The sequence below is a fragment of the Delphinus delphis genome, chromosome 18 (genome assembly GCF_949987515.2).
Source record: "Delphinus delphis chromosome 18, mDelDel1.2, whole genome shotgun sequence".
NCBI lineage: Eukaryota > Metazoa > Chordata > Mammalia > Artiodactyla > Delphinidae > Delphinus > Delphinus delphis.
This window is the reverse complement of record NC_082700.1, coordinates 34,496,107-34,640,285: the sequence shown is the minus strand read 5'-3', so window position 1 is coordinate 34,640,285 and position 144,179 is coordinate 34,496,107. Positions and strand designations below refer to the sequence as shown.

The window sequence follows — 144,179 nt, the reverse complement described above, 5'->3', positions numbered from 1 at the left end:
CAAAGCAAACCTGGGATAGTGACTTGGTAGCTATTCACTTGGAGGTAGGACTGTACTCCAAAAATTATTCCGACACTTGTTAAAAAAAGGTAAGACAGATTTATTCAAGGTTATTACAATAGGGGAGAAAGATTGAACTTGCCTCTGAATACAGCAAATTCCCTAAATATATTTAGGGAATTTATAGCCAATGAGTAGAGTGAGTGAGTCAGTGGATAGAAAATTACTAAGAGGAACTTAAATAAGTATCAAGGATAGAAGGATTCTTGCTAAAGGCAGATCTTGACTTAGATATCAAGGGTAAGGAATGAGGGGGACTTCCCTGGCGGTCGAATGGTTGGGACTTTGCCTTCCGATGCAGGGGGTGTGGGTTCGAGCCCTGGTTGGGGAACTAAGATCCCACATGCCTCGCCGCCAAAAAACCAAAACATAAAACAGAAGCGATATTGTAACAAATTCAATAAAGATTTTAAAAATGGTCCACATCAAAAAAAGTCTTAAAAAAAGAAAAGGGTAGGGGATGAGGAACTTGATTGGATATCAAGAGCAGGGTATTCTTCTTAAAATTACTTAGCAGAGGGCTTCCCAGGTGGCGCAGTGGTTGAGAGTCCGCCTGCCTATGCAGGGGACACGGGTTCGTGCCCCGGTCCGGGAAGATCCCACATGCCGTGGAGCGGCTGGGCCCGTGAGCCATGGCCACTGAGCCTGCGCGTCCGGAGCCTGTGCTCCGCAACAGGAGAAGCCACAACAGTGAGAGGCCCGCGTACCAAAAAAAAAAAAAAAAAATTACTTAGCAGTATTCTTTGCTAGCACTAGCCTTAGAAGGCCAGGGGAAGAGAAGCAGGTCAAGGCTGAGACCCAGCCAAGAAAGTTCAAAAGAATGTAACAAAGTTTGGTCAAGAATGGAGTCTTTGTCAATATTTGAAGCCTTTGGAATGAATGAGTCTGCTATGGGAGATCATGTGCAAAAAAAAAAAAAAAAGTGTCTATAAGAAGTCGAAATAAAGTAACATATACATAGAAAAATAATACTTACATATTAGCAGATTTGGAATAAAATGAGTTGACTGGTATAGAATCATCATGAATACTAAAGGAGAAATAGGGAATGATTAGCAGTACAAATTAATGCATAAGGCTTAGAACATCCCAATAAAGAATGAAGCAAATTCAATATGAGATTTGAAACTTCAAGAGAAATGATTCAGTTTTAATAAAGAAAGGCAGGTGCTAAATTTAGAAATTGATCTGTGCACAACTCAATGCCAGATACAGTAGGGAATACAATTTTCAATCCTATGATTTTGTATAATTAAGGTCCTTGGAAATCTTCTATCTTACATGTACTCTTTCCTTCTCCTGTCCCTCTTACATTTCAATTGTAGACACATATTGTGTTTTTTATGTTGTTTTCTCTGCCAGAATTTTTTCAGTTTCCTACCCTCATCCATACCCTCGCAGTGAGCCCTTACTCATCCTTTGAGATACAAGTCAAATATCAGCTTTTCTGTGACAGCTGTGCTGTTCCCTCATATAGTATTAGCCTTTACCACCTCTACTATTTCCTAGGACACAGTTCACAGTCCAATTTTAACATTATTATTTATTGACTTTCCTAACTATCCTATTACTGTGAATTTTTCAAGAACTGACTCAGGAACATGCTTCCTTGATCATTTATAAAGATCATAAATACAGATGACAGTTTGAATCAAATCAGGTACTCACTGAGTTTTTGGTGAATAAATAGTACTGAAGAGCAAGTTGTGAAACAGACAGTAGTGGGTATCCCCTTTGCCTTAGTAATTGTCACTCTGGGAAAAGGAGATTTTGACTAACTGTGTTTTTCAGAGAAATGTAAAACTTTCTTAAACCATCAGGTGGCTGGATAAACAGTAAAGGTTGGATAACTAAGGGAATGTCAATTTGGGAAATATAACCATTAACCAATGGATCCCAATTATCCACAGATCATTAAATTTCATTTGCAGAAGCTAATTTATTCAAATCATCTATTAAGCCATATCTCTTCTCACACATATAGGTCATAGTCAGAAATATATATTCAGAATTGACAACTCGAGTAATAAGATATTTGGTGAAAGTTTATATCTTGTGGATATATGTATGCATAAACTGCTTATGATACAAAGGCTTTGGGGCACTTGAAATTTAAATTCTAGATTTATAATAATATTATTGTTATGGTTCAATATTTATTAGCAAGTTTTGATTTATTATGGAAGAGGAGTGTCACCCAAAAATGACCAAGATTTATTCAGACATTATATTATAGGAGGTAATAGTGATTCAGTCTTCCCTGGCTTTAGAATCTCCACATCAGATATAGATGGGCACGTCTGGCTTACGACATCATCATATTACCTGGAAATTTTACTCTCTGAAGACTTTAAAAAGCTTATTAGAGATGACTTGAGGGACTTCCCTGGTGGTCCAGTGCTTAAGACTCACGCTTCCACTGCAGGGGCCACGGGTTTGATCCCTGGTTGGGGAACTAAGATCCCACATGCCATGTGGTGGCCAAAAGAGAAAAAAGTGAGAGACAATTTGAAAGTTAATTACCCAGTATGGGTTAAAATATATTTAGTTTTATTAAACTGTATATAGGTACACAAATTATACCTTATGCATTTGTAGCAATAACATTATCTGACAATAACATTATCTGGCAATCTCCCTCACTATAGTCAAATCCTTAACTGAGAATAACTCTTTTTTCCCTTCCCAAAAAACTTGCTCCTCACTAACCACTGCTACACTGTTGAATCTCATGGAATCATCGCCTAATAGTGCTCCTCAATAGAATGTATATTTCCTAAATACAGAGGTTTTGCATATTTTAGACACTTCTATAATATATCCCCAGCTTGCAGAATACTGCCCTACCAATGCTAGCTTCTCAATAAATACTGTTCCAATAAATATTTATTAAATAATTTATATCTTACCTCTGTTTATGGTTGACCATTTAGTTTATATTGACCCATTCTGTGCATGTGTTGATAAAATAATTATCAAGAATTCTCATTACTCTCAAATGATTCAGTAGGAAGTATTTAAAATAATATGTCCTAAACCCATACTTCTCTTGCTGTACTTCTCTTCCTTTTTACCAATGTACATGATGATGAAAATTCAGCAACTTTCTTCAGTAATATTCAAGTGAGACCAAGCTTTACCAAAGCACTGCAGAATGCCTTCCCTTGGGTCTTCTTCAGGAGAGAGGTTTTGCATATCACCCAGCTTTAGCTGGAAGACAGAAACTCATAAATTAAGGAATGTTTTAAAGATCTGCCCCTACTCCTCAAAAGTCTTTTTATAGAGTGTTTTCCTCTGACTTACTGTCAAAATTCACTTCCACATGTTTTGGCTGCTATAGAAGAGTTAAGAACTGTGAACCCTGGCTTGCTGGGGTTTTGCTACTGAACTGGGTCACAATTTTACTTTTTATTAGCATAATCTCCCGCCTCTTCAGAAAACTCTTTTGTATCTTAGCACAGAGCTCTCAACACGTCCATCTGAAAATCCTTCTCTGTCTTGGCTTTATTTGTCAGGACAATTCACTCAGTGGTTAATTGGCATTTGGTTTGATTTGGTTTTTCTCCCAGTGTTGGATAATCTCCTTCAAGGCAGCAGTATTTTTCCTGTCCTTCTCTCCAAAAATGAAAGGTATCATTTTGAATCCTAAATCTCAGTCCTCTTGCCTTAGGATGGTATTAGCAGCTTTTGTTTTGCAACACTTAAAACAAACATTGTCTCATACCAAAGAGACAACCTCTGATCTTCCTCTGTTTTTTGTGGGAAAGGGTAGCTCATCCAAGTGATAGGCATCCACAGAAGGCGCAAATGAACAAACACTTCAAGAAAAAGTGAGCTTCTTTGAGATTAGAACATAATGCTGGCTTGCAGAGTACAGTGTTTGCAAGAGTGGTGGAGATGTCAAGTCTATTTGCAAATAGCTCTGCTACTCTTGTTTGTGTGTGAGAGGAGGAATCTGGGAGGAGGGGTGATTCCTACCTAATATTCTGAAGTAAAATAAAACCCTAGATAACATGACTAGAAGCCTTGAATAAATTTCCCTGTACCCTAGCTTGGCAGGAGGTAAATGGCCCATTTCCCTCAAATCACCTTTAAACATCTAAATAATGACTGTTATAAATTGAAACTGGAGAGTTCTTCCCAAATGTTAGAGACTGCTTAGTCTTTCTGGAACTGGTGTAATTCCAGTAAAAGAAAAATTGTCACTAGTACCCCACCTGTTTTCCAAATATCTGCAATCGGATTATCTGCTACTCTCCCTGACAATTACTAAATTTGGGGTTGAATTTACTTAGTTTAGGAAAACATGGCATTCTTGCTGAAGTTCATGGAACACTTTCATACCTCTCACACTTTTATTGGAGGGAAAGCCTCCATTAACTTGCAAATTGTTATGTTTCTCTCTCAGCCATGTTCGCATTTTTTAGGCATTTGAAATCATCTTTGTTTTATATGTTCACACAGTTTCATAAACTTACTTACAAACATGCCTACTCTTTGCCAATCCATATTCTGACCTGGTTCCCGATTAAACATTAGCATAACTCAATTCTTAACATGTTGGTATGCTAATCTTTAAGACTAAAATTTGTTCTAATATAGTAATGATATTTTATTGTAATCTATTATGTTAACTTGATTATGAATTACAATTTAACCACTATTAAAATTTAAATTATAGTAGAGCACAATTTAGGAGTATTATTTACTCCTTCACATCCCTCAGCCTCACTGAGTCATATCTGTTATCCCTCTGGCATCCAACAGACACTCATTGAAGCAACTCTGAGAAAGGCCTTTTGTTTGAAGACAGAAAGCACTAATCAATAGAAAGAAATTAGACATGCTGGAAAGGGCAGAGATGGTGTGCATATACAGAATTTCATCAAGGGTCAGGAAGAGAAACTATAATACATTTTGAAATACAACAGGTATTCAAAAAGGTATCGCAATTTTTTTTTTGGTATCCCCATTTTTTGCAGCTTAACGGAGCTGAGAAAACTGAGCTATGATGAAAGATAGGAATAGCATTTCAAAACCCTTACATGAGGAGGACTGATATGTGAAGCTGGTCAAAGATAGCTATATGGACCCACTGAGTCAAAACTCTGTGTGTGTGTGTGTGTGTGTGTGTGTGTGCGCCCGCTGGAGTAGATTGGGCACATAAATATCTTCACCAGGAACAATAAAAACGTCTGAATAAAATACTGGAAAACACGTTTGAAGAAATTAGAACAGGAAAAGGACATTAGCAGAAAACTGCTGAAATCCAAATAGGTTGGACTTTACTTTGTAATAATGTACAATTGTTAGATTCTTAACTTTGACAACTGTACTTTAGTAATATAAGATGATAATGTTAGAGGAAAACATGCAACTGTATTAAAGGTATATAGGGACTCTTTGTACTATCTTTGCAAACTTTCTGTAAATCTAAATTTTTTCCAAAGAAAAAGTTTATTTTAAAATAAAATGTACACCTGTATAAAGGTAAAAAGCAGAAGGTAGACATGTAAAAAAAATAGAATAGGAAAAGAGCTAAAAACCTTCTTAAAATTTTTTGATGAGAAAGCAATAGGGAGCAGGTGCCACCTCCAGGCGCTTTTGTGACATGAGTTCAGTTTCTATAAAGCACAAGACCGGCAAGATCTCATGGGGTAGTTAATGTGATGTTTGGTGCACTGTAGAAAACAAAAGGGAAAGACGGGGGGTGGGGAGTGAATGGGTTGACACTCAGCTTTCTTACAGAGCTGCCCCACATGAACACTGTCCATGAGAGATGGAAACAGTGGGAGTGACTGTTAAGGTTCAAAGTTATATAGACATAAGCTCTGCTGGCAATACCTATGTTCTAAAGCCCCAAGAAGACATATGAGAAACCGGACCTGTGCTACTGCTGTGTATGTGTCCCTTACTCTGGTGTCTTTTCCTCTAGCAAAATCAACCCTAAAGTAAAAGAGACCATCTCAATCTCCAATCACATGGAAGATAACTTGGACCGGCTGTGTTTGCTCACTTATGTTTATGCAGTAAGATGTAAGTTAGCCCACCCAAATCTTCATCAGCAAGGGAATGGTTAAATAAAGTATGCTACATCCATACAATGAATTCTATACAACAATTTACTAAAAATAGAGATGCAAGTTGATATTTATTGATATGGAGAAATATTCACAGTATATTACTGTGTGAAAAATGCAAAAGACTATGTATCTTATATATAATGCAAACAAATATATACATATAACATAAAGAAAAATCATGTACATATATATGAAAAAAAACTTGGAAGGATGTACTATAAAGATTAATAGCACTTATCTCCAGATAAATGGGTGATTTTTAACTTTCTTCTTTAAACTTTTAGTATTGTATACATTTTTAGAAATGGTATATCTTACTTCAGTAATTAGGAAAGAGTCAATTTATTTCCATTTTGAAACAAAATAGTAGGTTTTCTTTAAGTTAGACAATTTTTAGGTCACTTCAGATTCAGAGCTCATGTGATCTGGCAGTACTTCTGGTGATAGGATAGGAAAAGATGATGGTGATGAGTGATACGGGATTTTTCTCTCTGGGTGATCCATGTGACATGCAGAATTACTGTCCTCTGATGCCCACAAAGCTTTGTTTGCCTTTCTGTAGGGAGCTGTAAAAAAATGTGAAGCAGCTGAAAAGGATAGAAAAGGAGATGTGCATGAATTTTAACAGAGGAGTTTTCTTTTCTGTGTTTGTCCATTCTCTTAGGAAAAGACCAAGACTACAGAGCCTTTCATTTTTCTCCAGGACAAGTGAAGTGAGAGCCTCCCATTAACAAGTTGGACATATTTATAGGAATACTGACTTATATGGGGAAATAAGCACTTCCAGGACCATGAGAAGCTGCCACTTTTCCAAGTCTGGACCATCAGGAATACAGACTGATGCTATGGCTTGTTGATTTATGCTGGTACTTTTCCCTGGAGCCACAGCCAGACCCCGGCATGTGGGATTCCATTTATGGCCAAGTCACGGGCACTGTATACATTACTCAGATTTACATTAGAACATTATGGCTTTGGGATAGATAGGATAGATAGATAGATAGATAGATAGATAGATAGATTGATAGATAGACAGATAGATGTTGGAATTAGAAAATAAAAACAAAAGTTCAATTATTTCTCTTAGGAAAAAATGACTTATTTTTTCCAAGCAAATAAATGAGCAGCTAACATTTCAGTTTGTCTTTGTTAGAGGGAAGTTTTGTGTTCCAAGATTATAGGGCAGTCATAAGTCTTCCTAACCCTGTGTCTAGACTCAGGGGAGAATATACAAATGGAGGAAATGCATAAAATTAGCAAGTGAAAGGAGAATTTGTAATACGGGAGAGTATACCTGAGAGCAACTGCTTGTGGGTTACATACTTATGTGAAAAGATAACAGACGTGGTGCTCATTAGGGAAAAGAATATAAAATACAATGTGAAGAGTTCATGCAGTAGAGAGGGCGTATGTGGGTCATTAACAATGACCCCTCTTAAGAAGACATTTAGAACCAAAATCCATTATACTTAGTAAAGTATATTTACATTATACTTTCCTGGGTTAAGTGTTTCTTGATGTGATTCAGGAAAATGGAGGAAGTCTCTGTGCTACCCTATGGTGACAAATGGGCATTGATGGCAACAACCATACCGAGAAGAATGGAACTCTGGATTTAGCATCAGGGAAAGTTTACCACAGTAAATACTACTCAACTCAGGTTTACCAGAGTTCACCTCTATCCTCTAGATGTTTGGTCCCAGATTCTTCATTTCTATGGAAAAATAATGGGATCCAAGCTCTAGAGAGAGGTGTAAGAGTTGAGGGAATTCCTGGTGTAACTTCTTTAATTTTTTCTTTTAACTATAGTGGCAGCCTGAAAACTGATTCCCCAACTCAAATATCTCAAGTAGACTTATTTCATTCACCACACTTCAGTGGCCACCCATGTACAATGCTACATGTAAAACTTTATTGTTCAGCCAATGGTTATTGTTCCTGAAGCAATAGAAGTGAGATTGCCAAAAAGCACAAATTTAGTCAATGTTTCTGATTCTTGGTTGGTTTACAAGAGAAGAAATAAATCTAATAAACAAACATAATTTTAAATGTTCAGTATAAACACAAGCAAAGTAAGGCATCATCAAGGATGTATTATGTCTATTAAATGTTAAAATTTTAAATGGTGTTACATACAGGTGGTGAGAATACAGAAATGACTTGTCTTTTGCATCCTGCCATTGGTGCTGCAAGTAGAAACCATTTGACAAAAGATAGTGAAATACATCACACATATTAAAGTGCTCTTATTTTTTGACCAAATAATTGCACTGCTGAAAATATTCCTTAAGAAGCTAAGAAATAGCCAGACATATGAAATTTTAAAAATAGATTTATGCTGATAAAAGTTGTCACAGTATTTAGCTTTGTGGTGTAGTGATGGATGGACAACAGGTCTTTGAGGGTGTTGGAAATATTCTATGTATTGATCTGGCTCCTGGTTAAATAGGTTTGTTTAATTTGTGAAATTTTGAGCCATGTACTCATAACATGTGTACTGCTCTGTAACCATGATACATTTCAGTAAAACATTTATTTCAAAATAAATTCTTCACAGTTTTTTAAAGTATAAAACTCCAGGCTCAGTTTATTCAACTGCACAGTCTGGGTCATGAGTATTATTATGAAATGTTCTAGAGATAATTTGACCAAACCCCACTGTAAAAGAAGAAAGATTCAGGTAGAGAATGTCTCTAAGAACTAAACTCAAATCCAAGCCTCCATGTTTCTGAGCTTGTTCCACTTCAGCAGGACATATATTCAGTCAACAAGTTTTTATTATGTACCTATGATGGAACATGCACTCTGCTACATGTTGGGCATACAACATCAACAAAATAAAACATCATCAACAAAAGAGAAGTCTGAGCTCTTGTAGAGCTTATATTCTAGTTGACATGTCAAAATACATTATTGAGTCCAAAAACCCAATGTGTTGTAATAGTGGAATTGATCTTTCTTCCCTTCCTTTCTCCCCACTCTTTCCTGCTGGCCTGGGCCAAGGTCATGAGGGCTAGAGCTGGATCATTAATTTTATATGAAATACCATACCTGAGAATGGTGGAGGATAAGATAGAAACTAATTCTCTGATACCATGTTTCAACACATTAGACCTGGGTAACTTACCTTTTGACATGTTTTACTTACTTGAAAGTGAAATAAAATTCTATCTTATATAGGACATTGCTCCTTTGGATTTTAGTCACTGATAGTTATAAATATTCAAACACAAAAACTTTGTGAGAAATTGTACCATTTTTAAATACATCCAAGAGCATCCAGAGAACCTGTTGGCCACTTAAAGTCCTATTTCCTATTGCAGAACTCAAAGGCACTTATAGCTACTATTCAGCCCATATGCACAATGTGTTTATGTAGATCAACTCAAAGTTCAGTTCAAGGAAATAGATGAGAACATGCATACCCTATATCTCAGTCCTGACAAAGGATTGATGTTGCCTTCTTTCCATATACATGTATATACACATGTATCAATGCTACCGCAGATGTAGAGAATCTGAATCAATCACAGGAGAGAAAATTCCTGTTTTCCCCCATTCATCCTAGTTATTTCTCTTCCTAAACCTAATATTGGTAAACATAATCTGATTATATCTGAAATATTTCACATCACAATCTATTCCATAATGAGTACACCAAAACATAATCAGTTTAGTTGCTTACACTTAACCCAATTTATGTTTTCAACATATAAAAAAGACACACATAAAAATGGTAGTATTTCACATTATAAGATGCTGTCTAAATTTCTTGCTCTCCGTTTTAAAATTGAACAGTAAAAGAATATGAGAAAGAAGTAGCCTGGGAACCAATTCGTATCTATTTTGAACTAATTTCAGACTCAAGAAAAAGCACATTTATTGAAAGCTAAGAAATCCAGATTTGTAATTAACTTTGGTTTGCTTTCTGTCACTGTTGACAAATCAGCATTGACTATGTGTCTAAAAACTGGTTATATGTTTATCTCAAAGAACTAATTTGCAAAGATGTTTCAGGCTTTCCTTTTCAAGAATGTCATGGTCAGTGATTAACTTTGCACTTTCTCATGATACATCCTTTCTTTGTATTTTAATTATATTAAATAACTGGACTCAAGGAGCAAAGTGCAAATTTAGAGAACATTAGAAATACCCAGCAAAGATAGCTTGTTTTCTGTTTATAAGAAAAGATTCATAATACTATGTGTAAAGATAATTCCTATTTACTTCTTTTTTTTTCTAACTAAAGAAGAAAAAAAGCAAACTTGCTGAGAGTGAAAGCTAATAAAGATAAAGATAAAACTTTGTTATGGACATTCATAGCCTTGGTCAGTTACCACCAGCACAGAGATAAATTTCTGCCATAGAAATTTCTCTGGCTGATTTCCAGGAACTGCTGCCCCCAAAATAAGGGCTAAAGATTAAAACCCAATGCCTCCAGGGCTGTTGGAAATCTAACTTTAAAAAGAGATGCAGTTTTAAATTCAATTTTCTCATCTGTAAAATGATGGAGTAGGACAAGATAATTGTAAGACTGTACTCTTTTGAGAGTATATTAATATATTTTGTTTAGGACAATAATCTAGAGGTGGGGAAAATATATATAATGAAATTTTCATCTAACTGGTAAGACATCTAAATTTTTTTCCTTTAGTAGCATGTTACTGCTTGGTTCATTTAAATAATACATAACTGAGAGAAGTCCAGTTAAAGGTGGTAAGTTAATATGTTTTCTTTCATTTCTCTCCAGCAAAAAACAATTAAGAGGACCAACTACATCTGTAAAGAAGCAATGATATAACCTCAATTTCCAAAACAACAAGAAAAGGGAAAAATTATTTATCTTCAATAAAACAAAGAAATAGCCTGAAATCCCAAGCAACAGCACAAAACTCTGGTGCATACTTTTCTATTGCTGTATGGTGAAATCTAGATCAAAATGAAAACAAAAAAGCACATTTAAAAGCCAACATATATCTCTACAGACCTTGATCAGAAAACAGCTTTCTCTATATTAAGTCCCACACACCTCTAAGATCTATTAAAATATCTTATTTTAATCAGAGTGACAAGGTACAAGAGTGTGAACAGGCTATGAAGAGGAGGAGATCACCTTGGTAGACTCAGTTCAACTCCATTAAATTTCAGGGAATGTCAACTGGAGGAGGAGACATGATGAAGTGTCATGGGCTCTGCTGTGGAGAATGAGAGTGCAGGCTCACAATTTACATAAAACTTTGAAAGGCATATTAGAAAGAGCAGTAAAATTTAATAAATGTGATTGAATACAGGTAAGAAAAAATAAAACAAAAAACAAGCATAAAGTAAGAACAGAAAAAAAGTATATAATACACTATGACACTGATATATGAATACTGAACATTCCTAATGAAATGTAAATATCACATGGAATATATTTTTAAAAATCAAAGCTATAGAAGATTTTGACATACAATCATAATTTTATTTGGATATTGAAAGACAATACTGTGTTCTAAAGAAAATTATTCAAAGTTTCTAAACAATGTAATCTGGTAATATAAAAAAGCAGAAAATAGTTGAAAATCAAGACAGGAAAGTCATGAATGGGGAAAAAATACAGCTTGGCATCAGACTTTTCCACAGCAATACAGTGTGGCAGAAAATATTGCCAAAATGACCACAAATTTCTGGTGAATCAATGTCTGACTAATAGTTGTTGTCCCATAATTCTGAGGACAGAAAGCACCTATTTTCACACAACCAAGAATTTAAGGACTAACATATATGTTAGTTCTTCTTGAAATTGAAAGTAAACTTTAATGATTACCAAATAAGGAAATTCAGCCAACCAAAAGATGACTCAAAGAACTTAGCAATGGAGAAGGTTTTGCAAAAGTAACTGATTGGGAATAATGCACTTATTTAATTGTAAAGCTAAAACTAGACACTTTGTGAAATTATAAAATATAAATGTCATAAACACTTATAAATAATAAATATGCAATTCAAACAATATATCTTGATTACATACACATATATTAAATATTTTAAAATTTGGATGTAGAGAAGGAACGTTGAATTAAATATAATATTATTTTTTTCCCATTTTTAGTAGAAACTTACTAACATACGCCTACCTTTAAAAAATATAGCTGGAGGGCTTCCCTGGTAGTGCAGTGGTTGAGAGCCCACCTGCTGATGCAGGGGACACGGGTTCATGCCCCGGTCCGGGAAGATCCCACATGCCGTGGAGCGGCTAGGCCCATGAGCCATGGCCGCTGAGCCTGTGCTCCAAAACGGGAAAGACCACAACAGTGAGGGGTCTGCGTACCCAAAAAAAAAAAAAAAAAAAAAATATATATATATATATATATATATATATATATCTGGAAAAGTATAATTTCAAACCGTTGTATTTTATAAATATAATTTTATGATTATATCTCTCTTATTTAAAATATTTAGAAATTAGTTCTATTTCACTTTTCCTTTTTGAAAATTCAAATAAAGTATGTCATTTCAATAAAATAGTACCATATATACTATACTTTGAGTACCATATAGTATGAATGTGAATTTTGATGTTCTCAGTATTGCAAGACAGAAAAGTACTGTAGTATAGTATCCTAAGGATCCTATGGAAACAAAGAAATAAGAAGTTAATACTTCCTGATTGTTCAAAAAATGCTTCTTGGAAAAGATAATAATATGAATCTTGAAAAAATAAAAGGGGTCATAATCCAGGGGTGTGGGGACATGAAAACATTTTATAAATTCTCACAAAGGGTAATATTTATATATTATGTAGAGGATATGAAAATACCACCATGCTCTATTTTGGTCACAAATAAAACAAACAGATAAACTCAAAAAGAGTCTTACTTGAGCTGCTAGTATCCTCCCACTTGAGCCATGGGACAGTGGAAGTGATGGCAGATGAGATTGAGATAGACCCATCTTCTCTTCCCTCTGGAGTTTCCTTTCATCAGCTTCCACCACCCCGCCCCCGCCAATTTGCACATTAACGATCCCTTTCCTTTGGGGGAAACTTTGGGTCTGCTGGGGACCTGTCCTGGCTGTTGACAAAGAATCTCTCCCCCCACTCCAAACACACGCACCTGGCCTCCTCAACTCCGAAGTGAGCACGTCCCCGCCCCCTGGTGGCCAGGGTAGGGAGGGTGCAGCTGACCCTGCAAAGGAGAAGGTGGCCCCATGGAGAAGTCTGGACCATCGCTCAGGCTACCAAACTATCCCATGACCTCTGTCCCCTTGTTTATAACTGCAGTCTCTTTTGTTTTTCTGGATGAGAAGGAAACAGAGTTGGAACTTAAATAACTATAATGAAAGGTGAATGGATTTTGAGCTTTCCCTGTGTCCTGTGGGCCCGGCTGAGCACTTTGCATGAAGATGCCCATGGTGGCCCTGGGCCTGAGCATTTGCCCACCTGCGGGGCTGACCATTGTCTCTGCCCTGAGCTTCCCTCCACTCGCTGAACGCACCACTAGGGCTGGGAGGGGCCTTCCAGAGTGCCTTAACATCTGCTGATCATTTTTTCCCGAGGAAAACCAGTTAAGAAAACCGAACCCTTCCCTCTCCTTTGTTTACCAGATGACTAATTTCAGAATCGCAGGTTGTCCTGTGAGCACAATCCTGGCTCATTCAGACCCTGTACCGAGAGACGAGCCACTCAGTATTTAGGAGATGTCTGCACCTTTGTTCCTAAATTTGACTATTAACAATACGCATATACTAAAAAACAAAAACGTGATGGAGCTACGTTCTATCAGTGTCTTTTCCAGAAGGAGAAAAAGGACTGGATTGCCTTGTAGTTCCCCCCACCCCACCCCCGCTGGGGGGTAGCATGAGGCACAGGTGGTCGCTGTGCTTGATTAACTTTGCATTTGGTGTGCTTATCTTTGCCCCTGCACGTGGACGCAGCTGTGGATGAGGACCCCAGGTGTGCAGACTGCAGCTTCAGGGCCTCCTCCCCAGCTCCATCCCGGATGTGAGGGTGTTGGGTGACTGCAGGATTGGAGCTCCAGGAAGGTAAAAACCAGCTGCTGGGTTTTATTTCTCCTCCGTGAAAATTCATTCTTCAGTGTTTGTGTTTGGGTGTGGACAGGGGGAGGCTGGTCTGACAGAACCGACAGGGAGGGGGACCCGGGAATCCTCACTGTGAGTACTGGTGTGCCCAGCCCTGACCTGTCCCGGCTTAATTGCTAGAAATGAAGATTTCTTCAACTGCATTAAAATATCTGGGTCAGTGACATTGCCACAGATGCTGGTATATTCTGCAGAAGCAGCACCCAAAAGACCTTTCAGCAGGCTTATGGGCCGGTCCTCTCCACTCTACCCTGGTTTTTCTACTATCTCTGGCTCAAGGGGATGTTAGTTCCTCACATGCATCAAGACTCCTCCCAGTCCGAGCTTCACTCAGTCGCCTGTATGACTGTTCCAGCACTCTGAATAGTTCCCTTATCAGCATACCTTAATGCTCACAGTGTGTGTGACAGGATGCTCATTGTCTGTCGTCAAATTCATTCTCCCCTTCTTCCCAAATAACAGAATGTTGCTTTCCAGAATAATTATGATATATGGCAAAATTAGCACTGAGATATAAGCAATAGTTTCTTATGAAATTTCCAGGAAGTCTCTTTGGTGGGGAGGGCTACTCCCTTTTCATTATACCTGCTCCTAAAATTTCTTGTGTCCAAAATGCAGAAGGATAGGCTGAGCCCAAGCATGGGTTTTGGACCCCAAGGTAACACATTAAGGATAATATATAGCAAAAAGAAAGGAAACTTGGTAGCATTATGATTAGGGAACCACATTTCTAGCCCTGGATTGCCACAGCTCTCTTAGGAAAGAGAAACTCTAAAAGCCATTATGGAAGGGATTCTGTTAAGTGCAGCAGAACATAATCTTAAACATGGATATTTTACTGATGTTTATTTCAAAAGTCTTTCTATCCACATTAATTTAGAAATATTCTTTGTTAATAAGGAAATAGAAATTATAATATATAAATTTTATCAATTCTTATATGTCTCATATTTTCAAATTCTTATAATGTATTTAAAAATTTCTTCAACTAAGAAAGACCCTTTAAAAATCAAAGTTGAGAAATATTTGACATCATGTTTTGGTAACTTATTGATTAAAACTCTTCATATCCTCTGTGTTGCATGCTCAGGCACATGTAACCCAGATGTACAATAATTTTCTCAGGTTGACAGTCTTTGAGATCAGTACCAAGGTTAAGACAAACACATAGATGGCTGGGCTTCCACAATAAATCCAATTAAAGCAGGCATAGTATAACTGTATAATTCTGTTATAGAGTTGATGGGATGGGAGAAGAGCCAGTGGTATCTAGAAAAGGATGATAGGGCAAGGGATTTAGTGTTTCCTAAAAATGTCCAGATAAAGCTGCTCATTGAAGACTTTGTTACTCAATCCCCATCTTAGGTTTTCTCTTCCTCTGCCTTTATTATGCAGAGTATATTTTTCTATAAGAGACCTGGCACCACTATCAAAGTATTATATCAGCAAAGCCAATGTCTCCCTATAGAAATATATCTTCCAAGCTTTTTTTTTTTTATGGTACGCGGGCCTCTCACTGCTGTGACCTCTCCCGTCGCGGAGCACAGGCTCCGGACGCGCAGGCCCAGCGGCCACGGCTCATGGGCCCAGCCGCTCCACGGCACGCGGGATCCTCCCAGACCGGGGCACGAACCCGTGCCCCCTGCATCGGCAGGCGGACTCCCAACCACTGCGCCACCAGGGAAGCCCCTCTTCCAAGCTTTTAAGGTAATAATTATTGTTAGAAGGGTGATGAGTGATGTACTAAGTTAAATAATCAACGAAAGTTATGAGAAAGCATTCCATGTGTGTTATAGGATCTTTCTTCTTCCTAACAAAATAGTAAGAGATATGGGATGCTCTAAGGAAAGGTCTTGTAAAGCTTTCCTAAGATTAAGAATGATTCAAATTTTCCTTTGTATATGTGGGAAATCTACATAAAACTCCTAAATGCCAAGTTCCCAGAAAGACTGCTGCTGGGAACTGTCCTTTTGAAACATTTCCTACCTCATCACAGAGCCTATGAATATATACATATATATATATTTTCCCCTTAAATCTATTGCTTTTTATAGCTTCCACCTTTAAAATTTTGAAGAGTGAGGCATAGTCCCTCTTAGTGCATCCCTATTTTATAGCCTTAACAATATTCGATTTGAATTTACTTTGCTAGTCACTATAGAAAAACAGATGGGGTAAAAAATGAGCTTAGATAAGTTATAAAAGTTTATGTGCTCTTATATTATCTGAAACTTTCCCTAGGCTTTTATCTTTGGCTTCCTTGATTGATGGTAATTGCAGCTTTGTTGACTTCCCATTCTCTGTTTTTATTAACGGAATCACCATGCTCTGAGAAGTACAAGCTACATAGAGCAGCTCTGGAGGAAGAGATGCAGAGATGCCTTCGAGAGAAAAAGAGACAAAGCAGCAGCAAGGCAACGGACATGTCAGTGAAAAAGACTCCTTGAGTTGGAGGTGAATCCTCCAGTCCCAGTTGCCTGCTCACTCCCTGTTGACAAGAAAAGAACTGCCCAACCAAGACCTTTCCAAACTCCTCAACCACAAATTCACAAGGATAATAAAATTTTTGTTTTAAGCCATTAGGTTTGGGGACAGATTTTTACACAGAAATAGAAAATGAGAACAAGGTGGTTACTTAACCTCTTGGTACATGTTTCCTCTACTGTAATATGTAGGTGGATAATAATACCTATATCATAAGGTTATTGTATTAAATAAGATTCATAATATTGTACATGCACATATGGAGAGAGGGAAAAGTTTGGGAGTTTTTAAAAAATCTGTTATATATGCCGACTATAACTATGATAATTTTGTTGCTTTCATATTAAACATCCCATTGAAAAGACCAGTTTCCTCAGTGGTGTGATAATGAATGAAGTGATAATATAAACCTATTTACATTGATTTACATTGACAGCCTACTGTAATTAACTTTGGAATTTGAGGCATTTCCAGACTGGTGAGCAGAGTTATGTGTGGTAAGTAATGACTTTTTTCAGTTTGTTCATTTTTTAATACTTAAAGAAGGAAAAGTTGAATCCAACTTGGTTTCACAAGAAATTACATTTTCATAATCATCTTAATATCCATAATTTATAAATTGTCTTAATATTTTTAATTGTTTTATTTTTGTCAGGGTTAAAGAACCCTTCAGAAAGCTTCCTAATTTGTTTACTATTTCAAGTTGTTCATTCCTAATAACATGAGGGCATTAGAGACATAAACAAGAATTTCAAACAAATCAACTATCCAACTAAGGAATTAAGCCAGTGGGAAGCATAAGATTAAATATAACCAAAGTAAGAAAATAACTTGTTCTGATTGGTAAGAAAAAAGCCATTTTTATAAATAGTAACAACAAAAATATATTTTATTAGTGCTTTTTTCACTTTATAGAAATAGTGGTAGTAAAATATGCAATGTATTTATGTTCCTTATAAAGCATTTAATATCTTAATTCAATTGTATTTTTCTTATTTGACATATAGATAAAGGAAGAATAGCACTTTAAATGGCAGGATAGGTAGGATCAGAAGATTAAACTAAGGTCTTTTTTGTGCAAAAGAATCTAGGCAGAGTTAACAGACTATGACTGGAAATGGGGGAGGGAATTACATAAAGTGTTTAAAAAAATAGCTTGTTACAAGCTAATAATATCAAAACCAGACTGGAGTTTAGAATAAATCTTCAGATGGCTATGTTGATGACTTAATGGTCAATGTGGTTGGATACAGAATAGTTAACAATAATTCCAAAAGTTTCAAATTATTCTACTTATTTATTTATCTGAATAATGTGTTCAATATGAATCACTTTGCCATACACCTGAAAGTAACACAATATTGTAAATCAACTATACTCCAACATAAAATAAAAATTAAATAAAAAATACACCCCCCCAAATAGTGACATAATATCTCAATATGCTTAAGGTAAGCTGTTAAAGTGAGGATATAATATTGATAGTATTACATGCAATAACATGGCAGTGATGCAGGCATGGAAATTTCCTCAAATGACTGAATATACTCATTAAGTCACAACCTGTGCAAACTGAGTTCTCTATGTGTGGAACATTCTTGGCTCGGATATCCATATGACTTAATCTACAACTTCATTGTGCCTCTGGTTCTCTTTATCAGGATAAACTAAGTTATTCGGTGGTAAAAATGAACCCACAAATTTTACTGCCTCAGTCTAGTAATGATACTTGATATGTGCAATCATCTTCTATTTCTAGTATTCATCACTTAATCCCATCTAACTATAATAAGAGAGTAATGGATTAATTGATTAACATTACTGGTTTTTTTTTTGCAATTTTCTTGTTTGCTGACCAAATATCCCATGATTTATTTTCTTCCACATTTAGAACACTCAATTTATTTCCAATGGAGATAAGCCAAAAGTCCAGTCAGGCATCAAATCCATACTGAAACTCAGGATCTAAGTGTTATGTGTGGTAATCTCTACATCCAGTCCACTTGAATTTCCTATATACCAAAAAATAATAAAATAAAATAAATCTTTAAAGAAGGCGGGATGTGGTATGTATGTGTGCATGAGAGAGAAAGAGAGAGAGAGAAGAATGGGAGATACCCAGCAATTACTCTGACAATTATGAGTGCCCCTTACCCTGGAAATGTGAACTGTTTCTTGATTAAGCATTAAGTTTGCTCCCTGGAATAATTACCCCTTCCACTGTTAATGTGGCCTCTTATACTTTCTTCCTTTTCAATTTATTAGCTTTGGTCATGTCTGATATGTGTTTGAGGAATATACTTTCCTTGGGAGCCATACAGTTTTCCCAGTCCTTTCCCTGCTTTAGAAAATTTGAGATCTCTAGGGTCATTTTTTCTTCTTTGCTAATAATCTCTTTCTTGTAATTTTTTACCATAGCTGTCAATAGTAACTGTTTCAGCTTATAGTGTTACCATAACAAAATCCACAGATTGGGTGGCTTAAACAACAGAAATTTATTTTCTCACCATTCTGGAGGCTAGAAGTCCAAGATTAAGGTGTCATCAGGTTTGATTTCTCCTGAGGCCTCTCTTCTTGTCTTGGAGATGGCTGCCTTCCCACTGGGTCCTCATATAGCATTTTCTCGGTGCTCCAGCATCTCTGTTGTCTCTTTCTCTTCTTATAAGGACACCAGTCTTATTGAATTAGGACACCACCCTTATGACCCCACTTAACTTCAATTATCTCTTTAAAGTCCCTATCTCCAAATGCGAGTCACTTTGGTAATTAGGACTTCAACATAGGAATTTTAGGGGGACACAATTCAGTCTATAATGGCAACCAACATATACTACTAACATTCCATTTTTCAACCTCTTTGTCTAAAAATATAATTTTCTTGAGTACATGATCTACCTCCCAAGGAATTTCAGGAGAGTTTCACTAGATATTTTGTATTTTAAAAAATTGATTGCCATCTTTCCAGCCTCTTATATTGAGTTCCTCAATAACATTGGTGACCTCTAAGATGCCACCATCCTTTGGGTAACAATTCCTGTATTGGTCTGTGTAGACTAGTTATATAATGGTAACAAATTGACACTCAAATCTCAATAAGTTAACACCACAAAATCTGTATCTCATTTATTTTACATATTGTTATTTGGGGACTGGAGACTGAAGGGAGAGGTAGTGTGTCTAATGCACGCAGTTTCATGAAGGAACCACCACAAGAAAAGAATAAGTATCTTCCTCAAATGGCATAGCAGAGGGAGACAGATACTAAAGAATTACGGGTAAGTTTTATACCACCTCAGCATAGAAGTGAGTTATTATGATTTCTACTCATATCTTATTAGCCAAAGATAGTCATACATCCTCCCATGTAAGGGAAACATAAGGTGGTGAATAAAATATTTGCAAAACATTAGTTATAAAATTTAAAGCTTGGAAATCAAAAGAGTACTCCAGGTCCTCCAATGTTATATTTGAGTATTGTTGTTTAACAAGCCCACCTAGGAATTATTTGATTTCATAGGAGAATTTTTCTGTTTGACTTTGTAATTTCCTATTTGATTAGCGCCAAAACTCAGTTATGTTCCACATTAACTTGTAGAGTTCCCTTCAGAAAAAAATAATCTCAATAGTGGTGTTTTACTGCCATATGGGATATTATTCAATGCTATCTAGCCTAAGAGCTTTTTTTTAACATTTCTTATCATTTTCAAAAATATTTTTTGGAACCAACTTTAGCATCTTCCTGATTCCCCCTCTAATTGTGTTGGATAAAAATAATTGACATGCTTTATGAGTCATGTTTTTATCATTTTCGTCAAGATACTTTGAAAGGATTTACTGTCTCTATTGAAACATTACCTGATTGGAGAGATAGCCCCTAACACTGCAAATGTTTTATTTCTTTGCATAAAACTTATGCCATCTGACTGATCAGAATTTATATATACTGACTGGTCATCCTCTAATATAATAGATATACCATAAGAGTAGTGACTCTTCCTGTTTTCTAAAACTGTATATCCCTTGATTAGAAGAGTGTTTGTCATATAGGAGGTACTCAATAAATACTTGTGGTTTTAAGGAAATCATTCAGTAACTCAGAAGACAAGCCTATAATTTAAGCTTTGCTATATGAATTTTAGTGTAATACAGCAACAGCAGGTCTAAATTTCAATGATATCTTCTTTAATATCTTGAAAGTTGAATTTTTGAAAGTAAAAGAAATGAAAACAAAAGTTATCCATGTTCAATGGCCTAGGCAGACATGTATTTTACAATAATATCTCACAATACCATATACAGACTGTCCAGAAATGCTCCGAAGTTCACTAATGTAATATCTAAACATTAGCTTGACTAACTGATGACTCTTATCAAGATTGTTCAATGTGTGTTTCCTCACTTTCTAAGATTAGGGGTTTTTTTAATATTGAAACTTTATGCTCTTAAGATACATGACTTCATTAAAGTTTATCCAGCTTTTTAACTGAGAAAAGAGTATATAAAATTTATTGTAAAGATTGTCTCTTATATAGTTGGCTTTGACATGAGGTACTAATTTCTAAGCCTTTATCAACTCTACAAAATAAATTCTGTAGAACAATGTTTTACTTGCACAAACAGGCAACAAGGAACTCATTTCTCCAGCTACCTTAACTTGTCCTCTTGCCACAATAAATCTTTGTGTTCTACAGGGACTCGTTTATTCCTTGCTCTTCTTCATTTATGTTGATATGCTTTCAAATTCATGCCGACCTGCTTAGAGGCTTGTTTTGAGGATGACACATTTCTTATTTTTGCTGAGAAGAGTGTAAGAAGGATTAATATAGTCCTGCATTCAAAATTAATGTAGTCACATGCCAAAAACTGGCTAGAGGTGCCCCTCAACTTTTCAGTAACCACTTATGAAACTTGGACACGATAATATTCACATAAATATTTCCAAGCAATGTAATATCCATGGGAGCTCATGAATTTAAAATTTTCTCAGCTATTTCTTTTAAGGAACTTATACTTTGTATTTATCTCCCTGACTTTCCTAATAATATTTCATGGTTGACAGGAAAACTGCCATGTTGCTCTATTAACACACTGATTTTCACTTTCACCTATGGCAAGTAAGGTAAATGTTTAAGATACTGCCAACTTTACATTATATAATGGATTTTCCATGGGCAAAATGAAATTGGAAAGTTCTCAACTACTCAAACACATTGAAATAGGCATTTTTTTTTTAGGGAAAAATTGAAGGGATACCCACTAGAAAATATCTTACAAGAAGTGGCTATTAAATTGAATTCAATTCACATATGTATCAGTTTAATTCAACAAATAATTATTAGAATTTATAGTTTTATAGCATTTACTTATACAAACATTTTACATATTATATGGGATAATAATCCAAGGACCTTTCCATGACACACAATATCAGTCATGATATAAAGTTTACCAGCCTCTCCAGTTTATTCTCCTTCTAATGACCTTATTTTCATTTACCTTGCTGTACTCCTCTTTAGAGCCCCTAAATAATCTGTCTTCTTTCAGGTCGAAGACTTTTACATACTACTACTCTCTAAAGAACATGCCTTTCCTCCATCTTTTATCTGATTCATACCTGTTTGATTTTCAGGACTCATCTGGGAAACTTTTATTCACTGTCCAGACTGAGTTAAGTGTTTTTCTTCTGTGCTCAATCATCACCATATACATGTCTTCATAGAAGGATTTTGTATGTCACATTGTAACTTGTTACCCCAGGTAGACTCTTCTATCCTTGAAAGCAGTGACTGCACGTTGTATTTAACACATTTCTTTATTCAGTATTTTGGGGACTCATTTTCTATGTGAAGTTCTTAAGTGGGAGAGAGATATTTGCAAGGCTGTATGAAAAAGTTCAGCCCAAGCACCAAAAGATTCACCAAAGTTAATGACAAAGAAAAGAACTAGAAGAGAATATTTCCCATTTCATTGGTTAAAAAAAAAAAGTTGCCTGCTTTTGGTAAAGATCCAATGACCATGAAAATGTGGAGCAATTCTTTACAATAAAATTTAAAGGAAGTTTAAATGGATGCAAATGACAGGGAAAAACTAGGGGGGGAATGATATGTGATATATTAAAAAAACAAGGTCATATGTTTATCCTTAAGCCAGCTTCTTTCACTATTGAGTCTAGTACTACATGGTTTGTGGTTGGAGTAAAAAGAATTTGGTTGCAATACAATCGAAAGTTGCAATCAGAGTTTAGTTTTGCTTTCCCATTTGTCTGATAAACTTAGTTTAGTAAACTAAGTTCACTATATTGTCTCTGCGAATCGGGGAATCATTAGTAAATTCTTGCCCCAGTTTAGGCATTTAAAAATGCTTGCAGAGAGTATGATTCAATGAACTGAATAAATGATTCAGATGATGAATTTTGTTCTTAACCTTCAAGATCATGCTGCCTTCCCACTAATCAAGGCTAAGTAAATCTTACTATATTCATGAAGATTAAATTGTTGAGATTGGGTTTTAGGTACTGAAAACATATTGTCCCTACTGTAAGGTATGTGAAGTGGGTCTGTGAAGCCAGACCATGAATTAATAATAAATAGAAATGAGACAGGTGATGACCAGGATGATTGTCACATTCCCCTCAGCCTGACTAAACATTAGACAGGTTTCTTCCTGACTATAGGTCCCAACCTCCCTTTCCTTAGAGAATTTACTTTAGAAAACTTGCAAGCCTTTCTCTGCCTCTTTGAGATGTAAATCTTCTTTCAGCCTCCTGCCAGGGGTTTTACAACCCAGGAATGTCTTCATCCAGGACCTTGGAGTCACCCTTTGAAATGTAATTACTGAGAAAGATAGGGTCTCTGTCTTGCAGTATCTGGGGGGGGGGGGGGGGGCGGGGGGGGGAATAGAAACCTAACTTTGATAAGCACCAAACACCAATTAGCAAACACAGATGGCCTACTCACATTGACCAACCCTCCTTTTTCTGTTAGCTCACCACAGAATTTAAAAATCCCCCTGCCTTTTGTGTCAGTGAGATTGAGCTTAATCTCTCTCTCCCCTATTGCAATAGTCTTAAATAAAGTCTTCCTTGCCTGTTTAATTTGTCTAGAACAATTTTTCTTTTACAGTGATGATATTTGCATTGTATCTGTACTATCAATCTTTCAAATGCAGCTTCTTAATACAATGATAAATATAGAATATCTTTTGCTGATTACACCACTGAAACACAAGTTTCAACTATAATGATCAATTATTTCTAATACTACATAAATTATAAAATCAATATGCTCATTGTTATAAATTAATATATGCTTCCTGAAAAGAAATATCATAACCTAATGTTCTCCTAACACAGTCTATGATGACATCGAACAACTTTGATGACAATTATATTGTAAGTTCATAGAGAGATACTACAAAATTTAAAATGACCTAAAATGAAACCCTTATCAAATACATATAGAAGGAAACCAATGAAAATTATTTAGAATTTACTATAGTCCAGATTCATGTAATTTTCTTAATTACACTTCAATGATATGAATTTGACATAAAAATGTTTAATAAGATATTAAATATGGCCTTGGATATTTTATAGACTATGACATTTTCTACAATGAAATCACTGGCTTTTGATAATCTGGAGCTTACGTGCAATGTTGCTTATTGCAATTCCTTTCCATTGGCAATATTTTCATTCAGTGTTTCCTGGAAAAATAAATCTCTCTGTAGTAACTTTCAGATTTCATATTACATTTCCCCCTATTTTTCCTCTCTATATTAAATATTTTGTTGAAATATAAGTTTGTATTACCTCAGAGGTATATTAATCACAACAAGAAAATTCTATTTTTATTTATCATACTATTATTTTAACTTCTTAGGCAAAAATATTTTGGAATGATTTCAATATTTATCCAATATAAACTAAGATTGTTGAGTATCAGGACCCTGAGAAACCTTACAAGTAATCAGTCTCAAATATTTGCCAACATTTACATATTGTTTTCCCCAAGAAACATTGTCAGATTCTCTGTTGCGAGTACATATACCCAAAACGGCAATACCAAGAGAAAATATAGGTTACAAAGACTAAAATTCTCTGTGCTCCTTTTCTAGTCACATTTAACCTTCCAAGTTATCTTCATCATCATACTGACCTTTTCAAAGGCACTTGCTCTTCCCCCTCTTATTTCACCTCTGCTAGGATTTTATTCACATCACTGTTCAATGATTTTTAATTTTCATTCTTTACTTTGGAACAGTCTCTTCACCCCTCTGACAGACATGTTCAAAAGTGTCTAAATGGATACACTTTTAACCTTTTATTGCTCTCAAGTGGATGTCCCATTTTCCTTTACCTCATGACCAAACCTCATGAAAAGAAGCCTAAGCACTCTGCCTCACTTCCCTGCCTCTTCCCATGCATCTCTATATGAGAATCCTTCCCTCTCACAACACTCTAATTAATACTTTATCTTTTAAAAAAAATGTACACCACAATCACTCTCTCGAAGGACACTAACATACTCTGAAATGTCAAATGCAATGCCTCTTTCACTGCCTATATCCTACCTGGGGAAGCTTGACAATTTGGGTCAAGGAATTAAATTTCTAATTCTCACATTTCCACTTCAAGGAAATAACCTCCTAATATTTTCCAAAGAGGGTACTAATTGCCAACATTGTTTGCTTCCCGTTGCTAGTCACCATTCACTTAATCCTGCTTTTTACACATTTTAACTCCTTAAATTTAATTGCCACATCATTCTTTTTCCTCTGCCAGTAATTTACAATGTAAATTTTATTTTGTCTCATAGATATATATTCTTCTTGATATACAGAGGCTTCGTGTGTTTATTTTCCTTTTCCCCCTTCACCAAAATAATATGCTATTGCTTAATTATAGTCCCTGTCAGGAACTTCAACCTTCTTCTTTCATGTTAGTAGATTTTACTGTACTTCTCCTAAATTACAAAATGAAAAGTTGGTTATTTCTCCAAATTTAGTTTCTTCAATTTGATATTTTTCATTAAAGTGGCGGAAGTTTTCATTTTTATTCCAAAATGACACATTTGTGTAGAAACTGCTGCTAAAAATCAGGATATTATTATATAGGATAAACGTGTTTGAGTTATCTGTACTGTGGAGCATAGCATCTCTGAGAAATTCCAATGTTTATCTACATTCTTCGAATGTGTTGTCCATTACCTTAATGCATCCTTTAACTCTCTCTGTGTCTGCAAGCCATCTTAAGGTTCCTAGTTCCATGGTTGCTTCAAGGTTTTACATGTGTAAATAGGTGAAACGCACATCTAAAATATTAACCTAAGTTTTTGTGTATTTTTCATTCCCTAGAAACATTTTTTCTATTCCATTGTAAACTCTCAAGCTGGTAACTGCTTCAGGGTGTTACCTTAAAGGCTTATGGCAGACTAAAGAATTAGGCTGCATTCTTTCTAGCTGCTGTCTTTGAAAGAACTAAGTTCTTAACTTTAATTAGGAAGATTTTAAGAAATAAAGGATAAGACAAAGCATTTATGGACATAGAAAATATCTCTGAAGAAGCAAGAAAATTACTCCTATATTTTCATTCTACTGGTGATAAGCCATAAAGAAATTCCTCAGATTAGATACACAAGGATAAAAAAGTTTTTAGAGACTTCAGCATTATGTCTGGGTGATGAGACTGGGCAGCAGCACTGGAGAGAGAGCAGAACCTAAAGAGGAAGCTAGGTTGGCTTACAAAAGAATCTCTGCAAAATTACTCTACAGCAGCAGCAGGTTTTAGATGTTAATATTCCTAAAGATTGAGTCAACACATACACTAACAATAACATATGATTTTATAGACATACATACTCATCCCCTATTCCACTTCACTCCATTTCCCCAAACTTGACATGATCCAGACCAAGGAGTATCCTCCCAAAATAGGATTTACATTATCTTTAAAGTAGATCGAATGGAGGCAGGAATTATGCCTAATCATAGACAATGAAGAAATTATCTTTATTTTACTCTTTGGATGGAAATTCATTTATGCCATATGCTTACTTCCTTGAAAATATGACCTCTTTTTCTTAAGCTACTTCATCTCCATGATTCATAGAGTAAATATCTTAGGTGCCTTTTAGGCAAACTTTGCAAAATCATTAACAGGATCTTGACTCCGTCTGATTTCAACTTAAATTTGAGTTGCAATTGTAAATGTGTGCATGTGAGTGTGTGCATGTGTGCATATGTGTATAATCTCACTTTACTTTCAAGATAGCCATGTGAGGTACATATGAATGGTCCCATGTGGCATGTACTATAACCAAATCTCAGGGATTCTAAATGGTTTATACAAGTAGTAATTTTGGAGGGAGGATTCAACCCTGACTCTATAACAAAACACTCCATGTTTCAGTAAGTCTATGGCAGCACAAATACTTAAAATAATTTATGAATTTTAAAAAGTCAAGTTAACTGTGAAGACTTGTCCACTGCCTGAGGGCAGCAGCTGCCCCTCCTTCAACTGGATGGTGGTACACAGTTTGCATTTCCCATGAACTCTGTGTGAGCAAGCACAGCTGGTCAGCTGGCATCCTCAAGACTGATGTGTGATCACCCAAGCAGCTGATGCCCATGCTTAGGCTACCTCCTTCCTCTTCCTGAAAGGTCACTGTTATCCATGCCTTGGAAAAAAGAGGGGCACAGCAAGTGTACAGCATCCTCTTCCTACAACACAATCCAGGAGAAGTCCCTGCATGGGATGAAAGGAAAATGAAATTACACCAGGACAAGATACATGTGGGCTCCCAAACACAACAAGAAATGGAGAGAGGCTAAGGGCATTTCCCAAAGCCCTTTGCTCTACACGAATTATTTAGATTTCCTTTAGAAAAAGTTTCATTTTGTAGAGGATTACTTTTGACGTGTTATTTTTTTTCAACTAATTATAGTGGTAAGGGAAAAATACATCATTAATAAGAATTCATGTCATAAATTCTCTCAGCAGTAGTATTTTAATTGCTAATGTATCATAGCTAAAAGATTAAGATACATCACAAGTGACCAGGAAATCCAAGGTGACAATTAAAATGCTTAGATAATTGTAATGCGTACACACATATACATATAAACACTTACAATCCCCCTGCCTCACACACATAAAACATTTAGAGCTGAAAAGAGCAAAACCGTCCCTAAAGCATTTATTTATTAAAAGCAGAAGGTATGTCAAAGGCCAGTTGTAGCTTAACTGCCATTTTGGTGGAGTGATAAGCTGTTTTGCATGTGTGAAAACTGTTGCCTTTCAAATGTAATTATGCAGTTAAAGTTACAACAGATAAAATAACAGATATAAAACAACTGAATAAAAAAGGTCTGTTTCTTTATATGTTATGTAATATAATTCTTTTTCAGTATCTATATACCTAAAAATTAAAATGAGACATAAATTTGATGATTACAATTCTCCTTTTGTTTTAATAAACTTTGAATTTTAACAAAGTTGTAGATTTACAGACAGATTTACAGAGTGTTTCTGTATACTCCTCACCTAGTTTACTCTTTTGTTAGCAGCTTTTATTACTAAGGAGAAGTTGTTAAAACTAACCAACGTTGGCACATTATTCTTAACTAAATTCTGAACTTCATTTGCTAGTTTGTCCATTAATGTCCCTTTTCTATATCCCTTCCAGGATACCACACTGCATTACAGGTAGTGTTTGGAAGGTTTTTCGACTATGAAGTTACTGGAAGCCACTACTCTACCCTCACACTCTACAAACCTTTGCATATTTTAGTCTTTGAAATCGAGTCACTGAGTACAGCCTGTGCTAGCAGAGTGGGGGAGGATTTAGCACCATTGCCTGTAGGGGGATTGCCAACATCAATTTTTTGGAATACTTCTCTATGGAAGATTGATCTCTTCTCTCATATTTATTTATTTATTCAGTTATTTATATCAGTGTAGATTCATGGATATTTATTTTATACTTTGTGTTATAATTCACTTCACTATAAATGTTATTAAAAACAAATGCTATTAATTTTGTTGCTCAAATTGTTTCACACTTGGCCATTGGAAGCTCTTTCAATTTTACTCTTGTGTCCCTTTCACATGTCCTTCCATTGTTCTTTAAATATCATGTCCATATTTTTTGTCACAATAAGATACTTTTATCTTATCTTGTATTTTCCCTGGTAAAGCCCTAAATCCAACCAGTATTCCAAGAAGCTTTGGCTCATTTTGTTAGAGAATGGTGTTTGAAACTAAGTTCTGGACATTGGTTGTACTCATGGCTGCCAGGATGTCCAGTCCTTTTTTCTTATCCTCATCAATTTTTTAATTAATGTAGTTGATCTATGATGGTAAATTATTGTTTTAATCTGAAACTGTAAATGGCAGAGGGTAATTAATATGTATTTAGAGACATTGAAAGTGGAAAGTGAACTTAAACTATTTTGTGCAATGGTCCAATTCATTTAATTATTACTTCACTTATAGTTAGTGTGAGGTTCTCCCCACCAAAAAAATATTGGACTCAAAATTAAAGTATGTAACTTCGAGTCTCAGATTCTGTTCTCTTGAAAACTACATCACTTGAGCAGCCAAAGAGTTACTGAGGGAATTACAGTTTATCCAGTTGAATATTTCTAGTTTATAAAGTGTTAAGTGTGGGTAGGAGAGGTTACTTGCACACTCATGGCCACGGGCCAGGTTATTGCAAAAATGAGACTGGATTTTAGGCCATATAGGTTCTTATTTAGTTTACTTGTCACAAAACAAAACAGCACCTAAATCCACTTTTCTGACATTATAGATGATGTTAACTCTATTGCCTACATTTTAGAGTTGTTTTAAGAACAAATATTGAATGAATGAATAAAAATTCATATTAATGCAATATTCAACTATAATATAATTACCCTCCTTATATCAAAACATTGGTTTATACATCCAAAATGAATGAGAAAATTAAAATGCGTGGAGTGACAAATATGCTCCAAGGATTTTATATGCATCATTTAATCTACTTCAAGAAAGTGTGATTATCATCATTTTACAAATATGCAATTTTCAAGACAGAGATTTTAATTAACTTATGCAGGGTCATTCCTCTGGTAAGCTGCAGTAAACCAAACTCAGATTTTTCCCACTTCAAAACTTTCATTCTCTGCATTACTCCAGGATTCTCATTTCCTTTCTTTAGGATATGTGGTATAGAAATAGCTTAATGGTAGTAATCTTTCTACTTTCAATAAACCACATCTTACTTTTTTTATTGCTTATTCATCATATTTGCTCTGTATTATAGTTATTTATGAGCAAATTTCATCTCTCTTTGTCAATTATCTGCTCCTTACAGGCACTTCTTCATTATATTGAGGACATGATAAGTGACTGTTGGAATAAATACATGTTCTTCCCTACAAAAAGAAAAGCAGCAAGTAAATTAAAATAAAGTGAAATAAGTCCCAAGCTGACTTTCTTTTTTTGCTTAGTTAATTGTTCATGAAAAAGTAGGAAATTTCTGATTTAGTGGATATTTTGGCAAAGAAGGTTTAGATCACTTAAATGCTAATAAAATTTTTAAAATGAACTCTCAGTTATTACTATGCATATTGTTTGAATCAGGATATTCTGGCTAAATACAGCTGAAAGCCAATTGAAGTTTGGTAAAATGATACTAACAGAAACCCCAGAACTGGGCAGTCTCGGGGCTCTTTGACACATCTGTGACGGCTTCAAGGACCTGGGTTCTTGCCTGCTCTGTTCATCACTGCCTTGAATTCCATCCCCAGGTTTGTCACCTAGTATTTAAAAGATCACTGCATCAGCTTCAAGTTTTGGATCACCTCACATGATAATATTCAAAACAGTAAAAGGTGGTGGCAAAAACAAAGAGTTTTCTCCCTATATAGCTCTCATTTTCATCAGGAAAATAATCGTTCTAAACATCTTTCAGTTGTCTTCCTCTTACATCTTATTGGTGAAAACTGGGTTTTTCTAAAACAATAACTAGTAAAAGGGAATATGATTAGCTGAAGTGGAACAGTTCACATCCAAGATTGGGCATACTGTTATACAAACAAAAACAAAATCATGGTAGCAAGGAAGAAGGCATGATTGCTATGGGATAGTGATCCAACAGTGCTTGCCACAAGTGTATCCAGGCTATAAATCCCATCTACATTGTCAAAGGATACAGCTGAGGCCAAGAAGCAAAGTGACAAATTAGAGAGCTGGCATGACTATAGAAGTGAGCAGAGAGCTAAATTCCAATATCCCAGGCTGCGGTCTGGCTTACCCAAGATACTAGTGTTCTCTGATAGGTTTGATGATTTTTCTCCTCAGGAAAATGGTGGCAACACCCCAGTTCTAGAGCAAGATTATGGTGATTGAGCAGTAGGTAGACCCGAGTTAAAACACAACAACGTTGTAAATCAACTATACTTCAATTTTTTTAAAAGAAGGAAAAGTGAGGGGAAAAAAACCCAACACGAATTTAGCCTGCAGCTGGACCTAAAGGTTGAAGAATGGTCAGCTACAAAAAGAGGGATATTCCCCCCCAAAATACATTCTTGGTTTTGATTTTCTCACGTATTGTGTGGGGTTGTGTTGCTAAGCTGAATGGTTCTATTACCTGTAGTAAAACAAGGTTAGTCCCAAGAATAATGACACATTTCACAGAATAGTTATCTTCCTTGGTATTAATGAATATCAGATACTATACACGTATATGAGCTTATTTATTCTGTCCAACAATTTGTGAGGTGGCTTTTACTATCTCTATTCTTTAATTGGAGAAAATGAGACCCAGAACATAAATAGTCCCAAGGTCAAACTGTAAGCAATGAGGCCCCTGTTCTGTTGAATTCCAAAGCCTGTGCTTTAACCCAGACACCATACACCTCGTATTTACAGCTTGTCAAGCTCTGATTTACAGGAGTTGTAGTTTCTTATTCTACTAGAACTTAATGGAATCTGCTAATGAATCTAATGGCTTAAAAACCAGACAGCCCATGTGTTGGAGGACTGTAGAAGGCTGTGTAGATAGCTGCTGTCCTGTAAGGTCTAGCAAGCAGTTGACTTCACCCCATTTAGATACTCTCTAGAAAGATCATCTCAAAAACATGGAAGTTTTGCAAATTTCTGTGAGCAGAAAGAACAAACCTGAACTGTCATTTTGAGTGGAATTCAGAATTGTTCAGTAGAGCCCAAAATGAAATGTGTGTGTCTCATTTAAAGAAGGACCTGAAATATCATATTTAATCAGCACTTTTTAAGCAGATGGTTACAGTGCTAGGCAGAAAAGTAAGCATGTCTTAATTTATAGGTATCTTTCAGCAGAGAAAAATATACCTAAAATGTTAAATTATTTTTCTATATCAATTGTATGAATGTGAAATAGTTCCTGGGTACCAGTCTTATACTCCAAATTTGAAACACACAAAAGGGACAGAAAAAATTGAAAAGTGCTTAGAGAAAAGATGATCTCAGCTAAAGGTAGAATGGTAAGTTTTGCAAAGCAGCATTTTAAACATGAATTTGTGAATGTGTCTACCAGAAATTCAAATTAGCTGTCCCATTTCATGAGTCTGCAAGTGTCAGGTTTCAGAGAAGCATATGTCAAATTTTGAAGAATGGAATGAACTAAAGAAATTATAACTACACAAGAAATACTAAACTTAATACATATGTGAAATATTTTATTACAATTCTAATTATCCATAAATTATTAAGTATAAGAACATAATTAAATGAAATAAAAAATATCCTATAGAAAATATTCATTATTTTCAAAAAGTTTGATATTTGCTATCCAAATATTTCATAAAAGAAAGAAAATTATTTTTAGGAATTGTTTATAATCCCTGGAAGTAAAAGTACCTATGAAATAATAGTATAAGTTTTTAAAATAATTTTACATGGAATTATTACAGGGAAGCAGCTTCTTCTCTTGACCTTGAAATGAAAGGCAATAATAATCAGAATAATAACTACATATTAAGTACTTTCTATGGGCTGGATGTTTTCTAAAGGAGATGATGAATTTCTTAAATATATGACCTTTGTTCAGTAATGTTAGAGATTGTGTTAGTTATACATGATAACAATAGCTAGCTATTACTTATTAATTTAAGCATTTTAAACAGATTTTCTCTAATAACTAACACTATCCTTGTAAGTATTATTATTGAATCCACTTTATAGATTAGGAAATTGACATTTAATGGGATTGCAAAATGTACCCAAACTAAGTAATAGAGAATATGATTCCAGCATTCCACACCCTATAAATTAAACGATTAAGCCATACAGCTATTTATATCACTTGATTTGAAGATGAACCACTCAAAATCTAGGGTTAGACAGCTATCTGAGAGACAAATTTAAAGATAGGCTAAACCTGGTATATATTCCCAGAGAGTTTTTAATTTATATTAAGACAAATATTTGTCATAAAATGAAATGCAGAAGTTTTATGAATTTATAGGCCAAAACAGAGTAGTTAAAATAACAAAATGTGTGCTTTAACCCCCTATACACACTGTGGTAACAAATTAAATTTCCGCCATTATCAGAATAATTTTAGTAGCTGGTAGAAAGTTCAGGAAATGGTTATTAAAGCACTTCAGCCCCCAAAATCTAACTTCACTTGTATCCTCATAGGGCCTAAAATCTCCATTCTAAGTCACTTTTTTAAGGCAGTGATGGTCATAATTAAAGTTCAATTTAGCAAAAACAATATTTTAGATGGAATTGTATTTAGGACTATGGATCTAAAATACAGTGAACTTAGTAGTGCCCTAAGTTTAAGTCTGGGGATTCTTTACCCTATGTACATTCACTCACTTACCTGGTGATTTGATCCAGTCCCAAAGTTAAATATGAGAAATAGACAGATGATCCCCAGATTTATATCTTTAGTCCAGATTTCTGCACTTAAATATAGATTCACAGCCAATGTGTAATTCTACATAGAAGGCAAAAGATGGATCTAAATAAACATGCACACAACTGATTTTCTGATCTTTCACCCCCCACCACCAATTTTCTTCTCTCACAGTGTTTCTCCATCTCACCTTTTGAAAACTTATACTCAGTAGCTCAGACCAAAAAAACCCTGGAGGTTGGGTAAGGGTTACATTTAATTTCTTTCCCTCTTTCTCATGCACAAACCACCCTTAGATATACATTCTATTTCTCCTCCAAATGAATCAGAATACTCCAACTTCATTTTCAATACATATCTAGAAACTGACTGCTTCTCCCTACTTCCACCATCTTCTGTCATCCTCATTAATATAATAGCATCCTATTCTATGTCCCTGACAGAAGAACCAGAGTAATTTTATTCAAGCATAAATCAGATTTTTTTTATCTGGTCAAATTCCTTCAATCACTTTTCCCTTTGCTAAAAGCATAAGACAAAGTATACAAGTGGATCCTGTTGTATATTTTCTATCCCAGCCCTAGAATCAACCATTTCTGCAAAGAGCTGGCTCTTTTTAATAGAAAGCAAAATTTGAATGCTGGGTGTGTTCATTGCTACTACAGTGTCATTGCTTCTAGGTTTTCTTGGTAGACAGGGCTAGAAAATATCTGGATTCTAATATATCGTTAAATTAAGATATAATTAACATATATTTTAATTATATATATATATATAGAGAGAGAGAGAGACAGAGACAGAGACAGAGACAGAGAGTAAACCATGTTTATACATGGGTGCACATGAATCCTAGAGAATGACACAGGGAAATTAGTGAGTTTATAGCAGCAAAAGATATAGGAGCAGGCAAGGTTGATGTCTATTTATAATAATCTTGGGAAACCATGGGGTATTAAATGGATTTCTCATATCTGAGAGCAAAGAGTGGTATCTAGGTAGGAGGAAACCCATAACAATGTGGGATGTACCCTTTTAACACATATTAACCTTAAGAAAACTGACTGATTATGCTAACTTGGGAATGTTGCTCTGAATCTAGGCGACATACACTTGCTAACACTTAACATGGTGAAATACTTTTTTCACTTGTTCATTACACTCCTTTTAAAGGCTCGTGAGATCGGGCCCTCCCAAATAATTCAGAATAGTCAACTTCTTCTTAAAGTCACTTAGTAACCTTAACTCCATCTGCAAAGTACCTTCACGGAATTACCTACATTAGTGTTTGATGGAATAACCAGAGGATGGAAACGTGGGTGGGGAGGTGGGGGAAGGAGAGTCATTATCAATCTGCCTACCAAATATTTCAAATGACCCTATTCCAGTTCTGGTCAGACATCATTGCCCCAAGCATTGACACCTGACAAAAAAGAGCAGCACATGTAAATAGTGATCAGCATCTTAAGACTTTTCATCTATCACCTGGTAATAAAACCTTAGCCAATAATCACCTATGTTTCATCCTTTCCAACAATGTTTAACTTGAATCTAAATGTGAGAAAACAAACAAACAATATGGAGAGCATTTTGACAAACAACTGGCTTGGACTCTTTAAAATTCATTATCATGGAAGAAAATGAAAATGGCTTGGTACTCATCTCAATTAAAGGAAATTAAAGAGACAAGCATTGATTAGAATGTTCTCTCTGTTCCATTAAAATACATTATGTGTGGGTGGGACAGATTGTCTCTTTGGTTCATAGTTCTTCGGATCAAGAGACTCATTTCACAGAAAAATATCCATGTGAATGGGAGAAAAAGAGTATGGAATACAGGTATGCCCCACTCTTCTAAAGTTCAATTTATGCCACTTTACTTTTACAAAAGAACTACATTGGTATCTGTTTTCACTAATGGAAAGAAATCCAAAGAGGAGTTTAGCTTTTATGAAAAAAAGTTAATTGCTTCTTTCCCTTATATCATTTCTACTAATGAAAATTTTCATTGGAACCCTCTACTTTCAGATAATAGGGGAAAACTGTACTATTTTTTCAGCAAGAAAAAAGGCAAAATTATAACCTCTGTTTTCAGAAAATAGTATTAATTTGGGAAGAATGCCTGATAATTATTGAAATTAAATTATTAAAATTATTTTAATTTTTGTATGTATCTACACATCCTCAAATAATATTTTAACATTATAATTTTAAACCCTAAAATGAAATCTTTGTTATATATCATTAATTTTTAAGTGACACTTTAAATCTCTGACTAACCTGTTAGTTGATATCTAGAATTTTCTAGGAGAGAATACAGTTCAGTCTTCAAGCAGAGATACCCTATAAAATATTTTCCTGTTTATTTCATATTTATTAATTTCCCTTGAATATATTTCCACAAATGCATCTTAAGTATTTCCTACATCTTGAATATATCCTATCTGTCATAATATATTTTCAAACAAGAAATTTTGGTGGGGGCTTGAGATATTAATTCTCGTATTTATTCTGAAATTTTTATCTATTCATTTAGACCCTGACTGTCTCTATTACTATGTGAGCACTTCATTTGATATATTTAAAGTGAACATGAGAAGCAGAGAAAAATAGTTACAAATAAGTCAATATTTTGAACATGCCTTTTTTCTAATTTTAAATTACCCATCAACTTAATGTATGACTTTAAGTCTGTATAACTTTAAACTTATATGATGTGGAATTTAGTAAAGAATCAGGACAAGCTGTATTTCTAGTTAATCAATTTTTACTATGCTGAAGAAGCAGAACTATTTCAAATGAAGTACCAGAAAAATTAAGTTATATTAAATCCCCTAATATTCGAAAAATCTAACGTACAATATTAAGTTGTTTTGGTCTCTCACCAAAGCTTTAAAAATATAACAATTCTTACTGTATTTAATTTCCTACTCTTCTATAAGGATACGTATTTATTCCAAATTCTGCCATTGTGTCTTTTTATTCTATGATGACATTTTCATAAATTAAGGAAGGGAATTTCACTACACACTTAGGTAAACACAATGCTGGTATTTAAAATCAGGCAACATTTGCATGAGTTAAGGTGAAAATTACCATGGTGATAATGAAGATGATAATAACGTTGATCCTGCTGCTGGTACTGCCACTTGTTACAGTTACTACTACTACTAATACTACTTTATCACTGCATTCTCTTCTTAACTCTAAAATTGAACTTTGTATTAAAATCCCTAAATGGTAAAAATGAAACCAATGCCAAAATGAAAGGAAAAAAGAGAAAAAGAAGAAATAAGGAAGGATAAAAGAGAAAAGTGGTAGAGGGAGACAGAAGGAAGATGACTGTATCAGTGATAAACTGGGCTTAAGAAAACATTTATATAGACCTACAAGATGGCAGAGGAGTAAGACGTGAAGATCAACTCCCTCCCCACAAATACATCAAAAATACATCTACAAGTGGAATAACTCCTACAGAACACCTACTGAACACTGGCAGAAGACCTCAGACTTCCAAAAAGGCAAGCAAATCCCCACATATGTGAGTAAGGCAAAAGAAAAAGAAACAAAAGAATAGGGATGGGACCTGCACCTATGGGAGGGAGCTGTGAAGGGGGAAGCGTTTCCACACACAAGGAATCCCTCTCACTGGTAGGGAGCGTGGTGGGGGAAGCTTTGGAGCCACAGAGGAGAGCGCAGCTACAGGGGTGAGGAGGGCAAAGCTGAGAGATTCCTGCATAGAGGAATGGTGCCAACCAGTACTCACCATCTGAGACAGTTTTCTGCTCACCTGCTGAGGCAGGTGGGGGCTGGAAGTTGAGGCTCGGGCTTCATAGGGCAGACCCCAAAGAGAGGACTGGGGTTGGCTTCATGAAGACAGCCTGAAGGGGTCTAATGCACCACAGCTAGCTGGGAGGGAGTCCGGGAAAAGTCTGGACGTGCAGGAGAAGCAAGAGACCATTGTTGCGGGGTACACAAGGAGAGGGGCTTCCTGCTCTGTGTACCCACAGGCAGCAGAGCACCACCTAAGCAAGCTCCAGAGATGGGCGCAAGCAGTGGCTATCATCTCGGACCCCAGAGGCAGGCACAGACCGCTACTGCTGCAAATGCTGCCCCCAAAGATACTGTGTGCAAACGCAGGTCACTACCCACACCTTGTGTGAGCCTGTGCAGCACACCACTGCCAGGGTCCTGTCGTCCAGGGTCAACTTCCCTGGGAGTTGAACATTGCAATGTCATGCTGGGCTCTGCCACCACAGGCATGCCCCGCATTCCAATTGTGACTACCATATCCTTCCCTCTCCCTGGCCTGAGTGAGCAAGAGAGCCCTAATCAGCCACTGCTTTAACCCCCTCCTGTCTGGTTGGCAACAGACGCCTGAGGGTGGCCTACATGCAGAGGTGGGGCCAAAACCAATGCTGAACCCCAGGAGCTGTGTGAACAAAGAAGAGAAAGGGAAATCTCTCTGTGCAGCCTCAGGAACAGCAGGTTAAATCCCTGCAATCAGCTTGGTAAACACTGCATGTGTGTAATACCTGAATAGACAATCAGTGTTCCCAAAGTTGAGGCAGTGGACTTTGGGGGAAACTGTAGACTTGGGGTTTGCTTTCTGCATTTGATTTGTTTTTGGTTTTATGTTTAGTTTAGTTTAGTTTTTAGTGTCTGTTTTCATATGTGGGTTTATTTATTGGTTTGGTTGCTCTCTTCCTTTTTTTTTCTCTCTCTTTTTTCTGAGTGTGTGTGTTTCTTTCTGTGATTTTGCCATTTAATTTTGCTTTTACCATTTGTCTTGGGGTTCTGTCTGTTCGCTTTTTTTTTCGTTTTGTGAGTGTGTGTGTGTATGTTTCTTTGTGTGATTTTCTGTTTTGCTTTTACCATTTCTCTTGGGGTTCAGTCTGTACTTTTTTTTTTTTTCTTCTTTTTGTGAGTGTGTATATGTATGTTTCTTTGTGTGACTTTCTCTGTTTAGTTTTGTTTTTACCATTTGTTTTGGAGTTCTCTCTGTTTGGTTTTATTTTATTTTTTTTTTCCTTTTCTTCTATGCCTTGCATCTGACAGGGTCTTGGTACTCCAGCTGGGTGTTGGGCCTGAGCCAGTGAAGCGAGAGAGCCGAGTCCAGGACACCAGACAGACTCATGGATCACCAGAGACCTCACCAAGAGGTCTCTGGTGATTCATGTAATATTAATCGGTGACGGGTCCCCAGAGATCTCCGTCTTAACACTAATATGCAGCTCCACCCAATGGACAGCAAGCTCCAGTGCTGCATGCCCCATGCCAAACAACTAGCAAGACAGGAACACAACACCACCCATTAGCAGAGAGGCTGCCTAAAGTCATACTAAGTTCACAGACACCCCACAACACCACCAGACATGGCCCTGCCAACCAGAGGGACAAGATCCAGCCCAACCCACCAGAACATGGGCACCATTCCCCTTGCCAGGAAGTCTACACAAGCCACTGAACCAACCTCACCCACTGGGGGCAGACACCAGAAATAAGAGGAATGATGAATGTGCAGCCTTGCAAAAAGGAGACCCCAGGGCTTCCCTGGTGGCGCAGTGGTTGACAATCTGCCTGCCGATGCAGGGGGCATGGGTTCATGCCCCGGTCTGGGAAGATCCCACATGCCGCAGAGTGGCTGGGCCCATGAGCCATGGCCGCTGAGCCTGCACGTCCGGAGCCTGTGGTCCACAAGGGGAGAGGCCACAACAGTGAGAGGCCTGCATACTGCCAAAAAAAAAAAAAAAAAGGAGACCCCAAACATATTAAGTTAAACAAAATGAGAAGACAGAGAAATATGCAACAGATGAAGGAGCAAGGTAAAAACCCAACAGATCAAACAAATGAAGAGGCAATAGGCAGTCTACCTGAAAAAGAATTCAGAGTAATGATAGTAAAGATGATCCAAAATCTTGGAAATAGAACAGAAAATACAAGAAACATTTAACAAGGACATAGAAGAAATAAAGAGCAAACAAACAATGATGAACACCACAATAAGTGAAATTAAAAACACTGTAGAAGGAATCAATAGCAGAAAAAATGAGGCAGACGAATGGATAAGTGAGCTGGAAGATAGAATAGTGGAAATAGTGGATAGAATAGTAGAAATAAATGCAGAAGAGAAGAATAAAGAAAAAAGAATGAAAAGAAATGAAGACAGTCTTAGAGGCCTATGACTCAACATTAAATGCACCAACATTCGAAGTATAAGGGTCCAAGAAGAAGAAGAGGAAAAGAAAGGGTCTGAGAAAATATAAGAAGAGATTACAGTCAAAAACTTCCCTAATATGGGAAAGAAAACAGTCAATCAAGTCCAGGAAGTGCAGAGAGTCCCATACAGGATAAACCCAAGGAGAAACATGCCAAGACACATATTAATCAAACTACCAAAAATTAAATACAAAGAAAAAATATTAAAAGCAGCAAGGGAAAAGCAAAAAATAAACATACAAGAGAATCCCCATAAGCTTAACAGCTGATCTCTCAGCAGAAACTCTGCAAGACAGAAGGGAGTGGCAAGACATATTTAAAGTGATGAAAGGGAACCTACATCCTACAACCAAGATTACACTACCCAGCAAAGACCTCATTCAGATTCAACGGAGAAATTAAAACCTTTACAGACAAACAAGAGTGAAGAGAACTCAGCAACACCAAACCAGATTCACAACAAAAGCTAAAGGAATTTCTCTAGGAGGGAAACACAAAAGAAGGAAAAGACCTACAATAACAAACCAGAAACAATTAAGAAAATGGTACTAAGAACATACATATCAATAATTACCTTAAATGTAAATGTATTAAGTTATCCAACCAAAACACACAGACTGGCTGGATGGGTACACAAAAAAGACCTGTATATATGCTGTCTACAAGAGACCCACTTCAGACCTAGGGACACACACAGACTGAAAGTGAGGGGACGGAAAAAGTTATTCCATGCAAATTCAAGTCAAAAGAAAGCTGGAGTAGCAATTCTCAGGCAAAATAGACTTTAATATAAAGACTATTACAAGAGACAAAGAAGGACACTACAAACTGATCAAGGGATCAATCCAAGAAGAAGATAGAACAATTGTAAATATTTATGCAACCAACATAGGAGCACCTCAATACTTAAGGCAAATGTAACAGCCATAAAAGGGAAAATCAACAGTAACACAATAATAGTAGGGGACTTTAACACCTCACTTTCACCAATGGCCAGATCATCCAAAATGTAAATAAATTAGGAAACACAAGCTTCAAATGACACATTAAACAAGATGGACTTAAGTGATATTTATAGGGCATTCCAACCAAAACAACAGAATGCACTTTCCTCTAAAGTACACATGGAACATTCCCCAGGATAGATCATATATTGGGTCACAAATCAAGCCTTGGTAAATTTAAGAAAACTGAAATTGTATCAAGTACCTTTTCCGACCACAACGCTATGAGACTAGATATCAATTACAGGAAAAAAACTGTAAAAAATACAAACACATGGAGACTAAACCATATGCTACTAAATAACCAAGAAATCACTGAAGAAGTCAGAGGTAATCAAAAAATACCTAGGGCTTCCCTGGTGGCACAGTGGTTGACAGTCCGCCTGCCGATGCAGGGGACATGGATTCGTGCCCAAGTCTGGGAAGATCCCACATGCTGTGGAGCGGCTGGGCCCGTGAGCCATGGTCACTGAGCCTGCTTGTCCGGAGCCTGTGCTCCACAACAGAAGAGGCCACAACAGTAAGAGGCCAACATATAGCAAAAAAAAAAAAAAAAAACCTAGAAAAAAATGACAGTGAAAACACGATGACAAAACCTATGGGATGCAGCAAAAGCAGTTCTAAGAGGGAAGTTTACAGCAATGAAATTCTACCTCACGAAACAAGAAAAATCTCAAATGAACCCCCTCACCTTATACCTAAAACAATTAGAGAAAGAAGAACAAAAAACCCCAAAGTTAACAGAAGGAAAGAAATCATAAAGAAATCAAATTTCTTCATAAAAAAGAAATCAAAAAATCAGATCAGAAATAAATGAAAAAGAAATGAAGGAAATAACAGCAAAGATCAATAAAAGTAAAAACTGATTCTTTGAGAAGATAAACAAAATTGGTAAACCATTAGCCAGACACATCAACAAAAGAAGGGGCAAGGCTCAAATCAACAGAAATAGAAATGAAAAAGGAGGAGTAACAACTGATACTGCAGAAATACAAAGGATCATGAGAGACTACTACAAGCAACTATATGCCGATGAAATGGACAACCTGGAAGAAATGGACAAATTCTTAGAAAAGTACAACCTTCCAAGACTGAACCAGGAAGCAATAGAAAATATAAACAGACAAATCATAAGCACTGAAACTGAAATTGTGATTAAAAGTCTTCCAACAAACAAAAGCTCAGGACCAGAGGGCTTCACAGGTGAATTCTATCAAACATTTAGAGAAGAACTACCACCCATCCTTCTCAAACTCTTCCAAAATATAGCAGAGGGACAAACACTCCCAAACTCATTCTACAAGGCCACCATCACCCTATACCAAAACCAGACAAAGAAGTCACAAAGAAAGAAATCTACAGGTCAATATCACTGATGAACATAGATGCAAAAATCCTCAACAAAATACTAACAAATAGGATCCAAGCACATTGAAAGGATCATACAACATGTTTAAGTGGGGTTTATCCCAGGTATGATATTCTTCAAAATATGCAAATCAAGCAATGTGATACACCATATTAACAAATTGAAGGATAAAAACCATATGCTAATCAGAAAAGATGCAGAAAAATCTTTCAACATAATTCACACCCATTTATGATAAAAACTCTCCAGAAACTGGCATAGAAGGAACCTACCTCAACATAATAAAGGCTATATATGACAAACCCACAGCCAAAATCTTTCTCAATGGTGAAAAACTGAAACCATTTCCTCTAAGATGAGGAACAAAACAAGGGTGCCCACTCTCATCACTATTATCTGACATAATTTTGGAAATTTTAGCCACTGCAATCAGAGAAGAAAAAGAAATCCATATCAGAAAAGAAGAAGTAGGGCTTCCCTGGTGGCACAGTGGTTGAGAATCCTCCTGCCAATGCACTGGACATGGGTTCGAGCCCTGGTCTGGGAAGATCCCACGTGCCGCGGATCAGGTAGACCCATGTGCCACAAATACTGAGCCTGTGCTCAAGAGCCCTTGAGCCACAACTGCTGAGCCCACATGCCACAACTACAGAAGTCCACGTGCCTAGAGCCTGTGCTCTGAAACAAGAGGGGCCACCACAGTGAGAAGCCTGTACACTGCAACGAAAGAGTAGCCCCTGCTCCCCACAACTAGAGAAAGCCTGCAAACAGCAATGAAAACCCAATGCAGCCAAAAATAAACAAATTAATTAATTTAAAAAAAACAAAGTGAAACTCACTTTTGAGCAAATGACATGATACTGTACACAGAGAATTCTAAAGATGCTACCAGAAAACTAGTTGAGCTAATCAACGAATTTGGTAAAGCAGCAGGATACATATTAATGCACAAATTGCTTGCATTCCTATAACTAATAACAAAAAATCTTAAAGAGAAATTGAGGAAACACTCTCATTTACCATTGCAAGAAAAAGAATAAAATATCTAGGAATAAACCTACCTAAGGAGACAAAAGAACTCTATGCAGAAAAATGTAAGTCACTGATGAAAGAAATCAAAGACAATACAAACAGATCGAGAGATATACCATGTTCTTGGATTGGAAAAATCAACATTGTGAAAATAACTGCACTACCCAAAGCAATCTACAGACTCAAGGCAATCCCTATCAATCTACCAATGGCATTTTTCACAGCACCAGAACAAAAAGTTTTACAGTTTGTATGAAAACACAAAAGACCCCAAATAACCAAAGCAATCTTGAGAAAGAAAAATGGAGCTGGAGGAATCAGTCACCCTCACTTCAGACTATACTACAAAGCTACAGTGATCAAGACAGAGTCTGCAGTGTGTGTACCATTGGAAACTGAAAAAATTTTTGTTGGTTTTATTAACGTGATAGGTTTCTAGGGAGGGCCTACTAAATAACTATGTCTAGTTTCACAGTTACAAATAAACTACAATGTAACTTTGAATAAATTAAGCTCAACATAAAGGAAGGATACTGATAGTTGCTACTACCTCTTCCTTGAGGGGCTCTTGTAAAGCACTGAATAAAGTAACAGAAGTTTATATGCATGCATATATTTTCAATGATATTTGTACACACTTAAAAAGAACTCTACAGAATGCATTATAAAAACCTTGATGCTGTGTGTCCCTAGTTCCCAGCTCTCTCATTAAAACTATTTAAATGAACAAAATGTTATCTATTAGGATAGCTATCACAGTACTCCAAATACTACTGCTTGCAGTACCCTGTCCCAACCATTTGCCTTCCTCTTCCCATTAGTCCTTAATTCAGAAACCCCAGAGATTTGTTCATTAATTTATGAACACATTCCTTCATTCAGCCAAGAAAATTGATTGATTCCTTACCAAATTTCAGGCACCCTTCTTCAGTATGTTTTATAGGTATGTTCAGGAAACACAGCAGTGATTAACACAGATGAATATAGCCTCTCTCGAGCTGAGGGGATAGACAAAAGTAAAGAAGCAAATATAAAATCATAAATATAAATACATAAATAAAAATTGAATAAATGGGCAGAATAACTAGTATATCAGGTAAGTGATGGAGAAAAACAGCAAGCAGGGAAGGGAGATGGAGATTGTTACCTGGTAGGAAGAGGCTGTGATCTGAAATTAAGTGATCACTGAGGGTGTTCTAGGGAAGATAAAATTTAAGAGGGAACCTAAGGTTGTGAGAGGGAGCAAGGTACATATCTGGGAAGTAAATAGTACAAGCAGAGGGAACAGTCGGATGGAAAGGCAATGAGGCAAGAGTGGGTTTGGAGTATCCAAGGAGCAGAAAGGATGTCAGTGTGTGGAAAACAGAGCGAACAAAGTGGAGAGGAGAAGGAAACAGTCAAGAGGCCCAGATTTCTAGGGCTGTGGAGGCACTTTGAGGACTTTACTTTTCCTGTGAAGAAGCCATTGAAGAGTCTAGAGTGACATGATCTGACTTATGTTTTAACAGGATCTCTCTGGATGCCATGATGATTAGAGACTGCAGGAGAATAAGGATAAGCCCCAGAAGACCAATAGTTGATCCAAAGAAGTGATTTACTCAAACATGCGCCTCCTCCTCAGTGAGGACGCAGAGCAGGGATCGGCAAATACTGGCCACAAATCAAATCAGGTGCTCAGCCTGGAACTGTGTGACTGAGAGCTAATAATGGTTCTCACGTTCAGAAAGTTTGTTGAAGAAGAAAGAGGAGGAGAAGTTACAGAAACCGTATATGGCCCACAGAGCCTAAGATATCTAAAATCCAGAAAATGCTTTCCAACACCTGATGGAAGGCATCTGGCTGGTAGGAGGTCCTCAGCAAAATTTGGAAGAGGAATACATGAGTCAGTTCCTGAAAACACTGTAAAGTGATAGGTGTCAAGAAACATTTATGCCTTCACCCTTAATCTTCACAAACGATGCCATTTCCATTGAGCTATTGAAAAATATATTCTGGCTTTCAAAACAATAAACCAGAGGGCATTTTCTCACATATGCAAGGTCATAAACAACTGTCAACTAAAGCTGAAATAGCAACAAATCAAATAATAACAAACATTTTTATAGATTTTTAAACCTTACAAAGCATTTTCATTATCTAATTTAATCCTCAAATCAACGCCATGAGATAGTTATTATTTTCCCATTAGAAATGACCACATGTTAAATGCTTAGTGATTGCTGAAGAAAAGCTGAAATCTTGAGTGTTACCTCTATTAATGCCAAGGTTGGGTGTTTTCCCATGGGAACATTGGATGCTAAAATCACCAGGGATTTTCAGCTCAAGATGGCAGACTAGGAAATATATTTACTTTCTGGTCCTCCTGAAACCATATTTAAATAAAACTGTAGAAATACCAAAATTCATCAACCAATAAAAGCCAAGACATTGTGGAAGTCATCAACCACAGAAAGATTTCAACATATTTCGAGAAGACAATGAAATGGAGGGGCCATGAATAAAATAATGAAGAAAAGATTACCCTAAGTAGGGTCTGCACAAAGCCAGTCAGCTTTTGCTGAGCTCTGTTTATACTAAAGGGCAGAGGAAAGAAGAGGGGCTGAAAACAAGGAGACAAAAGTCATTTTAGGAAAAACAGTTCATTTAATGAGCTCCAGGGAACAGTCAGCCTGCTACCATACTCACTCATGTATTACAGTGGATTGTTGGTAAGCAAGACAAGAAAACAGGGAACAAACAAAGAAAAATCAAGACACTGTTTCTTACTGAACTCTTCTCAAATGAGATCAGGAAATTATGGTTCAATGCCATAGCTGTAAATCATTTCTGCTCTTGGAGAGGTGAGAAAGGGCTTATAATATTTACCCTTTTTTTTCAGACAGAATTTAGGTCTGAGCAAAAGCTTTTGTGTCCTCCAACCTCAAAGTTTATTGAGGATGGAAGTTCAAATTTGCTTTAACATACCATAAAAAGAATCTCATGAGCAGAGGGTCAAACTACTTTTGGAATATATGACTTATGCCCAGTGTTTTTCTAAATAGATTTTAAACTAAAATATATAAATTTTTACAGATCTATATGATTCTGGGTTCTGAAACTTCTACATGTTACATGCCTGATATATAACACACAATGTCAGTCCCAGGAGAGAGAAAACACTCCAATGAAGCAAGCCAAAGAAACAAGATTCGAACAAGGTAAAGTGATGTGTAGACCAAGACGAGGATTTTTCAATTCTTTCCTGTCATGCTGTAGCTTCCAGCTCCTGAATAACAACACATGTTTCCCTTGTCCTAGACACACAAGGGTGTGTCTCCGGGGCATAAGAAGCTCCACAGTTACATATTTGTAGTAAAGAGTGGACCCAGCCGGCATACTCACAATGACCAGATTCTGTTGATCGTACTTTATTTTAAACCAATACATCGCTCCATGCTGAAGTTGCAATAAATGATATACTTGCTTTCTAGACATGAATGAGATGCCTTACTGGATATACTCCAGGAAGGCCAGAGAAACTGGCTTCTAATCCATACAGAATAATTCATTGATGAATTCCTTTCAGGATAGTCCCTGATTTATCTCGAATATAAGCTTTACATACCTGGATCCTTCAAACTAGATCAAAGGGAAAAATCTAGGCTGCAAGCCTCAATTAGAAATGTGGGATGGTGCTATGCTGACAACTGGTGGTCCCTGACCTATCTTCTGAGATTAGAACCCAGTGTGGTGGATGACCAATTCACACGTTGAACAAAAGAGCACCTCCTACAGGGCAGTGTATGTGTTCATTACAGGTATGGCACATAGGGATAAGTATCATAAGGACTTTAAGAAAAAAAGAAAAAGTAACACATGAAGCATATATGATAAGGAGGCACCACAGTCCAGAGCACGAGCTCTGGAATCACACAGGCTTGCTTCGAATCCTGGCTAAGCCACTACCATCTGTATACGCTGAAGAACAGTTGAAGGTTTAAATGTTTTTTTAACAAATTTCGAAAAACAAGTGAAGAAAGAACCTATCTGCCAGGAAGGGACATCGTGGGGTGCAACATCCAGTCGGGTCAGGGCTCTGCATCTCCTGCTCAGAAACCTTCACTGCCTGGCTCATGGTGATGCTGGCAGCTCAGCAGCCATGGAGAAGGTGCTCCTGTCTCCAGGGCTCGCACACAAGCTGGGGAGGTCCACGGAGGAGGCGGGCCACAGCCTGGAAAGCTCTGGGTGCATCCTGCACTCAGCTCTGAGCAGGCTCTGGTCTCTGGGCCCCATTGTGGGGAAGGGCTGGCCGATACATATCCAGGGCTGAGGGGCCTGCAGAGCCAGTGCCCAGGCAGGGTGAGCTCTGGAGGAGAAGGCTTCCACAGTCCCCAACAGGCTCCACATGGTGGCCCATCCGGTGCCAAACACCTGCCACCCACAGCGAGAAGTCCCAGCCGCTAGAAAGTCCAGAAGGGCTGGGACTCTTTGCCCTTGGGCCGGGTTTCTCCAGGGGCTGGGCTTGCGTGGGGCCCCCAGCCCACCCCCTGACCCACCAGCCCTTGCTCTGTGACACGTACAATGGAATGTCAAGACCCAGGCTGAGCTGTCCAGAGTCCAGTGCGTGCTAGACCTAGAGAACAGTTAGAAGCTAGGGAGACGTTCTCCCACTTTCACTCTCTTTTCTCAGATCAGGCAGGCAGCACATCTCACCCCGAAGCTATGGACACCACACCTCCTTCCCAGGCTATCTTTTTCCATTCTGCCCCTGTTTTCCCTTTCCATTCTGCCTCCCTTTTCCCCAGCCCCCCATTTACGGCTTCGGGGGTCATCGGTGCTTCAGCAGGCAGCACGTCTGACCCTGAAGCTATGGACACCACACCTCCTTCCCAGGCTACCTTTTTCCATTCTGCCCGTTTTCCCTTTCCATTCTGCCCCTGTTTTCCCCAGCCCCCCTTTTATGGCTTATGCCGGTATCGGTGTTTCAGCAGGCAGCAGCTCTGACACCAAAGATATGGACACCACACCTCCTTCCCAGGCTGTAATTTTCCAGTCTGCCCTGTCTCCAAGTAGAACCACTACCCATTTCACACGGCTGTTCCTAGTTCTGGGAACACACCACTCACTGGTAGCAATGCCTCAGCCCATGCCTCGACTCATTTACCATTGCATTGGCAATGCTGGCCAACAGATAGACCAACACTTCAAAGTTATGACAGAAAGTTGAGTAAGTTATATGCTTGGAATTGCATTTATTATTATTAACAAGCACAATTGTAGTGCTTAGACCACAATAAGTAATATTCTAAGTGCTTAGCAAATATTAACTCACTTAATCCTCATAATGTCAACCCTATAGGTAGGTAATATTCATAATATTCACCTTTTTGGGGGGAAACTGAGGCCCAGAGGGGTTGAATAGTCTTGCCTAATGCCACACAGTAAGTAGGGCGCAGAAACCCAGCATGAAAACCAGACCGTCTAGACTTTCATCACTTTGCTGTGTCACCTTATTAGATGTTGTGGTTAGGGAAGAGACTAAACTGACAAGACTCTGAACTAGAGAGGGGAGAAATGAGAAAATGACTGATCCTAGAAACTAGAGAGGATTTCAGCTCAGAAATTTCTGGTGATGAGACCTGGAAGAACAAGAACTTGGTTGGAATATTAACTTGGGGTAGTATCTGAATCCATTGAGAAATGGTTTTTTTTTTTTTTTAAACTTAGAAAGGCCAGTTGGATGAAGATTAATGAAAAAAAAAAGGAGAAAGGAAGAGAGGAAGGTGCCTTAAGTGAGACATAACTGCTTCCCTCTAAGTACTAGGGGTGGGGTCCTGTGGGAAAGGATGGAGCTCTCTCTACAGGTTTGTCACCAGGATGAACAAGGAGAAACATGGCAACCATTGTACTGGTTTTGATGATCCCTAAAAACCAAGACTTCAGTTTCCAAGAATCACCTACGGTAGCATACCTACCATGTGTCAGACATGCCACCAAGTGTGTTTCCAGTCACACATTTTAATTGGAGAAATAGTTCCTATGAGGTACGCATTAGTTCCCTATGGCTGCTGTAACAAATTACTACAAAAATGCTTGCTTCAAACAAAACACACTCGTTCTCTTATGGTTCTGGAAGACAGACTTCCAAAACCAGTTTCCCTGGGCTGGAACCAGGAGTTGACAAGGGCATCCATCCTCCTTCTAGAGGCTCTAAGGGAGAATCTGTTTCCTTGACAGCATTCCTTGACTTCAGGCAACATCAATCCAACCCCAACTTCATCATCACATTCTCTTTGGAGTAAAAAACTCCCTCTGCCTCTCTCTTATGAGAACACCAGTGGTTACATCTGGGTCCATCCAGGTAGTCCAGAAGAATCTCCCCATCTCAAAACCGTTACTTACATCCCATTGGCAAAGTCCCTTCTGCCATTTAAGGTGACATTCACAGGTTCTGGGGATTAGAAGGTGGACATTTGGGGGCAATGGTATTATTCAGTCTACTACAAGGTAGATACTATTATCTTTCTCAGATGTAGGTAATGAGATTTAGGGAAGTAATTTGTCTCAGGTCTACAATTTCCAGAGTAGAGATTTAAATTCTGCCACTGAGACTTTAGGACACACTGTAAACAACTTTAACCTGTGGCCTTAATTACTGCATACTCCTTGGTTAAGAGTCACACTTAGGTATCAACACCGAATTGAATATAACACAAGTACTGTCTCCTCTTTAACTAAGTTTGCCTGGTGTATTATGAATCTTGCCCAGAGCAGAAGAGTTCAGAAAATTTTAATGCACGTTTACTAAGAGAAAGCATTTACTGTTTGATGTGCACGGAGTAAATGAAAGCTATTTAAAATAAAATAAAATATGCTACCAAATCATTAATTGTCACAACAGAGGTAACCCAGTGGGAGTCTTGAGGAGACTAAAATGATCTCCAATAGTGCAGATGAGAAAAGTTTTACTAAAGACAGGTGTAGTTCAGCCAAGCCCTACAGCACAGAAGTAGGAATTTGGACATGTACGAATGGGAAAAAAGACATTTTAGGCATGGGAAACAGTTTAATGCAGAATGGATGAGAAACATGCATTAGACCTTTCTAAATCAAATGGCTTATTAAGTCAGTAAATCAGATTTAGTCAGTCAAACTAGCTTTAGCTGATTACTTATCCAGGGGATAGCTGTTCAGAGTAATTTTTGTCATAGAACAGTAAATTAAATTGTTGAACTATAGCTTTAGGCTTGCTAAGTGAAATAGATTGCTCTAGATGATTTTCAAGTGACTTACTTGGTACTATTCACGAAATTGGGGGTTAACACCTGCTTAAGACAACATAGAGAATTGATCTAAAATAGTACTTGAAGTAAGTTACTGTGTAAAGTGTCTGTTCAGTAGCTCATGGTAAATGGATATTTATAATCCCCATTGGACAACCAACCTCATTTTTGCAAATGGTAATGTGAATTGCTGTTGCATAAACTATGGTAATGACCACCTATCTAATTTGTTGTCCAAACCAGAAATCTTCTAACACAGGTCTCCGAATAAAAATAAGCACGAAGGTAACACACACTGGGTGTTTCCCATGTGTCTGTGCATGCATCTATATCTCACTGAACCCCCATAACAGCCCCCAAAACAGGGACTCTGTGTGTCCCCATGCTGCTGGTGGAGAAACAGGCACAGGAAGGTTCAATAGTCTATCTACCTAAGATCACACAGAGGGTGGGAGAGCCCGTTTTTAAACCATCTTCTCTAATTCCAGGTGCCAGGAGCCAGACTCAGCCTACAGGCCTCTTCTGCTTGTCTGGAGGAGAAACCATGTGTAAGGATTAGTCAAATTCTGTCTTCACTCATCAAGGTAGCTTGAACACTTGCACATCCTCTAAGTAGCAGGTAGCATAAGAAATAAGATGTTTGCCCCGGGTATTGTCCAGGAACTTGGCATCAGCTGTGTCTAGTTAGGCTGAGCTGGTTAAGACTGCAGAGGACCACCGATCTTCCACCTGGGCAAGTGTCTTTTGACCTCCTGCCTTCAGAGGGCCGAAAACTCCAGCCTGAGAATGTGCTGAGCCCTGTAGCCTAGTTACGCCAGCTCAGAACAATGATGAGCACACCTTTTTCCAATCACCTTTCCTCATGCTCCCCATGCCTCCTACTGCCCTGCTTCTTTATCCTTTATCCCACAGATACTCCAAGCCCCTTGCCTTTGGGGAGGCGGATTTGAGACCTATTCTCACGTCACGTCCTCGCTTGGCTGCCCTGTGAATAAACCTCCTCTTTGCTGCAAACCTCAGCATGTCAGTGTTTTGGCTTGCTGCGCCTCAGACAAAATGGTTGGAAGCAGTGGTACAGGTCCCTTGCCTGTGAGGGAAACTGGTTCCTAGTAGTCACGTTCCAGATATTTTCTCCTCCCGGGGGGCAGACGTCCTGCTCTTCCAGAAAGAAGGGAGAAAGGCAGGAGCTGGACCATTGCTCTCAGGGTCACCGTCACCTAGGAGCTCATTAGAAGCACAGAATCCAGGCCCCACCCAGAACTACTGAATATCAGCCTGCATTTAACAAGATCCACAAGAGAGGCATACCCACATTAACGTTGGAGAGGCACCAAGCTGGAGTCCACGTTGCTCATCCCTAGGGTCATCCTCTTCTCCGCAGCTAATGAAAACGAAGCAAAGATTCATCCCGAGCCTACTCTGCCTCAGTCACCTGGATATCACATGAGCTCATTTAATCCTCCCCAGAACCTGCAAATGACACTGAGAGACAGAGTGGTCAAGCACCCAAGGGTCCATAAAAGAACATGACCAAGGCTCACTGGAGCCCAGACCTCCAAAAAGAAGGCCCCTGAGCACAGCATGGCACCACAGCAGCCCAAACCGTGGGCCTGGAGGGTAGGCCAGGCTCCCCACGCAGAGTTCACACCATTCGACAGATGCCCACAGCAGACCACAAGGCAATATGAGAAGTAAGTTCTGATTGTGGAATCTCTGAATTTTGAGATTTAAAGAAAAAAATCTGTTTTGGGGGGCTGGTTAAAACAGTTCTACCAAGGAGTAAAGACAGGGCATCTCAAGGCCCCTTCTGGACTTAGAATTTAATGCCTATTTATTGAGAAACGCTCCGTGCATTTGCTCAGTCCTACGTCAAGATGAAGTTCTCCGTGCCCTATAAGCTTAGGTTCTAAAAAGGCCACAGAAATGGGTGAGACCTAAAAAAATGTCAGAACAATGCAACAGCCTTAATCAGACTGTCTTTGCTTTGCTTTGCTTGTAAGTCCTGACTTTAAACTGAATATGGTGTCATGTCTTTATTTTTCTTGAAGTTTTTTTTTTTAAAGATCATATAAAGATTTTCTTCCATGGTAAGACTTTCATATTGTATTTTTCTTAAAATGGAGTGTGGTACATAAACCCTCCATCAGATGATTGCTTATAACTCACCTTGCTTTATTAAGAATACCGCTAGAGGCTTCTATGCCCCTACTAAGAAAAATGCATTTTGAGGCCCATTCAAACCAATGAAAATCCAAGTTTACAGAGCACAAGATAATGAAAATTCTCTCGACCGGCATCTTTTACTACTTTTAATCTGTTAACAGACCCTAAGTGTCTCAGATGAAAGGTACTGTAGCGGGAATTGACATCGTTAACAGCATTCCATACAGGGAACTGTTGATTCTTCCAATTTCTCAAAAATTTGGACACTTTGACTGCCTCTATAACATCTCTAGGGTGTTTGAAAGAAAAAAAAAAGAGGCCTGTACAATGTATTTCTCAAAATATACACAGAAATAGTTTGCACATACAAACAGGGAAACCTTATAAATAATGTATGGGGAGCAATGTAATGTCGGTAACGGAACTACTCATTATGAAAGACAACACTGTCACTAAGTGTCCCCTCACCAAAACTGACTGGGAATTTTTAGGGGCCGCCAAACCAGAGGTGGAGATTTATAGGAACCTGGGATGTTTGAAAAATGGTTTTGGACGACCTCCTCAAGGAAGGCACCAAGCGCCATCCCAAATTGCAAAAATGGCTCCAGGTTGACTCCTTGTGTCCTCACTCTTTGCAATGTGACATTCCAACTTCTCTCATCAAGAGGCAGAGTTGATTTCCCCACCCTTGAAGTTAGGTGACTTGCCATGGCCAATAGGAGGCAGCAGAAACAATGGTGTGCCAGTTCAGAGCTAGGTCCCACGATGCTTCTACTCTCCCTCTCGGAGCCCTGCTACCCCCATGAGCACAAGCCCCAGTTACTAGCTGGGGCATAAGAGGTATGTGGCCCAGTCAGGCCCCCAGCCCGGCTACAGCCGGCCCCCAGCTGACCCCACAGGTGTAGCAGCAATTCCAGCCATGATAAGCAGGGTTGTGACGAAGAATTAAGAGCATAAGCATATTCTATAATTTATAAACCACTCTCTCAACCTACGACATTATTTTTCAAAAGCATTTTTGTTATTCTGAATCCCTGCATGGACAGATTGAAAACAGCACTGCAATGATTGTTGGAGAGCAAAGGATGCAACCTGAAATAGAGAGTAAAATATATTAGTTTATCCAGATTCACGTATTTGTATAAATTACTAGAAAATCATCTGAAGAAAAACAGACATGAATGAAGAAAACAGTCGAAAGAACACGGGTGAAGAAATATGTCTATTTAACACCAACTAGTACATCAAAACATGTAATGGAAAGTATATGTTTAGTTCTCTGCATAATGCTGTATAATTTTCATCACAAAAGAATTATTGATTTGTACATACTTGGAAGAAAACAAAGCATTAAGATTATCTGCTGGTGTGAAAACTGGCTCCTATACACAGAGGGCAACGAGAGACTGAAGAAAGAGGCAGCCTGCCCCAGACTAGTCAGTGGCAGTTTTAACAAGCAAGGGAACCTGCTTACAAGGCTTGCCTTTGTCAGCTGAAAGACGAATAGATCTCAGCACCCACCCGCCAGAATCTTGAGTTTACACAGCGACCTTAACAGGGTTCAGTCATGTATACTGTCCACATGGTCTCAAGAACACATTACTCTCTCAAGGCTGAGCTTTTGAAAATGGTTCCCCCTGTGGGAACAGTGGTCAAAATGTATATTCCACGGTCAGGGGAGGGGGTTATGCCCTCTCAATGGCCTCCTCTGACATTTCAGCAAGGAAGGATGCCAGAGAAGAAAGCCTAGGGCAGAAACCACTCAACTTGTTATCACGAATACCAGGGGAACCCAAGCAAGTGGATATACAAGCCTGCGTAGGCCTTGGAAGTAGGAAGCATTTGGGGACTACACCTGGGCTGGTACTGGCCTCCCTCCCCCAAAGGGACAAGGACAGCAGAAACCTGGATGGAGTCAAGAGAGAGAACAAAGAAAGGCAAGGCTGGATATGGAGCAACGTGTGGATCCAGGAGCATGTGTCTCAGAACTGCCGGGGCTCTGCAGACCAGCTGCATCCCCATTCTCCTTGACCCTCATTGGTATAATTAACTCAGGGTGGGCTCATTCCAGCTGCCAAGTCACTTCCACCTGTCCATGGAGTTGACAGTTACTTGCTCACAGTGAACCAACCTCCGTGGACCTAACAGCTACTGCAGGAGGCAGTAGTGGAGAACAAGGTGACGACAACCACCAGATGCGAAGTAGGAAGACACGCTCAGCGTTCTGACTGGGTGGATTGATGGTGTGGGGTTAAGTCTGCAGAGCTAAAGGGGCCAGATGTAGAAAAGGGAAGGGGAATCATGAGGATATGGTCAAGCCCCATCGTATGGATAGTTCATCCATATGTTGTATACAAATTCCATTAAATTTGCTCTGAATGAAAAAGAGAGAAAAAATTATGCTTTAAACCATGTCAGTGACTTTATTTACCATCTCATTTGATGAGCTCATAGTCCAGGTTCAGAGGGAAATGGGAGCTCTGAGTCTGCCATCTCTCAGGAAGTCTCAAGCTTCAGAGGACACTAATAGCCAAACTACCACCCCTTTTGCACTTTTCAAGCAACGTTATTCCTAAGTGCGAGTCACCCTCTTCATTGGGTTCTCCAAGAAACAGCAATCTCTCCCAATGAGAGAGGAAAAATGGGCTACTTTGGCTTTTCGAGGCACAATATGTAGCTCTCCAAAATGGTACCTGTCTAGGGGATTTTTCAAGAAACTTAACCAGCAGTGGTGATTTGTTTGTCTTCACATAACGTATGACCCAGATGTGCTGAGAAATAAGAAAAGGACGAACGAATCAAGGACAGCTGATACAAGGAGGCAAGGGGCAACTTCCACAGCCTCCGTGGAAAGCTACAGGAAGGGAACATCCAGCTGGTGGGAGCTGAAGACAGGGGCCAGTCCTCCTTGGGCTCGGGATGCCATCCTCTCTTCCTACATCTTCATGCTCTCCTTCTCTGTTGGCCCCTCCCAGCCAGATTAAAGAGCCACAAGGAAATGCCCTCCTCCATTCTATTCTCCTCTCATTCATCCACCCCTCCCTTCTTTCCTTTGCCATCAATTTCTTGACTTGCCCCCAGTGCTCCCTTCTCTTCTACACTGCGATCTGGTTTCTGTCCCACTACTCTCATGAAACTGATCTCCTGAAGCCCCCGATGATTTCTCCGTTGACAAGTCCAGGGGACTACTTCTCAATCCTTATCTATGTGACCGCCAAGCCGAGCTAGATCTTAAACAACGTCCCTGTCTTGAAAATCTCTTCCCTTGTCTTCTGCGCCACCCAATCCTCCTGACAGTTTTCTGTCTCTCGGCACCCTCCCAGTGTCTTGCTGAGCTGACCTTCCTTGGGGTAATTCTTGGGGCTCTGTATTAGGCTCTCTGCTCTTCATCCTCTATGCCATCTCCCTGAAGGACCTCATCCTCTCCCTTAGTTTCATTTACCAGCTAAGTCTGTCTCCATCTAAGACCACTCTCTGCACCTTTCAATCTATATATGACTTCCTGTAAAACATCTCCATTTAAATGTCTCATAAGGCACCTCAAATCCAACACGTCCATGTTACTGAATGTCCACTCAGAAAAACACCCCGTTACAGGTAGTTCAATACGACAAATTTCATATGGTGATGAAACAGCTAAAAAGCCAAATGGGATGGTGAGACATCCAGAGAGTCACAGCAGTAGAAAACACACCCACCCCACTGCTGGGCTGGGTGGCAAAGAAGGAAGTGGTGTTGCCACAGCTGCCAGGCAGGAGCTGGAGGCACAGAGGGAGTGGTTTCCTGGTGCGGCAGCCACTCAGAGCAAAGCGGCCACCAGTCCTGCTGCAGCTGCCCGAACAGAGAGAGGAGGGCGAGGGGAAAATACGTTGGCTTCTCCCTTCCCCCTGCCCTCCAACCTCTGGCCAATGTTTTCCATTGGCTGAACGTACCTGGAAGAGTTGGCGAGGAGATCTGGGCGATGGGGTTTACAGGATCAGCCCTGTGACACGGAGCAGAGCAGTGGAAAGGCAGGGAGCCGGTCTGAGGCAAACAGGCAAATGGCAGCACAGTATCCACTTCTCCCTACCTCCCCTGTCCCACTGAGTGGAACCATCTTCATGCGTGACCTTTCTCTTCCCTCATCTCCCACATCTACCCATCCATCCTCTAAGTAGCTCATCCATTCCTCTCTCTTCCTCAAAGTCACCGCCATCACTCACTATCGTTACTGCAACAAGCACTGCTCTGCCTTCTCCTGTCTCCAGACTCCCTCTTCTAACCAGTCACTACACTCCAGCCAGAAGGTTTTTCTCATATGCGTATCTTACGTCACTCTGCCGCTTCAAGCCTTACAATGGCTGGCCCGTTGTGCTTAGGATCCAGTCCACATTCCATGGCAGGACTTCATCGCGTCTCCAGTCTCCCTTCCCCTGACATACTCCTCCACCCTCCACATTCCCACACCCTGAACCTCAGGCCCCTGAATTTCCTGGGGCACCTCTCAAGTCAGGGCCTTCACACGTGCTATTCTCTGTCTTCCCATAGCCCTCCCCTATCCTGCACCTCTTCTGAATTAACCCCTCTCGCGTTGGCCTCAATGGCAATGCTGCTAGGAAGACTTTCCTGGTCCACCTCACCTGTGTTCCCTTGCACCCAACACTTTCCCCGGTGGTAGGGTTATCAGATTTAAGAAATAAACCATGCAAGTTTAACCGCGTGTCCTGTATTTTATCTGCAACCCTACCTGACAGGCACTTGTCCCAGAGTATGACAATTGCATGTAGACATTTTAATTTCCCTACAAGCCTCCAAATCGCTTAAGGATAATGATCTTGTCAATACAATTCCCCATTTTGCTAACTAACTAGGTAAGGTTGGAGGAATGGATCAGTGACTTGCGGATGGGAGTTTTACTTGAAATCATATAGAACTAGACTTCAGCCCTAAACAGGAGAGATGCTTAAGAGACTAAAGGGAGGCTAATGACAATTACTCACCCAAGTGGAGGCTCCTAGGTTAGTTCTGGGCCAGCCTCTCAGGGTGTAAGAGAAGAACTTGGAGGTGGAAACTGTACACTAAAGGGAAATGACCAGAAGGTATGACTGGAAATGATTATTTAAAGCTTTCAGCCTGCACAGAGCTAACAGACTAACTTCAGCTGGTTTGGGGATTGCTCTGGCTCAGTTCTGAGTCCTTCACACAGCTGGAAAGTTTATGCTCCTGCTGCTGGGGTTAAAAGAGTGGAAAAGGCCAGAAGGGTGATGCCAAGGATCATCATACTCTTATTACCTTGCGATGGTTTCCTAATAGAAAGCTTAAATCTAGCTATTTTCAGACCCGGTGCCCAAGGGCAAGTATGTAACAAATATGAGAAAAGTGAGAAAGGTGGAAGAAAGGCAAATTAGAGCACACCATCTAAAGAGGCAGCCTCTACTGGCTGCAGACAAACCTCCACGCTGAAATGCAGGCCCAAATTTTCTCCCCCTTCAAGAAAAGACAGGAATCAAGATGTTAAGGCTTCATCTCATGATTTTTTTTTAACGTGCCCATTAAGTCAATAAGTATTAAATGGTTGAAAAAGAACACAACTATAAGTTTATTACTCCGTGTGGGCTTCCAACACTGTACCGTGGAATCAACATGTGTCTCCAGGCTGAGATTCCCCTCAACTTGCAAACCTCAGGCAGATGCTGATTCAAATCCCAGAAGGCTCTAGTTGAAAATCAACGTCTGACATGCTCTGCAGAATCTAGGGAACCATTTGCTAATTTGCTCTGGGGCGAAATCTTCTACCAATATCAATCAGGCATGAATGTAGATAATTTTCCCATGCTATCAATATAGTCATCTATATGTTTAGTCAACATTTATTGAATATCACATAGGTAAGGTTTGGTGGTCAGTAAACAGTGGAGAGAGGCCCAGAAAAAAAGGGGGTACATTCAGGCTTGAAATCCAGCAGGTACATGCCTCTGCTACCATACCAGTTATTTATATACTTATCTACTACTTCCATCCTAGTTGGTTAACAGTCTCTGCCCCAGCCCTAGCCCTGTGGGCTTCAGACACCATCAGTGGGCCACTCATCTGTGGCCACCTACGGCAAGGTGGTGCTTTCCTGTAGTCATCCTCCTTTGGCCACTTGTAATTTTGCCCTCTTCAGGGTACCATACTGGTTGCTCAATATTTTGAGCATCACACACCAACGCTCCTAAGAGAAAGTAAAGTGATAAATGTTCCCCCAAATGCTCACGTGGCTTTTGTCTCTCCCTAACCTCTTTTATTGATTAACTCCTGCTCAACCATTCAGATCTCTACTCAAATGTCACTTCCCATTTTGCCATCTGGACTGTGTCTCCCTGACATTTACTCTCACAGCTCTGTTCCTTCACTTCATATCTTGTATCCATTTGCTTATTTGTTTGTCTGCCTCCCTGATGAAGCTGTAAGCTCCATAAGGGAAACAAAAATCAGAACTGATTTGGCAAACTGCACAGGCTTCTATATGGTTTACGTGGGATTGGCCACCTACCCAGCTCCAAGGATGGGTCCTGTTGTATTCCAGCCAGTTAGCATGTCCCTTCCTCCAGGTCTTACTCATTGGCATAGGAACGAGAACCTGACCTAAGGCAGCCCAAGCAGAGTGAGGCTGGACACTCTGGCGAGGAAAGCAGAGCTACAGACCTATTCTGAAGAGGCAATATCCCCAATGTGGTTGTCATGAAGCATGACACGAAGGAGGACAAAGACGCAGAGTCCCAGAAAGCTGCCTCCAAAGAATACACAACATGGGCTTCTGGAGTAAACCAGATCTTGGCGGGATCTTGTCTTTGGACTGTTCAGTTACATTAAGCAATAATTTTTTTTTTTTTTTTTTTTTTGCTTTAGCCAGTTGGGACCAAGGTTTCTATGTATTGTGACCAACAAAATCCTAACTGATATATCTTGCCCCCGAAAACACAAGAACCTTGCTCATAGAAGACACCATATCTTGAACAATATGCCATTGGGAGAACTGGAGATGGCTTAATGGGGGAGGCGACTGGGTAACATCAGCCAGAGCCTTAATTTGAACATAGTTCTTTAGAAAATATGTTAGACTGCCCTCAATTTAAATTCATCAGAAATTCAGGAGTATTTTCCCCAGTGTGTTTTACAGCAGAATTGTTCCTACCTGAGGTTATTAACCTGCTCACCTGTCATTTCCTAAGAACTCCTAAAGATTTCTGCTTCAACCCCTGGACTTTCAACCTAAAGAACCTATGGTTTTAAACTGGGGAAAGGGAACAAGAAAGAATGATTCAGCCTCTTGCCGCTTTTTACTCTGCTGGATAAAATCATTATTTTTTTCCCCCAGAATGACCTGTAACTTCCTACATTTCTTACGTTTCAACTTCAAGTTTCATTTCTCGGGATGCCTACAGCTTTTCACCTGGCTAGATGGAAGCCAAGATTTTACTTTTCTCTTCAGGGCTATTCTGCTGGGCTAGAGTCATTAGAAACAACTTTAGCTTCAGGTTGTTATATATATCACATCTTTTAAAGCATAATCAGGCTATGTGGTTCATGATCTGGTTATTAGATTAAAGGTCTGTGTGGCCAAAGGGCTGTACTTCTACAACTATTGAGAAATAAACAACCTTGACTAGACAGGGAAGGAAAAGTGTGCAAGTTGGTCCCTATATCCTGATCAGGGGATTCTTTTCCTCCTTCCCTGATTCACCAAAAAGCACACTTGCCCATACTGTTCACATTCGCAAAATATGTTTGTTACTCTCAGAGCTCCTGGAATATATATCCTCCAACGGTTGCCTTTTGTCAGTGAACTGTTCTGCACACCTCCGCTGCTTATATTTTAGGAATTTTTTTTCCTTTGGGAGAGAGAAGGGTGGCTTGTAAAACTACTAGTGGAAAGTAAGCATTAAGAATCACTTCACCTTCTTCATCAAATAAAACCACCTGAATTGCTGGTTCTATGAACCAGTATTTAATTCAAAAGTTTGAAGAAGAACAGAATACTTTGAGTCTCAAAATATCTCCCCATAAATTACTTATTAGCTAAAAAAGACAAATGATAACTTGACAGTGGAGAAAGTTCGTGGGCACCACCTTAACCAAGATGCTAATGAGACAGATGACCATCAGGGGGCTCTGGTAAGGATGCACAGAGAGACTCACTGTCACCTCTGTGGAACCCCATCCAAAGCACGTAAAATGAAACAACCATGAGGAAACAGAGGACAAACCCAGAATGAGGATCCTTCTACACAACAACAGCCTATACGCGTCACAAACTCTCAATAATATGAAGAACAAAGAGGCTGAAGAATTATTTCATACTTAGACCAAAGTGACATGAGAACTAAGCGCAATGCATGATTGTACACTGGTTCCTGGCCTGAAAAAATTAGCCATTAAGGATGTTACTGGAATAAGTGGCAAAATTTGAATATAGATGGTAGATCAGTCAACAGTATCAATGTTAAATTTCTGACTTAGACCACTGTGCTGTGGTTTGGTAAGAAAATGTTGTTTCACTTAGGAAGTAATCACCATTTCCAGGGAAAAGGGCACATGTCTCCTTACCCTTAAGGGGTTCAGGAGAAAAAAACATGTATATATGGAGAGACAGTGAATGCCAAAGCAAATAAAGCTAAACATTAATAATTGGTGAATCGGGGTAAAGCACATACAAGAGTTCTTTGTACTAATCTTGCAACTTATCTTTCAGTTTGAAGTTATATCTATAACTATATATATATAAAATCAACACACACCATTCAAAATAAAATGCATCAACCTAAAATCCAGCCTATTCTTCAGGAATTGTTGGCAATCTGAAGAGAAACAAAGGCTAGCATACCAAAAGGGATTGGGTCAGTAGATTCATTCATTAGGACCCTGAGTACATTTCTACTAACTTAAATTATGCTTTCATTTGAATAAAACATTTTGGACTGCCTTAAACTTAGCGCCAATTACTTATACATTTAAACGCTCAAAGTATGAATTCCATACTTTTCCCCAAGTGAGGCGCAAGGCTGTCAGTATTCTCGTGTGCTAACAAGTAACAAGGCCAATTTCTATAACCTAACTATAGGACTTCTGGGTACGTAAACCTTTTCTCATAGGCCCAGTTCCCTATTTTCTTAGAAAATCCAATTTGCTCTGGGATTTCAAATATCACCGGCTCTTGTTTTTGTCACAACAAATGAAATATTTTATTCTTTAGATTCTTAAAAAGAAATTCAATGAATCTTTGCTCACTGCTAGCTTTTCTATATCTCTCCCAATATCTCTTTGATCAAGCTTTTCCACCCACTCTGGAATACTCCAGGGGTAATTAGAACTTCTTACCTTCTTTAGCCTAAAAGGAGCCAATTCATCACAAGCTGTCATGGATTCTGATTCTAAATTACCAAGAGCCCAATTACTAACAGAGTCAGGGAATTTTCTTTGCAAGTAAAGTGATTATTTCTTTGCAGATGCAGTAGCATTTCACTTTTTAATTATGTTCATTCCGATCAAATGTGAGAAAATTCTTCCTCATCTTACTTTCCTTCCAAAGAACACGATACAAGAAACATTAATCCCAGAGTGATACAAGGCCAGACCTGCAAGGGCCTTAGGCAGAGCTGGACAACTATCAATGGGTCTTGTCCATTTTACAGGGTCTGAGTGGCTCCTTAAACTCTAAAGGGGAAAAAAGGGACTAATTATTTGTTACATCACATACTTCACCTAAGGGCTTGCCAAACCTTCCAGCATCTGCTAAGTTGTGACGAGACAGCATAAGATGTTGAGATAAACATAGACTAGCACAGAACAGAACAATTTTGTTTCTTGTGCAGGCAAAGAACAGAGCCACAGTGATGGGGATGAAGCAGTGTGTGCAGGTAAACATAAGCAACGTGGGAACAAATCTGTTTTTTCTCACTTAGGTGCTATTAACATGATTATGTGTTGTCAAATTTTGAAGAAAAATAAACAAAAACAGTTTGGGAGAAGAAGGAGGACACTCCGGAGGATCTGAAGGAACATGAGGCCACCACGGTTTACACAGATTTCCCAAGGCCTGAAAGACACCTGTCTGTCCACTTTGCTTTTAACCTTAAAGACTGGCCAGTTGTGGCTCCCGCAGCCTGTAGACCCGAGGCCTGCATCCTTACCTCCCCTTCCCCTCTCTCCACGTGGTCAGCAGACTGACGTCCGTTCACTCACTTCAGACATTCAAAGGTCAAGGTTTGCGCTCAGTGAGTATCTTCCAATGATCTGTGCTCCAGACAACAGTGACTACCCTTTGTCCTGGTATGAATGCAGTTGCTCACCGTTTTCCAAACACTTTCACACATATTTAAAGAAGAGTTTGGGAGCCCTCCAAGATTTTAAATTTTAGTTAAAAGTGAAATTATATAGTAAGCTTTTGAAAAATTAAAACATCCATGTATGTGAGATTGTACCTCTGCCTTTACTGTAGGCTGTTTGCGAAATTCAGAAAGCCCTGCCTTTCCATTCATGAAACAGATAGTCGTTGAGCACCTCCTAAGGGCAAGGCAGGATGCCAGGTGATGGAGGTGGAGAAACAGGGCTTGTTCCTTGCTCTGATGGGGAAGGCACGTAAGCAGATACCCTCGGCACAGGAAAACACAGAATGGAGGTGCTGTGATGGGATAAAAGGGTCACGCTTATAAGAACAAAGGAAAAGTGCATCCTTCCAATGCAGGAGACACAAACAAGGTCAGGAGGTTGGCAGGTGTCTTGAAGGAACGTCAGTCTTGCTGAGTGGGGGCAGAAACCCCAGGCTTACCCAACGTAGCATGGGCATATATGCTTGCCACATTCCAAGAATCAGAAGCACAAGAAAGATGAAGCCAGACCAGACACCACAAAGCTGTGACCGTTGGGCTTAGAAGTCTGGGATTTTTATGAACCAAGGAGGAGCATGAAGGGGAAGTGATGGTTCAACTGGCTGTGCTGGTAGGGGCAGGTGGGGGCAGATGAGGCCGCTGAAATAATCCGCTGAGGGATGACAGAGCTGGCTGTGGCAATGGGAATGGAAATAAGTGGAGATTCAAGAGATCTGGGGCCGGTACATACCGCAGGGACTTGTAACCATCATATGAATGGATGAGGAAGGAGGCAAAATAGACTCTGAGCACTATTATATGTGAACACTCGGATGGCATCCATGGACTGGCCGGCTTTTGCTGTTGAAACATTTACTGTGTTTAAACAGTCACATCCTGCACTGAGCCCTTGTTTTAAGCTCTTCAAACATCCCTGAGGTAAGTGGGGGAGTTATTTCAATCCTCCTTTTTACAGATGAGAGAACCAAGACTGGCAAGGTTTAGCCCTAAGCAGGAAACCCAACTAACCCAACTAATTGGTGCAGAGCTGGGACGAAAGATCAGTATAGTCCTCATTACACAATCCAACGAAACACGAAGATAGCTCAAAACTGTCCTAGTGACATGTTTCCAGCCTAAGTGGGACAAAGTTCATACAACTTTATACCGTGAGCTGTGTTGTAAGGTGGTTTGTTGATAATGTCCATTCCAAAAGCCAACGGAAAGGTACCAGTATGCTGAATCATTAAAAACATGGATGTGCAGAACTCAAGTCTTACACCTTTCTGAACAAAATACCCTTCACAGATGCTATTTTTAGACTAAAGTTTTCCCAGCATAAAGTTTTAAAAAGAACAATCTGTCTAAAAAGCATGTAAAGAAATTCATTGACAAAGGTTTACATGTTTTAGGACTTTAATGTCCTTCACACGGTCAACACAAAACACTGACAATGGATGAACAGTAGGGGAAAAGACTCTTCAGCAAAGATCTTCCCAAGCTCACGGCATCACTGGTCAAACACCAGAAAGAGAACAGTCACGTGAAGAAACAGTAAGGGAATTTAACACAGATTTTTAGTTTAACAGCATAACTGAAAAACAAAACCAACCAACCAACCAACCAACCAACCAACCGTTCTTCTACCCACTGAAAGGAAAGTAAAAGTGAATCAGGGAGCTTCTAAATCTTGTGAAGCAGCTTCAAAAGGGAGAGGGGAGGGGGAATGGGAGGCACACAACTGTTGAGAACGTAACACTCTAATGCACAAGGTCAGGGATCCTAACAAATTCTCCAAGTCTCAACATATACCAACAAGAACCGTATTATTAGAAATATAAAGGCACAGAGATATAAATGCATAGAGATATAAACTATTTGGTATTAAAAACAGACCTTGCTATATAAACATATAGCAAGTCACTTTTATCGTTTTATGAGAATAACCGTATAAAGAAAGTCCAGAAGACCCCACTGCTGTCATCTTGCAAAGGATCAAAATTCAGCACCTATAGGGCCCCACCCACCCTCCATGCTGTGTGTCTGTTTGTCTCTAAAAACAACAACTTGCAATTTGCATATACTTAAACCCACAGGCAGCTTTGAATATGAGATCTAGGCAGAAAAAGTAGTAGCAAAGAGAACAGTAGCTAGAATTTGGTAGAAAAGCAACAGAAGACTTTTTAAAAGCTTCCAGTTCAAGTCAGAATTAAGGTTAAGTTTCAACAGCTTGGGATAGCTGTGGATGTTTTGCTGTTCCCTGGAAAAAGAAGAGAATCTATCATAAGTATGTTCATTCGAGAAAAATACTGTGTGTGTTTAGTTTTTTTTAGACATGCCCAAGTGACTTTCAATTTTGTACACCTTCAAGGGCAGAGTGTATATTGGTTAGGATGTGCTCATAGCTGGTGCATCTCCAAAAAATGCTTCATGAAGGCTGCCAGCTTCTGACATCTTCGATGGTGACAGCCTTATGCAGAGAGGCCCGAATCCCTCCCACAGACCCAGAAGAACCACCGATGCAGCCGTTAAGAACAGGAACATCTGGCTGATCATCAGGACGACCCTCCTTCCCGTCACCACCTCCTGCGAGAGTCACGGCACCTGAGGCCATCGTGTCCAACCTCCCACCTGAAAGCCCCCGCAGGTGGCCAGGAGTGTCACACATCTCAGTCATCAGAAAATTCCTTTCCAACGCAGTGAAGGACCGTCACGCTCACAGGTAACCTAGGTTAGCTCAACTCTTCGATGAGCCTGCCATGCGAGGAGCAGGGAGCGGGCAGCTATTCTCATGCGTGAGAACATACATTTTTCATGGAGCTGACAGATTTAACTACTGTCTCTGACGTTCGGGGGAGCAGCAGTGTCTGTTCTTACACTGAACAGGCTGCGCCAGCTGCACCAGAGATGGGATGGCACCCTTTGTACTGTCAGAGCAGAGATTTTCAAAGGAAATTTTGACCAAAGCTCCTAGAAGGTGTGGCCCCCCCATGCTCCCGGCCGTGGAATCGCGCTAAGGGGCCTGTAAGCAGCAGCAGGAGCACCCCTGTAACAAACGGTCTTTCCCAACTAGTTATAATAACTGCTACTCCAGGATGGGCAGGCTCCTAGATGTGTCTCCTTCAGCGTCTGAAAACTAAACCAATTCTCTGACAAGCTTCTGGATGGGACATGTACTCACCTATGCCCTTTCAGGGAGATCATATTGAGTTCAAGAGCTTTGTCGAGAAATCTTCTTTCTAAAGCATCATCTCCTTTGGTGTTGCCAGTGTGGAATGGAATATTCATCTTCCTTCTATTCTGGGGCTCCACTGGGCATCTGAAAAACATGTTTCTTCTTCCAGCTATTTTTCTGCAATGTGCAACTGCCATTAACACAGCAACAGAAAAGTTTTAAAAACCATTTTCCAGATGCAAACAAGAGATTAAAAAAAAGATCTGTGACAGGACATTTATAATTTACTTAGGGACACCACTCTTGCATATGGAACAGTGACTTAACATTCTCTTATACGACTCAGACTTAATTTCCAAGAGCCTCAGTTTCCTCATCTGAATATTAGGAATAATAATAATATCTCCATTTCATACTAGTTATGACAGTTCAGTGGTATAACATATATGAAGCTTCCAACCCATGGCAGCCACACAGCAATGTGAATGACCCTTTCTCTACAAGGCTGCAGAGAAAAAAAAAAAGTTGGTCCAAATAGTGGTGGTAAGATTTAAAAATAATGAGCAGCAGCTTTCAAAGCACTTAAAACACTGTATTGTCCCAAGCTGTGTGACCTTGAACAAGTTACTAAATCTCTCTGTTGTGCCTCTCTGATGTGAGGACTAAATGGCCACAAATTCTCTGCAGCCCTCCCAGCAAGGGGTGGGGTCTTGTACTCCACACCTTTTGAATCTGGGCTGGCCTTGTGGACTTGCTTTGACCAAGAGACTGCAACAGGAGTGACGCTGTGCAACTTTCAAGCTGAGTCCTCAAGGGGCATGTGGCTTCTATACCTGCACTCTTAAAACATCACTGCCATGTAAGCAAGCCCGAGATAGCCTGCTGGAAATAACAGGCCCAGCCAACAGCTAGCCAGCAACAGCTGCCAGAGAGATGAAGGGGGTCATTTAGACTCTAGGTGGATCACCAGATGACCTTGATTGAATAAGTGATCTCAGATGAGACCAGCAGAAGAAACCACCCCACTGAGCCCAGCCCCACCTGCTGACTGAAAAGAATCCTGAGCCAAGGAAATGGCTGTGGTTTTAAGTCACTGTCATGAAGTGTTCTATGATGCAAAAGTAGATAACTGATAGAATTCAGAACAGCGTCTGGAACACATTCAATGCTATGTAAATATCTATTGAAGTCAATAAATTTGTCTTTTTATTCTCCGCACCTTGCACAGGGCTCATACGGACTCTCAAAAATGAATGAGTCGGGCTTCCCTGGTGGCGCAGTGGTTGGGGGTCCGCCGGCTGAGGCAGGGGGCGCGGGTTCGTGCTCCGGTCCGGGAGGATCCCACATGCCGTGGAGCAGCTGGGCCCGTGGGCCGTGGCCGTTGGGCCTGCGCGTCCGGAGCTTGTGGTCTGCAAGGGGAGAGGCCGCGGCACTGAGGGGCCCACGTACCACAAAAAAAAAAAAAAAAAAAAAAGAATGAGTCAACTTTCATCTAGGATACGTTAGTATTTGACTTCAGTTTCTGATTTGGAAAGTGAGCAAGTCAAAATTATCTTCCACTGACAACCAAAGCAGACAAACAGAAGGAAGAGCTGACATGCTATTCTGGATAACAAGGAAAATATGTAATAACTCTCTCCATTTTCTCAAATACATCCTGTTTTATTCTTCCACTTCTAAAGGGTGGGATTCATTAACAGTAAACAGCACAGGGCTTCCTAGTGGCGCAGTGGTTGAGAGTCTGCCTGCCAATGCAGGGGACACGGGTTCGTGCCCCGGTCCGGGAAGAGCCCACATGCCACAAAGCGGCTGGGTCCGTGAGCCATGGCTGCTGAGCCTGCGCGTCCATGGCCTGTGCTCCCCAATGGGAGAGGCCACAACAGTGAGAGGCCCGCGTAACGCAAAATAAATAAATAAATAAATAAATAAAATAAAAATAAATAAATAAAAATTTAGTGTCTACTCTCTTTGATACTGCGCTGCCTCAGGCTCCCCAGGTGACAGTCCAATCATAGAGCTGGAGCAGCAAAAAGGACACATGATTTAAGGGGAAAAAATATTAAAAGGGGGAAGAATTAGGAACCTGCATTTACAAAGAATCTGTATTTACAGTCATCTCCCGCACATTTACCCATCCTACTGTGAACGTAGATGGTATCATCACAGCAACAGTGTCATAACAACTAGAAATTGAAGATTAAATTTGCACGGTGCCCGAGAGTGTCCCTGCTGTGGGGCTGAGGGAAGGAAGAAAAAGATGAAGGGGAATCAGCTGCTCCAAACCTAGCAAGACGGCTGTGGAGGGAATTCAAATTCCACAGGACAAGCGCTGTGGAAGCACAGAGCTGAGCAAGTACCTCTACCTGAGGGAAGATAGATGGTTTCAGAGGAAGGGAGGTGGGAGGGGTCAGGACAGGGGGAGACAAAGGAATGGCATCTGGCAGAGAGCTGTCTCTGCCAAGGCACCGGGGACACCAGCAAGTTCTCTGCAGCACCTGGGGTGCTGGGTGCCTGGCTGGGGGCAGGACTGCAGACCGCAGAGGGCCCTGCGGACACGCTCTCCTGGAAACTGGATCGATCGGATCCTGGAGCAACAAGGAGCAATCAGGTCTGCACAACAAGGAGTTGTGCGTTTTAGAAAAAGCACTAGGACATAGAGGCTGGAGGGTGGGGACACTGGGGGAGAGGCCTGCTAGAAAGCTCCCACAAAGAACTTTCTAGGTCAACAGAATTAGGGCTCGTGACCAAGACAGGGACACTGGGGAGTTTCAAGCTTGGGCAGTAAATGCAAATGCCAATAGGGACCCAACGGTCATATAAATGAGTATAACAGGCCCAACATGACAGACTCAGCACAAACTCCCTACGTTACCTGTTAACTGTGAGGGCCCGTTCTTTACTTCCACAGAGAAACAGTCTCCCTTTTGCTTGAAACATACGGCCCTCCCAGCCTGTTTCTCCCACTTTCAGAGACACGGGGATTATGAAATAAGACATCTGGATTTAAATCATCTTCCCATGTTCCAGTAAGGGCTCAAATTGTGTGTTTTAAAACCTGTGAGCCACGCCGGGCACTGCCGTGGGCTGTGCTGGGCCACTGCTCCCAGACGTTATCACTAAATCCCAGAGCAAGGGCAGCACCTGTGGCCTGAATGAGTTGGGGGGCAGGGAGAAGGTGCCAGGCTGACAGAGCGCTGGCAGGGGGCTGGGAGGGTGTGGAAGCAGCGGGTAATCCTGAGACTGCAAAGCTTCCAGGACAGAGTCTGAGCAGCGCTCCCCAGGGAGTCTATCAGGGAAGCTGATAAGGATGGTTGTGACTGGAAAAGTGGTGCCACAGTCAGTCCTAGAAATTTAGGAAATCCTGAACTAACAGGGCTACACGGGTTTCTTGACTCAACTTCCTAGAGCGTCTCAAGAGCTCCGGTGAATCATGAACTCCCAAGAGGATAATTCATACAGGAACAGAGTTTTCCCCAAATGCTTGTGGCTGAAAAACCCACTGCATCTCTGGGATGAGTATTCTAGCATGCCCACTGAGAAACCCCGGGACTCCCCAAGGTACCAGAGGGGTGTGTGTGAGGGGAAAGGCACCACCTCAGCGCGAAACAGCATCTCACAAAGGTGGTGAGGGTTAGGAGGGCGCAAGAAAACCGCAGGCAGTTGGCAAGCGATGACAAGACGCTCGTTTCAGTGGTGTCTGCTCCAAAAGACAAACCAGAAACAACAAGGGCGCGAAGAGTGCATCCTGTGGTGAGAGAAGCCCACAAAAGAGTCACTAGGCCTCTCCTGACTGCCTAACTTTTAAATAAAAAATTAACTCTAAATTTGCACACGATTAGGAAAACTAGAGTAAAAATATAAAGATCTATTCCCTTCCATAGAGGTGGTTGCCATTAACAGCCTTTTGTGCATTTTCAGGATCAGATACACAAATGTGTATACGCGTATATATGCGTCTTTCCATATGTACATATATACATATATAGTATTTACAAATACAAACACTGTGGGTTTCTAACTGGAATAATAGACATGTCCTTTTCTACACCTGCTCTTTTTCCTTTTGACCTGATGACGTATCATGTCATCCTCCCAGTTTGCTCACAGACCTTCCCTGTTCTCCACACACACCTTACTCCATACCACCGATGGATCCTCATTTCCTTCATCAGACCCCTCCTGAAGGACATCCGGGTTGTCTCTAGATTTTCCCCATTACATAAGTATCCCTTACTGGACTTGCGGGTGCCTGATTTTATGCACACTTCTGTGCAAGGCAGAGTACTGGCAGAGGGCAGGTGCCTAGAAGTAAAAGTCTTTGGACAAAGAGCAAGAGAGTTTTGAACTTTGATGGACGCTGCAAACCTCGCTCCAAAATTGAACACATTTATTACACTTAACATAGGCAAAGTGTGCTTGTTCCCTCGTCTACACCAGATGTTATCAGTCTTTAGAATTTCTGCCCATCAGAGGGGAAGAAAATCCCATGGTTTTAATCTGCATTTCCTAAAGAAGTTGGTCTCTCTTCATTTGTCTAGTAGCCAGCTGTGCTTCTTCTGAGTTGTTTGCTCATACAGGTAGAAACCAGCCCCTGCCTTTTTAAAATTTGGTTATCCTTTTTCATTTATTTGTGGGTTCTTCTCTATATCAACAGTAACCTTTATATGTTAATATACTACCAAATTTTTGTGTCTGTCATTTTGTTTTGTTTACGTCTTGAACTGTAGAAAAGTTTTAAATTTTCATGTAATTAAATATCTTTTACTTTAGGGCTTCTGAGTTTTATGGCTTACTTAGGAAGGCTTCTGTACTCCCTACACTTACACCGAAATTCTCTCCTGTATTTTATATTTGCTTCTTGCAGTTAGTTGCATTTGCACCTTTTCGACTGACTAGAATTTGTGTATGCTGTGATGCAAATATCTAATTTCTGTTTAAATGAATTATCAATGCTTCAATCAGTCAATTAGACAAAACATCAAGTTAGACTGTAAAACTGTCTAAGTTAAAATACAATTCTCAAGTAAACAGGGACCAGTTTCTAGACTTTTCCACCGATCTGTCTTTCCCTCTGCCAGTGGCTTTATATGTTAATAGATCATATGTTAACATTATATCTTATTAATGTTAACACATATGTTTAAAATGTTTCATCTATCCTTTTGCACTAACTTTTTCAGGTGAACACTGAACTGACTTCTAGATTTTTACTAATTTTTGTGACTATTGCAAATGGGATTTCCTTGCTTTTAGTGTTATTTCTGGACAATGGGAAAGTAACTGACTTTTACATATTTAGACACAACTGATCACAATTCTGAACATGATCCTTTCTAGTTTTTCCACTGATTCCTGCATTTGGGAAAAAACAGTCATTATCATCTGTGATTTTTGTTGTTTCCTTACTAAAGGCCCTGGAATCGGCCCTCCCCTACACTCTCCCGATATTCTTTTCCTGCCGGATCCCACTTCCCCACTGCACCTGACCCTAACCTGTCTGCGCTGCTGTAAAACACTGTTTGTTCACAGGGTTGTGATGACAAAAAAGTGTATTCATATCTGTAAAGCACCAAGGGCTCTGCCTACTTGATTTTGGGGTTGTCACTAGACACATCACATGCTTCCCTCTCTTTCCTAAGGCCTGGACTCCACAAGAAAGGGAGAAAAGGTGACCTCATATCTGGATATGGATTTTGTCACTTCACGAGATTTATCAGATTAAAATTAATATCTAATACATATTAAACACTATGTGTCAGGAACATGCTAGGTGTGTTCCATAAGAACCACAAATAATATTAACAGCTAACCGTTCAGGAAATAATTAACCGTTAAGGAATAACCATTAAGGCTTTTTAATTTTAGCACATCGGATATATAAGGGGTATAAGTTCTAGTAGCATTAAAAATTAGAAAGAGTTACCAATTCTAATAGTAGCTTTTCCTTTTCGACCACTTCCCAAAATTATAGTTCTCTTTTTCTGTCTAGCAGCTTTGCATGTTTCCTTCACCGATGGAGAAGTTATCCACTGGTACTGAGAAAGCAATGATAAATATGCCATTTACGTTACAGGTAATTTAGGAGGGTTTGATCTTCATTGGAAATTAAGATATTTTAAGTTAATAAAAGGTCTTCAATCTGCATTTCTGGGAAGCTAAATTAAAGCATCACACAACATTTTCAAAACCAGAAAAGCCATTTCATTTGAGTAAAAACTTAGTTTTAAGATGGCAGAAAGTACCTTGATAATTTTCTTTTAAGAAGGAAAGAAAAACAAGCCATTAAAGAGTAATTCTTCCAAGAGAATTAAAACATATTATATATCTCTGACTTGGCACTCCTTCCATTCTGGAGACCTTTTTTGATAACTGTTTTCATCACAGAATGATTTAAAGTAAAATAAATTGAAATTAGAGTAATTATTTCCCAATGAGTGGCTATTTCCATTTAAAACCAAAAGCCAACTAATTATTGCTCTTCCCATAAAATTAAATATGAAATCTACATTATGTAATTATACACTTATCTCCCCCTTTGTGTATTCTAACTTCTTCCTCAGAAACCTAAGATGCCATCTTGCAGACTGCCTCCAGTGGCTACTATTTTGGCAGCAGCAAAGGTCAACTTTAAACATTTTGCATCTAAAGTGGCTTTAGATACCTTTGGATAGAAAGTACAGTCTGAGCACTGTCCAGACACTTAGATACCTAAAGGGCATCTAAGATAACAAACCAAAGTCCTGATATTCCCTCAAAAGCTGCTCCTCCCATCAGCCCCCTTCTTCTAAGTGATACCACCCAGTTGCACACATAATCATCAACAACTTGTCTCCTTGTTACTATTCCCTTCATACCCCACATCTAATCTATCGGCAAGCCTTGTTAGCTACACCCTCAAAACACAACCTGAATTCAACCACTTTTCACTTGCTGCAAAGTTCCAACCTAACCTAGGCCATAAACATCTCTAATTTGGACCCCTGTGATAGTCTCCTAACTGGTCTCCCTATTTGTCTTTTTTATTCCCCCAAGTCTATTCTCTATACCAGGTCATCTTATTCAGATACTATTTGGATCATGCCTTTTTCCACTTCAAAACCTTCTACTCATATAGAATAATCCACATCTTTACTCTGGCCTTCAAGACTTTACAAGAGCAGACCCCTGGCTAGCTCCTTGACCTCACGTCATACCACATCTTCTTCACTCAGTACTCTGGCCACATTGGTTTTCCTTAAATACTCCACCCACCTATATGCCTGCATACTCATGGGCTCCTTGTCCTGGAATGTGCTTACCCCAGATCTTCCATGGCTTGCTCCTCTATTCATTCAGGTCTCCGTTCAAATGCCACTTCTCCAGTGAAGCTGTTCCCTAACAAACCTGTCCAATGGAGTCCTACCTGCTCCCGCTCACTCTCTTTACATTAAGATATTTTTGCACCTCCTACTATCTAAAATTATATTACTTATCTGTTTACTTATTTGTATCTGAACTCCTTCACTAGAATGTAAGCTCCACGAGGGCAAGACTTTTGTGTGTCTGGTTCACTGCTTTATCCCTAGTGCCTAAACCCGTATCTGGCACACAGAAGATATTAAAAAAAATTACTTGTGAATCTGACAAATGAATAAAGTACTCCTTGCAAGAATTCAGAGGTTGCACAGGAAAGAAATAATGCTCTTGGTGGAAGCAGGTTTAGTATCTAGGTCCACCTCTGTTCAGAGTAGGGATAAGAACAATTTACAAGTATAACTCACTTTAATTAGTAAATTACCTGCTAAAAACATAAGTGCAACACTAGAAAAGTACAGTTGACTCTTGAACAACATGGGTTTAAACCTCGCAGGTCCACTGGCACAAGGGTATTTTTCAATAAATATGTACTATCGTCCTACACGATCCAAGGTTGGTTGAATCCACAGATGCGGAACCACTGACTATAAACTTATACCCAGATTTTCAACTGCGTAGGGGTTGGCACCGCTAACCCCACGTTGTTCAAGGGTCAACTGTATACGAAGAGGAAAGTTAAACACATTAAGTTTTAAAAACCGTCAATACATGAACAAATTCTTTTTGTTTTGCTATGTGTTAATCAATTTTTAAAAAGTGACCAAATACCAACAAATGGATATTTTCTTACATCCAGAAAGAGCAGAGTTCTGTTGGTTTCAAGGGCCTTTAGTAAAGCCTTTGCTCCTTCACTGGTGAGGCCACACTGCTGCAGGTCAAGTGATTTTGATGAAAGACAAAAGGTCACTTAGTAACTCTACAGATTTAACATATAGACACCTCTCATTTTCTCATGTGTGGAAGAGTCCTGCCCAAGACAAGTCAGGGCAGGTTTGTAATTTTGGGTATGGAAAAACAAAAGAAAGGTATACGCACACACATAATGCATAATCCAATTTAAAAACCTCTTCTTGGATGTGCAATGATAACCCTTGCTTTAGTACCAATAAATCATCCAACATATTTTACAATTACAGAACTGAAGAATAACTGTATATATAACCTGTGAGCAAAAAGCATCACAAAATGAATCTCAGTTCATAATTAGCAAGGGCGGCAGTGGCACGTAAACCTCACAAGCAAAACCTGGTGGAGCTCAGAAATGCACTGCATTCGTTTGATCATGATCTTCAGCTCCAAATCACACTTGAAACTAGTTAAAAGGGGAAAACAAAATAGAAGAAATGTAATAACTGTCAGTTTTAGAGCAAAAAAGACAAGTCTAAGAGGATACAAATAATAATGTATTTAAACAATGTGTGAATAGAGAATACATACTAATAACAAATTCAAGCAATGTGTGAATAGAGAATACATACTAAAAACCTATCATGAAAGTATGATGGCCAAGAACTCTCGCGGTAAAAGGTCAGACAAAAACCAGAGCAAATGATCATGACTTCTAGTAGTTCTGGGGCTGAACAACCTACTCATTTAAACAAAAGGGATCATCACCAAAGCACAGGTATTAAAAACTATTACATGAAAGGAAACTATCATGAGTCATTTATTTAAGTGTTGAGTGGACCATCACATTAAAATAACTGGAGTCTTTCAACACCCCATGACATACAGAAATAGCAAGTCAGACATACGGATCTGACAGGATATGATACAACCCCTACAAACTCTCACTACAGAAGAATGGACACACGGTGTAATTAACCAACTAGCCAAATGAATACAAACAGCCAGTAAACCTCACCAGGAAATCAAATGAATACAAAATAAAACAAAATGTGGTTATTCTCCTATCAGATTAAGCCAAGATTCTGTAAGAAAAGTCTTCAAAATGTCTATACCCTTTTGATGCAACAACTCTCTTTCTAAGAATTTAACCAAAAGAAATAGTCAGAGATATAGGTAGGGATATATATCAGAGTACAATTTGTAACTGAAAAACTGGACAAAGCTTATATACAAGACAAGATAAGCTATGTGCACTGTGGCATATTCATATAATGGAATACTGAACAATCACAAAAAATGATGCAGGAGATGCAAATTTACTGACTTGCTAAAATGCTCATACTAAATTAACTGAAAAATGTTATAAAATTTGGAGTAATCCTACTTGCATAGAAAATGGAGAGGTACTCATTTTTGTAGTTTTACATTTTTTTACAAGTGCTACAAGCCAGTGTTTGTGAGAGGCAGGCTTCACATCCACTGTTGGGGTGTACTACAGATTGGCATAGCATTTCTGGATGGTAATTTGGCCATGTGTATCAAAAGTCTTAAAAATATGTCACACTCAGGTCATTCCACTTCTAGTTCCTTATTCTACAGAAGTAATCCCGATGGACACAGAGATGTATATACAACGTATTCACAATGTTTCTGACAGGGAAAAACAAACTGTCTAAATCTAATGACAAAGAATTGATTAAACTATGGGACATCAATATGATGCTATACTACATGATACATCATTAAATGAAAAAAGCAGGAATACGAAATAGCAAGTATACTACAATTTTATTTTTGTTATCCCTAAGTGTACAAAATATATTCATAGAAAAAAAAAGACTGAAAGTATATACACCAAAATGAACAGTGATTATGTCTGGGTATTAAGATTATAGGTAATTGTTCTCTTGTAACTCTGCATTTTCTACAATGAATATATGCAACTCATAGAGAAAGTTTACAAGCAAAATAAAACCTATCAGAAAAATGAGGCTTTAAAAAAAATTCCTATCACGACAGTATCAAGCCAAAAGCTAAGCATGTATCATATTAAAAATTCAATTATTTTCAATTTTAGAATTTACTTACAAGCCACAAATCCTCACTAAGAGATTCTGCAAAAGCACTTGCACCCAGGTCACCAATGAGCATGTCGCAGTTCAGAGTGATGCGTCTCAAACCAGCCATACAGTCAAGATCAGGTCTCCTGGAATGAAGACTCTCAGCCCAGGTTTCTTCGTGCCTTCTGGTAGTCTGATACTTCAAAGATTTAATGGGACAAAATTAAGATGCTTCAATAAGGAAACAGGGTGTGCCTACTGAGTATGGCTTATTATGTCAGAGATTTACACACACACATATCAAGCATATGTGCCAGGAGAATCAAGCTGAGAAATTAAACAGTCAGTTCTGCTTTACGAGTCCAGTGACCCACATTCTAGTCGGTCAGTGATTAGATTCCAGCCACTGGATGACCTGTTTTTGAACAGTTATGTAAAGTTGGACAACTCAATTACAGTCTAAGAATTATTTTCCTTATCTTCTAAGTCAGGGAATTGGTTCTAAATTCTATCATTGCTGAGGCTCTAAATGTCATCATTCTGTCCTCCACTGGTCTCCAAACACCTGACTGGGCAACCCATAAGAAAACTTTTTAATATGCATCTTATTTATTAACAAATTATATACATGAAGTTCTATACATATAATGTATGTACATTATAAACCACACAGATATTTTAAAAATGATACAAAGGCAAATAGGTTCTAATATTTTCTTTTCCTAAATCTAAGGCATTATTTTATTATTATTATTTTTTTTAAATATTTATTTGGCTGTGCCGGATCTTTACTTGCGGCATGCTGGATCTTTTAGTTGTGGCATGCGGGCTCTTAGTTACGGCATGCATGTGGGATCTAGTTCCTTGAGCAGGGATAGAACCCGGGGCCCCCTACATTGGGAGCGCAGAGTCTTAACTGTTGGACCGCCAGGGAAGTCCAAGGCATTATTTTAAAAACTATTACAAAATAGATTTCACATGTTACCTAGGGTATGCACACAAACTTTAGAGGCCTGGACTATGCAGAGCCAGTTTGATGTGCCTTGGGAAAATAATGGTTTGACATTTAACCACACGTACTGTCTTAAAGACATTCAATTCTTTATATTCATAAAATAGATTATGGTAATAGGGAACACTGACTTTAAATGAAAAAAGTCTTATTACATTCTTGAAAAAATAAAAGACTCAAAGTGCCTTTGACACTCTAAAACGAAAATCATTAGTGTCATTTTTCTATTAACGATAACTTATAAAAGCTGCAAGCAGAAATAACAGCAATCACTTACACAGTGCTTATTATGTGCCAGGCACTATTTATACAAATTAGTTCATTTAAACCTCATAATAAGGCACAGAGGTTAAGTGATTTGTCCATGGTCACTAGCTATGAAATGGGAGAAAGGGAATTTGAACCTAGGCCATTTGGCTTCGGCACCCAAGTTCTTGACTGTTTTCAACCGCAGGGGTCAATGCACTTGCCCTGTATAGGCTCAAAGAATTTTTCAATTTTTAAAATCTAAATTTAAACATTTCCAGCTTTGCAGGCTACACAGTTTCTGTTGCAACTACTCAACCCCACTGGCGTAGGGTGAAAGTAGCCATAGCTACCATGTAAACAATGGGTGCGACTATGTTCCAAAAAAACTTTCTAAACAATGGGTGCGACTATGTTCCAAATAAACTTTCTTTATCGGGCGACAGGCTGGATCTGGCCCACCAGCCATAGTTTACCTATCCCTGATCTGCACCATCAAACTATTAAAAAGGCTTCATGTCAAATTATTAAATAACTTTAGGCCTAAATACAGTCATTATAACCACTGTAAAGTTGGTAAGGCATTATTTTAAAAACTGTATTTATAAATTGCTGGTGTAGTGATTTTATTAGTTTATAAACTACAGCAGCTAATAAACACTTGATTCATTTAAGTCTTGAAGACTATAATGGCATAGTTTTTTGACAGTATCACAATCAATGTTTTCAGTAACTAAAACTACATAAAATATTATTATGTATTATATATTAAATCTCTTATTTCTAAAATTAAGTGGACTATCTTTACTAAATGGTAGAATCCCAAACTGAAAACTGGTCATACTCTTTCAACAAAACGAAATCTGCATTCACAGATATCAAAAGACAAAAATTAACTGCCATTTGTACCAATATATTAATGTGCTTCAATCACATATGTTTTCATGAAAGTTCAAACATAAAAAAATCACCTTTAAGATCTTGGCCATGTGATCTGCTCCCTGCCATGTCAGATTACACCCCGTGAAGTTTACTGTCTTAAGAGTGACAGAGTTCTTTACACCTTGACAAATAACAGAAAAACACACACGCACACACACACACACACACACACACACACACACACACACACACACACAATAAGATGAAGAGCCTATACATTTGTCAATCTTGACTTATTTGCTTTTCTTGAGTCAATTGGAGGTTTATAGCCACATTCTTAAAATCATTAACTACAATCTTCCCAAACAGATAATTGACGAACAGATGCATTCTAAAACTTGTCAGTAACAAAGTGTTATACCAGTTAACAGCAGCAGTTTAATTCTATTTAGATACTAAAACTGAATACACTGAATACTGCAAACTTTATTCCTAACCACTCAGTAAAATACTACATACATTTTCAGACATAGGAAAAAAAAGAAAAACCTAAAAATCTTAAGACTCTTCCTATTTTCATTTCCAATGATACATGCCAATCTTGATGATCAATCATCGAATTAAATGTCAACTATAAACCCAGTATTTTATTAGCTGCTATGCAGTATACTAGAGCAATAGAAGAGAGAGAACTTCAAACCCTCTGTCCCTCAAATTGAAGGCAGGCTTCCTGACCCCTCCAGACCACTACTGGACACAGGGAACACACACTAATATTTCAGGACCCCAACTTACAGTCACCTGCTTTGTGATTACTTCCATGACACCCCCCCACTAACACCACTGAGTTTGCTGCTCTTACGGGACATGACATATATTTCCTATTTTAACACATACCACAGTTTATTATAATTATGACTGCAGATACATGTTCTAACAATTTAAAGATCATCATGACTTTTTTGCTCTTTACATCTTGCTATTTCCCTTCCCATAATATTTCTTGAAGAGAAACATTAAAATACAGACAAACACAAAAAACAGAAAATATACAAAATGTGTGGTTTGTGGCTTAACACAAACTTAAGTAAAATTAGTTCTGACAGTATCCAGCATGACAAACTTCCATGGTACAAATGAAAATGGTCCAAGGTTTGAGCAGGCACAGGAGATAATCCAGGCATGAACAACACCAAGAAAAGGTAGACAGGAAGTAACATGGTGTGTAGGAAATCTCGAGACCAGTCTGATGGGAAGAGACTTAAACAAGACTGAAACTCACTTTCTAAATCTCCATCTCCAAGTGGACAACTCGCAAGACACAGGTGCACCGAAGTGGCCGATTTATTCAATCCATTTAATGGGGAGAACAAGTTTAAAATTTTATTGGTTTAGTTAGCCCTCAAAGCAACTATCAAATGTTGGCAGGACACAATGAAGGCTTACCTTTGTTAACATAGTTAAGTCTTTCTCTCTCACAACTACCCCACTTAGCTCCAGGTTCCTTAGCGCACACGACGCACTTACACAGCATTTAAGAGCTTTACACAACTAGAAGGTCACATCTTTATTTCTAATCGCAGGAACACGACTTCTGTAAACTTTATTTCTGTCACAACCTAAACCAAAATTATTGTAAAATGAGTGATTTAAACCATATATTTTATCATCATTAAAAAGCATCTAAAGGGCTTCCCTGGTGGCGCAGTGGTTGAGAGTCCGCCTGCCGACGCAGGGGACACGGGATCGTGCCCTGGTTCAGGAGGATCCCACATGCCGCGGAGCGGCTGGGCCAGTGAGCCATGGCCGCTGAGCCTGTGCGTCCGGAGTCTGTGCTCCGCGGCGGGAGAGGCCACAGCAGTGAAAGGCCCGCATACCGCAAAAAAAAAAAAAAAAAAAAAAAAAAGCATCTAAATAAAAAACAAAGCATCTATTCTGTGCTAAGGATTAGAAACGACTCCTGCCCTTAAAGCCTTCATTAAGGAGGGAGAGGTATAAACTCAAAATTTCAATCACATGAGATAAAGAACCATAACTTTTATGCACAGAGGTTCCTATGGAGGCAAAAAGTTATATCTAAGTGACGGCTTCACGATAACCCTGAAGTACAATCTAGAAAGATGAGAGTATGCAGAGTTGGAGTACAATGTGCATTAACTGCACAGGGAGTATCTGTGCAAAGACACTCAAGCCTGACACCTGCTGGGCACATTAAATACTGCAGGTGGGGATGACTAAAGGCCAGGGGTCCAAGTGTGAGAAGAAACAGAAAGGAAAATAGAGATGCTGGCCGAAGCAAGCCTGGGAGAGAGCATGGCTTGTATCCCACAGGTGATGAGGCCTGGGGCTACCACTGGCTGAGTAAGGGTGCCTCCGCTGATTAGAAAAAGGCACCCCGCTGCTGAAGGACCGATTAGATAAAGGGAGTGATCACAAAAAGCTCCCCTTCCTCAGGGCCAAAGAGCCCCATGAGGTTTGGCCAAGCACAGTTCAGACTACACGCCTCTGTGCAGAGCACACGCTGGGAGGCTAGTATGCACTAACTCGGTGTGGGCAAGCCATTAGCAGCATTATTTTAAGCGTATGTTTTTATGTTAGAAGATCACTTAAACTGAGTAGGCAGATAAACAGAGGAACGGAGCCCAGGGGCCGTGAAACCACCCAGGAGCTTCTGCCACAGTCCGGGCAAAATGTAATACGGATGAAGAAGCAAATTTAGGAGGAGGCCAAAATCTACAACTAGCCCCACTTGATGCAAGACATAAAGGAAGTTCAGTGAAGGAACTCTGAAGAGAATGGGCTCAACAATAAATTTTTGTTACATTCAATGTAAAATATGTGGCAAAATTAAGTACCGTGGCCTTTTAGGTCCCCTCCAGCTGTAATTTCTTTTGATTTCTAACTTATTACTCTGCTTAAGTAAAGTCCCTTCAGAGGTACAGAACAGTTCCTACACCTGAATGGGATGCAAAGAATGATCTGACTTCTCTTCACCAAGGGGATGAGTTGAACTGTCCTTGTAGAAGAGATAACAGATGGTGTGAACCCCAGATCCTAGAAAAACGCCAGGCACACGATAAGTATTCAGCTTTTTGAAAACAAATGAACAATCATTTCCTATCCTAAATCTTCACACCCTTCCTCTGCTGGCTACTTTCTCTCAGCTTATAAACATCCTCAAATATACTCACTTGAGAGGCCCACGCACCGCGATGAAGAGTGGCCCCCACTTGCCACAACTAGAGAAAGCCCTCACTCAGAAACGAACACCCAACACAGCCATAAATAAATAAATAAAATTTTAAAAATAATATATATACATACACTCACTTAAAAAACTCTCAGACCCATGATTCTTTGTATCGTCTTGTGGGTAACCTAAGTATCTCCCATGCCTTCAAACACCTGTCCTCCCAAAAAGCTCAGATCTGAACCTTGGGCCCAGACCCGTCTACCAGGCCCCTCTACAGCACTGAAGATCAAGTAAGATCCTCTCCCCACCCCCAATCCCTTCCTACTGTGCTCTGTATCTCACAAAAAGATGCAGCTGTAAACTGTCACCCAAGCTTGCTGCCCTTCCTTTTCTAGCTGGTCACCAGGCCCCACCCATTCTCTCTCAGATCTCCAAAATGCAGTCCAACCTTTTATAACTTAAGTGGGACCTTTAGATTACAATTCACCCTGCACCCAATCAACTGCCTTCCACATGGAGGTCCGAGTGAGCCTCTAAACCAGAAGTCCATCTTATTGTTTATTAGGGTTTCCCACAGCCTTCAGGATAAACATCCAAACTTCTGACAGGACAAACAAGGCCCCTTTATGTTTGTCCCCACTAGGTTTCCAGTATCAACTCTCATTGCTTTCCCAAACCCTGAGTTCCAGTCCTGTACATTAGTTTTGCCATATTTTCTTATATTTCTCAACCTTTGACACACTGCTCCCTCCTGCCACCCCAGGAGGTTCTACTATCCTTAGAAAGGATGGCACCTCCTCCAAGGAGCCTACCCTGAACTTTCCCTTTTAAGATTCTGTGCTCTGCAAAGGGGAAAGGTGGTGGGGAGGGATAAATTAGGAGTTTGGGATTAACATATACACACGGCTATATATAAAATAGGTAATCAACAAGGACCTACTGCATAGCACAGGGAACTCTACTCCATATCCTATAATAACCTGCACGGGAAAAGAATCTGAAAATGAATGGATATATGTATAACTGAATAACTTTGCTGTACACCTAAAACAAACACAATATTGTAAATCAACTATACTGCAATATAAAATAAAAATTAAATTAAAAAACAAAGATTCTGTGCTCTGCAGCACTAGAACTCACTTCTTCCAGAGAACTGACTACTGTGCTTGTGTTTACCTGCTGCCCAGTAGAAGGGGAGATTACCTAGGGCAGAAGCATCATCTCCAGCAGCGCTTGGTTCAAACAACTCATTCAAGTGCCAGGATACTTTACACACATAACCTGCTTAATTAATTGTAAGAACCCTCAGAAAGAGTGGTTTTTAATGTCATTTTACAAGTGTGGGGATGCAGTTCAAAAGTAACCTGCACAGGCCACAGAGAGCATAAGCCCTGGAATTCAAACCCTAAGCTGCCTTCACACCGGTGCTCTTTCCACTATATGATATGACTATTGAAAATAAGATTTTTGGGGGCCTCCCTGGTGGTGCAGTGGTTGATAATCTGCCTGACAATGCAGGGGACACGGGTTCGAGCCCTGCTCTGGGAAGATCCCACATGCCGCGGAGCAACTAGGCCCGTGAGCCACAACTACTGAGACGGCGCGTCTGGAGCCTGTGCTCCACAACAGGAGAGGCCGTGACAGTGAGAGTCCCACACACCGCGATGAAGAGTGGCCCCTGCTCTCCGCAACCAGAGAAAGCTCTCGCACAGAAACGAAGACCCGACGCAGCTAATAAATAAAACTAATTTATAAAAAAAAAAAAAAAGATTTTTTTATCCTGAGACCTGTTTTAGTGGAAAGGAAATGAAGCTGGGATATATCAGTTTCCTAATCGCTTTGGTCTGTACCAGGCAAAGCCATTCAACACACCAGGTAACATCTGTGCAACCATTAACGGTGCTCCAAACCGTGCTAAGTGTTCTACATTGCAGAGTCTACAAGCATTAACAGAGTGAGTCCTTGTAACCGCCACGGAGAGTGGGTCCTGTTAAGCCTATGCTACAGATGAGTACACTGAGACCTAGAAGCCTTAAGGCACTCGGCCAGGGTCACCGAGCTGGCAGGAGTCCTAGGCTGCACGCCCCGTCTAGTGCACGCACACCCGGGCACTGGGCACCGGTTCTAGTGCCCAGCCTCCACCTTGCACCATCTAAAACCCCGCTTCGCAGCGCCCACACGACAGCCCCCGGAAGCGGGAACTACAAACCTGTCTCGCCCAGCTGTGGCTGGAAGAAGCTCTGGATACAGATCAGGGACAGAGGGTGCTCAGGGGCGGCACCCAGTCCAGCCCGCGGAAGCGGTCGGCGTTAAGACCAGCAGGCCCTCCCGCAGGCAGAGGCGCTGAGTCCTGCAGCGCGCACAGGTCCTCACAGCGCGGGAAGAAGTCGGCTGCTGTGTTGCAGCGCAGCTTCACCGAGTGATCACGGCCCGAGCGCGGCTTCGGGGACGCTGGCTGTGGACACGATGCCCACACCCGCCTGGGGTCCCCGGCTCGCCTCCCGGCCCCTCGGGCGCTCACCTCCCGGCGGCTGCGGCCCCGCAGCGTGCGCAGGACCCGCGTCGCACCCAGACGACGCAGGGCCACGAGCCCCAGCTAGGCTAGCCCCTCCATGCCGCGCTCCCGCGCCCCCTCCCGCGGCGAATCGCCGGCCCTTGGCGCCTCCCTCATAGCCCTACGCCCGCGGGGATGCTGTTCAAACCGGCGGCGGCTCCGTGGGGGCGGGACTCGAGGACGACTGCGCGCTCGCCGTGCGTCCGCACGCAGCCCCGCCTCGCATGGGGACGCGGCCTGAGGAGCAGGGGAAGGAGCTTTGAGACTAGGGCAACGCGAAAGGTAGGAGGTGTGGAGAATTTGGATTTACAAAAAGCGTTTGTTGACTCATCCAGTGAGACATGGTTGTATCAACCATTTTAAAAGTAGTAAAACTCCCAATAAGTGTCTGTGCTCGCCCCGCCCAGGAGAGAGCGTGCACTCCGTGAGGGACACATGAGAGGCTGACTGAACGTCTGCCTGTGGTCCCTTACCTAGTGCAAGGGTGTGTGAATTTCTGCGGTGAGCTCTTAATTTCTGTAGTTTCTGCTGACTTGACACGGTGGTTGGCAAATGGTGACACATTCCGTGCATTCACGACATGATCGTGGTTACTAATAATTACTTTGTTCTCTCTGTGCATGTCTGTGTCCTAATATTTTCTTTTTATAAGAACACCAGTCATATTGGAATAGAGCCCACCCATTTGACCTCATTTGACCTCAATTACCTATTCAAGGGCCTTACCTCCAAATACAGTCATATTACGAGGTATTGGGGGTTAAGACTTCCACACTAACTTGAGCAGGACACAATTCAGCTGATAATAGAAGGTAAGAGTAATTTAAGCAAGTAACTATTTTTTAAAGTGAGTTGCTTAAAGATATGAATTTACTCAAGAACAAGAAGAAGTTACATAACACTGTATGTTATACAAAGATATTAAATTAATCATTATACCATCCTGTGAGATGGGCATTAAATTAGACTAAGCAAGATTAAGCAACTTATCCAGAATTGTATAGTTGGTACTTTCCAGAATTTAAACCAGGCATTTTCCCAGTTCCATTCTACATTATATCTTCATTTCATTATTTGAAATGAATTTTGAGTCTTCATTCTGCTTAGTTTCTGAAGTTATATGGGGATAGAATGGAGTTGGATATTTTCAGTGACATTCACACATGGGGAAGGAAATTGAGTCCAGAAGCTTCCATGATGTTTCCATGGAGAATGCTAACAACAGAACCAGAAACACTGTTATCCTTTTGGTTCAGTCACCTTTCGTAACACACTACAAGAATTAATTTTAAGAAGCCCAATGTTTTCCAAACTTTCACCAATGGGCTCTGTGGGATCCTCTAATAATATCTAAGAGACTTCTTAGTTTCACATTCCAAGCCACTTAAGACCAGGAGTTCTGATTGTTCTTTGTGAGAAAATCAAGTGACAATCATAGCTCATAATTTACGATGGTTTCTTCAGGGCCCAGGCAAAACCTAATACACAGTAATAATCATTGTTAATTGCATCTTTGACAATGATTAATCGGGTATCAAAGAGGTCTATAAATTGGGAGAAATTATGATCAAAGAGAAACATAGGCCATAGATGCTCAATTATTTATGAGTTTAACTTTGGTTAAGCTAATTTTCCTTCTTCTAGACAATTTCCAATTCATCTCTGCAAAGAGACCAGAATAACCACCTTCCAATACAAGATTTATTGTGTTCCTTTAATTAAGAGCCTACAGTGACTTCGATATTCACTCCACGAAGTTTTGCTATGAGAGAAAAGGAGCCATTATATTTTGTCTTGAATTAGATATGCCACCATACTTGACTTAGCTCATCTTACTGGAAGCACGTTGAGGGCAGATCCTACAGTCTTGTCTTATTACATCCTCTACAGAATAAAACCAAGGGAATCACACATAGTTACAGCTAGAAAAACACTTGTTCTGGGTTGATATTTTTAGCCTTTACCACCAAGGCTTTATCACCAAGACCTATCTTTAGAGTCTCTAAACAGAAGACCTTCTTGCCTTCCGTTTTCACATTGACTAGGAATGTAAAGGGAAGAACTGAGAAGTAGCCATAGTCTGCTAGCAGCCAGCCCACATAACCCATCTACGGAGATACTGTTTCTTTCAAAAGATATAAACCTAAGAGAAAGTCCTAGAGTTTGTAACAATTGTGCATAATAAAATTCCATGAAAACCTAGAAATCCAGATGCAGGTCAGTAACATATTGGTTAAATAAGCTGTTATGTTCATGCAATGGACAAGTGTACAGACATTAAGCAGAACGAGATACTCTTTTCTATTAGATTTTCTTTTCACTGAACTCATCAGTGCTGCAAAGACAATGTTACATAATACTTTTTCTTTAAGATTATATCAGGCATCTTCATCTTGTCCTATATTTATTGCCAGTGTTACTAAAGTTTATCATTTACCTCTTTCTCTTTTAGATATATAATTTCGTCTTACTATGGAAGCATTCATCAATCCCTATTTTACTATTTCATTTAAATTAGAAATGAATATTGAATTTTATAAAATATCTTTGGGGGATATTTCAAGTGATTGTATAGTTTTGTTCTTTTTTGACCTTGTTATATGGTAAATTATATTTTGTTATTTTATATTATGCTATTTATTATATATGGTATTATGTTTACTAATTACATTTATTATATTATAATTACATTATAATTAAGGTAGCATTTTGTTTCAGATAGACAAAACAACCAGTGGGATAGGAAACATCTTAAAATTAGAGGCAAGAGCATAAGGGATTTGAGATTAAAATAAAATGGACATTTTGGGTCAGTAGCAAAACTTATTCAACAAAAGTGGGAAAATATGGCTATCATTACTAAATTCTAGATACAGCAACTAGTTAAAAGTAAAAAAATAATGAAACTGTAAATGTATCAGAAACCTGGTAGACTTGAAATAAATTATTCATGAGGATCACCTTACTAAGATTCAAAGAAAAAAAGGATACATTTAATTATATAAGAATTAAAATTTTCCTCACGGCAGAATGCACTACAAAGGTCAGAAAATAAGCAAAAGAAACTGGGAAATATAGTTAGAAATAGATATGCTTTCTTTACAACTTTTGAGAGAAGCACATGCCTTTTTCTCCTTTAACCTGTTATGGGGTATTAATCTATAATGTAAGTGCATGGTTCCTTTCCTTTAACGTGTAATGTGAGATTTAATCTATATGGTAAGTGCATGCTTCCTTTCCTTTCATCTGTAATGTGAGTGTCAATATAGGGCACTGTTTCCAAGCACAGACTTTGGATGTTCCTGTACTGGTCCCATCACTGACCATTCACAGAAACTTGCAAATGTTACTTTACTTTTCTGGGGGTTAAAGTCTTACCTAAGAAATGGAAGGAAAATAGAACCTTCCCCCAGGGATAATAGAAGGCTTAAAGAAGTAAATATGTAAGTGACTTAGCACAGTGCCTAGTACAAGAGAGATCAATATAAGTACTTATCAATTTTTTAAAGAGACAGATGAAAGAAAGAAAATGTGGTGTTTTCAATCTATTGATGTATATTCTTGACATTAAACTACCTTTTCATTCATTGGATGACCTAACTTGCTCATGCTTTTTCTTACTCTAGTGAACTTGGGTAGCTAATATCGTAGATCAAAATTTTTGCTTTTATACTTACAAGTAAATTTGACCTGTAAATTTATTTTTCTTTACAGTCCTAATCTATTGTCAGTATTAGGATTATATAGACTTCATAAGATAAATAAAGGAGCATTCTTCCTTTGCTACTCTCTAGAAGTTTTTCTTTATTACTACTGATGTTATCTGTTTAATAGAAGTTTGATAGAATTCCCCACCCAAACGATCTGGGTGGGTCTATTATTTTCTTGGTGAAAGATTGTAAACTATTGACTTAATTCCTTTACTGGTGAAAGAACTCCAGCTATATATTTCTTCTGTGTCAGTTTTGGTAAACTCTAGGAGCCAGGAAATTGTCCACTTTACATAAATGTTCAAATTTACTGGCATTTCATATGTTCTCTGCTATAACATTGTCCTGATTCTTTCTGTGTATTATTTACTTTTGTTTTTGTTTTGCTTAATCAAAGTGTGTTTTTAAAATATTTTCAAAGAATATTTTTTGAGTTACTAAATCACCTCAATTTTATACTTTTTTCTGTTTTATTAAGTTCTGCTCATATCTTTATTATCTATTTTTTCTATGTTCTGAGGGTTTATTGTTTTGCTCTTCTGATGTCAATTAAAACACTTGGTTATTAATTTTAAGAAATCTTTTTAGTTATAAATAGTTGAACTTTTTGAAGATTCCAGCTTAGTTGTAAGCATCTAAGGGTCAGCTCCTCCACATTGTTGCTGGCCTAAGGTTTACTTCACCCTATAGCAATGTATATATTGACATTTTTTCCCCTCGACTTTCTGTGTTTTGCTACTTCACACTTTTCTTTGGAGAGAAGCCCTCTGAAATATCCTTTAGTTATTTTACAGCCAATAAGTCTTTAAAATATGTGTATTTTTTAAGAGAAATGTACTTATATAATTAGGCAGAAAATCTGATTTGCCATATTTTTAAAAACAGCATAATTTCACTCTTCTCCATGATTAATCTGCTGTTTTACACAACCTTTGAGTTTTTAGCTTTATCAATGACATGGACTTTAAAAATATTTTAAAGATCCTACCCAGTCTTTTAAAACATCCCTGTTCCTTTTTTCAGTTCTAGTTTTATGTATATTTTCTGCCTTGCACCTGATCATTCCAACATTCAATGGATGGCCTTGGGAATCTAATTCTGGTATTGATTGTTTTTGCTGATTCTCTCCCATTGTAGCTGATTTCTTCATTATTGTGTAAATTTAGATCATGAGCTCATGTTTAGCTAAACTTTTTCTGTGGGAAGGCTATAGGCCTGGGTTGAAGGTCTACTTCTCCAGAGAGTGTTTAGTTCTGTGTTTGGAATACCACCGATCTGGGAGCATTTTAAGGTAATTTTTTACCTTCTGTTTGCAAGACCACAAATAAATTTGCAACACAAACACTGTGAACACAGATCTGGGGTTCAGAATTCTCAAGATTTCCTACCTGTTTCCTACCCAGAGCAGAGGCCAAGAGAATCTGGGCTTAGTCTCCCTTTGCCAGCAGATACATTTTTTACTGGCACACCCTTTCATTAAAGGTGAAGCTAGGGATAGATAGATTTAGTTCTAACTTCCCATCTAGTAGGGATGGAGTCTTATCTCCTGCCTCCCATGTGGTCATGGCCATTTTAACAACAAGTCTCTATGTCAGGTCAGGTGTGTCATTAACCTATGGCCTTTATTCCAAATCCAGACAGCTGCCTATTTTTTATGGCCTATGAGCTATGAATAATTTTCACATTTTAACTGGTAATATTTTAAATGGTTATTAAGTACCTAAATAATATGCTCAATTTTGCCTCTTTGATCCACAAAGCCTAAAATATTTGCCATTTGGCTCCATAAAAACAGGATTGCCAGCTTCTGTTCTAGGCTATCAAGATCTTCAATCCACTCTTAATATAGCTATAACTCTCACAAATGTCCCCCCCCCCCCGCTTCTTTCATGGGTCCTGGAAATTTCTACTGCACACTTCAAAAATAGACTTGCACTTAAAAATAAGTTGTTTACATTTAACCTAGCATACCTAACTCTTTTCTTTTAGGAGAGTTTTTCAAGTAATTTTGCCCACCATATTCTTCAGAGCTTCATTAATAATGGCAAAAAATTAAAACAACTTAACATTCAACAAATGGGAATTGTTCATAACAATTACAGAAGCACATACAGTAGAAAACTATAATCTGTTATTGAAACAGTGAGACATAACTAGTTTTATTTTTCGAGAACTGTTTATTTAGGTCTCTTTTGTTTAAATAAGTCTATTTGTGTATATGTATGTATATAATCATGTATTTATATACACATACATTATATGATATATTTATATAAATATGTGAAATACATACCTTGTTTTTTTTTTTTTTTTCTTTTCTGTACCTGGGCCTCTCACTGCTGTGGCCTCTCCCGTTGCGGAGCACAGGCTCCGGACGCGCAGGCTCAGCCGCCATGGCTCACGGACCCAGCCGCTCCGCAGCATGTGGGATCTTCCCGGACCGGGGCACGAACCCGTGTCCACTGCATCGGCAGGTGGACTCTCAACCACCGCGCCACCAGGGAAGCCCTACACATACCTTTGATTTATATTTGTATACATACACAGGAATATAATTATATATATCATATATTTATATACATTGAACTGAAAACGGGTAGTATACATATATATTGTGTATAAATGTGTGTATATGTGCATGTGTAGAAAAACAGGTTGAGCGATATGTAAGCATGATTTAGACAGGGTTCAAGATTTTAAAAGTAGTTATGTGTAGGTAGTGAGATTATGGCCCATTTGATTTAAATTATTGCATATTTTTACATCAATTGTTACGAAAAGATTCCTACATAAATAAAATTATAAATAGTTATACATACTTGTATGTGTAATGTATAATTAAAATATATATACTTTATATAAGTTTTATATTTATGTAATATACTTGTCTTAAATAATACATTATGTATTGTGTTATATAGAATACTTTAAATATAATGTATTATATCAGATAATAATTATATATTTATATATTATGATGTAATTTTATAATCAATATTGCATGATATATTAATAGAATGAACATATTAAACATATAAATATATTGCATTAGTCATATATTTTGTGTACAATATATGCTATGCAAAAATACATGTTAATATAAAACATAATTGTTATACACTAATTTAAACAGTAATATATTACATTTATACACCAATATAATATTTAATATTGGTATATGTATATTATATTTAATATATACATAGCTAATGCTCTTTAAAGCCATCTGCTACAAGAAGTAGAATGAGACCAGGAGTATGGCCAAAGCAAATTCTAAAACTATTAGATTATTTATATTCATTTATATGTCATTTTCCTGGAATCTGCATCTGGCTATTAGAGAGCACACACAGCAAAATCACGATAAAGTGCCCAGGAGGACATGGGATCCTTTATTTACTGGGACCTCAAAGGAAACATAGTGCTACTCAGTCCCCCATCAAAGAGCTAAGAGCAAATCTTGAAGCACCCAGTAAAAGCCAATTCAAACAAAAAAACTTTTCCACTTAAACTTGAAAAAGTTAAGTTCCCAAGCGACCCCCTACATCAACCACCGGAGCTCATTTGGCAGTAAAAACAATAACATTCAGCGGACAACAAGAAATCTAAAACAATAGTTGTTTTAACAAAAAAAAATCCAGCAGCTAATTAGTGTCTTTCCTGTTTGAAAGAAGGCGGTGGGAAGTGGACAGAAGACCTTATAGGAAAGATAAAAAGAAGAGGAAAAGGAAAATAAAAGTTTCCAGTTTGACAATCAAACTGTCTTCTGCATCCATTTCATCCTAAGACCACCAAGCCAATGTGGAGGCTTTTTCCTCCTTCCCTTTTCTTTTCATGAGACTGATCACAACCAGCACTGCAGAGTCCATTAAATTAAGAAATGCTGTTGCATACATGTGTGAATGAGCTGTGAGTAAAGTACTGGAGTAGAGGACACCTAAAGTGAAACGTCCTCATGAATGTCCACGTGGCTGAGCAGCAAGTTAACATTTCATAGATGTGCTAAAGAAGAAGAGTTGGGTTTTATTTTATTTACTTTTCCCTGGACTCTGTTGAATGACTGTCATCTACAAGTTCACGCTACTTTTTGCTGAGGATTAATGCACTGGGAGAGCTGAGAGAAAACTGAATAGTAGAGCTGTCTTTTTCTTGACCAGTTCACCTTACTTTCCCAAACTCAAAGTCTTTCCCTATTTCTTTCTCCTTTTTATTGTAGTAAAATGAACATAACATAAAATTCACCATTTTGATCATTTTACAATTCACTGTACCATTCAGTGGAATTTAGTACTGTCACAATGCTATGAAATTGTCACCACTGCCTAGTTGCAAAACATTTTCATCACCCCAAAAGAAAACCTACAACCATTTTAAGCAGTCATTCCCTATTTCCGTCTCTTCCAAATCCCTGGCAACCACTAATGTATAATATTTTCCATGTGTATGGATTTGCCACTGTTGGACATTTCGTATAAATGGAACCATACAATATGTGGCCTTTCGTGTCTGATTTCTTTCACTTAGTTGCATCCATGATGTAACATGTATCAGTAATCCATTCACTTTTATGGCTGAATTCCCTGATCCTGTTTTCTTCATACTGTTTGAATACAAACTTTAAAATATGTTGAGGGTGAAGCTCTGTTTTAATGGCACATCTATGAGGCCAATTCATTTAAAGAAGGTGAAAATGGAAATATTGTTGTGAAATGATAATCGTTGAGAAGCCTCAGCTAACTTGATAATGAAAAGTTTGGGAAATGTTGCAAAAAATTATTTGCTTTATATTAAAAGCCTTTTAAACAAGGATTCAGGAGATTGTCTTTTTCTTGAGGTAAGTTAAATGAGGTAGAAGAAAATAACTGTCCTTTAAAACAGATTTTTAAAGGATTCTATTTATTCTTAATAGACGAATGGGAGTACAGGTTGTTCATATCCAATATGGACTCCCTATCCAAACACTGTTTATCATTCTAGCCACCACTATCGAATTATATTTCTTGAGAGTCATGCAGCTTAATTCCTGCATATTACTTTTTAAAATTCATCTATCAAGTCCATTAATACAGTATAAACAAGAGAAGTTCATGTTTCAGTGCAGTTCAAATATCAGGTATAAAGAACCCCCCAGTAAGGAAAAGAATCCTATATCTCTTGCCAGAATGTGGTCAGCTCTGGGGTGTTTTGCTAGCTGAAAGACACTTTTATTCTTAAGAAAATAGAGGTTGTCTAATAGGGATGAAAGGCAAAAAAATTTAAGTACTTGTTTGTGTTAAAAACAGTGCTAGGCTATCTCATACTCTATATCAGTCAAGGCTCACCATTTTACATATGTGAAAAGTGAAGTTAAGTGTTTTAGTAACTTACTAAAAGGCATGCAACCACTAAGTTCAAGCAAGAATTCAATCCCAAATCTGTCACACTGAAGTTTGAGCTAATAGTGAGATTAATAAAAATAGCACTGAATTAAAAGTTCAGAGGTATTTTTTATTTCATACTCTTTCACTAACCCTCTTTGGAGATAAATCATTTCATTTATATGGGCCTTAGTTTTCACAACTATAATAGTTGGAAGCTTGACTAGGTGACTTCTATGTAGTCTTCCAATTCTAAAATGTTCCATTAATTTGTATTCCTACAATAATTGCCATTGCAGTATATGCATGCTGCCACCAAGTAGCAGTAGAGAGTACTAGTTCCTTTTTTATCCCTAGTGGGGAGTGCATTTTGACATCAGACTTATCTGTGAATAGTACAACCTGTTAATATAACTATAAAATAACAAAATAATATGGTATTATTCCCTGTAAATCAGAAGCTTTACATTGTCTATGAATCTTGTCAGAATCACCTGTAGATTTTTAAACATAGAGGAAATCCAGAACCCATTGAATGAGGATTTTCAGAGATGGGACTTGGGTATCTGGATGTTTGGGCTCCCATCATTTGTATATTTTATTTTATTTTATTTTTTCCCTATGTACATCATTTGTCACATCCTCTTGAATCTTTAGCAATTTCTGTTTTTTTTTAAAGTTTCAAATATTCCATAATCTTCTCCTACTTTTCATAAGGTGTATCTGTTATTTTTATTCACTCTTGTGCTTCTCCTGGTTAAAACTTCTTTTTTGGGGGGGGGCCCTACCTCATGCCTTGCAGGATCTTAGTTCCCTGACCAGGGATTGAACCCCAGGCCCCCAGCAGTGAAAGCGCCAAGTCCTAACCACTGGACCACCAGGGAATTCCCAAGACTTCTTTTTTAAATGACTTTTTTCCCACTCTAATTCATTCCTGGGATCAGTTTTATGTGGGAACATTAAACCAACCTTGCATTACTAGAATAAAGCCACTTTGATTGTGATATATTACTGTTTTACATACCATGGATACAGTTTGTGCTTTTGTTTACAAATTTTGCATACATGTTCAAAAGAGAAACTGGCCTATGATTCTATTCTTGTAATATTCTTTTTAGTTTTGATCTGAAGCTTATGTTGGCCTTATAAAATTTTTGAGCAATATATTATTTTATGTTTCCTGGAAGGATTTTATGTAAGATTACCAATATTTCTTCCCTAAATATTTGGAAGAATTTACTTGGAAAGCCATTTATCCCTGGAAATCATTTTCTGTAAAGGTACTTCATTATACAAACAAGTTTTTAAGTAGATATAGATTTTTTAGATGTTTCTTTTCTTGGGTTATTCTTGTTAGGTTGCATGTTTTAAGAATTTGTCATTTTGGATGAATTTTCAAATTTATAAATATAAAATTATAATTTTAACAGCTTTATTAGGATGTAATTTACATACCATAATTTAACCCTTTAATGTATACAATTCAGTGGTTCTTAGTGCAACCACTAAAAGACGTGTGTAACCATCACAACAATCCAACTTTAGATTTCTGTCCCCTCATAAAGAAACCCATTACACATTAACAATGTTTTTTGATTCTGTCAACCCTCTCAGCCCTAGGCAACCACTAATCTCCTTTCTGTCTCTACAGATTTGCTATTATGGGCATTTCATATAAATGGGACCATACAATATGTGATCTTTTGAGAGTGGCTGCTTTTCTTTACATAATGCTTTCATGGTTCATCCATGTTGTAACATGGATCAATATTTCAAACCTTTTTATAGCTGAATGTTATTCTATTGTACGGATATTCCACATTTTGTTTATTCATTTGTCAGATTGACATTTGAATTTTTTCCACCTTTTGTTTTCAGAAATGTGCTTCTATGAACATTCACGTACAAGCTTTTGTGCAGACATAAGTTTTTATTTCCCTTAGGTATAGATTTAGTAGTGGAACTGCTGGATCATAGGGTAACTCTATGTTTAACACTTGCAGGAACTGTCAAGCTGTTTTGTAAAATGGCCGCACATTTTGTAAAATGGCTCAGACTGTACTTTCTATCCAGAGGTATCCAAAGCCACCTTAGGTGCAAAATGTTTAAAGTTGTCCTTTGCTGCTGCCAAAATTGTAGCCACTGTGGGCAGTCTGCAAGATGGCATCTTAGGTTTCTGAGGAAGAAATTAGAATACACAAAGGGGGAAATAAGTGTACAATTACATAATGTAGATTTCATATTTAATAAATGAAAAAGGATAACCAAATTTTAAAAAGGCAGGGGCTGGTTTCTACCTGTATGAGCAAACAACTCAGAAGAAGCACAGCTGGCTACTAGACAAATGAAGAGAGACCAACTTCTTTAGGAAATGCAGATTAAAACCATGGGATTTTCTTCCCCTCTGATGGGCAGAAATTCTAAAGACTGATAACATCTGGTGTAGACGAGGGAACAAGCACACTTTGCCTATGTTAAGTGTAATAAATGTGTTCAATTTTGGAACGAGGTTTGCAGCGTCCATCAAAGTTCAAAACTCTCTTGCTCTTTGTCCAAAGACTTTTACTTCTAGGCACCTGCCCTCTGCCAGTACTCTGCCTTGCACAGAAGTGTGCATAAAATCAGGCACCCGCAAGTCCAATGAGGGATACTTATGTAATGGGGAAAATCTAGAGACAACCCGGATGTCCTTCAGGAGGGGTCTGATGAAGGAAATGAGGATCCATCGGTGGTATGGAGTAAGGTGTGTGTGGAGAACAGGGAAGGTCTGTGAGCAAACTGGGAGGATGACATGATACGTCATCAGGTCAAAAGGAAAAAGAGCAGGTGTAGAAAAGGACATGTCTATTATTCCAGTTAGAAACCCACAGTGTTTGTATTTGTAAATACTATATATGTATATATGTACATATGGAAACACGCATATATACACGTATACATATTTGTGTATCTGATCCTGAAAATGCACAAAATGCTGTTAAGGGCAACCACCTCTATGGAAGGGAATAGATCTTTATATTTTTACTCTAGTTTTCCTAATCGTGTGCAAATTTAATTTTTTATTTAAAAGTTAGGCAGTCAGGAGAGGCCTAGTGACTCTTTTGTGGGCTTCTCTCACCACAGGATGCACTCTTCGCGCCCTTGTTGTTTCTGGTTTGTCTTTTGGAGCAGACACCACTGAAACGAGCGTCTTGTCATCGCTTGCCAACTGCCTGCAGTTTTCTTGCACCCTCCTAACCCTCACCACCTTTGTGAGATGCTGTTTCGCGCTGAGGTGGTGCCTTTCCCCTCACACACACCCCTCTGGTACCTAGGGGAGCCCCGGGGTTTCTCAGTGGGCATTCTAGAATACTCATCCCAGAGATGCAGTGGGTTTTTCAGCCACAAGCATTTGGGGAAAACTCTGTTCCTGTATGAATTATCCTCTTGGGAGTTCATGATTCACCGGAGCTCTTGAGACGCTCTAGGAAGTTGAGTCAAGAAACCCGTGTAGCCCTGTTAGTTCAGGATTTCCTAAATTTCTAGGACTGACTGTGGCACTGCTTTTCCAGTCACAACCATCCTTATCAGCTTCCCTGATAGACTCCCTGGGGAGCGCTGCTCAGACTCTTGCCTGGAAGCTTTGTAGTCCCAGGATTACCTGCTGCTCCCACACCCACCCGGCCCCCTGCCAGCGCTCTGTCAGCCTCGCACCTTCTCCCTGCCCCCCAACTCATTCAGGCCACAGGTGCTGCCCTTGCTCTGGGATTTAGTGATAACGCCTGGGAGCAGTGGCCCAGCACAGCCCACGGCAGTGCTCAGCGTGGCTCACAGGGTTTAAAACACACAATTTGAGCCCTTACTGGAACATGGGAAGATGATTTAAATCCAGATGTCTTATTTCATAATCCCCGTGTCTCTGAAAGTGGGAGAAACAGACTGGGAGGGCCGTGTGTTTCAAGGAAAAGGGAGACTGTTTCTCTGTGGAAGTAAAGAACGGGCCCTCACAGTTAACAGGTAACGTAGGGAGTTTGTGCTGAGTCTGTCATGTTGGGCCTGTTATACTCATTTATATGACCGTTGGGTCCCTAATGGCATTTGCATTTACTGCCCAAGCTTGAAACTCCCCAGTGTCCCTGTCTTGGTAACCAGCCCTAATTCTGTTGACCTAGAAAGTTCTTTGTGGGAGCTTTCTAGCAGGCCTCTCCCCCAGTGTCCCCACCCTCCAGCCCCTGTGTCCTAGTGCTTTTTCTAAAACGCACAACTCCTTGTTGTGCAGACCTGATTGCTCCTTGTTGCTCCAGGATCCGATCGATCCAGTTTCCAGGAGAGCGTGTCCACAGGGCCCTCTGCGGTCTGCAGTCCTGCCCCCAGCCAGGCACCCAGCACCCCAGGTGCTGCAGAGAACTTGCTGGTGTCCCCCGTGCCTTGGCAGAGACAGCTCTCTGCCAGATGCCATTCCTTTGTCTCCCCCTGTCCTGACCCCTCCCACCTCCCTTCCTCTGAAACCATCAATCTTCCCTCAGGCAGAGGTACTTGCTCAGCTCTGTGCTTCCACAGCGCTTGTCCTGTGGAATTTGAATTCCCTCCACAGCCGTCTTGCTAGGTTTGGAGCAGCTGATTCCCCTTCATCTTTTTCTTCCTTCCCTCAGCCCCACAGCAGGGACACTCTCGGGCACCGTGCAAATTTAATCTTCAATTTCTAGTTGTTATGACACTGTTGCTGTGATGATACCATCTACGTTCACAGTAGGATGGGTAAATGTGCGGGGGGATGCCTGTAAATACAGATTCTTTGTAAATGCAGGTTCCTAATTCTTCCCCCTTTTAATATTTTTTCCCCTTAAATCATGTGTCCTTTTTGCTGCTCCAGCTCTATGATTGGACTGTCACCCGGGGAGCCTGAGGCAGCACAAAATCAAAGAGGTTAGACACTAAATTTTTAATGTAAATGTCAACCAGGATACCTACTAGCTGTGAAAAGGGGGCCCCAGAATTCAGCCTCAAAGCCTATTACCAGATACTTGGTTTCCCTGCTTGCGTCTCTTCTGTCTGTCGACGTGCACTTGACTCCTATTAACTTTAACAGGAATTATATGTGTGCCCTGAGGGGCGAGCATAGCTTTTAATGGGGGCTTCCTCACACTGCTTTTTTTGCTGATTACTTTTAATGAATCCCACCCTGTAGAAGTGGAATAATAAGACAGGATGTGCTTGAGAAAATGGAGAGAGTTATTACATATTTTCCTTGTAATCCAGAATAGCATGTCAGATCTTCTTCAGTTAGTCTCCTTTGGTTGTCAGTGGAAGATAATTTTGGCTTGCTCACTTTCCAAATCAGAAACTGAAGTCAAATACTAACGTATCCTAGATGAAACATGACCCATTCATTTTTGAGAGTCTGTATGAGCCCTGTGCAAGTTGCGGAGAATGAAAAGACAAATTTATTGACTTCAGTAGATATTTACATAGCATTGAATGTGTTCCAGATGCTGTTCTGAATTCTATCAGTTATCTACTTTTGCATCATAGAACACTTCAAGACAGTGACTTAAAACCACAGCCATTTCTTTGGCTCAGGATTCTTTTCAGTCAACAGGTGGGGCTGGGCTCAGTGGGGGTGGTTCCTTCTGTTGGTCTCATCTGAGATCACTTATTCAACCAAAGTCATCTGGTGATCCACCTAGAGTCTAAATGGCCCCCCTCATCTGGCAGCTGGCAGCTGTTGCTGGCTAGCTGTTGGCTGGGCCTGTTATTTCCAGCAGGCTATCTCGGGCTTGCTTACATGGCAGTGATGTTTTAAGAGTGCAGGTATAGAAGCCACATGCCCCTTGAGGACTCAGCTTGAAAGTTGCACAGCGTCACTCCTGTTGCAGTCTCTTGGTCAAAGCAAGTCCACAAGGCCAGCCCAGATTCAAAAGGTGTGGAGTACAAGACCCCACCCCTTGCTGGGAGGGCTGCAGAGAATTTGTGGCCATTTAGTCCTCACATCAGAGAGGCACAACAGAGAGATTTAGTAACTTGTTCAAGGTCACACAGCTTGGGACAATACAGTGTTTTAAGTGCTTTGAAAGCTGCTGCTCATTATTTTAAAATCTTACCACCACTATTTGGACCAACTTATTTTTTTTTCTCTGCAGTCTTGTAGAGAAAGGGTCATTCACATTGCTGTGTGGCTGCCATGGGTTGGAAGCTTCATATATGTTATACCACTGAACTGTCATAACTAGTATGAAATGGAGATATTATTATTATTCCTAATATTCAGATGAGGAAACTGAGGCTCTTGGAAATTAAGTCTGAGTCGTATAAGAGAATGTTAAGTCACTGTTCCATATGCAAGAGTGGTGTCCCTAAGTAAATTATAAATGTCCTGTCACAGATCTTTTTTTTAATCTCTTGTTTGCATCTGGAAAATGGTTTTTAAAACTTTTCTGTTGCTGTGTTAATGGCAGTTGCACATTGCAGAAAAATAGCTGGAAGAAGAAACATGTTTTTCAGATGCCCAGTGGAGCCCCAGAATAGAAGGAAGATGAATATTCCATTCCACACTGGCAACACCAAAGGAGATGATGCTTTAGAAAGAAGATTTCTCGACAAAGCTCTTGAACTCAATATGATCTCCCTGAAAGGGCATAGGTGAGTACATGTCCCATCCAGAAGCTTGTCAGAGAATTGGTTTAGTTTTCAGACGCTGAAGGAGACACATCTAGGAGCCTGCCCATCCTGGAGTAGCAGTTATTGTAACTAGTTGGGAAAGACCGTTTGTTACAGGGGTGCTCCTACTGCTGCTTACAGGCCCCTTAGCGCGATTCCATGGCCGGGAGCATGGGGGGGCACACCTTCTAGGAGCTTTGGTCAAAATTTCCTTTGAAAATCTCTGCTCTGACAGTACAAAGGGTGCCATCCCATCTCTGGTGCAGCTGGCGCAGCCTGTTCAGTGTAAGAACAGACACTGCTGCTCCCCCGAACGTCAGAGACAGTAGTTAAATCTGTCAGCTCCATGAAAAATGTATGTTCTCACGCATGAGAATAGCTGCCCGCTCCCTGCTCCTCGCATGGCAGGCTCATCGAAGAGTTGAGCTAACCTAGGTTACCTGTGAGCGTGACGGTCCTTCACTGCGTTGGAAAGGAATTTTCTGATGACTGAGATGTGTGACACTCCTGGCCACCTGCGGGGGCTTTCAGGTGGGAGGTTGGACACGATGGCCTCAGGTGCCGTGACTCTCGCAGGAGGTGGTGACGGGAAGGAGGGTCGTCCTGATGATCAGCCAGATGTTCCTGTTCTTAACGGCTGCATCGGTGGTTCTTCTGGGTCTGTGGGAGGGATTCGGGCCTCTCTGCATAAGGCTGTCACCATCGAAGATGTCAGAAGCTGGCAGCCTTCATGAAGCATTTTTTGGAGATGCACCAGCTATGAGCACATCCTAACCAATATACACTCTGCCCTTGAAGGTGTACAAAATTGAAAGTCACTTGGGCATGTCTAAAAAAAACTAAACACACACAGTATTTTTCTCGAATGAACATACTTATGATAGATTCTCTTCTTTTTCCAGGGAACAGCAAAACATCCACAGCTATCCCAAGCTGTTGAAACTTAACCTTAATTCTGACTTGAACTGGAAGCTTTTAAAAAGTCTTCTGTTGCTTTTCTACCAAATTCTAGCTACTGTTCTCTTTGCTACTACTTTTTCTGCCTAGATCTCATATTCAAAGCTGCCTGTGGGTTTAAGTATATGCAAATTGCAAGTTGTTGTTTTTAGAGACAAACAGACACACAGCATGGAGGGTGGGTGGGGCCCTATAGGTGCTGAATTTTGATCCTTTGCAAGATGACAGCAGTGGGGTCTTCTGGACTTTCTTTATACGGTTATTCTCATAAAGCGATAAAAGTGACTTACTATATGTTTATATAGCAAGGTCTGTTTTTAATACCAAATAGTTTATATCTCTATGCATTTATATCTCTGTGCCTTTATATTTCTAATAATACGGTTCTTGTTGGTATATGTTGAGACTTGGAGAATTTGTTAGGATCCCTGACCTTGTGCATTAGAGTGTTACGTTCTCAACAGTTGTGTGCCTCCCATTCCCCCTCCCCTCTCCCTTTTTAAGCTGCTTCACAAGATTTAGAAGCTCCCTGATTCACTTTTACTTTCCTTTCAGTGGGTAGAAGAACGGTTGGTTGGTTGGTTGGTTGGTTTTGTTTTTCAGTTATGCTGTTAAACTAAAAATCTGTGTTAAATTCCCTTACTGTTTCTTCACGTGACTGTTCTCTTTCTGGTGTTTGACCAGTGATGCCGTGAGCTTGGGAAGATCTTTGCTGAAGAGTCTTTTCCCCTACTGTTCATCCATTGTCAGTGTTTTGTGTTGACCGTGTGAAGGACATTAAAGTCCTAAAACATGTAAACCTTTGTCAATGAATTTCTTTACATGCTTTTTAGACAGATTGTTCTTTTAAAATCTTTATGCTGGGAAAACTTGAGTCTAAAACTAGCATCCGTGAAGGGTATTTTGTTCAGAAAGGTGTAAGACTTGAGTTCTGCACATCCATGTTTTTAATGATTCAGCATACTGGTACCTTTCCGTTGGCTTTTGGAATGGACATTATCAACAAACCACCTTACAGCACAGCTCACGGTATAAAGTTGTATGAACTTTGTCCCACTTAGGCTGGAAACATGTCACTAGGACAGTTTTGAGCTATCTTCATGTTTCGTTGGATTGTGTAATGAGGACTATACTGATCTTTCGTCCCAGCTCTGCACCAATTAGTTGGGTTAGTTGGGTTTCCTGCTTAGGGCTAAACCTTGCCAGTCTTGGTTCTCTCATCTGTAAAAAGGAGGATTGAAATAACTCCCCCACTTACCTCAGGGATGTTTGAAGAGCTTAAAACAAGGGCTCAGTGCAGGATGTGACTGTTTAAACACAGTAAATGTTTCAACAGCAAAAGCCGGCCAGTCCATGGACGCCATCCGAGTGTTCACATATAATAGTGCTCAGAGTCTATTTTGCCTCCTTCCTCATCCATTCATATGATGGTGACAAGTCCCTGCAGTTTGTACCGGCCCCAGATCTCTTCAATCTCCACTTATTTCCATTCCCATTGCCACAGCCAGCTCTGTCATCCCTCAGCGGATCTTTTCAGTGGCCTCATCTGCCCCCACCTGCCCCTACCAGCACAGCCAGTTGAACCATCACTTCCCCTTCATGCTCCTCCTTGGTTCATAAAAATCCCAGACTTCTGAGCCCAACGGTCACAGCTTTGTGGTGTCTGGTCTGGCTTCATCTTTCTTGTGCTTCTGATTCTTGGAATGTGGCAAGCATATATGCCCATGCTACGTTGGGTAAGCCTGGGGTTTCTGCCCCCACTCAGCAAGACTGACGTTCCTTCAAGACACCTGCCAACCTCCTGACCTTGTTTGTGTCTCCTGCATTGGAAGGATACGCTTTTCCTTTGTTCTTACAAGCGTGACCCTTTTATCCCATCACAGCACCTCCATTCTGTGTTTTCCTGTGCCGAGGGTATCTGCTTACGTGCCTTCCCCATCAGAGCAAGGAACAAGCCCTGTTTCTCCACCTCCATCACCTGGCATCCTGCCTTGCCCTTAGGAGGTGCTCAACGACTATCTGTTTCATGAATGGAAAGGCAGGGCTTCCTGAATTTCGCAAACAGCCTACAGTAAAGGCAGAGGTACAATCTCACATACATGGTTGTTTTAATTTTTCAAAAGCTTACTATATAATTTCATTTTTAACTGAAATTTAAAATCTTGGAGGGCTCCCAAACTCTTCTTTAAATATGTGTGAAAGTGTTTGGAAAACGGTGAGCAACTGCATTCATACCAGGACAAAGGGTAGTCACTGTTGTCTGGAGCACAGATCGTTGGAAGATACTCACTGAGCGCAAACCTTGACCTTTGAATGTCTCGAGTGAACGGATGTCAGTCTGCTGACCACGTGGAGAGAGGGGAAGGGCAGATAAGGATGCAGGCCTCGGGTCTACAGGCTGCGGGAGCCACAACTGGCCAGTCTTTAAGTTTAAAAGCAAAGTGGACAGACAGGTGTCTTTCAGGCCTTGGGAAATCTGTGTAAGCTTTGGTGGCCTCATGTTCCTTCAGATCCTCCGGAGTGTCCTCCTTCTTCTCCCAAACTGTTTTTGTTTATTTTTCTCTTTCAAAATTTGACAACACATAATCATGTTAATAGCACCTAAGTGAGAAAAAACAGATTTGTTCCCTCGTTGCTTATGTTTACCTGCACACACTGCTTCATCCCCAGCACTGTGGCTCTGTTCTTTGCCTGCACAAGAAACAAAATTGTTCTGTTCTGTGCTAGTCTATGTTTATATCATCATCTTATGCTGTCTCGTCACAACTTAGCAGATGCTGGAAGGTTTGGCAAGCCCTTAGGTGAAGTATGTGATGTAACAAATAATTAGTCCCTTTTTTCCCCTTTAGAGTTTAAGGAGCCACTAAGACCCTGTAAAATGGACAAGACCCATTGATAGTTGTCCAGCTCTGCCTAAGGCCCTTGCAGGTCTGGCCTTGTATCACTCTGGGATTAATGTTTCTTTTACCGTTTTCTTTGGAAGGAAAATAAAATGAGGAAGAATTTTCTTACATTTGATCGGAATGAACATAATTAAAAAGTGAAATGCTACTGCATCTGCAAAGAAATAATCACTTTACTTGCAAAGAAGATTCCCTGCCTCTGTTAGTAATTGGGCTCTTGGTAATTTAGAATCAGAATCCATGACAGCTTGTGATGAATTGGCTCCTTTTGGGCTAAAGAAGGTAAGAAGTTCTAATTACCCCTGGAGTATTCCAGAGTGGCTGGAAAAGCTTGATCAAAGAGATATTGGGAGAGATATAGAAAAGCTAGCAGTGAGCAAAGATTCATTGAATTTCTTTTTAAGAATCTAAAGAATAAAATATTTCATTTGTTGTGACAAAAACAAGAGCCGGTGATATTTGAAATCCCAGAGCAAATTGGATTTTCTAAGAAAATAGGGAACTGGGCCTATGAGAAAAGTTTTACGTACCCAGAAGTCCTATAGTTAGGTTATAGAAATTGGCCTTTCTTACTTGTTAGCACACGAGAATACTGACAGCCTTGCGCCTCACTTGGGGAAAAGTATGGAATTCATACTTTGAGCGTTTAAATGTATAAGTAATTGGCGCTAAGTTTAAGGCAGTCCAAAATGTTTTATTCAAATGAAAGCATAATTTAAGTTAGTAGAAATGTACTCAGGTTCCTAATGAATGAATCTACTGACCCAATCCCTTTTGGTATGCTAGCCTTTGTTTCTCTTCAGATTGCCAACAATTCCTGAAGAATAGGCTGGATTTTAGGTTGATGCATTTTATTTTAAATGTTGTGTGTTCATTTTATACATCTATATAGATGTAGATATATAGTTATAGATACAACTTCAAACTGAAAGAAAAATTGCAAGATTAGTACAAAGAACTCTTGTATGTGCTTTACCTTGATTCACCAATTATTAATGTTTAGCTTTATTTGCTTTGGCATTCACTGTCTCTCCATATATACATGTTTTTTTCTCCTGAACCCCTTAAGGGTAAAGAGACATGTGCCCTTTTCCCTGGAAATAGTGATTACTTCCTAAGTGAAACAACATTTTCTTACCAAACCACAGCACAGTGGTCTAAGTCAGAAATTTAACATTGATACTGTTGGCTGATCTACCATCTATATTCAAATTTTGCCACTTATTCCAGTAACATCCTTAATGGCTAATTTTTTCAGGCCAGGAACCAGTGTACAATCATGCATTGCGCTTAGTTCTCATGTCATTTTGGTCTAAGTATGAAATAATTCTTCAGCCTCTTTGTTCTTCATATTATTGAGAGTTTGTGACGCGTATAGGCTGTTGTTGTGTAGAATGATCCTCATTCTGGGTTTGTCCTCTGTTTCCTCATGGTTGTTTCATGTTATGTGCTTTGGATGGGGTTCCACAGAGGTGATGGTGAGTCTCTCTGTGCATCCTTACCGGAGCCCCCTGATGGTCATCTGTCTCATTAGCATCTTGGTTAAGGTGGTGCCCACGAACTTTCTCCACTGTCAAGTTATTATTTGTCTCTTTTAGCTAATAAGTAATTTATGGGGAGATATTTTGAGACTCAAAGTATTCTGTTCTTCATCACAGTTTTGAATTACATACTGGTCCATAGAACAGGCAATTCAGGTGGTTTTATTTGATGAAGAAGGTGAAGTGATTCTTAATGCTTACTTTCCACTAGTAGTTTTACAAGCCACTCTTCTCTCTCCCAAAGGAAAAAAAATTCCTAAATATAAGCAGCGGAGGTGTGCAGAACAGTTCACTGACAAAAGGCAACCGTTGGAGGATATATATTCCAGGAGCTCTGAGAGTAACAAACATGTTTTGAGAATGTGAATAGTAGTATGGGCAAGTGTGCTTTTTGGTGAATCAGGGAAGGAGGAAAAGAATCCCCTGATCAGGATATAGGGACCAACTTGCACACTTTTCCTTCCCTGTCTAGTCAAGGTTGTTTATTTCTCAATAGTTGTAGAAGTACAGCCCTTTGGCCACACAGACCTTTAATCTAATAACCAGATCATGAACCACATAGCCTGATTATGCTTTAAAAGATGTGATATATATAAAAACCTGAAGTTAAAGTTGCTTCTAATGACTCTAGCCCAGCAGAATAGCCCCGAAGAGAAAAGTAAAATCTTGGCTTCCATCTAGCCAGGTGAAAAGCTGTAGGCATCCCGAGAAATGAAAATTGATGTTGAAATGTAAGAAACGTAGGAAGTTACAGGTCATTCTGGGGGGAAAAATAATGATTTTATCCAGCAGAGTAAAAAGCACCTAGAGGCTGAATCATTCTTTCTTGTTCCCTTTCCCCAGTTTAAAACCATAGTTTCTTTAGGTTGAAAGTCCAGGGGTTGAAGCAGAAATCTTTAGGAGTTCTTAGGAAATGACAGGTGAGCAGGTTAATAACCTCAGGTAGGAACAATTCTGCTGTAAAACACACTGGGGAAAATACTCCTGAATTTCTGATGAATTTAAATCGAGGGCAGTCTAACATATTTTCTAAAGAACTATGTTCAAATTAAGGCTCTGGCTGATGTTACCCAGTCGCCTCCCCCATTAAGCCATCTCCAGTTCTCCCAATGGCATATTGTTCAAGATATGGTGTCTTCTATGAGCAAGGTTCTTGTGTTTTCGGGGGCAAGATATATCAGTTAGGATTTTGTTGGTCACAATACATAGAAACCTTGGTCCCAACTGGCTAAGGTAAAAAAAAAAAAAAATTATTGCTTAATGTAACTGAACAGTCCAAAGACAAGCTCCAGCCAAGATCTGGTTTACTCCAGAAGCCCATGTTGTGTATTCTTTGGAGCCAGCTTTCTGGGACTCTGCGACTTTGTCCTCCTTCGTGTCATGCTTCATGACAACCACATTGGGGATATTGCCTCTTCAGAATAGGTCTGTAGCTCTGCTTTCCTCGCCAGAGTGTCCAGCCTCACTCTGCTTGGGCTGCCTTAGGTCAGGTTCTCGTTCCTATGCCAATGAGTAAGACCTGGAGGAAGGGACATGCTAACTGGCTGGAATACAACAGGACCCATCCTTGGAGCTGGGTAGGTGGCCAATCCCACGTAAACCATATAGAAGCCTGTGCAGTTTGCCAAATCAGTTCTGATTTTTGTTTCCCTTATGGAGCTTACAGCTTCATCAGGGAGGCAGACAAACAAATAAGCAAATGGATACAAGATATGAAGTGAAGGAACAGAGCTGTGAGAGTAAATGTCAGGGAGACACAGTCCAGATGGCAAAATGGGAAGTGACATTTGAGTAGAGATCTGAATGGTTGAGCAGGAGTTAATCAAGAAAAGAGGTTAGGGAGAGACAAAAGCCACATGAGCATTTGGGGGAACATTTATCACTTTACTTTCTCTTAGGAGCGTTGGTGTGTGATGCTCAAAATATTGAGCAACCAGTATGGTACCCTAAAGAGGGCAAAATTACAAGTGGCCAAAGGAGGATGACTACAGGAAAGCACCACCTTGCCGTAGGTGGCCACAGATGAGTGGCCCACTGATGGCGTCTGAGGCCCACAGGGCTAGGGCTGGGGCAGAGACTGTTAACCAACTAGGATGGAAGTAGCAGATAAGTATATAAATAACTGGTATGGTAGCAGAGGCGTGTACCTGCTGGATTTCAAGCCTGAGTGTACCCCCTTTTTTTCTGGGCCTCTCTCCACTGTTTACTGACCACCAAACCTTACCTATGCGATATTCAATAAATGTTGACTAAACATATAGATGACTATATTGATAGCATGGGAAAATTATCTACATTCATGCCTGATTGATATTGATAGAAGATTTCGCCCCAGAGCAAATTAGCAAATGGTTCCCTAGATTCTGCAGAGCATGTCAGACGTTGATTTTCAACTAGAGCCTTCTGGGATTTGAATCAGCATCTGCCTGAGGTTTGCAAGTTGAGGGGAATCTCAGCCTGGAGACACATGTTGATTCCACGGTACAGTGTTGGAAGCCCACACGGAGTAATAAACTTATAGTTGTGTTCTTTTTCAACCATTTAATACTTATTGACTTAATGGGCACGTTAAAAAAAAATCATGAGATGAAGCCTTAACATCTTGATTCCTGTCTTTTCTTGAAGGGGGAGAAAATTTGGGCCTGCATTTCAGCGTGGAGGTTTGTCTGCAGCCAGTAGAGGCTGCCTCTTTAGATGGTGTGCTCTAATTTGCCTTTCTTCCACCTTTCTCACTTTTCTCATATTTGTTACGTACTTGCCCTTGGGTACCGGGTCTGAAAATAGCTAGATTTAAGCTTTCTATTAGGAAACCATCGCAAGGTAATAAGAGTATGATGATCCTTGGCATCACCCTTCTGGCCTTTTCCACTGTTTTAACCCCAGCAGCAGGAGCATAAACTTTCCAGCTGTGTGAAGGACTCAGAACTGAGCCAGAGCAATCCCCAAACCAGCTGAAGTTAGTCTGTTAGCTTTGTGCAGGCTGAAAGCTTTAAATAATCATTTCCAGTCATACCTTCTGGTCATTTCCCTTTAGTGTACAGTTTCCACCTCCAAGTTCTTCTCTTACACCCTGAGAGGCTGGCCCAGAACTAACCTAGGAGCCTCCACTTGGGTGAGTAATTGTCATTAGCCTCCCTTTAGTCTCTTAAGCATCTCTCCTGTTTAGGGCTGAAGTCTAGTTCTATATGATTTCAAGTAAAACTCCCATCCGCAAGTCACTGATCCATTCATCCAACCTTACCTAGTTAGTTAGCAAAATGGGGAATTGTATTGACAAGATCATTATCCTTAAGCGATTTGGAGGCTAGTTGGGAAATTAAAATGTCTACATGCAATTGTCATACTCTGGGACAAGTGCCTGTCAGGTATAGGGTTGCAATTAAAATACAGGACACGCGGTTAAACTTGCATGGTTTATTTCTTAAATCTGATAACCCTACCACCGGGGAAAGTGTTGGGTGCAAGGGAACACAGGTGAGGAGGACCAGGAAACTCTTCCTAGCAGCATTGCCATTGAGGCCAACACGAGAGGGGTTAATTCAGAAGAGGTGCAGGATAGGGGAGGGCTATGTGAAGACAGAGAATAGCATGTGTGAAGGCCCTGACTTGAGAGGTGCCCCAGGAAATTCAGGGGCCTGAGGTTCAGGGTGTGGGAATGTGGAGGGTGGAGGAGTATGTCAGGGGAGGGGAGATTGGAGACACGATGAAGTCCTGCCATGGAATGTGGACTGGATCCTAAGCACAACGGGCCAGCCATTGTAAGGCTTGAAGCGGCAGAGTGACGTAAGATACGCATTTGAGAAAAACCTTCTGGCTGGAGTGTAGTGACTGGTTAGAAGAGGGAGTCTGGAGACAGGAGAAAGCAGAGCGGTGCTTGTTGCAGTAACGATAGTGAGTGATGGCAGTGACTGTGAGGAAGAGAGAGGAATGGATGAGCTACTTAGAGGATGGATGGGTAGATGTGGGAGATGAGGGAAGAGAAAGGTCGCGCATGAAGATGGTTCCACTCAGTGGGACAGGGGAGGTAGGGAGAAGTGGATACTGTGCTGCCATTTGCCTGTTTGCCTCAGACCGGCTCCCTGCCTTTCCACTGCTCTGCTCCGTGTCACAGGGCTGATCCTGTAAACCCCATCGCCCAGATCTCCTCGCCAACTCTTCCAGGTACGTTCAGCCAATGGAAAACATTGGCCAGAGGTTGGAGGGCAGGGGGATGGGAGAAGCCAACGTATTTTCCCCTCGCCCTCCTCTCTCTGTTCGGGCAGCTGCAGCAGGACTGGTGGCTGCTTTGCTCTGAGTAGCTGCCCCACCAGGAAACCACTCCCTCTGTGCTTCCAGCTCCTGCCTGGCAGCTGTGGCAACACCACTTCCTTCTTTGCTCCCCAGCCCAGCAGTGGGGTGGGTGTGTTTTCTACTGCTGTGACTCTCTGGGATGTCTCACCATCCCATTTGACCTTTTAGCTGTTTCATCACCATATGAAATTTGTCGTATTGAACTACCTGTAACGGGGTGTTTTTCTGAGTGGACATTCAGTAACATGGACGTGTTGGATTTGAGGTGCCTTATGAGACATTTAAATGGAGATGTTTTACAGGAAGTCATATATAGATTGAAAGGTGCAGAGAGTGGTCTTAGATGGAGACAGACTTAGCTGGTAAATGAAACTAAGGGAGAGGATGAGGTCCTTCAGGGAGATGGCATAGAGGATGAAGAGCAGAGAGCCTAATACAGAGCCCCAAGAATTACCCCAAGGAAGGTCAGCTCAGCAAGACACTGGGAGGGTGCCGAGAGACAGAAAACTGTCAGGAGGATTGGGTGGCGCAGAAGACAAGGGAAGAGATTTTCAAGACAGGGACGTTGTTTAAGATCTAGCTCGGCTTGGCGGTCACATAGATAAGGATTGAGAAGTAGTCCCCTGGACTTGTCAACGGAGAAATCATCGGGGGCTTCAGGAGATCAGTTTCATGAGAGTAGTGGGACAGAAACCAGATCGCAGTGTAGAAGAGAAGGGAGCACTGGGGGCAAGTCAAGAAATTGATGGCAAAGGAAAGAAGGGAGGGGTGGATGAATGAGAGGAGAATAGAATGGAGGAGGGCATTTCCTTGTGGCTCTTTAATCTGGCTGGGAGGGGCCAACAGAGAAGGAGAGCATGAAGATGTAGGAAGAGAGGATGGCATCCCGAGCCCAAGGAGGACTGGCCCCTGTCTTCAGCTCCCACCAGCTGGATGTTCCCTTCCTGTAGCTTTCCACGGAGGCTGTGGAAGTTGCCCCTTGCCTCCTTGTATCAGCTGTCCTTGATTCGTTCGTCCTTTTCTTATTTCTCAGCACATCTGGGTCATACGTTATGTGAAGACAAACAAATCACCACTGCTGGTTAATTTTCTTGAAAAATCCCCCAGGCAGGTACCATTTTGGAGAGCTACATATTGTGCCTCAAAAAGCCAAAGTAGCCCATTTTTCCTCTCTCATTGGGAGAGATTGCTGTTTCTTGGAGAGCCCGATGAAGAGGGTGACTCGCACTTAGGAATAACGTTGCTTGAAAAGTGCAAAAGGTGAGGTAGTTTGGCTATGAGGGGCCTCTGAAGCTTCAGACTTCCTGAGAGATGGCAGACTCAGAGCTCCCATTTCCCTCTGAACCTGGACTATGAGCTCATCAAATGAGATGGTAAATAAAGTCACTGACATGGTTTAAAGGATAATTTTTTTCTCTCTTTTTCATTCAGAGCAAATTTAATGGAATTTGTATACAACATATGGATGAAATATCCATACGATGGGGCTTGACCATATCCTCATGATTCCCCTTCCCTTTTCTACATCTGGCCCCTTTAGCTCTGCAGACTTAACCCCACACCATCAATCCACCCAGTCAGAATGCTGAGCATGTCTTCCTACTTTGCATCTGGTGGTTGTCGTCACCTTGTTCTCCACTACTGCCTCCTGCAGTAGCTGTTAGGTCCACGGAGGTTGGTTCACTGTGAGCAAGTAACTGTCAACTCCATGGACAGGTGGAAGTGACTTGGCAGCCGGGATGTGCCCACCCTGAGTTAATTATACCAATGAGGGTCAAGGAGAATGGGGATGCAGCTGGTCTGCAGAGCCCCGGCGGTTCTGAGACACATGCTCCTGGATCCACACGTTGCTCCATATCCAGCCTTGCCTTTCTTTGTTCTCTCTCTTGACTCCATCCAGGTTTCTGCTGTCCTTGTCCCTTTGGGGGAGGGAGGCCAGTACCAGCCCAGGTGTAGTCCCCAAATGCTTCCTACTTCCAAGGCCTACGCAGGCTTGTATATCCACTTGCTTGGGTTCCCCTGGTATTCGTGATAACAAGTTGAGTGGTTTCTGCCCTAGGCTTTCTTCTCTGGCATCCTTCCTTGCTGAAATGTCAGAGGAGGCCATTGAGAGGGCATAACCCCCTCCCCTGACCGTGGAATATACATTTTGACCACTGTTCCCACAGGGGGAACCATTTTCAAAAGCTCAGCCTTGAGAGAGTAATGTGTTCTTGAGACCATGTGGACAGTATACGTGACTGAACCCTGTTAAGGTCGCTGTGTAAACTCAAGATTCTGGCGGGTGGGTGCTGATATCTATTCGTCTTTCAGCTGACAAAGGCAAGCCTTGTAAGCAGGTTCCCTTGCTTGTTAAAACTGCCACTGACTAGTCTGGGGCAGGCTGCCTCTTTCTTCAGTCTCTCGTTGCCCTCTGTGTATAGGAGCCAGTTTTCACACCAGCAGATGATCTTAATGCTTTGTTTTCTTCCAAGTATGTACAAATCAATAATTCTTTTGTGATGAAAATTATACAGCATTATGCAGAGAACTAAACATATACTTTCCATTACATGTTTTGATGTACTAGTTGGTGTTAAATAGACATATTTCTTCACCCGTGTTCTTTGGACTGTTTTCTTCATTCATGTCTGTTTTTCTTCAGATGATTTTCTAGTAATTTATACAAATACGTGAATCTGGATAAACTAATATATTTTACTCTCTATTTCAGGTTGCATCCTTTGCTCTCCAACAATCATTGCAGTGCTGTTTTCAATATGTCCACGTAGGGATTCAAAATAACAAAAATGCTTTTGAAAAATAATGTCGTAGGTTGACAGAGTGGTTTATAAATTATAGAATACACTTATGCTCTTAATTCTTCATCACAACCCTGCTTATCATGGCTGGAATTGCTGCTACACCTGTAGGGGGCTGGCTGTAGCTGGACTGGGGGCTTGACTGGGCCACATACCTCCTATGCCCCAGCTAGTAACTGGGGCTTGTGCTCTTGGGGGTACCAGGGCTCCGAGAGGGAAAGTAGAAGCATCGTGGGACCTAGCTCTGAACTGGCACACCATTGTTCCTGCTGCCTTCTATTGGCAATGGCAAGTCACCTAACTTCAAGGGTGGGGAAATCAACTCTGCCTCTTGATGAGAGAAGTTGGAATGTCAAATTGCAAAGAGTGAGGACACAAGGAGTCAACCTGGAGCCATTTTTGCAATTTGGGATGTGGCTTGGTGCCTTCCTCGAGGAGGTCGTCCAAAACAATTTTTCAAACATCCCAGGTTCCTATAAATCTCCACCTCTGGTTGGGCAGCCCCTAAAAATTCCCAGTCAGTTTTGCTGAGAGGACACTTGGTGACAGTGTTGTCTTTCGAAACGAGTAGTTCTGTTTTGGACATTACATTTCTCCCCATACATTATTTATAAGGTTTCCCTGTTTGTATGTGCAAGCTATTTCTGTGCGTATTTTGAGAAATAAATTGTACAGGCCTCTTTTTTTTTCTTTCACACACCCTAGAGATATTATAGAGGCAGTCAAAGTGTCCAAATTTTTGAGAAATTGGAACAATCATGACTTACCTGTATGGAATGCTGTTAACGATGTCAATTCCCGCTACAGTACCTTTCATCTGAGACACTTAGGGTTTGTTAACAGATTAAAAGTAGTAAAAGATATGGGTCGAGAGAATTTTCATTATCCTGCACTCTGTAAACTTGGATTGTCATTGGTTTGAATGATCCTGAAAATGCATTTGTATTACTAGGTGCATAGAAACCTCTAGCGGTATTCTTAATAAAGCAAGGTGAGTTATAAGCAATCTGAGTTATAAGCAATCATCTGATGGAGGGTAAATGTACCATACTCCACATTAAGAAAAATACAATATAAAAGTCTTACCATGGAAGAAAATCTTTACATGATCTTTAAAAAAAAAAAACTTCAAGAAAAATAAAGACATGACACCATATTCAGTTTAAAGCAGTGACTTGTAAACAAGGCAAAGCAAAGACAGTCTGATTAAGGCTGTTGCATTGTTCTGGCATTTTTTAAGTCTCACCCATTTCTGTGACCTTTTTAGAACCTAAGTTTCTAGGGCACAGAGAACTTCATCTTGACTTAGGACTGAGCAAATGCATGAAGCGTTTCTCAATAAATAGGCATTAAATTCTAAGTCCAGAAGGGGCCTTGAGATGCCCTCTCTTTACTCCTTGGTAGAACTGTTTTAACCAACCCCAAAAAACAGATGTTTTCCTTTAAATCTCAAAATTCAGAGATTCCACAATCAGAACTTACTTCTCATATTCCCTTGTGGTCTGCTGTGGGCATCTGTCGAATGGTGGAAACTCTGCGTGGGAAGCCTGGCCTACCCTCCAGGCCCACCGTTTGGGCTGCTGTGGTGCCATGCTGTGCTCAGGGGCCTTCTTTTTGGAGGTCTGGGCTCCAGTGAGCCTTGGTCTTGTTCTTTTATGGACCCTTGGGTGCTTGACCACTCTGTCCCTCAGTCTCATTTGCAGGTTCTGGGGAAGATTAAATGAGCTCATGTGATATCCAAGTGACTGAGGCAGAGTAGGCTCGGGATGAATCTTTGCTTCGTATTCATTAGCTGCGGAGAAGAGGATGACCCTACGGATGAGCAACGTGGACTCCAGCTTGGTGCCTCTCCAACGTTAATGTGGGTATGCCTCTCTTGTGGATCTTGTTAAATGCAGGCTGGTATTCAGTAGTTCTGGGTGGGGCCTGGATTATGTGCTTCTAATGAGCTCCTAGGTGACGGTGACCCTGAGAGCAATGGTCCAGCTCCTGCCTTTCTCCCTTCTTTCTGGAAGAGCAGGACGTCTGCCCCCCCAACCCCTCACCTCTGGGAGGAGAAAACAACCGAAAGGTGACTACTAGGAACCAGCTTCCCTCACAGACAAGGGACCTGTACCACGGCTCCCAACCATTTTGTCTGAGGCGCAGCAAGCCAAAACACTGACATGCTGAGGTTTGCAGCAAAGAGGAGGTTTATTAACAGGGCAGCCAAGCAAGGAAGTGACGTGACAATAGGTCTCAAATCCACCTCCCCAAAGGCAAGGGGCTTGGGGTATCTGTGGGATAAAGGTTAAAGGAGCAGGGCAGTATGAGACATGGGGAGCATGAGGAAAGGTGATTGGAAAAAGGTGTGCTCATCATTGTTCTGAGCTGGCATAACTAGGCTACAGGGCTCAGCACATTCTCAGGCTGGAGTGTTCGGCCCTCTGACGGCAGGAGGTCAAAAGGCACTTGCCCAGGTGGAAGATCGGTGGTCCTCTGCAGTCTTAACCAGCTCAACCTGACTAGACACAGATGATTCCAAGTTCCTGGACAATACCCTGGGCAAACATCTTATTGCTTATGCTACCTGCTACTTAGAGGATGTGCAAGTGTTCAACCTACCTTGATGAGTGAAGACAGGATTTGACTAATCCTTACACATGGTTTCACCTCCAGGCGAGCAGAAGACAGCTGTAGGCTGAGTCTGGCTCCTGGCACCTGGAATTGGAGGCAGATGGTTTAAAAACGGGCTCTCCCACCCTCTGTGTGATCTTAGGTAGGTAGACTATTGAACCTTCCTGTGCCTGTTTCTCCACCAGCAGCATGGGGACACTCAGAGTCCCTGTTTTGGGGGTTGTTATGGGGGTTCAGTGAGATATAGATGCATGCACAGGCACATGGGAGACACCCAGTGTGTGTTACCTTCATGCTTATTTTTATTAGGAGACCTGTGTTGTTAGAAGATTTCTGGTTTGGACAACAAATTAGGTAGGTGGTCATTACTATAGTTTATGCAACAGCAATTCACATTACCATTTGCAAAAAAGAAGTTGTTTGTCCAATGGGGATTATAAACAACCATTTACCATGAGCTACTGAACAGATACTTTACACAGTAACTACTTCAAGTACTATATTAGATCAATTCTCTATGTTGTCTTAAGCAGGTGTTAACCTCCAATTTCGTGAATAGTACCAAGTAAGTCACTTGAAAATCATCTAGAGCAATCTATTTCACTTAGCAAGCCTAAAGCTATAGTTCAACAATTTTATTTACTGTTCTATGACAAAAATTACTCTGAACAGCTATCCCCTGGATAAGTAATCAGCTAAAGCTAGTTTGACTGACTAAATCTGATTTACTGGGTTAATAAGGCAATTGATTTAGAAAGGTCTAATGCATGTTTCTCATCCATTCTGCATTAAACTGTTTCCCATGCCTAAAGTGTCTTTTTCCCCATTCATACATATCCAAATTCCTACTTCTGTGCTGTAGGGCTTGGCTGAACTACACCTGCCTTTAGTGAAACTTTTCTCATCTGCACTATTGGAGATCATTTTAGTCTCCTCAAGACTCCCATTGGGTTACCTCTGTTGTGACATTTGACGATTTGGTGGCATATTTTATTTTATTTTATTTTATTTTAAATAGGCTTCCTTTACTCTGTGCATATCAAACAGTAAATGCTTTCTCTTAGTAAACATGCATTACAATTTTCTGAACTCTTCTGCTCTGGGCAAGATTCATAAATACACCAGGCAAACACAGTAAAAGAGGAGACAGTACTTGTGTTATATTCAACTGGGTCTTGATACCTAAGTGTGACTCTTAACCAAGGAGTATGCAGTAATTAAGGCCACAGGTTAAAGTTGTTTACAGTGTGTCCTAAAGTCTCAGTGGCAGAATTTAAATCTCTACTCTGGAAATTGTAGACCTGAGACAAATTACTTCCCTAAATCTCATTTCCTACATCTGAGAAAGATAATAGTATCTACCTTGTAGTAGACTGAATAATACCATTGCCCCCAAATGTCCACCTTCTAATCCCCAGAACCTGTGAATGTCACCTTAACTGGCAGAAGGGACTTTGCCAATGGGATGAAAGTAAGGATTTCGAGATGGGAAGTTTCTTCTGGACTACCTGGATGGACCCAGATGTAACCACTGGTGTTCTCGTAAGAGAGAAGCAGAGGGAGTTTTTACTCCAAAGAGAATGTGATGATGAAGTTGGGGTTGGATTGATGTTGGCAGAAGTCAAGGAATGCTGTCAAGGAAACGGATTCTCCCTTAGAGCCTCTAGAAGGAGGATGGATGGCCTTGTCAACTCCTGGTTCCAGCCCAGGGAAACTGGTTTTGGACGTCTGTCTTCCAGAACCATAAGAGAATAAGTGTGTTTTGTTTGAAGCAAGCACATTTGTAGTAATTTGTTACAGCAGCCATAGGGAACTAATGCGTACCTCATAGGAACTATTTCTCCAATTAAAATGTGTGACTGGAAACACACTTGGTGGCATGTCTGACACATGGTAGGTATGCTACCATAGGTAGTTCTTGGAAACTGAAGTCTTGGTTTTGAGAGATCATCAAAACCAGTACAATGGTTGCCATGTTTCTCCTTGTTCATCCTGGTGACAAACCTGTAGAGAGAGCTTCATCCTTTCCCACAGGACGCCCACCCCTAGTACATAGGGAGAAGAGGTTATGTCTCACTTGTGGCACCTTCTACCTTTTTTTTCATTAATCTTCATCCAACTGGCCTTTCTAAATTAAAAAAAAAAAAAAACAACCATTTCTCAATGGATTCAGATACTACCCCAAGTTAATATTCCAACCAAGTTCTTGTTCTTCCGGGTCTCATCACCAGAAATTTCTGAGCTGAAATCCTCTCTAGTTTCTAGGATCAGTCATTTTCTCATTTCTCCCCCCTCTAGTTCAGAGTCTTGTCAGTTTAGTTCCTTCCCTAACCACAACATCTAATAAGGTGACACAGCAAAGTGATGAAAGTCTAGACGGTCTGGTTTTCATGCTGGGTTTCTGCGCCCTACTTACTGTGTGGCATTAGACAAGCTATTCAACCCCTCTGGGCCTCAGTTTCCCTCAAAAAATGTGAATATTATGAATATTACGTACCTATAGTGTTTCCATTTTGAGAATTAAATGAGTTAATATTTGCTAAGCACTTAGAATATTACTTTTTATAGTCTAAGCACTACAGTTGTGCTTGTTAATAATAATAAATGCAATTCCAAGCATATAACTTACTCAACTTTCTGTCATAACTTTGAAGTGTTGGTCTATCTGTTGGCCGACGTTGCAGGTAAATGAGTCGAGGCATGGGCTGAGGCATTGCTACCAGTGAGTGGTGTGTTCCCAGAACTAGGAACAGCCGTGTGAAATGGGTAGTGGTTCTACTTGGAGACGGGGCAGACTGGAAAATGACAGCCTGGCAAGGAGGTGTGGTGTCCATATCTTTGGTGTCAGAGCTGCTGCCTGCTGAAGCACCGATACTGGCGTAAGCCATAAAAGGGGGGCTGGGGAAAACAGGGGCAGAATGGAAAGGGAAAACAGGGGCAAAATGGAAAAAGATAGCCTGTGTAGGGTGTGTGGTGTCCATAGCTTCTGGGTCATACGTGCTGCCTGCTGAAGCACCGATTACCCCTGAAGCCATAAATGGGAGGCTGGGGAAAAGGGAGGCAGAATGGAAGGGGAAACGAGGGGCAGAATGGAAAAAGGTAGCCTTGGAAGGAGGTGTGGTGTCCATAGCTTCGGGGTGAGATGTGCTGCCTGCCTGATCTGAGAAAAGAGAGTGAAAGTGGGAGAACTTCTCCCTAGCTTCTAACTGTTCTCTAGGTCTAGCACGCACTGGACACTGGACAGCTCAGCCTGGGTCTCGAAATTCCATCGTACGTGTCACAGAGCAACGGCGGGCGGGTAAGGGGGTGGGCTGGGGGCGCCACAGAAGCCCAGCCCCTGGAGAAACCCGGCCCAAGGGCAAAGAACCCGAGCCCTTCTGGACTTTCTAGCGGCTGGGACTTCTCGCTGTGGGTGGCAGGTGTTTGGCACCGGATGGGCCACCACGCGGAGACTGTCGGGGGCTGTGGAAGCCTTCTCCTCCAGAGCTCACCCTACCTGGGCACCGGCTCTGCAGGCGCCTCAGCTCTGGTTATGTGTCGGCCAGCCCTTCCCCGCAACGGGGCCCAGAGGCCAGAGCCTGCTCAGAGCTGAGTGCAGAATACACCCAGAGATTTCCAGGCTGTGGCCTGCCTCCTCCGTGGACCTCCCCAGCTTGTCTGAGAGCCGTGGAGACAGGAGCACCTTCTCCTTGGCTGCTGAGCTGCCAGCATCACCATGAGCCAGACAGTGAAGGTTTCTAAGCAGGGGATGCAGAGCCCAGACCCAACTGGATGCTGCACCCCACGATGTCCCTTCCTGGCAGATAGGTTCTTTCTTCACTTCTTTTTCGAAATTTGGTAAAACAACATTTAAACCTTTGACTGTTCTTCAGGGTACACAGATGGTAGTGGCTTAGCCAGGATTCGAAGCAAGCCTGTGTGATTCCAGAGCTCGTGCTCTGGACTCTGGTGCCTCCTTATCATATATGCTTCATGTGATACTTTTTCTTTTTTTCTTGAAGTCCTTATGATACTTAGCCCTAAGTGCCATACCTGTAATGAACACATACACTGCCCTGCAGGAGGTGTTCTTTTGTTCAAAGCGTGAATCCACCACACTGGGTTTTAATCTTACAAGATAGGTCAGGGACCACCAGTTGTCAGCATAGCACCATCCCACATTTCTAATTGAGGCTTGCAGCCTAGATTTTTCCCTTTGATCTAGTTTGAAGGATCCAGGTGTGTAAAGCTTATATTCTAGATAAATCATGGGCTATCCTGAAAGGAATTCATCAATGAATTATTCTGTATGGATTAGAAGCCAGTTTCTCTGGCCTTCGTGGAGTATATCCAGTAAGGCATCTCATTCATGTCTAGAAAGCAAGTATATCATTTATTGCAACTTCAGCATGGAGCGATGTATTGGTTTAAAATAAAGTACGATCAACAGAATTTGGTCATTGTGAGTATGCCAGCTGGGTGCACTCTTTACTACACATATGTAACTCTAGAGCTTCTTATGCCCTGGAGACACACTCTTGTGTGTCTAGGACAAGGGAAACATGTGTTGTTATTCAGGAGCTGGAAGCTACAGAATGACAGGAAAGAATTGAAAAATCCTGGTCTTGGTCTACACATCACTTTACCTTGTTCGAATCTTGTTGCTTTGGCTTGCTTCATTGGAGTGTTTTCTCTCTCCTTTGACTGACATTGTGTGTTATATATCTGGCATGTACCATGTAGAAGTTTCAGAACCCAGAATCATATAGATCAGTAAAAATTTATATATTTTAGTTTAAAATCTATTTAAAATAACACTGGGCATAATTCATATATTCCAAAACTAGTTTGACCCTCTGCTCATGAGATTCTTTTTATGGTATGTCAAAGCAAATTTGGACTTTCATCCCCAATAAACGTTGAAGTTGGAGAACACAAAAGCTTTTGCTCAGACCTAAATTCTGTCTGAATAAAAAGGGTAAATATTATAAGCCCTTTCTAACCTCTCCAAGAGCAGAAATGATTTACAGCTATGGCATTGAACCATAATTTCTTGATCTCATTTGAGAAGAGTTCAGTAAGAAACAGTGTCTTGATTTTTCTTTGTTTGTTCCCTGTTTTCTTGTCTTGCTTACCAACAATCCACTGTAATATGTGAGTGAGTATGGCAGCAGACTGACTGTTCCCTGGAGCTCATTAAATGAACTGTTTTTCCTAAAATGACTTTTGTCTCCTTGTTTTCAGCCCCTCTTCTTTCGTCTGCCCTTTAGTATAAACAGAGCTCAGCAAAAGCTGACTGGCTTTGTGCAGACCCTACTTAGGGTAATCTTTTCTTCATTATTTTATTCATGGCCCCTCCATTTCATTGTTTGCCTTCTCGAAATGTGTTGAAATCTTTCTGTGGTTGATGACTTCCACAATGTCTTGGCTTTTATTGGTTGATGAATTTTGGTATTTCTATAGTTTTATTTAAGTATGGTTTCAGGAGGACCAGAAAGTAAATATATTTCCTAGTCTGCCATCTTGAGCTGAAAATCCCTGGTGATTTTAGCATCCAGTGTTCCCATGGGAAAACACCCAACCTTGGCATTAATAGAGGTAACACTCAAGATTTTAGCTTTTCTTGAGCAATCACTAAGCATTTAACATGTTGTCATTTCTAATGGGAAAATAACTATCTCATGGCATTGATTTGAGGATTAAATTAGATAATGAACATGAAAATGCTTTGTAAGGTTTAAAAATCTATAAAAATGTTTTTGTTATTATTTGATTTGTTGCTATTTCAGCTTTAGCTGACAGTTGTTTATGACCTTGCCTATGTGAGAAAATGCCCTCCGGTTTACTGTTTTGAAAGCCAGAATATATTTTTCAGTAGCTCAATGGAAATGGCATCATTTGTGAAGGTTAAGGGTGAAGGCATAAATGTTTCTTGACACCTATCACTTTACAGTGTTTTCAGGAACTAACTGACTCATGTATTCCTCTTCCAAATTTTGCTGAGGACCTCCTACCAGCCAGATGCCTTCCATCAGGTGTTGGAAAGCATTTTCTGGATTTTAGATATCTTAGGCTCTGTGAGCCATATACACTTTCTGTAACTTCTCCTCCTCTTTCTTCTTCAACAAACTTTCTGAACGTGAGAACCATTATTAGCTCTCAGTCACACAGTTCCAGGCTGAGCGCCTGATTTGATTTGTGGCCAGTATTTGCCGATCCCTGCTCTGCGTCCTCACTGAGGAGGAGGTGCATGTTTCAGTAAATCACTTCTTTGAATCAACTATTGGTCTTCTGGGGCTTGTCCTTATTCTCCTGCAGTCTCTAATCATCATGGCATCCAGAGAGATCCTGTTAAAACATAAGTCAGATCATGTCATTCTAGTCTCTTCAATGGCTTCTTCACAGGAAAAGAAAAGTTGCCTCCACAGCCCTAGAAATCTGGGCCTATTGACTGTTTCCTTCTCCTCTCCACTTTGCTCCGTTTTCCACACACTGACATCCTTTCTGCTCCTTGGATACTCCAAACCCACTCTTGCCTCATTGCCTTTCCATCCGACTGTTCCCTCTGCCTGTACTATTCACTTCTCAGATATGCACCTTGCTCCCTCTTACAACCTTAGGTTCCCTCTTAAATTTTATCTTCCCCAGGAAGCCCTCAGTGATCACTGAGTTTCAGATCACAGCCTCTTCCTACCAGGTAACAATCTCCATCTCCCTTCCCTGCTTGTTGTTTTTCTCCAGCACTTACCTGATATACTAGTTATTCTACCATTTATTCAATTTTTATTTATGTATTTATACCTATGATTTTATATTTGCTTCTTTACTTTTGTCTCTCCCCTCAGCTCAAGAGAGGCTATATTCATCTGTGTTAATCACTGCTGTGTTTCCTGAACATGCCTATAAAATATACTGAAGAAGGGTGCCTGAAATTTGGTAAGGGATCAATCAATTTTCTTGGCTGAATGAAGAAATATGTTCATAAATTAATGAACAAATCTCTGGGGTTTCTGAATTAAGGACTAATGGGAAGAGGAAGGCAAATGGTTGGAACAGGGTACTGCAAGAAGTAGTATTTGGAGTACTCTGATAGCTATCCTAATAGATAACATTTTGTTCATATAAATAGTTTTAATGAGAGAGCTGGGAACTAGGGACACACAGCATCAAGGTTTTTATAATGCATTCTGTAGAGTTCTTTTTAAGTGTGTACAAATATCATTGAAAATATATGCATGCATATAAATCTCTGTTACTTTATTCAGTGCTTTACAAGAGCCCCTCAAGGAAGGGGTAGTAGCAACTATCAGTATCCTTCCTTTATGATGAGCTTAATTTATTCAAAGTTACATCATAATTTATTTGTAACTGTGAAACTAGACTTAGTTATTTAGTAGACCCTCCCTAGAAACCTATGACATTAATAAAACCAACAGAAATGTGTTCAGTTTCCAATGATACACACACTACAGACTCAGTTATGTGTCACCCATTTTAATGAAGGGAAGAAGTGATTTAACAAATACAGAGCAAACAGAATATGAAGTTTTGTCCTCCATTAATATTAGTAATGGATAAAGTGGGCTCCAACGCCTTCAAGGTAGCTTGAGACCATCATCTCTGTGTCATGGGCAGGGGGATCCTCTGCCAGGATATCTTTCTCTGTCACTGAGAAAAATTTCCATAATATATAATGATACTTACTGAAACAGATATGGGGCATTTGGGTAATTCGGAATCCGTTAGCATATTTTTCCGGAAGCCTTGACTACAAAATGAAGATAGTAGATTTGGACACTTTCAGCTATGAGGAAGTTGTTTGGGTATTCATCTTTATGCCGAATGAAGTAAGCTTATTTCATCTCTGCAGCTTCCCATATACCATTTTCCCACCTGTGTTTTGTGTTTGGAAAGACATTTAGAAATTAAAACTCAAGTTAAAGAGTGAGTGACGTGCTTTCCTGGTGGCCCAGTGGTTGACAGTCCGCCTGCGGATGCAGGGGACATGGGTTCGAGCCCCGGTCCGGGAAGATCCCACATGCCGTGGAGCGGCTAGGCCCGTGAGGTATGGCCACTGAGCCTGTGCATCCAGAGCCTGTGCTCCGCAATGGGAGAGGCCCCAACAGTGAGAGGCCCGCGTACCGCAAAAAAAAAAAGAAAAAAAAGTGAGTGACAACTTAAATGATATATGGAATATTTTGCTGACCTACAAGTGCATGCAGAATTAAATATGACCCAGTTGAAATGTTAATTTTATTTTAATGTGTATATTGGGGTGGAGTCTTAAAGGTGCCAGAAAACAGGCATTCACCCATCCTGTTTGGAACTGCAGCACACAGACACCTTCAGTTACCAGTTCTGTTCATTCCACAGAATCATCTTGAGAAAACATACTGTTTTTTATGTACCTGGTATATATCTTAATTAGTTTGAAGAATTTCCCAAATATCTGTTAATATGTAGTTCTCCAATTCCAATCTTGTCACGTCCTGTACCAGTGACACAACACATAGGAGTTTTATTTCTCTTTCTTTCTCTGGGTTGTTCAGAACCCAACGAAAGAACAATGAAATGGCATCAAAGAGATCAGGGTTCTTGACTCAGATTTACCATAAAATAGTAGTGTCCTCTTGGGAAAATTATAGTTATTCTAGGCCCCTTTCCTTTTCTTTACTTTGACAGAGCTGCACTAGATGACCCCAAGTAACATTGCACTCTTTGCAGTAGTAGCTTAGATGTTATTGGTTTTCTGAAACAAATGAAGACAATGACACAAGAAACTGTGCAACATCTCTGTAACTATGTTTTCTTAGAGTTGCCTCCATTTTGCAGATGATAAGATGGCTGAGCACAGAAGTAGATGTTTTGACCAGAGGTTCCAGAGTAGATGGAACTGAACCACAACTTTCCTTCTTTCTTGAAGCTCGCTTAGCCAAAACATAGGCTTCTGAATATTAAGCTGCAAAGCATATTATCAGTATGCTTTAAAAGAAGCGGTTCTTCTAGGATTTCTAATTAATAGCAGGAGGTTTTGAAATTCTTAAAAGATTATCTAATATTGTGAGGTTTACAGCTCTATTTTCCTGTCAAGCAAGTTGTATTAGTACCAGACAATCATCTGAGCTTCTGGATGCTTCTCTGAACCTCTTGAATTTTTCTTCTTGCTATCTGAAATTCATGCCAGATAAGACTTTTTGTAGAGAGTATGTACAGACTTGTCCATTTTCATATAAGAAAGCGATGCAGTGAGTCAGGTCGGGGGTTAAGCCCTCATTCTCAGAGAGGTATTGAGCTCCTGGTGAAATATAATCATCATTTCCTCAGAATAGAAAAGCAGTTATCTCAAGTTTTTAATGCCATTAACTATTTATACATTTACGTATAATACATATATTTATTGTACCTACGAGTTGTGTTCTCTTTGGGAAGTACAAAGCTATTTGAGACATAGGTTGTTCATTTTATTGTTTTCCCACAAATACTGTGACCCTTTGAGCAGGAAGGTCTATATTTTACTAACATCTAGAACAAGCAGCTAACACGGTGTCTAAGATGTAGTCAATAAATATGAGATAGATAAATGAACACATTTTTAAGGAAGGGCCAGGACATGAGCAAATAGAAAATTTTCATTTTCAGTCACAAAGCCACAACAGATATAAAAATGATACAGACAACAAGTGCTACAGTCATTCAGAGAAGGCATAGAATTGATACAACAAGGATCTCCTCTATGGCACAGGGAACTATACTCAATATTTTGTAATAACTTATAAGGGAAAAGAATCTGAAAACGGAATCACTGTGCTATACACCTGAAACTGACATGACATTGTAAATCAACTATACTTCAATTAAAAAACAAACAAACAGACAACAACAACCAAAAAAAACCAAAGAGGTCATAGAAGTTCTTATGGGATTCCAGAAGAGAAGAGAAGCCAAATGAGAACGGGAGAGAAGGCTTTTGAATCAGTTCAGAGGAAAAGTCACAGAGGAACTAGTGTTTGATCTGAATTTGAGATTAAGATTAAGATGAATTAATCTTAATTAATTAAGATTGCAACACAGGGATATTACAGATGAACGTAATCACATAAACTTACTATACTGAAACTTGCAGAGGTTATGAGTGTTGTTCAAGATCCCAAAGCAAGTGCATTGTGGAATCAGAATTTTAAGTGAGGCCTAATGAACTAAAAACAAATGAAACACAGAAACAAGCCCTTCCTGTGATACCACGTTGCCCTTGAAGTCGTTTATCTGGTGGGTTGGTAGAAACTGGTTCCAGTGTTTCTTGCAGGAATGACTAGTTCTGTCCCCCCGCGGCCCCCGAGCCCTGAGTTGATCCTCAAAGTTTCCTTTAGAATGGACTTGCTAAAATGCAGACATGCAAGTATTCATGACGCCTGTGTCCAATCATTTCTCCTGCCATTGCCTACTTCACTTCTGGATTATATGAACAATTCACTGTCTTCATTTATGTTTTTCTCTCCTCCAAGAATTCCTTTCTCCCTATGGGGCACCTGGGAAACCCACTTCATTTTTCAAAACTCAATTTACATATTATGTCTTTTGTGCAGTCTTCTTTTTAGTGTTGTGATCACATGCTCCTTTTTGCTACCCTTGCACTTCTGCATGCCTGATTGTTGCACTCGCTACACTGTATTGTGATTGTATTTTTTACATATCTGTGTGTTCTCCTGGGCAACATTCCTTGGGGCCAGGGACTACCTTTTTTCATCTATTGAAGTTGCCTTAGCATGTTACTTGTTGTGAAGTAGTTAGTTATTAAAATGAGATTTGAATAAATTAAAAATTGTCATGTACATATTACTTATTAGCACTTTACAGATATAACAGGAAAAAGTATTAATGTTGGTGCTGAAAGTTCACTTTTAGTAAATGGTGCTGGTACTTGACTCTACTTATAATATTTTTCCCACTATTTTATATCTTTTTACCTGATAGCTCTTCTTTATTTCCACCTATGTTTCTTTATTACAAAACCAAGAAAAACAGGTATGAGGGTAGGGCTAGGCCATACATGGCTGAAATAGTAAAGAAATTGTGTGGGGTTTTCGTGAGAAAATCCAGAAGCACACAGGTCTGCATGTTCCCTTTGAGGCATGTGGAGGGGTCCGTTTCTGATTTCTTTTACATTGTCAATGTGGATGATCATTTTTTACTGCTGGGGTGGTGGTGGTGGGGAGTGACAGAATGTTCCTTTCCTATTCCTGATGTTTCAGTCCTGTCAAGAGAGCTCTTAGGTTCTTTTCAGCCCTGCTTCTTTACTGACTCTGCCCTAGGGTGATCAAGTGACTTATATAGAAAGCTTGAAAAGAATTAAGTGAGCATGCTTGCCTTGACTAATTCTGTCCTCTTCCTTGAGAGTGTGAGTGAGTGTCTTCTGTTTCTCTCATTCTGTGTATTACTAGTTAGTAAATCTGCCCAATTCTGGGGTTCCGTTATGTGATCATCTTATTGAAACTGGATTCTCAAGCCAGTGCTATAAACAGTAACAGGAATATTCGGCCCTCCATCTTTTCACTTTTATCTTATTTCCTAATTTATTCCAAACCAAATGGAATTAAGGCATTGTACTTCCTGGAAGGTAATTAAAAGACCCTAACACTTGGTGCATTACCTGGGAACACTGAGAAATAAAAAGAAAAGAGCGGACATTTTAGAGAGCAAAATGTCCATGTGGAAGATATTTTGTTACTGCCAAGGAAGTTAGTCTAGTGCCTTGGTTTTTAATGTATGGTGGGATGTTGAGACCTTTGACTGTTTGAAAATATTTAGGTTTGTGCAGTAAACTGCTGAAGCCTAGAAAAGGTTTAAGGCATGCTGTATAAGTGTCCCGTGCTTGCTGGGTGACTAATAAACTTGGAGGCTTAACACAATAGAAATGTACTATCTCACAGTTGTAGAGGCCAGAAGTGTGATATCAAGGTGTCAGCAAGGCTGCCCTCCCTACAGATGCTCTAGGGGAGATTCTATCCCTTGCCTCTTTCAACTTCTGGTGGTTGCCATCTTCCTTGGCTTCAGGCCACATCACTCAGTTCTTGTCTCTGTCTTCACATCACCCCCTTTCTGTGTCTGTATCTTCTCTTTTGTCTGTCTCAAATGTCCCTCTGCCCTTCTTGTATAATAAGGACAATTGTCATTCTATTTAGGACCCATCCAGATAATATAGGATGGAAATCCCATCTCAAGATCCTTAATGACATTTGCAAAACTTTTTTTTTCAAATGAGGTAACAGTCAAGGATTAGGACATGGATATATCCTTTTGGGGGCCACCATCCAACCCACTATACCAGCCGTAAGATACTTTGATTTTGGCTGATGGCTGCAGCTTATGGTGTGGGAGACTGGCTGTTTCTTTCGAGCCACTTAAGTAAAGGTCTGACATAAAGAAAAAGGGCATTAGGGAGTTCCAGGTGACTGAGCAATACCTGGAGCTGAATAATACCTGAATACCTGAATAAAGCACCTGGAGGGTCTTCAGTATACAGAGACCATTACCTGGCACTTGACTTGAAAGTGTGCAAGAGTTTACAGGGCAGGAAAGTCTCAGGCAGCCGTCCACCTTGCCTTACTCTTCAGGTACAGTTTTTCCCAAGCAGGCTTGACTGAGACAAAGACTCAATTGTAAGGAAAACATGTTTTGTAGAACTTGTCGGCATTGACACATAGGGTCTACTGTAGGCTGAAGTGACTCCCTTTACATGTGGACCCAAGCTGACACTGGATTTGTCAATTATGTTGGAGAAAGAAATGTTCTCTTAAAGGCAGCCACCTTTGGTCTATGCAGTTCCATAACAGGAGGCAGTGAAAATGGCCATGGCTGCATGACTGTCAAATCTACGCATCACAACTGGAGGTGTAATGTCACTTCACAGAACCCGTAATCAGTTCAGTACTGCAGTGTGAACCACAAGGTCATCAAAGAGGAAGGATAACTCAAGAGTCCACGTGTGACAGATGCTCAGGGCTGTGCATTTCACGTGGCAAATTCATAGTGACAAATCAACATCAGGCTTCAAAGATTCCTCCTGGTTCGAAGTTCACAGGTCAGAAATTTCAGTGAAATGGCATAGACTAATGGACATCCTATTGAGGCTAAAATGAAAGAGACTTTATCTTTCTCTCAAATGCCATTGAATTTCTGCTTTGTTCTTTGGTCAAATTCTGTACTGGATTCTGGGAACAAAAATGTGCCTAGTTTCTCTCCTCTAGGAGTGGGGGATTGATTGGCTTGCTTTTGAGATTGTTTTTAAATTTTGGGGATAGTGCTGTAAAATCAAATTGTATCTTAGTAACTCTTTAGACTCTTTAAAAGCATGGTTCATGAGAGACTTGATAAACTGATAAAACAGCCAAGGCCCTGAGAGACCCACACCCGTGTCAGTGACAGAAATCTAAGCTACAGATACTGAAGGAGGCCTCAGTCCCATTCAGGCAATGAAAGCCCTGTCACTGAGAATGAACCAAATGTACATTTGGGAGGATGGTTTATGGACATTTAGGACTTTGGATTTTTAACCCACAGTAACAAGGAAACTTGATTTCAAAATTGGACTTTAATACTTTGGGACCTTAATTCATAAGAGCATTTAATGTGTGCCCTTTTAATTTCTCTGTGAAGAATCTGATACAGGTGTACTTTCACATTTGCAACATTTCTATGATTTCTGAATTGTATTACTGGATGCTTTCATGTATTTAATCTTAGTTTGTCATTTAACCTCATCAACTTTCTATGGTTAGCTGTGCTGTGGATGTCTGGTAGAACAAAAAGTTGTTTCTGATCATTGGATATGAGTAGCCCTGGAGTTAACTTAAATTAAGGCAATTTCTCACCCATATCAGAGACATCTGCGATGAAACTCTAAGTTGTCCACCAGCAGTTCCCGGAGGCCACTCAAATGAGTAGCCCCATAACAGTGTGAGCAGGACTGTCCTGATAAAGGTCTTTTCTTTTTCCTGAAGGGAGAGCCACATTCCATTAATTACAGGCTTAAAGGCATAGTTGAGTGGGTTAAGAGATTGAAAAAACCAGGGAAGCATTAGTGACAATTTCCCTTCTCGTTCCTAATGGTACAAGCATGTGAAGGGAATTTGAGTAGTATAACTTTTAACCTCCCTGCTCTTATATTCACTGACACTGGCTAGGTGAGGTGACCTACTTGACTGGCAAAGTTGGGAAGAATAACTGGCCATGCTTTGCTAAGCTCTTCTTTCCTTCATCTTGGGAGTGAGTCTGGTGATAGAGAGACAAAAGTTCTCTGCTCCACTGTGGACATGCCCCTTTCACATGGGTTTGCCTGGCACCAACTTGCTGCAATAAAGTGGGTAAGTCTGGATAATTCTAGAATTCAGTTGACAGACTCACTTGGCTGTCTCCTGAAGCCCCACTTTCCAACATGGGCTCTAACAGTAAAAAGTGACATAATGTGTGGGCTCCAGTGCAAAATGAAAATATAGTGCCTCTTTTTCAAACTGCAAAGAAAAGGTGTTGTTGAAAGTATTTGCACCGGGGTGCATAGTGTCCTCCCCAAATTCACGTTTACCTGGAACCTGTGAATGTGCACACGTAAATTCTTTTTTCAGATAGAATCGAGATAAAATGACATCATACTAGATTAGGGTGAGCCCTAAATGGGTTCTATGGGTTGTTCTCTCTTCTCTTTTTCTTATATGTCATCTTTTTCAGCAGAAGTGTTTGGCTAATATTGGGAAGTAACACGAGTAAGAAAGGATATGATAAGATTCCTTGGACATTCTTCTTTCTTAAAAAACAAACTGCTTTCTTTCTGTGTTAGAAGTAAGTTCAGATCCAAATGGAAAGCATGGCCTCCCGGAGCTCTTAACACCTTCACTTAGTCTTGGATGTGACCAGTAGCACAGAATTCTGGTGGAACTCAGTAAGACTCTAAATGGGTACCAAATAAGCATGTCATGGAAAGCACACCATAAGCAGGGTGAAAACTAGATGTGAATGGGGCAGCAGGAATGGTGGCAGACACACATATTGCACATGCCTCCTCTGCTCATGCGTATATTTTATTGTCCCATAAAGTTTACTTACAAACGTAAGTTCAAAGATAAAGTCATTAAGAATTTCAAGACAGCAATAGCAGAGCATGAAACCAAGCAAGCGTGGGGCCCTTCTGAGCATGGTTCATGCGGGACTTGATCAACTGGTAAAAGAGCCAAGGCTCTGAGATACCCACACCATGTCAGTGACAGAAGTCCAAGCTACAGATATTGAAGCAGCCCTCAATGCCACTCAGGCACTGAAAGGCCTGTCACTGAAAATGAACCAAAATGTAAATTTAGGAGGATAATTTATGGACTTTTAGGACTTTGGATTTTTAACCCACAATAACAAGAAAACTTCATTTCAAAAGAAAGTGTGAGGTCTTCAAGTTTGCTTTGGTTGTTGAGGGTCCTTTGTAGTTACATATCAATTTTGAAGTCATTTCTTCTATTTCTGCCAAAATAGGGGATTTTGGTAGGCATTGCATTAAATCTGTAGGTAGCTTTGTGTAATATGGACATTTTAACAATAGTTCATGAACGTGGGATGTCTTTCCATTTATTTATGTTTTCCTTAATTTCTTTCAATAATGCTGTAATTTTCAGTGTACAAGTCTTTCATGTCTTTAGTTAAGCTTATTCCTAAGTATTTTATTCTTTTTGATGCTATTGTAAATGGAATTTTTCTCCTAATTTCTTTTTCGGATTGTTCATTGTTAATGTGTGGAAATGCAAGTGATGCATATATGTTGATTTCATATTCTGCAAACAAACTTTGCTAAGTTGTTTTATTAGTTCTAATAATTTTTTTGTGAAATATTTAGCATTTTCTACATTTTTTTCAATAGTTTCCCTTTCAGCCTCAGTGTATCCTTAAATCTAGGGGACATTTTGACCTCCATCTTAGGCTTTCATCTTAATTCTCAACTTCTTCAGAGTGTTAGCTGGTTAGTGTTCTCCTTATTGTTTGCCACTTTGGAGAATCCAACAAAATGTTGTACTCAAGGTGAGACCTCTTTTCTCTTCCACCTCTGAACCTGAATATTACTTACTTCATTCTCTTAGAACTTAGCATTCGAAGTTTAAATGGTGATCTTTCTTAAAGGAGGTCAATATGCTCACCAAATTCAAGACCTCTGGTGAGTTGTGTCAAGTGTGTAGGAATCATATTAACTTTTTGGCTGTTAGCTCCCCAGGAAACATTTCTAAAGTGGTGTTTGAGCTTGATATTCAGGTTTATTGGACACTTCATTAAAGAGTTTAACAGAATAAGAGTAGGCTGGTCGTTCCTAAAGCAGACTTTATCCAAGGGTGACCTTATAGCCACCTGCATCAGGCTCATCCTCGTTGAGTCATTGAGTGCCCTCAACCCCCCTAAACTGTAAACTCCTTGTAGACAAGAATTATTTTTTATAGCTCTTGTTCCCCTTCCCTATACCTAAACATGCCTGGAATAGAAGGTGCCTCTACGAACAGATGTTGCTTTATTTTAAACTACATTTAGTACATGTATATGTTCATTTCCCTCTGGGAAAGGAGGCTACATTTCCCAGGATTCAAATATCAAGCTGTAAACTTCCTTGAACCCACAAATATATAAAAGGTTGCATAACTATCCTGCCTCTATACAACTCTAAGATGATTATATCAAAGTATGGTCATTAATTGTGTGGGGTTTTTTTTGTCTTTTTCTTTTTGCAGTACGCGGGCCTCTCACTGTTGTGGCCTCTCCCATTGCGGAGCACAGGCTCCGGACATGCAGGCTCAGTGGCCATGGCTCACGGGCCCAGCCGCTCCGCAGCATGTGGGATCTTCGCGGACCAGGGCACGAACCCGTGTCCCCTGCATCCGCAGGTGGACTCTCAACCACTGCGCCACCATGGAAGTCCCCATTAATTGTTTTTAATTGCAAACAGATAATAAGCAAAGTGAAAGGAACTTTTTCCACCAAAGTAAAGGCCAAAGTTCAAAAAGTCAAATTAATATGGGATTTGTTGCTATTCTAAATAGTAAAGAACACTGACAAGAAATATCACAGTACTGGTTGCTATTATCATCTTCTCATTTTCCATTACAGTTGTCTATATTATCTTCATGGGATATCACTGAAGTTATCAAGGTTTCTTAATTGTCAAATTAAAAATAAAAATCCCTTGAAATACCAATACAAAGAAAACTGAGTCAGAACATGAAAAAATGTTTTAGACAATTTGACAACATATATTCGTTGCTCATTTCTCTTTTTGAGAGAAGTTCCATCTTATTCACACCCACATGTACAATAGACTGAATAAAATACAACCCCATCACTCAATGGTGATAAAAAAAGGAAAGACAAGCTGGTTACAGAAAATTCCCCTATTTATTCCTAGTATCTGGTTGCATCCGGCAAAAAAGAGCATTTTGAAATATTCTCTAAATTTTTGTATTGTATTTTATAATAATTTGCTTATTTATCTCAATGTAAATGTTAAAAATGCATGAGAAATATTTTAACATTTGGCATTTGACTATTCCTATCTATTTCCTCAATGTTTTCTTTGTGTCCTATGATGATCTTTTGGAATAGACAGCACATACCACTCTCATACTCCCCAGAGTCTACAGCACCATACACATGCAAAATAGCTTGTGGGGATGTGTTAACATACACTTGGTTGAGGCAGGAAGGCTGTAGAGTACATAGTTTTTACACCTCAACATTTTAAGTGTTTTTGGAAAGTAACCCTAGTTTGAGTGCAAGTTCCATCGATTTATCAAATGCATTTCAGGTATACCTAGGTATGTCCAGTAAAATGGTAAGGCTATATTACTGGGAGACTATTTACATGAGCAAGTGAAAAGACATCGTGAAAGAATATATTATAACCAAGAGTCAGATATAATACGTCAATCAAATAGAATGTAGATCCCAGAAACATATCCACACATATAAGGACAATTGATTATTCAACAGAGTTGCAAAGCCAATTTTGAGGAGAAAGGATAGTCTTCTTGACAAATGGTGCCGGAAGCATATAGCACACGGATATCGTGCATAGATAGCCATATGCAAAAGTATGACCTTTGATCCCTACTTCACACCATATAAAGATTTAACTAAATGTAGATCAAAACATAAATCTCTAAAACGTGGACGAAATCTTTTTGACCTTGGGTTAAGCAAAGATTTCCTAGAGATGACACCAAAAGCAAGATCCATAAAAGAAAAAAAGTGATAAATTGGGTTTCATCTTTGGAAGCCATTATTAATAAAAGAAAAGCCACAGCTTGGAAGAAAATATTTACAAATTATATACCTGAAAAGACTTGTGTCTCTAACATGTATGGAACTCTCAAAACTCAGTAATTAGAAAAAATTTTTTAAATTAAGAATATGGGTAAAAATATTTTAAAAGAGATCCTGCCAAGGAGGTGTACGGATGCAAATAAGCACATGAAGTTGCTCAATGTAATCAATTATTAGCTAAATGAAAATGAAAGCCCCAGGAGATATCACTACACACGTATTGAATGGCTAAAATTAGAAAAGTCCAACCACACCAAGTATTGGTGAGGCAGTGTAGGAACTGCAAGTCTTTTACACTGCTAGTGGGAAGGAAAATGGTGCAGTCACTTCAGTCAACAATTTGGCTGTTTCTTTATAAGTTGAACATACACCTACCGTATGATCCAGCATTTCTGCACCTAGATATTTATGCAAGAAAAATGAAAGCATATGTTCATACAAAGACTTGTACATGGATCATCACAGCATCTTTATTTTTAATAGACAGAGTTGTACAACCTCGAGCACCCATCAACAGGCGAATGAATAAACCTACTGTGGTATACTCATACAGTGAAACACTACTCAGCAAAGCAAAGTGATAAACTATTGATACCCACAAAAATATGAATTACTCTCAAAATAATTACATTGTGTGAAAGAAGCCAGATAAAAGAGTCCTCACTGTGTGAATCCATTTATATAAATTTCTAGAAAAATGCAAACACATCTCTAACGATACAAAGCATATCAGTGGTCACCTGGGTATGTGGAGGGGTGGAATGTGAGGGGAAAAAAGGGGCTTTATGAAATGAGGCATAAAGACACTTGCAAGTGATGGATATGTTCCTTTCCTTGATTGTGTTGGCAGGTCCATGGGTATATGCATATTTCAGAATTTAAATTGTGTTCTTTAAGGATGTACAATGTACTGTGTGTCCATTCTATTTAACAGAGCCATTAAAATCAGGCTAAGAACAGACGTTTGTCTCAACAAATAAATGTAGCAAAGAACAGAAAAGTCAAGTACAGTATGATCTCTGTCAGTTGAATTTTCCTATAGTTTATTTCCCTCAAAAAATATATCCGAGTCCTTAAAAGAGATGGGACTCTTAATAAAAGGTAAAAAAAAACCTGGCAAAGCCATCAGCAGAGTGAGCTCCAGCTACTTTGCAATTGTGGGACACTAGGTGCATGGTGCAGACATGCTAGGATGTTTGTTCTTCCTGCCCAATATTTTAGAGAGGATATTAAACACCCCCATTAAATGCCTGCAAGTGATGGCCAGAGTGGAGTTTGGAGAATGATGTCTGTGATCTTTAATATGGTTGTGCCTTTGTAAAGAGTCTCACTCAGAATTTCCAGGGTAATTTTGGAGTCAACTTTTTTTTGTTTTTTGGATGATATATATGTCTAACTCACCTCAAGAATATATCCATGTAGACTTGAAGTTAAGGACCAGCTGGTGTAAATTTGTGTGGTTATCTCCTGACCTAACCTTTTAGCTTCTTTTTGTTCCTTGATTGTAGTTAAGCTTCATCTTGCCTCAGAGCCTTTGTATTTGCTGTTCCCATGTTTTGGAAATATTATTTTCAGAAAAATTGTCCATAAATTATTCCTTTTTATTCTTTGGCACTCATCTCTTAAAGATATTTTTTTTCCTTGATTGTCCTACCAGCCTAACTTAGTCCCAATTTATCAGATTACCTTACTTCTTTCACAGAATAATAATAAAAACAAATATTATCTTTGGTGTCTCTTTGTATTTAGATGAACTTCTTCCCAAAGAACTCAAGCCCCACAGTGACAGTTTGTTACCTTTCTTATCCCTTATTCTGGGTCTTAGAACTGTGTCTGGCATGTAGTAATCACTCGAGGTCTGTTGACTGTGTAAAGAATATGTGAGTAGATGAACAGATTTGGAGTTATTTGAGGTCGCTCTTAATGATGGCTGGTGTTGGTGATTAAATTAAAATTGTAGGTTTTAGAGTTGGAGGTGATCTTGCTGAGTCTCACAACTACAGCAAATCTCTCCCTACTGTAGCATCCCTGACAGATGATCAAGTCTGAGCTTGAAAAACTGTGCATGAAAGACCCTAACCAGGGCAACCTCGTAGCTTTCTTCAAGCAGATCACAACCTTCCATGGGAGTTTGCTGCCTATTATTCAGCTGTAATTAGGAGAAAACGGTTTGATTTACCCAGAATCATCTTCTCTCAGTCTCCTTGTTCTAGTTCCTAGAGAATAGACAGGACAGAGTTTCCTCTAAATTACATCCTTTTGGGTTTGCATGCCTGCTTGTAACAAAATAAGCACCATGCTATGGCAAAATTCCACTTGATTGTCTGCCACTTGTTGCTACATTCCTTGTTAGTGTTAAGAAATAATTTATCTTAATGTTCCACATTATAATTGATGGAGTACAGAAATAAAAGAGATCTCGGGGTTATGTCAGAAGCAATCAGACAGATATTTTAACTTACCCTTTTAATGTTTTTAATGCTGACACTGTGAGGAATTGAGCAGTATAATCACCGTGTTATTGCCATTGCTGAAGAAATGTATTTATGGTGAAATTTATGGTCACTTTGAAAGCATTAGCTGATGGGGGAATTGTCAGCTACATCTTAGAGCTCTGAGCATTTCTCAAAAAGTTGTGATATGAAACAGCTCTGCCTTTTCTTGTATTTCTGTTATGTTCAACTACTTCACAAAAAGCATTCTTCATATTCCTGAAATAATGATGGGCTTAGTTGAGATTCTTTTGGGTCCTAATGGACCAATATGTGTGCATAATAGTGTCGAGTTACACAGAGCCTGGATGTTTGGCTCCAGACTGAAAGCCCCATGGAGTCGTTTTCTCACATCTGTTCACCAATGTGTATGAATGGAGAAAACAAAAGTTCTGGTTTGTTCAATCAAGGGGAGCCACACTCCTTTTACTTTTGCTGAGACAAACAAGTAAAGAGGTGTAAAATATCTGAAAAGAGCCTCTTAAGGCTTGGTAGAACACTTAAGTAGGATGTAGAGAATATACAACAAAAAGAAAAGCAGGTGAGTTCTGCTGACAAACTTTTTCAAGGACAGCTAACAAAATAATAATAGTAGTAACAACAATAGTAAGATTGATTTTAAAAGACTTAAGAGTGGCATGGATTCCTAACCACTCTACATGTATTAACTCCACGCCACAGCTCTGTAAAGTGGGTGAGGTTATTAAGCCCTTGTTTTTCAAAGAGGAAGTGAAACACAAAGAAGTACCACTCCTGAAATCCCACCACTAATAAGTGGTGGAGCTGGGGAAAAATTATCCAGGCAAATTAATTTCAGAGTTAGTGCTCTTAACCAGTAGGTTATGTCCCACAGGTAATATCTGCACATTTTGAAATCACTTTACAAATACTATTTTTACCCCTAAAGTACACAGGGAATACCCAGGGAAATTGGCATTATATTTATTTTTATTTCTTTGCCAATAATCTGTTAATTTTGGCAGTTCAGTATCCTTCCGCAACTTCTTAAAAATTCAGCCTACAATCCAAGAAAATAAGAGGTAGTGAAAATAAATGTCTTGTAAATCCAGTTCAAGAGAGCAACTAAAAACTAAGGCCCCTTGGATGTAAAAGAGAAAGCAAAAGAAAAGAAGAGACAAGAAGCCCAAACCTTATGATTAAGCTCCACGTTGTTAGGTAAAGGGGCATTTAATTAATGCTTCTTTAATACCTTGTGCACAGAGGCGTGGCTCTACAGAAGCCAAGGAATCTCCCTTTCATCACTGATTCATGGTATGCTTCTGGCAGGGTCATTTCCTTCTTTGAGTCTCAAAGCTTTTCATCAGTACAGTGAGGGAAATGGAACAAGGTCAGCTCTCACAGGCCAGCTCTCATGTTCTCTCATGTTACCTGTGAGTCTAGGTAAGTGCCGAATGTCTTTAACATGACAGATTATATTTTTTCTTAACCATTTCTCTTCTCCTGATTTTTACGTGATTTCTAATACATAGTAGAATAGTAGAAAAGAAAAAATACCACACTGAAAAGTAACTGATACACTAACTTTCCATTCTCATTTCACTGCCAATTCAGCCAAAAGCCTTCTGTAGAATTCTGATGCAGACCCTGAAAACACACTGTAAGTGTTCCAAAGTCTTTTCCATATTTGGTAGTCCTGTGATTTCCTTTGGCAGAACTATCTTGGACTGTCATCTGAAAATCTATCAAAAAGAAATTAAGTAATAGGAATTGATATGAATGGTATTGGAGAAAGAAATCCTTGAACTTATCTTACTGTGTGAACCTTCATCCATGTACAAAATCAACAAGAAATTTTAAACTTTAAAGGCAACATATTCCCATGAATAGAAGGGAGAACATAACACAACTTATATACAATGCTAACATTATGTACATACACATATATACAAGTGATTTTGAAATATATTCCCAGATATTAATTGGATTAAAGTTTGGGGCATTTAAGCATTTTTTCTCATACAGAACATTATTCTTTAAGGCACATACAGACACACATATCTGCCCCGCTGGCCTCTCACAGTTTCAGTTGATTCCAGTCATGCCCCCAGTTCATTTCCCCGTATATTTATTCTCAAATTAGTGATTTTTGAACAGGTGTTCCTCTCTTTAGAAATACCTCTGCCATGACCGCAGAGTAATCAGATTTCTTTTTGGCATTTGGTGACATATAATGGGGAAAGTGATGAGTTGTATGACAGGAGAGGTACAAGGTGAACCTTAGAGTAACTAAGACTTTATGCATAGTTTTTAATCCCAAAAGGAACAGAGAAAGATACCAGCAAAAGTCATTGGAATAAAGGACCTCTGAGATGAATCAGCATTAGGATAATTCATTGGTTACTGACTGTCCAGTCGGTTTAGGTTATAAAGTATTCCTGAGTGACTGCATCACTTTATGAAAAGATCTACCTAACTATAGATTTCTTTTGCTGGAATTTGTTTATATGGCAATAATATGCATAGAGAATGGCAATTGTGAATTCATGTCTTCCCCAAATTGAAGACATTCGTTAAGGTACAAGTTTCCCCAAGACTGCAAATGATTTATCCATACTATACTAACTGAGACTGTGTTTTAGCATTCTTGTTTGTTAAAGGAGATAACAAGGCTAACTTTGAGTAGATTAATAGCAGGATACTTAGAAAATACTTTCAGGTTAAGTTTTGTAAACAAAGTTCAGTGTTTACCCACCAAGAACAAATCAGCTCATTTAGTATTGCAGGAAATGCCTTCATACTTTTTCACTGCCACTAAAGGAATTTAAAACACCTGTTGGATATATTCCCTCCTAGAATGCCATTTGTACACTTATTCCTAATAGGGCCTGTTATTTTAAATTCAAACTCATAAGGCTCAGAATTGATACTCAGTATTTTTAGTGATCACATGGTTTAGGGTTCTCAGATTTGGGTTCAGACTTGTATTTCAAGCATTGCAATCTGGGCTTGTTAAATGATTTCCTTACAACCAGGAAAAATTGTTTATCTGAATCTAAAGTCCAGTTAAAGAAATGTGATAGTGGTGATAGTGGTTGATGAAGCCGACTAGCATAGCAGCTAGGGCAATTATAGACAAGTTACATTTAACCTCTCTGTGCCTCAGTGTCTTCCTCTGAAACTGAGTTTCTTCATCAATGGGGATAAATACTGGTACCAATCTGACAGAGTTATTGTAAGAAATGAAGGAGTTCACAAATTTCCTAAAGGCTTAATGTTTGGCTTGTCATTACTAAATGCTGGTAATTATTAGTAAAACAATATCTCTCTATTATTTATTATATCAAAATAATAATGGTAAGAGCCTGTTATTTTAGTAGTTCTATTTTTTGGTCATATAGTTTAGACTAACTCATATTGTTTAAATGTGAAACCAAGAAGAAAAACTGTTTTGTTTTGTTTTGTTTAACCTGGTCAAGGAACCCAAATCACCTAATTCAGAAATGTTTCTAACTTGACATCTGCTTTGAATCTGTCACAGCCAGAGAAAGTTTATTGTCTCAGGAAGTGACAGCCTTGTATTTGTGTAGCATAAAAAAAGAAGATACATGCTAGATAAGATACATACCCCTTATCATAGTCATGCCACATATAGTGTAGCACTATTCCTGCTGGGTTCAAACATTGTGATCCAGAGCCTGCCATTGCCTATTATCAGGAGCAGGAAAGCATAAGAACCATATGTGTTTGCCCTTAAGTTGGTCTGCAACACAGAGACTGTCAATCAGCCTCTGATAGTACCCTCCCCGTGGACAACCTTCTGTGCTTTTTTTTTTTTTTTTTTGCAGTACGCTGACCTCTCACTGTTGTGGCCTCTCCCGTTGCGGAGCACAGGCTCCGGACGTGCAGGCTCAGCGGCCATGGCTCACGCGCCCAGCCGCTCCGCAGCATGTGGGATCTTCCCAGACCGGGGCACAAACCCGTGTCCCCTGCATCGACAGGCGGACTCTCAACCACAACACCACCAGGGAAGCCCTTCTGTGCTCTTTTGAGCATGCTTAGATGGAGTCTACCATCAGTGTGGTGGGACTTCACTTCGCTTCAAGTTTGTCCAAGTAGAAGGGTGAAATTAACAAATACTAACCAAATTTGTGGCTGTCCAAACTAGGAAAATAGTTAAAGAATCAGGACATGAAGAATCAGGCAAATACTCATTTGGTGTCAACCCAATAGAAAAGCTTCTTGGTGAGAAAAAAGTTGCCAAAGATGAAAGCCCAGAATAGTGCTACTTTAGCCTAACCACAGTGTCAAAGCAAATAACACACAAACGCAAAAGGAAGCCCTCTTCACACTAATGCCCCGAAGTCCTTTATGGGTCTTCAGATTGAGCAGATTAGGTAGGCTGATGGTTGTCCTTTACAGACTGGATCCACCTAACAAGACTGGTTACTAACAGAATATCTCTGTTTTGTCATTTAATAGACATCCCAAACTTAATATACCTTGCAATCAAATACACACATAGTCACTCATGCTTTTTCTGTAGACTTTCCAAAACAGAAAAGCGCATTTCCATTCTTCCTGGTGCTCAGTTACAAAATGTGATTCATCTTTGACGTTTTTCTTTCTCTCTCCTTTCACAACCAATACACAAGCAAAATGTGTCAGCCCTATCTTTGAGATAGAACCAGAATTTGACAGTTTCTCGATTTTTCCACTGTTACCACTCAGGATTAAGATTTTGTTGTCTGTCATCTTAATTATTATCCCTCTGAACTGTGTCCTTAACACAGTGGCCGGAGAACCCTTTGAGAATCTAAGTCAGAAGAATTATGTGACTTCAGGGTCTTCCCCTTCATCATAGTTGAAGCTGAAGTTCTTAAAATGCTGGAAATTTGCTACATGATTACCCTCCACATTGTATATTTGATCTCATCTCCTCCACCTCTACTCCTTGCTCACTCTTTTCCAAACACCTTATACTCTTTAGTCCTTGATGTTCAACAAGTATAGTAGGTAGACATTTTCAATCACTGTTCCCTTTACCTGAATTGCTGTTCTCTTTACTATCTACAGTACTCATCCACTCACTCTTTACTATCTACAGTACTCATCCACTCACTCTTTTCTCAAATATCACCGTCTCCATTATGAGGCCTTGCTTGGATTCCCTGTAATAACCTGCAGCCCCACTAATACACCCTACCTCCTTAGAAGCCTCCCTTCTGCTGTAGAATCTGTTGAGTGAATGAATGGAGTGAGCTATGTCTAATTTCCAAAAAAATAAACATCAACCGTAAACACTTGTTGAGAGACGGGTTCAGGGTATAAAGAATAAAAGAAGTGTAAATTCAGGCCTTATCATTCACCATCCATTCCCTCAGGGTTCTGCTATGGTGTATCTTTGAATAAAAAGCACAATTTGAGGGCTTCCCTGGTGGTGCAGTGGTTGGGAGTCCGCCTGCTGATGCAGGAGACACGGGCTCGTGCCCCGGTCCGGGAAGATCCCACATGCCATGGAGCGGCTGGGCCCGTGAGCCATGGCCGCTGAGCCTGCACGTCCAGAGTCTGTGCTCCACAACGGGAGAGGTCACAACGGTGAGAGGCCTGCGTACCACAAAAAAAAAAAGCACAATTTGATAAGACTAATTAATTGCTTAAATTAGTTAGAATCCCAAACACTTTATAGTAGAAATGTGAGAAAAATTGTGTCAGAGATTCTCAACAAAATATTAGCAAATTGAAGCCAAAAAAGTATAAAAACAATTGTATACCATGACCAAATGGGATTTGTGTCAGGTATGTAAGGCTGGTTCAACACTTCAAAATTAATTAATACAATCCAACCAAGACAAAAAAAGGAAAAAAAAAAGACATATAAATACATGCGGAAGAAGCATTTGACAAAATCCAGCATGCACTCATGAGAAAAACTCTCACTAAACTAGGAATAGAGAGGGACTTTCTTAATTTGATAAATATGATCTACAAAAAAACCAATAGCTAACATCATACTTACTTGAGAGAAACTCAATGCTTTCCCGCTAAGATTAAGCACAAGGCAAGGATGTCGTCCTTTAGTATAACTTTTCAATATTGTGCTGCAAGTCCTTGCTAATGCAATAAGGCAAGAAAAGAAAAGAAAAGGTGTACAGATTGAGAAGGAAGACATAAAGCTGTCTTTGTTCACAGGTGACATGATCATCTATGTAGAAAATCTTAGAGTTAACCCAAAACTCCTGTAACTAATAAGTGATTATAGCAAGGTTGCAGTATCCAAGGTTAATATACAAAAGGCAATTGCTTTCCTATATACCAATAATGAACAAGTTGAATAGGTTAAAAAAAAAAACCACACTATTTACATTAGCATTGCCACAAATGTAATACTTCAGTATAAATCTAATAAAATATGTACAACCTCTATAGGAGGAAAACTACAAAACCGTGGTGAATGAAGCCAAAGAATAACTAAATAAATGGAGAGATATTGCATGTTCATGAACAGGAAGACTCTGTATTATCAAAATGTCAGTTCTTTCCAACTTAATCTATAGAAATCCAGTGCAATCCCAATCAAAATCCCCGCAAGTTATTTTATGGATATTGGCAAACTGATTCTAAAGTCCATATGAAGAGGCAAGAGACCCAGAATAGCTATCACCTCATTGAAGGACAAAGTTGAAGGAATGACACTACCCAGCTTGAAGACTTATTATGAAGGTTCAGTAATCAAGTCAGGGTGGTATTGGTGAAAGAACAAATAGATCAATGTAACAGAATAAAGAGCCCCAAAATAGACCCACATAAATACAATCAACTGATCTTTGGCAGAAGAACAAAGACAATACAATGGAGCAAAGATTGTCTTTTCATCAAATAGTGCTGAAACAACTGGATGTCCATAGTAAAAATAAAAATCTAGACCCAGACTTTATATCCTTCATAAAAATTAACTCAAAATGAACCACAGACCTAAATGTAAAACACAAAACTGTAAAACTCCCAGAAGATAACATAGGAGAAAACCTAGATGACCTTGGGTATGGCAATGACTTTTAAAATATAACACCAAAGGCACACTCCATGAAAGAAATAATTGATAAGCTAGACTTCATTAAAATAGAAAATTTCTACTCTGTGAAAATCACTATCAAGATAATGAAAAGACAAGCCACAGAGTGGGAGAAAACATTTGTAAAAGACGCATCTTGTTAAGGTAAAGTGGCAACTTGCAAGCTTCTTACATGTGCAACTGGTGTAATTTATTTTGGTATGTAGTGTGAGGTACAGACTTTAGTTTTACATGGGTGTGTAGTTTTTTAGGCATCAATTTTAAAGATTATACCTTGACTTTGTCACAATCAAACTTCCCAGACATACTTAGAACTATTTGTGGATATTCTTTCCTATTTAATTTGTATATGTGTTCATTCATGTAGTAATGCTACAATGTATGAATTGTAGTGGCTTTATAGTTGTTATATAGCTGCCTGCTAATTAACAGATACTCAACTTCTAATAAAATTTAGGACTTGTACCTGAATGCCTCCAGATTATGTTCTTCATTCAGACTCTTTACTATTCACTCAATATAAATTCAGCGCTGATATACATTAAAAATTGAACTAAAGTGGCTAACATTTTTTAGTTTTCATCTATATTCCTAGATTTACAATATGAGAAAGTAGAAAATGCAACATTTTTTAAAACCTCTAATGACTCACATTTTCTATCTCTAATTAAAACAGAATACCGTGTGGAATATCTTTGCATCATTTACCCGGTTTCATTAATTCTGGCTGCTGAAGTTAATTTAAATTCACTCTGGTAAAATGAGAGCTCAGTATAAGGTTTTAGCATACCCAGTGAGACTTACAAATAGTCATCTGCTAGGTGGTAAACAGTAAACAGTCTTGTTTATTGCAAATAATCTTAGCCAATAAATGTTATTTATGCTCCATTTAAGAATAAAGATGTTAATCTGAGATCACAAAACGATCTTTTTGTTAAAGCTAAAAGCAATTCTGCTTTGATTATTTGCAAATGCAAATATTACCCAACTTCTTTCTCCTTCTTTGATAGTTGTATAGAAATAAAACTAAATATAAGAATGTAAGTCAAACCCACTACAAATGAAACTGCACTACAGACCCACTATCTTCAGTGATTTCTGGATGATTTCTATGCTCAAACCTTCATTCTATCCTCTCTTCCTAAACATAATTGTTTTGTTTTGTTTTTTGGTTTTGAGTAACTTTTATTACACAAGAGATTCATATTCTTTATAGAGAAATCATG

At 39.6% G+C, this 144,179-nt stretch overlaps 1 protein-coding gene and 1 long non-coding RNA gene across 3 annotated transcripts; one reads left to right on the top strand and one right to left on the bottom strand.

The window, feature by feature from the left end:
• Window positions 1–26,119: 26,119 nt before the first annotated feature.
• Window positions 26,120–84,528, bottom strand: LOC132413604 (centrosomal protein of 78 kDa-like). The gene is given in 14 exon segments (XM_059995690.1): window positions 26,120–27,456; window positions 29,976–30,128; window positions 51,794–51,862; window positions 66,154–66,337; window positions 72,071–72,184; window positions 72,475–72,537; window positions 74,272–74,409; window positions 76,437–76,611; window positions 78,642–78,745; window positions 79,835–79,907; window positions 79,999–80,171; window positions 83,958–84,011; window positions 84,014–84,344; window positions 84,451–84,528. Coding segments are annotated over 13 exon segments (1,623 nt in total). The 3' UTR covers window positions 26,120–27,456; window positions 29,976–30,061.
• A 5-nt stretch (window positions 84,529–84,533) lies between these two features.
• LOC132413539 (uncharacterized) lies at window positions 84,534–122,028 on the top strand. Of its 2 annotated transcripts, XR_009516756.1 has the most exons (5): window positions 84,534–84,584; window positions 99,850–99,987; window positions 114,189–114,358; window positions 115,156–115,255; window positions 121,938–122,028. It is a non-coding gene; the product is annotated as an uncharacterized lncRNA (long non-coding RNA). The 2 variants fall into 2 exon arrangements; XR_009516757.1 differs by lacking the exons at window positions 114,189–114,358; window positions 115,156–115,255; window positions 121,938–122,028 and adding an exon at window positions 112,410–113,639.
• Window positions 122,029–144,179: the final 22,151 nt, after the last annotated feature.